At 40.4% G+C, this 110845-nt stretch overlaps 6 protein-coding genes and 1 pseudogene across 6 annotated transcripts; all 7 read left to right on the forward strand.

Annotated features, from left to right (window-relative positions):
• The first annotated feature begins 567 nt into the window (after window positions 1-567).
• On the forward strand, window positions 568-1508 carry LOC117032152 (olfactory receptor 1J4-like). The gene is given in 2 exon segments (XM_033123430.1): window positions 568-622; window positions 625-1508. Coding segments are annotated over 2 exon segments (939 nt in total).
• A 7921-nt stretch (window positions 1509-9429) lies between these two features.
• Window positions 9430-10369, forward strand: LOC117032153 (olfactory receptor 1J4-like; annotated as a pseudogene).
• A 7762-nt stretch (window positions 10370-18131) lies between these two features.
• On the forward strand, window positions 18132-27797 carry LOC117031566 (olfactory receptor 1J4-like). The gene is made up of 2 exons (XM_033122045.1): window positions 18132-18628; window positions 26837-27797. Exons 1-2 carry the CDS (start codon window positions 18132-18134, stop codon window positions 27795-27797), a joined length of 1458 nt encoding a protein of 485 aa, XP_032977936.1.
• Window positions 27798-34733: 6936 nt separating this feature from the next.
• LOC117032197 (olfactory receptor 1J4-like) lies at window positions 34734-45096 on the forward strand. Its single transcript, XM_033123519.1, has 2 exons — window positions 34734-35230; window positions 44154-45096. The coding sequence occupies exons 1-2, from the start codon at window positions 34734-34736 to the stop codon at window positions 45094-45096; spliced, it is 1440 nt and encodes a 479-aa protein (XP_032979410.1).
• A 7768-nt stretch (window positions 45097-52864) lies between these two features.
• Window positions 52865-62364, forward strand: LOC117032178 (olfactory receptor 1J4-like). The gene is made up of 2 exons (XM_033123486.1): window positions 52865-53361; window positions 61422-62364. Exons 1-2 carry the CDS (start codon window positions 52865-52867, stop codon window positions 62362-62364), a joined length of 1440 nt encoding a protein of 479 aa, XP_032979377.1.
• A 14112-nt stretch (window positions 62365-76476) lies between these two features.
• Window positions 76477-86810, forward strand: LOC117031568 (olfactory receptor 1J4-like). The gene is made up of 2 exons (XM_033122046.1): window positions 76477-76973; window positions 85850-86810. Exons 1-2 carry the CDS (start codon window positions 76477-76479, stop codon window positions 86808-86810), a joined length of 1458 nt encoding a protein of 485 aa, XP_032977937.1.
• A 12811-nt stretch (window positions 86811-99621) lies between these two features.
• Window positions 99622-100566, forward strand: LOC117031569 (olfactory receptor 24). Its single transcript, XM_033122047.1, has one exon. The coding sequence runs from the start codon at window positions 99622-99624 to the stop codon at window positions 100564-100566; it is 945 nt and encodes a 314-aa protein (XP_032977938.1).
• The last annotated feature ends 10279 nt before the right edge of the window (window positions 100567-110845 follow it).

Below are 110845 nucleotides of genomic sequence, written 5' to 3' on the forward strand. Positions count from 1 at the left end.
TGGCTAACTCTGGTATCCGGGTGTCTACAGTGAAGATGAGAAACAAGGCCACACTCCCAGAGGCTTGATGACTTCAGCATAAGATTCACAGCAGAACTAGACATCGTTCCTCGGGAACAGGTGTGTGTGTGTGTGTGTGTGTGTGTGTGTGTGTCTACACCGGAGCTCAGCACCTCTCTGTGCTCTTGCTTATATCACTTCTCATTACTAGTTCCTAAGGACAGGGACGCTGCAATCACCACTGTCCAATGATTCTCACAATAACCCCGAGCCTTGGGGAGATGTGGAATAAGCTGGCTGGCTGCTCGGTGATGTCCTGCCTGTAATCCCTAGAATAGTCCCATACCCTCGTCAAAGGCATCAAGCTTTGGGCCCAGGAAACAAAACTAACTCAATTTCAATTGCCGGAGCTCCACTGAACACAACACACTGAGTTCTTCACTAGAGACCTTTGCATAATTTATTGATTGAAAGCAATGTTACCTCAGACAGGACAGCTCCTAGGCTCAACGGTTGTTGATTGTGCTTTTTTCACTGTCCTTTCATCCCCAGCAGACACAGGGCCGCATGAGGCCTGAGAACCAGAGCAGCGTGTCCCACTTCCTCCTGCGGGGGCTCCCCATCGGCCCGAGCAGCAGGGCGCGTTCTTCGCCCTGTCCCTGGCCATGTACCTGACCACGGTGCTGGGGAACCTGCTCCTTATCCTGCTCAGCAGGCTGGACGCTCGCCTGCACACGCCCATGTACTTCTTCCTCAGCCACTTGGCCTGCTCTGACATCTGCTTCTCATCTGTCACCGTCCCTAAGATGCTCGTGAACATGCAGACTCAGGACCAATCCATCCCCTATGCAGGGTGTGTAACACAGATGTATTTTTTCATTTTTTTTACTGATTTGGACAATTTCCTTCTCACCTCAATGGCATATGATCGGTACGTTGCCATCTGTCACCCCCTCCACTACATGACCATCATGAGAGAGGGACTGTGTATCTTACTAGTAACCGGGTCCTGGCTCCTCTCTTGTGCCAATGCCATGTCCCACACCCTTCTCCTGACCCAACTGTCCTTTTGTGATGACAACACCATCCCCCATTTCTTCTGTGACCTTGGTGCCCTGCTCAAGTTGTCCTGCTCTGACACCTCCCTCAACGAGCTGCTCATTTTCACAGCAGGACTGGCCGTTATTACTCTCCCACTAATCTGCATCTTGATCTCTTATGGCCGCATTGGGGCGACCATCCTGAAGGTTCCATCTACCAAGGGCATCTGCAAAGCCTTGTCCACCTGTGGCTCCCACCTCACTGTGGTGTCTCTGTACTATGGGACAATTATTTGGCTCTATTTTTTACCCTCATCCAACACCTCCAGTGACAACAACATAATTGCTACTGTGATGTACACAGTGGTCACTCCAATGCTGAACCCTTTCATTTATAGCCTGAGAAACAGAGACATGAAGGGGGCCCTGGAGAAACTCATCAACAGAGTAAAAGTCTTGTTTCAATGACGTTCACTCATCTTTATGACAGTCGCCTTTATCACCAGACACAGGCCTCTTAATTTTGAGCCCAGCATGGAAGAAGTGCTCAGTGATATTTGATAACTTGAATTATATTCTGTTACAATCATTCTCTTTTCCCTTGCTATTCTTTAGTTTAAATTATGAATCTGAAATGATATTATTGATTATTGCTTTTATCTATTAGATTAAGAAACTACATAGTTAGTATAATTTATGTTTCTCCTTTTTTCCTGGGAATTAATTATATCTTTTTAAAAAGAGGTTTATTGGGGTAAAATCGACATATACACACTGTATATATTTAAAGTGTACCACGTGATGGTTTGATGTGTATACGTGGGGAAATGATCACCACCATGAAGCTAATTAATAACATATCCATCACCTCCACATAGATACCCTTTTATAATACCTTGTGTGTGCATGTGGTGAGAAAACTTCCAGTAAGATCCACCCGCTTAGCAAATATCAAGTACACAGTAAAGTACTGTTAACTACAGTCATCAGGCTGTACTTCAGGTCTCAAGAACTTATTCATCTGGCATTCCTGAAACTTTGTACATTCTGCTAAGTGAAATAAGTCAGACTCAAAAACACAAGTACTGCATGATCTCACTTACATGTGGAATCCAAACTAGTCAAATACATGAACCAGAGAATAGAATGGTGGTTTCCAAGAGCCATGGGGAGGGGCAAAAGGGGTGACATTGTGAATTTATTAGATTCTATGAATTGTTAGAAGATAGTGGCATAGAAACCTTGCAGAATTGGAAATTTGTAAAGTATTTGCCTTTCTATAGTGCCCTTTATTGCTCCATAAAATTACCCACTGTTGTGAGTTTAGCTGCTCTGCTTATAGACTCAACGTTTATTCTGCGTTTTAGGGACAGTGATCACTCTTATAGATGATCATAACCTTCATTCAAGACTTCATTATAAGGCTAATCGTCTCTGAAGCTTTCTGACTGATGTGTGAGTATCAGTCAAAACACAGGCTCAATTCAGATACAGAAAGAGAAAGGCAGAGAAAGCATCTGTAGGGGAGACTTTCGTTGCCCCCACTGAATTTCATGACTTTCTCACTCAATATTTCCATTATCTGTCTTCCTGAAAATCATTTCTTCTCATCTTAGTGACATCAGGTAGTATCATGAGCCCTGGTAATCTAACTTCTTTGTCATCCAGTGAAGGACCACATAGTTCTCTTTCTTCAGGCTGTACTTAGTTAAGGAGAAACAGGATCACAAATACTTCTGAGACTCAGCACCACGTAGCAGTTAGGAGTATTTGTGAAAGCTAGATCCCAATTGCAACCTGTATCTGCCAGAGTGTGAAGCTTCAGGCAATTAACATCCCTGAACCTCAATTTTTTCTTCCGTGTAAATTGAAAAACTGTAAGATATGTAACATATTTTTACTTTGAAATAAATGAAATGCTAAATTTGGCTTAGCATTAGAACAGACCAAGAAAATCAAATACTAGTTTTCCTTACGTATGCATCCCGGGTGAATTGTGGGGCAGAACTTGCACAGATACACCTGAGTTATGGTGACTATGGGAGACTGGCATGCAGATGATAACTCCATTCAAAGAAAAGCAGCTGTCCTAGGATACAGCAACACATCTTCACTGGCTTAAACTAGAACCAGACGACTACGGAGCAATGGATGAGTGAGTTGGTAGGTGGGCAGATACAAACAGACAGATGAGAGGACTAGCTTACTCCTACTTGTTTCATGTTCATTCAGAGTGGCCCCTGACCTACAGCTCATGAGGCTGACTTTGAGAATCCCCGCTTTCAATGTGGAAGGACAAAGAATGCTCCCATCCCCACCATGTCCTATGAAGTTTTAGGCTTGGAGTCACTTTGTCTGCAGGCTCAGTCTCAACCTTGAGCCAGAACAAAACCGAGTAGGGTTAGAACCTTTCTTGCTGGTCTAGACCCAACATGCCTTGTTGGCCTACACACCCATCAGTACCTGGCTCAGTTTCTCTGCAATGCAGTTCCGTCGTGTGGATCCCTGACCACCTGCCTGGCCCTGTCTGGTCCATCCTCGAAAAAGGCAGCGCTGTCACTCATATATTTAGCTATGAGTTAGTGACATTGCTCTGTGTGGAGTTTTTCTCAAGAAATGTCAAGTCTACCTGCCTGCTGGGAAGGTTTTATCACCACTTAACCTGCTAGATTGACTTTCCGTGAATGTAGACAGCCGAAAGCAAACTGGTAGGTGCCATGTTGATTTGCATACTTATATAGAACTTCTGGAAATTGCTTTGGAAGCATGTACTTTATTTGGGGTATTTCCCCTCAGCCATGCCAGGACTGGCTCATGACCTTCCCCAAAGAAGCATCTCTCTGGGTCAGGACAATGTTTGCTATACATAGTTTACAAATAGTTTTGGAGCTACTAAGCATTGACACTTCAGTTGACCATTTCGTATAGTTCTCAAAGTTAAAGGAAACATTAATTCTTTATATAGATATAGTTAGGGATGTGGGGTACTGTGTAGGGAATAGTCATAGAATTGTAATAATGACATATGATGTCAGAGGGGTAGTAGCTTGGAGGACGGGGGTTATCACTTTGTGAGGGTTATAAATGCCTAACTGTTAAATTATTTCGTACAGCTGAAACTCACAAAACAAAACACAATGAAAAAAAATGTAACAACAGACAGACCTTTCTCAGGGGAGAGGGATCATAATATCACAGAACCAGGAGGTTCAGCATTTATATTTTAATTCTGGATTATACATATATGTATTTTCTATATATTATACATATTATATATATATATATATATATGTTCCTAAATTATATGTAAGTAAATTGTATATATTACATATATATATCAAGTTTCAACTCTGACGTGAATTTTACGTGGAAAAAATGATCTTATTTTGTTACAAATAGAACATGGATGAGAGACATACTAAAGAATCAGAATCAAGGGCCAGCCCAGTGGCTCAAGTGGTTGGAGCTCCGTGCTCCTAACTCTGAAGGCTGCCGGTTCGATTCCCACATGGGCCAGTGGGCTCTCAACCACAAGGTTTTTGGTTCAACTTCTCGACTCCCGCAAGGGATGGTGGGCTCCGCCCACTGCAACTAAGATTGAACATGGCACCTTGAGCTGAGATGCCTCCCAGATGGCTCAGTTGGCTGGAGCGTGGACTCTCAACCACGAGGTTGCCAGTTTGATTCCTCGACTCCCGCAGGGGATGGTGGGCTGCGCCCCCTGCAACTAGCAACGGCAACTGGACCTGGAGCTGAGCTGTGCCCTCCACAACTAAGACTGAAAGGACAACAACTTGGTTTGACTTTCCCTGGAAGTACACAGTGTTCCCCATAAAGTCCTATTCTCTTCCCCAATAACATTTTTTTTAAAAAAGAATTATGATCACTTAGCTTCTGAAGGAAAAACAAAGAAACCCTGCAAGTGTTGTATGGATTAGTATCTTAGAATCCAACATGTTTGAGGAAGAAACTATAAATGAAATCAGGAGGGAACTCTAGCATACATAGATTCTAATTTTTGTCACTAAGGTTTAAAAGTTGGAATTATACCAGAAAACAGTGAGACTTTCCTTACATTATAGATTCTGTTTTGAATAGCCAGTTAACAAGTCACCTAACCTCTGTCAGACATCAGTGTGCCTAAGCCTGGTAGACAGAGCTGGATAAAGATTGGACATCCATGCCAAAGAAGGGAACATTCTAGTAGTTTAGAGATAGGTGAACTGAAAAGTATGTATGAGTAGTCAAAAGTGCTCTAATATGCTACTCCTAATAATCACCAGGCTTCTGCATGATTACTGTGTATGAGGCACTATATTAAAACCTTACCTGTATCATCTCTTTTAATCCTCATAATAATCCTATGAAGCATATACTGTTGTGATCTGTATTTCTCAGTTGAGGAAACTGAGGCTTGGAGACAATGACATAATTATAATAAATGGTAGTAGCACCATGGAGGATTTATTAGTAGTTAATGCTGCCTGGATGTCAGCAAAAGCTTTACAGGGGAAATGGTTCTTCAGCGGGTTATCTCTTTTATTTCAGGGGATTTTGGAAAACTCTTATATTTTGGGGTTGTAATGTCAGGCTTTCACATACCTCAGAATCTAAAGAATTAGCTATATAATTTCAGTACACTCTCATATGCAGACTTTAATGGGCTTCCTTTTCATCATCTTGTATCTATTGAAATCAGAGATTCCAAACTACTTGTCCCGTAAGTAACAGGAAATGTATGACTCTGTGCCCAAGGTATAAAATGTCAAACAGCTCTGAAGATGAAAGTCCTGGAGGAGACCAAGACTGGCAAGGGGACCCCTCCCATCCCCTCTTGCCGACACTGTGTGTTGATATTTCTTAGCCCCCATATAAAAACATTATGAAAACATGCTTCATGCTGCCCTTCATTGTAAACACAACCAAATAATAGTGGATACTCTCTGAACGCGTAATGACTTTCCTACAAATGGCACTGCAGTTTCAGCACTGACTATCTTCCATGGACATCTGCCTTACCTAGTGAGGATGGAAGAAAAGCTTCTGAAACTTTAGTGTGCACATAGTTTTCGGAAACTTGTGAAAACACAGCTTCCTGGAGTTTACCAACATGGACTCTGATTCAGTAGTTCTGGGTTGAGACCCCAAACTTTGCAGGAACGATACTCCCATGTGATGCTGGCACTGCAAATCTGTGAACTGTTCTTTGAAGAAACTGGTGTAAGGAATTACATCATGGAGGTCGTGGGAGGCACATTTATAACACCTTACATGAATTCTGCGAGTATGTAGAGTGAAGCAAGAGAATGGTGAACTTATTTTAGCAATAGAGAAACTGTGGTTCATGTTGATATTTTCAGATTAATTCTGGCTGCAGTAAATTCCTTTTTTTCAATCTCTAATACGAGAGGTTCTTCTCTGACTTTCTTTCCTTTTTTATAAATAACGTACGTATATCAGATGCTACATATCGTGCTTTGTGTCATCACCTGAGACTACACAGTTCAATGAAAATGAAGCCAAAGCTTTGAAAGAATTACATCCTTTATCCATTGGTGGCTTCTTGTTTCCATCAAGCCTCCTGGGATTTCAGTATGACTTGTAAATTTGCTAATGTCACTCAAAAACATATTTTATTATTTTAACTAACATTTTTTTCACACGTGATGCACAATAAAATGTAAATTTGTTATAAAGCACTGGTTGATATCAGAGTATCTGTACATCCGCAAAGGGACAATAGAGTTCCTGACAGGATATTAAACGAATTTGTTATATGATGTCACTCTGATCTAAAAGTCCTCATTTGACTTGCCATGTTTCTTGACGTAGCCCGTAAGATAGCGTTTGCCTTGAATCCAATCCATATTATTGTTATTCAGGTCATCAAGTTTTACTCCCATCACTTCATCTCTTTTTTTTGCGTCAGCCCTATGCAAAGTGCAATATGTTCGTCCAACTTTATAAATACAAAACTAATTAATACGTAACCAGCAGGTGGAGTCACATTTCAGGCTGTGGTAGTGCCCTAATTCTATTTCTTTGGGGTGTGAAGACTGAAATCAAAACATTTGAAGGAGTTTGCTATTTGATTTATGTGTTGAATATTACTATACCAAATTTCCTTTATTACTCATTTATTTCATTCCTTATGTTTTTACGTAGGTGATGAGTTAATGAAAACAATCTGGGTTGTTGCCTCACTTTCCACGTTTTTCCACTTGACCTCTACTGTTCTTGTGTTTTCAAAGTTACTTTCTTTTCTTTTTAAAGGAAGAAGACACTGGCACGCAGATACTAAGACAATGGAGTCCGTTACAATTGATGCTTTGAAGTAAACAGAAATAGTCAGAGATATAAAGGGAAAAGTGATAGTTGTGAGAAGGCAGGGGGTTGGGAGTAAGGGAGAAGGGGAAGGGATCAGACAGCATAAATGGTAACTACAATATTGCCGAGGGGAAATGAAAGACAGTTTGGGGAATGTAATCAATAATGTTGTAAAGATTTTGTAAGGTTCCGATGGCCAAATCTCTTATTAGGGAGACCAGTTTATGGATGGTTTATATGTTTGACCACTGCACTGTATTCCTGAGGCTGAAGCTGAATAATATTGTAAGTCAACTATGATTTAATACACACACACAGACACACACACACACACACACGTATAATCACGAGATGTGGAGTACATCTCGTGACTATATCGATATAGTCACGAGATGAATAGAGTCAGTGGAATTGTAATAGATATACACAATGTCAGAGGGGCAATAGATGGGGGAGGGAGGTTATCACTTTGTGAGGGGTGAAATGTCTAACTATTGCATTGTTTTGTACACTTGAAACTATAAAAAAAAATTGATGTTTTTGCAGATATTGAAGTTGTCTCGACCAGGTAACTGACAGAAGGATCAAGGCACAGTACAATCTTTTATAAAGTTTCACACTGAATCTTCGTGTCAATTCAATAAGAGATTGACTAAACTTTAAAGTAGATCAAAATATTGATATTCTATGTTCTACATATTGTTATGCATAGAAATAGGAATGCAAATATTATTGGGATAAATTATTAGTAAAATAGAAGGCTATAAAATACGATATAAAATAAATCCCGCTTATATATTCATAAAATTTTATGAATAAAAAGCCATTTTAGAAAGATAGAAATAACTGAGGGAAGGGTAAAGTACTTTGACTTTATCCTTTGTTTTCATGTCTACATTATTTGGATTTCATTCAGGAGGCAGAGTTAATGTTTTAACCAGCACCAAAATGAAACCCCACTGGGGAGAAAAACTGCTCTTCACACCCAAGCTATGACCCAACTGTGGGAAACAGAAATCTGGTAGGGAAGGGCCAGTAGGACGTCTTTCCGCATCTCCTTTGGGATGCACTCCTAGGGCAACCATCCTGACGTTCTTCCAAAGGACAGTGTTTCCTCAGAGTGAGCCCTCAGAACCATCTGCTGCAGAGATACCTGGTCCCAGGTCTCATGAAGTAGCATCTCTGGCAGTAGAGCTGCGATCTGCGTCTTTAACAAGCTCCCCAGGTGATTCTGCTGAACTCTAAAGTTGAGGGACTACTGCTCTAGGGCATCTGTCTTGGAGGGAATGAGAAATACACTGAGCAATTACTACATGTTTAATGCACGTCTCTAACCTAGAGTTTGGTGCACTGACCCCTTGGTCCTTTCCCTAGGGGAGAATGTAGTCTTCACATCTCCATTTCTGAAGGTGGTGAAATGAGAAGAGTAAGCTCCAGGCTCTTGGCTTTCTCTCTAATATCAGTGAGAGGTTCAGGATCACAGAACTTATAGGATCAATCTGGTATCTGGGTGTCTACAGAGAAACTGAGAAACCAGTCCCCATTCCCGAATGCTCGATGACTGCAGCATAAGATTCAGAGAAGTACTAGACATCCTTCTTCGAGAACAGGTGTGTCTGTGTGTGTGTGTGTACACCGCAAATCATCACCTCTCTGTGCTATTGCTGAAATCACCTCTCATATCTAGTTCCTAAAGACAGAGACACTGTAAACACCACTGGCCAATGACTCTCACACTTTAACCCCTAGCCTTTTTAACCCCGAGCCTTGGGGAGATGAGGAATAAGCCGCCTGGCTGCTCGGTGACGTCCTGCCTGTAATCCCTAGAATGGTCCCATACCCTCGTCAAAGGCATCAGGACTTGTGCCCAGGAAATATTTAGTAACTCAGTTGTGTTTGCCTGAGCTCCGCTGAACACAACACACTGAGTTCTTCACTAGAGACCTTTGCATTATTTATTGATTGAAAGCAATATTAACTCAGATAGGACATCTCCTAGGCTCATCGGTTGTTGATTGTGCTTTTTTCACTGTCCTTTCATCCCCAGCAGACACAGGGCCGCATGAGGCCTGAGAACCAGAGCAGCGTGTCCCACTTCCTCCTGCGGGGGCTCCCCATCCGGCCCGAGCAGCAGGGCGCGTTCTTCGCCCTGTTCCTGGCCATGTACCTGACCACGGTGCTGGGGAACCTGCTCATCATCCTGCTCAGCAGGCTGGACGCTCGCCTGCACACGCCCATGTACTTCTTCCTCAGCCACTTGGCCTGCTCTGACATCTGCTTCTCATCTGTCACCGTCCCTAAGATGCTCATGGACATGCTGACTCAGGACCAATCCATCCCCTATGCAGGGTGTGTAACACAGATGTATTTTTTCATAGTTTTTACTGTTTTGGACAATTTCCTTCTCACCTCAATGGCATATGATCGGTACGTTGCCATCTGTCACCCCCTCCACTACATGACCATCATGAGAGAGGGACTGTGTATCTTACTAGTGACCGGGTCCTGGCTCCTCTCCTGTGCCAATGCCCTGTCCCACACCCTTCTCTTTGCCCAGCTGTTCTTTTGTGATGACAACACCATCCCATTTCTTCTGTGACCTTGGTGTCCTGCTCAAGTTGTCCTGCTCTGACACCTCCCTCAACGAGCTGCTCATTTTCACAGCAGGACTGGCCGTTATTACTCTCCCACTAATCTGCATCTTGATCTCTTATGGCCGCATTGGGGCCACCATCCTGAAGGTTCCATCTACCAAGGGCATCTGCAAAGCCTTGTCCACCTGTGGCTCCCACCTCACTGTGGTGTCTCTGTACTATGGGACAATTATTTGGCTCTATTTTTTACCCTCATCCAACACCTCCAGTGACAACAACATAATTGCTTCTGTGATGTACACAGTGGTCACTCCAATGCTGAACCCTTTCATTTATAGCCTGAGGAACAGAGACATTAAGGGGGCCCTGGAGAAACTCATCAACAGAGTAAAAGTCTTGTTTCAATGACGTTCACTCATCTTTATGACAGTTGCCTTTATCACCAGACACAGGCCTCTTAATTTTGAGCCCAGCATGGAATAAGTACTCAGTGATATTTGATAACTTGAATTATATTCTGTTACAATCATTCTCTTTTCCCTTGCTATTCTTTAGTATAAATTATGAATCTGAAGTGATATGATTGATTATTGATTTATCTGTTAGATTAAGAAACTACATAGTTAGTACAATTTATGTTTCTCCTTTTTTCCTGGGAATTTACTATATCTTTTCAAAAAGAAGTTTATTGGGGTAAAATCGACATATACACACTGTATATATTTAAAGTGTACCACGTGATGGTTTGATGTGTATACGTGGGGAAATGATCACCACCATCAAGTGAATTAATAATATATCAATCACTCCTTTTATAATACCTTGTGTGTGCATGTGGTGAAAAAACTTCCAGTAAGATCCACCCGTTTAGCAAATATCAAGTACACAGTACAGTACTGTTAACTACAGTCATCACGCTGTACTTCAGATCTCAAGAACTTATTCATCTGGCATTCCTGAAACTTTGTGCATTGTGTTAAGTGAAATAAGTCAGACACAAAAACCCAAGTACTGCATGATCTCACTTACATGTGGAATCCAAACTAGTCAAATTCATGAACCAGAGAATAGAACGGTGGTTTCCAAGAGCCATGGGGCGGGGCAAAAGGGGTGACATTGGGAATTTATTAGTTTCTATGAATTGTTAGAAGATAGTGGCATAGAAACGTTGCAGAATTGGAAATTTGTAAAGTATTTGCCTTTCTATAGTGCCCTATATTGCTCCATAAAATTACCCACTGTTGTGAGTTCCGCTGCTCTGCTTATAGACTCAACGTTTATTCTGCGTTTTAGGGACACTGATCACTCTTATAGACGATCATAACCTTCATTCAGCCCTTCATTATAAGGCTAATCGTCTCTGAAGCTTTCTGACTGATGTGTGAATATCAGTCAAAACACAGGCTCAATCCAGATACAGAAAGAGAAAGGCAGAGAAAGCATCTGTAGGGGAGACTTTCATTGCCCTCACTGAATTTCGTGACTTTCTCACTCAATATTTTCATTATCTGTCTTCCTGAAAATCATTTCTTCTCATCTTAGTGACACCAGGTAGTATCATAAGCCCAAGTAATCTAACTTCTTTGTCATCTAGTGAAGGACCACATAGTTCTCTTTCTTCAGGCTGTACTTAGTTAAGGATAAACAGGATCACAAATACTTCTGAGACTCAGCACCACGTAGCAGTTAGGAGTATTTGTGAAAGCTAGATCCCAATTGCAAGCTGTATCTGCCAGAGTGTGTAACCTCAGACAATGAACATCCCTGAACCTCAATTTTTGATTCCATGTAAATTGAAAAACTATAAGACATCTAACATATTTTTATTTTGAAATATATGAAATGCAAAATTTGGCTTAGCATTAGAACAGACCAAGAAAATCAAATACTAGTTTTCCTGACCTATGCATCCCGGGTGAATTGTGGGGCAGAACTTGCACAGATACACCTGACATATGGTGACTATGGGAGACTGGCATGCAGATGATAACTCCATTCAAAGAAAAGCAGCTGTCCTAGGATACAGCAACACATCTTCACTGGCTTAAACTAGAACTAAACGACTACGGAGCAATGGATGAGTGAGTTGTTAGGTGGGCAGATACAAACAGACAGATGAGAGGACTAGCTTACTCCTACTTGTTTAATATTCATTCAGAGTGGCCCCTGACCTACAGCTCATGAGGCTGCCTTTGAGAATCCCCGCTTTCAATGTGGAAGGACAAAGAATGCTCCCATCCCCACCATGTCCTATGAAGTTTTATGCTTGGAGTCACTTTGTCTGCAGGCTCAGTCCCAACCTGGAGCCAGAACAAAACCGAGTAGGGTTAGAACCTTTCTTGCTGGTCTAGACCCAACATGCCTTGTTGGCCTACACACCCATCAGTACCTGGCTCAGTTTCTCTGCAATGCAGTTCCGTCATGTGGATCCCTGACCACTTGCCTGGCCTTGTCTGGGCCATCCTCAAAAAAGGCAGTGCTGTCACTCATATTTTTAGCTATGAGTTAGTGACATTGCTCTGTGTGGAGTTTTTCTCAAGAAATGTCAAGTCTACCTGCCTGCTGGGAAGGTTTTATCACCACTTAACCTGCTAGATTGGCTTTCCGGGAATGTAGACAGCCGAAAGCAAACTGGTAGGTGCCATGTTGATTTGCATACTTATATAGAACTTCTGGAAATTGCTTTGGAAGCATGCACTTTATTTGGGGTATTTCCCCTCAGCCATGCCAGGACTGGCTCATGACCTTCCCCAAAGAAGCATCTCTCTGGGTCAGGACAATGTTTGCTATACATAGTTTACAAATAGTTTTGGGAGTTACTAAGCATTGACACTTCAATTGACCATTTCGTATAGTTCTCAAAGTTAAAGGAAACATTAATTCTTTATATAGATATAGTTAGGGATGTGGGGTACTGTGTAGGGAATAGTCATAGAATTGTAATAATGACATATGATGTCAGAGGGGTAGTAGCTTGGAGGACGGGGGTTATCACTTAGTGAGGGTTATAAATGCCTAACTGTTAAAATATTTTGTATAGCTGAAACTAACAAAACAAAACACAATGAAAAAAGGTAACCACAGACAGACCTTTCTCAGGGGAGAGGGATCATAATATCACAGAACCAGGAGGTTCAGCATTTATATTTTAATTCTGGATTATACATATATGTATTTTCTATATATTATACATATTATATATACATATATATATATATATATGTTCCTAAATTATATGTAAGTAAATTGTATATATTACATATATATATCAAGTTTCAAGTCTGACGTGAATTTTACGAGTAAAATACGATCTTATTTTGTTACAAATAGAACATGGATGAGAAGACATACTAAATAATCAGAATCAAGGGCCAGCCCAGTGGCTCAAGTGGTTGGAGATCCGTGCTCCTAACTCCGAAGGCTGCCGGTTCGATTCCCACATGGGCCAGTGGGCTCTCAACCACAAGGTTTTTGGTTCAACTTCTCGAGTCCCGCAAGGGATGGTGGGCTGCGCCTCCTGCAACTAGCAATGGCAACTGGACCTGGAGCTGAGCTGTGTCCTCCACAACTAAGACTGAAAGGACAACAACTTGATTTGACTTTCCCTGGAAGTACACACTGTTCCCCAATAAAGTCCTGTTCCCCTTCCCCAATAAAATTAAAAAAAAAAAAGAATTATGATCAGTTATCTTCTGAAGGAGAAACAAAGAAACCCTGCAAGTGTTGTATGGATTAGTATCTTAGAATCCAACATGTTTGAGGAAGAAACTATAAATGAAATCAGGAGGGAACTAAAGCATACAGAGATTTCAATTTTTGTCACTAAGTTTGAAAAGTTCGAATTATACCAGAAAACAGTGAGACTTTCCTTACATTATAGATTCTGTTGTTGAATAGCCAGTTAACAAGTCACCTAACCTGTGTCAGACTTCAGTGTGCCTAGCCCTGGTCAGACACAGCTGGATAAAGACTGGACATCCATGCCAAAGAAGGGAACATTCTAGTAGTTTAGAGACAGGTGAACTGAAAAGTATGTATGAGTAGTCAAAAGTGCTCTAATATGCTACTCCTAATAATCACCAGGCTTCTGCATGATTACTGTGTATTAGGCACTATGTTAAGAGCTTTGCCTGTATCATCTCTTTTAATTCTCACAATAATCCTATGAAGCATATACCGTTGTGATCTGTATTTCTCACTTGAGGAAACTGAGGCTTGGATACAATCACATAATTATAATAAATGGTAGTAGCACCATGGAGGATTTATTACTAGTTAACGCTGCCTGGATGTCAGCAAAAGCTTTAGAGGGGAAATGGTTCTTCAGCGGGTTATCTCTTTTATTTCAGGGGATTTTGGAAAACTCTTATATTTTGGGATTGTAATCTCAGGCTTTCACATACTTCAGAATCTAAAGAATTAGCTATATAATTTCAGTACACTCTCATATGCAGACTTTAATGGGCTTCCTTTTCATCATCTTGTATCTATTGAAATCAGAGATTCCAAACTACTTGTCCCGTAAGTAACAGGAAATGTATGACTCTGTGCCCATGGTATAAAATGTCAAAACAGTTCTGAAGATGAAAGTCCTGGAGGAGACCAAGACTGGCAAGGGGACTCCTCCCATCCTCTTTCGCCGATGCTGAGTGTTGATATTTCTTAGCCCCCATACAAAAAAATTATGAAAACATGCTTCATGCTGGCCTCCTTTGTAAATACAACCAAATTATAGTGGATACTCTCTGAATGTGTAATTGCTTTCCTACAAATGGCACTCATTTCAGCATTGACTATCCTTCATGGACATCTGCCTTACCTAGTGAAGAATGAAGCAAAGCTTCTGAAATTTTAGTGTGCACATAGTTTTCAGAAACTTGTGAAAACACAGCTTCCTGGAGTTTACCACCATGGACTCTGATTAAGTAGTTCTGGGATGAGACCCCAACTTTGGACGAACGATGCTCCCACGTGATGCTGGCACTGCAGATCTGTGAACTGTGCTTTGAAGAGTCTGGTGTAAGGAATTACATCATGGAGGTCGTGGGAGGCACATTTATAACACCTTACATGAATTCTGCGAGTATGTAGAGTGAAGCAAGAGAATGGTGAACTTATTTTAGCAATAGAGAAACTGTGGTTCATGTTGATAATTTCAGATTAATTCTGGCTGCAGTAAATTCCTTTTTTTCAATCTGTAATACCAGAGGTTCTTCTCTGACTTTCTTTCCTTTTTTATAAATAATGTAGGTATATCAGATGCTACATATCATGCTTTGTGTCATCACCCGAGACTACATAGTTCAATGAAAATGAAGCCACAGTTTTGAAAGAATTACATCTTTTATCCATTGGTGGCTTCTTGTTTCCATCAAGCCTCCTGGGATTTCAGTACGACTTGTAAATTTGCTAATGTCACTCAAAAACATATTTTATTAGTTTAACTAACAATTGTTTCACAAGTGATGCACAATAAAATGTAAATTTGTTATAAAGCACTGGTTGATATCAGAGTATCTGTACATCCACAAAGGGACAATAGAGTTCCTGACAGGATATTAAACGATTTTGTTATATGATGTTACCCTTGTCTAAAAGTCCTCATTTGACTTGCCATGTTTCTTGACGTAGCCCGTAAGATAGCGTTTGTCTGGAATCCAATCCATATTATTGTTATTAAGGTCATCAAGTTTTTACTCCCATCTTTTCATCTCTTTTTTTGCGACAGCCATATGTAAAGTGCAATATGTTAATCCAACTTTATAAATGCAAAACCAGTTAATACATAACCAGCGGGTAGAGTCACATTTCTGGCTGTGGTAGTGCCCTAATTCTATTTCTTTGGGTGTGAAGACTGAAATCAAAACATTTGAAGGAGTTTGCTATTTGATTTATGTGTTGAATATTACTATACCAAATTTCCTTTATTACTCATTGATTTCATTCCATATGTTTTTACGTAGGTGATGAGTTAATGAAAACAATCTCACTTTCCACATGTTTCCAGTTGGACTTCTACTCTTCATGTGTTTTCAAAGTTAGGTTCTTGTCTTTTTAAAGGAGGAAGACACTGGCACGCAGATACTAAGACAATGGAGTCCATTATAATTGATGCTATGAAGTAAACAGAAATAGTCAGAGATATAGAGGGAAAAGTGATAGTTGCGAGAAGGCAGGGGGTTGGGAGTAAGGGAGAAGGGGAAGGGATCAGACAGCATAAATGGTAACTACAATATTGCCGAGGGGAAATGAAAGACAGTTTGGGGAATGTAATCAATAATGTTGTAAAGATTTTGTAAGGTTCCGACGGCCAAATCTCTTATTAGGGAGACCAGTTTATGGATGGTTTATATGTTTGACCACTGCACTGTCATCCTGAGGCTGAAGCTGAATAATATTGTAAGTCAACTATGATTTAATACACACACACACACACGCACACACACACATATAATCACAAGATGTGGAGTACATCTCGTGACTATATTGATATAGTCACGAGATGAATAGAGTCAATGGAATTGTAAGGGATATACACAATGTCAGAGGGGCAATAGATGGGGGAGGGAGGTTATCACTTTGTGAGGGGTGAAATGTCTAACTATTGCATTGTTTTGTACACTTGAAACTAATAAAAAAATTGATGTTTTTGCAGATATTGAAGTTGCCTTGACCAGATAACTAACAGAAGGATCAAGGCATAGTACAATCTTTAATAAAGTTTCACACTGAATATTCGTGTCAATTCAAAAAGAGGTTGACTAAACTTTAAAGCAGATCAAAATTTTGATATTCTATGTTCTATATATTGTTATGCATAGAAATAGGAATGCAAATATTATTGGGATAAATTATTAGTGAAACAGAAGGCTATAAAATACTACACAAAATAAATCCCGTTTATGTATTCATAAAATTTTATGAATAAAAAACCATTTTAGACGGATAGAAATAACTAATGGAAGGGTGAAGTACTTTGATGTTATCCTTTGTTTCCATTCCTACATTATTTGGCTTTCTATCATGAGGCAGAGTTAATTTTATAACCAGCAAACCAAAAAGAAACCCCACCAAGGAGAATTACTGCTGTTCATACCCTAATCTCTGACCCAACTAGGGGAAACAGAAATCTGGTAGGGAAGGTCCAGTAGGACGTCTTTCCGCATCTCCTTTGGGATGCACTCCTAGGGCATCCACCCTGATGTTCTTCCAAAGGACAGTGTTTCCTCAGAGTGAGCCCTCAGAACCATCTGCCTCGGAGATACCTGGTCCCAGGTCTCATGAAGGAGCATCTCGTAGTAGAGCTGCGATCTGCGTCTTTAACAAGCTCCCCAGGTGATTCTGCTGAACTCTACAGTGAGGGACCACTGCTCTAGGGTATCTGTCTTGGAGGGAGTGAGAAGTACACTGAGCAATTAATACTTGTTTAATGCACGTCTCTAACCTAGAGTTTGGCGCCCTGTCCCCTTGGGTCCTTTCCTTAGAAGTAGAGTGGAGTCTTCACTTCTCCATTTCTGAAGGTGGTGGATGAGAAAAGTAAGCTCCAGGCTCTTGGCTTTTCTCTGATGTCAGTGAGAGATCTGTACCACACACCTTGTAGGATGAATCAAGAGTCTAGATATCTACAGGTAGTTGAGAAACAGTCCAGACTCCCTGAGGCTGGATGACTACAGCATAGAATTCAGAGCCGCACTAGACATCCTTCCTCGGGAACAGGTGTGTGTGTGTGTGTGTGTGTGTGTGTGTGTGTGTGTGTGTACACACCGGAGCTCATAACTTCTCTGTGCTCTTGCTGAAATCACCTCTCATTACTAGTTCCTAAGGACAGGGACACTGCAATCACCACTGTCCAATGACTCTCACACTTTAACCCCGAGCCTTGGGGAGATGAGGAATAAGCCGCCTGGCTGCTCGGTGACGTCCTGCCTGTAATCCCTAGAATAGTCCCATACCCTTGTCAAAGGCATCAAGCCTCGGGCCAAGGAAATATTTACTAACTCAGTTGTGTTTGCCTGAGCTCCGCTGAACACAACACACTGAATTTCTTCACTAGAGATTTTGCATTATTTATTGAATGAAAGCAATGTTACCTCAGATAGGACATCTATGCTCAACCTTGTTGATTTGTTTTTCTTCATTGTCCTTTCGTCCCCAGCAGACACAGGGCAGCATGAGGCCTGAGAACCAGAGCAGCGTGTCCCACTTCCTCCTGCGGGGGCTCCCCATCCGGCCCGAGCAGCAGGGCGCGTTCTTCGCCCTGTTCCTGGCCATGTACCTGACCACGGTGCTGGGGAACCTGCTCCTTATCCTGCTCATCAGGCTGGACGCTCGCCTGCACACGCCCATGTACTTCTTCCTCAGCCACTTGGCCTGCTCTGACATCTCTTTGTCATCTGTCACCGTCCCTAAGATGCTCCTGAACATGCAGACTCAGGACCAATCCATCCCCTATGCAGGGTGTGTAACACAGATGTATTTTTTCATAGTATTTACTGCTTTGGACAATTTCCTTCTCACCTCAATGGCATATGATCGGTACGTTGCCATCTGTCACCCCCTCCACTACATGACCATCATGAGAAAGGGACTGTGTTTCTTACTAGTAACTGGGTCCTGGCTCCTCTCCTGTGCCAGTGCCCTGTCCCACACCCTTCTCTTTGCCCAACTGTCCTTTTGTGATGAAAACGCCATCCCCCATTTCTTCTGTGACCTTGGTGCCCTGCTCAAGTTGTCCTGCTCTGACACCTCCCTCAACGAGTTGCTCATTTTCACAGTAGGTTTGGCCAGCATCACTCTCCCACTAATCTGCATCTTGATCTCTTATGGCCGCATTGGGGCCACCATCCTGAAGGTTCCATCTACCAAGGACATCTGCAAAGCCTTGTCCACCTGTGGCTCCCACCTCACTGTGGTGTCTCTGTACTATGGGACAATTATTTGGCTCTATCTTTTCCCCTCATCCAACACCTCCAGTGACAACAACATAATTGCTTCTGTGATGTACACAGTGGTCACTCCAATGCTGAACCCTTTCATTTATAGCCTGAGGAACAGAGACATGAAGGGGGCCCTGGAGAAACTCATCAACAGAGCAACAGTCTTGTGTCATGACGTTCGTTCATCTTTATGACAGACGCGTTTATCACCAGACGCAGGCCTCTTAATTTTGTGCCAAGCATGGAAGAAGTGCTCAGTAAATATCTTATAAGTTGATAATATTGTTACAGTCACTCTCTCTTTTTCTTGCAAATCTTTAGCATAAATTAGGAATTCTGATGTGATATTATTACTCTTGTCTATTCCATTGGGAAACTAAATAGATAGAAGAATGGATGTCTCTCCTTATTTCCCGGGAATTGATTAGTTCTCTTTAAAACAGGATTATTGGGCTCAAATTGACATTTAAACACTGTATATATTTAAACTACTCAACTTGATGTTTTGATATCTATATATGTGGTGAAATGATCACCACAATCAAGCTAATTAATAGTATATCCATCAACTCCACAGTTACCTTTTTATTTTACTTTGTGTGTGTGGTGGGAAGACTTCAATTAAGATTCACTGTCTTAGCAAATATCCAGTATACAGTAAAGTCCAGTCAACTACAGTTATCATGCTGTATTTTAGATTTTAAGAACTTATTCATCAGGCATAACTGAAACTTTGTACATTCTGCTAAATGAAATGAGTCAGACTCAAAAAGACAAGTACTGCATGATCTCACTTTTATGCGGAATCCAAAATAGTCCAATTCATAGAAACAGAGAAGAGAATGGTGGTTGCTAGGGGCCAGGGAGAGGGGCAATGGGGTGTCACTGGGAATTTATTAGTTTTTATAAATTATTGGAAGATATTGGCATAGAAAGGTTGCAGAATTGGAAATTTGTAAAGTATCTGTTTTCATTTTCTCACCTCCCATTTAGTGCTCTTTCACAGTTTCTGCTGGTGGTGATGGTGGTGGGTCAGGTAGGAAACTCTATAGTTCCCTTTATTGCTCCTGAATATTACCCACTGCTGTGAGTTCAGCTTCTCTACTTATAGACTCAACACTTATTCTGGGTTTTAGGGACACTGATCACACAGATTATCATAACCTTCATTCAGCAGTTCACTCTCTGACCAATCGTCTCTGAAGTTTTCTGACTGATGCTCGAGTTTCAGAGAACACACAGGCTCAATCCAGATACAGAAAGAGAAAGATAAAGAAAGCATCCGTAGTTGACACTTTCGTTTTTCCCATTGAATGTTGTGACTTTCTCATTCAATCTTTTCATTATCTGTCTTCCTGAAAATCATTTCTTCTCATCTTACCATGTTCCCCCAAAAATAAGACCTAGCTGAACCATCATCTCTAATGCATCTTTTGGAGCAAAAATTATATATATAATATAATATAATATAACATAATAATATAATACCGGGTCTTAAATTAATGTTTGCTCCAAAAAATGCACTAGAGCCGATGGTCCGGCTAGTTCTTATTTTCAGTGAAATAGAGTAGTGACCCCAGGTAGGATCATGAGCCCTGGTAATCTAACTTCTTTGGCATCTAGTGAAGGACCACATAGTTCTCTTTCTTCAGGCTGTACTTAATTTAAAAAAAAGGGATCACAAATACTTCTGAGACTTAGCACCAAGCAACTGGTAGGAGTATTTGTGAAAACTAGATCCCAACTGCAACCTGTATCTGCCAGAGTGTGTGGCCTCAGGCAATTATTCCCTGAACCTCAATTTCTTCTTCTGTGTAAACTAAAAACCTTTAAGACACCTAATATATTTTTACTTTGAAATAAATGAAATGCTAAATGTGGCTTAGCATTAAAACTGACCAAGAAATTCAAATACTTGTTTTCCTTACCTATGCATCCCGGGTGAATTGTGGAGCAGAACTTGCACAGATACACCTGAATTATAGTGACTGTGGGAGACTGGCATGCAGATGATAACCACATTCAAAGAAAAGCAGCTGTCCTAGGATACAGCAACACATCTTCACTGGCTTAAACTAGAACCAGACGACTACGGAGCAATGGATGAGTGAGTTGGTAGGTGGGCAGATCACAAACAGGCAGATGAGAGGAGTAGTTTACTCCTACTTGTTTAATGTTCATTCAGAGTGGCCCCTGACCTACAGCTCATAAGGCTGCCTTTGAGAATCCCTGCTTTCATTGTGGAAGGACAAGGACTGCCCCCATCCCCACCCTGTCTGATGAAGGTTCAGGCCTGGAGTCACTCGGCTTAGTCTCAACCTAAAGCCAGAACAAAACTGAATAGGGCTGGACCTTTTCTTGGTGGTCTAGACAAAGCCTGCCTTGTTGGCCTACCCACCCATGCGTGCCCAGCTCAGTTTTTCTGCACTGCAGTTCTGTTTTATGGATCCCTGACCACCTGCCTGGCCCTGTCTGGTCCATCCTCGAAAAAACACAGCGCTGTCATTAACATTTTTAGCCATGGGTTAGTGACATTGCTCTGAGTGGAGTTTTCTTAAGAAATGTCAAGCCCACCTGTTTGTTGGGAAGTGTTTTATCACCACCTAACCTGGTAAAATGGCTTTCCCTGGTTGTAGACAGCCTAAAACAAACTGGTAGGTGCCATGATGATTTCCATAAATACATAGAACTTCTGGAAATCGCTTTGGAAGTATGTGCTTTATTTGGGGTATTTCCCCTCAGCCATGCCAGGACTGGCTCATGATCTTCCCCAAAGAAGCATCTCTCTGGATCAGGACAAAGTTTGCTATGTATAGTTTACAAATATTTCTGGGAGCTACTAAGCACTGACACTCCAATTGACCAGTTTGTATCCTTCTCAAAGTTAAAGGAAACATTAATTCTTTTTATACATATATATATGGGTGGGTGTGTGTATGTATATATATGCATACGCACATATACATAAATATACATACATATTAATATAATTATGGGATGTGGAGGACAGCATGGGGAATAGTCAATAGAATTGTAATAATGACGTACGATGCCAGAGTTGTAGGAGATTGGGGGATGGGGCTTAGCACTTTGTGAGGGGTGTAAATGACTAACTATTACATTGTTTTGTACGGCTAAAACAAAAAAACAAAAAACAAAACACAGTGAAAAAATGTATAACCGACAGACCTTTCTCGGGGGGGAAATCATAACATTACAAAACAAGTTGTGTCAGAATTTATATTTTAGCTGTGGGTTTTATATATACATACACATTTATATATATTTTCTATATATTATACAAATTGTATATATTTATATTCCTAAATTCTACATAAGTAAATTGTGTATATTATATATATATCAAGCTTCAACTCTGACATGTGAATTTAACGGGTAAAAAATGATCTTATTTTGTCACATTAAACATGGATGAGAAGAAATACTAAAGAATTAGAATCACTTAGTCTTTGAAGGAAAAACAAAAAACACCGCAAGTGTTGTATTGATTATTATCTTAGATGAAGAAGCTATAAATGAAATCAGGAGGGAACTCAAGCATACATAGATTCTAATTTTTGTCACTGAGGTAAAAAAGTTGGAGTTATACCAGAAAAACAGTGAGACTTTCCTTATATTATAGACTCTGTTGTTGAATAGCCAGTTAACAAGTCACCTAACCTGTGTCAGACATCAGTGTGCCTAGCCCTGGTCAGACAGAGCTGCATAAAGACTGGACATCCATGCTACAGAAGGGAACATTCTAGTAGTTTACAGACAGGTGAACTGAAAAGTATGTATGAGTAGTAAAAAGTGCTTCAATACACTACTCCTAATAATCACCAGGCTTCTGCATGATTACTGTGTATTAGGCACTATGTTAAGAGCTTTACCTGTATCATCTCTTTTAATCCTCATAATAATCCTATGAAGCATATACTGTTGTGATCTGTATTTCTCAGTTGAGGAAACTGAGGCTTGGAGACAATGACATAATTATAATAAATGGTAGTAGCACCATGGAGGATTTATTAATAGTTAACGCTGCCTGGGTGTCAGCAAAAGCTTTGCAGGGGAAATGGTTCTTCAGCGGGTTATCTCTTTTATTTCAGGGGATTTTGGAAAACTCTTATATTTTGGGATTGTAATCTCAGCCGTTAACACAGCTCAAATCTAAAGAATTAGCTATATTATTTCAGTATACTCTCTTACACAGACTTTATTGAGCTTTCTTTTCATCTTCCTGTTTCTATTGAAATGAAAAAATTGAAACAACTTGTCACTTAAGTAACAGGAAATGTATGACTCTCTCTCCATGGTATAAAATGTCAAAAAGCTCTGAAGATGAAGGTCCTGGAGGAGACCAAGGCTGGCGAGGGGACTCCTCTCACCCCCTTATCCCGACACTGTGTGTGATAGATCTTATCCCACGTACACAATCATTATGAAAGCATGCTTCATGCTGGTCTCCTTTGTGAACACAACCAAAATACAGGGGATACTCTCTGAACATGTAATTGCTTTCCTACAAATGCAACTGCAGTTTCAGCACTGACTATCATTCATGGACATCTGCCTTGCCAACTGAAGAATGAAGCACAGCTTCTCAAATTCTATGTGCACAAGTGTTCCTGGAAACTTGTTAAAACACAGATTCCTGGAGTCTACCACCATGGATTCCTATTCAGTAGTTCTGGGACCCCAAACTCTGCATGAACGATGCTCCCTCGTGATGCTGGTGCTGTACATCTGTGAACTGTGCCTTGAAGAGACTGGTGTAAAGAATTAAATCATGGAGGTTGTGGGATGCACATTTATAACAGCTTACATGAATTTTGCGAGTAGAGAGAGTGAAGCAAGAAAATGCTGCTAAATTATTTTAGCAATAGAGAAGTCTGTGATTCATGATGATATTTTCAGATTAATTCTGGCTGCAGTAAATTCCTTTTTTTCAATCTCTAATACCAGAGGTCTTCCATGATTTTCTTTTCTCTTTCATAAATAAGGTACATATATCAGATACAAAATGTCATGCTTTGTATCGTCACCCGAGATTACATAGTTCAATGAAAATGAAGCCATACTTTGAAAGAATTACATGCTATGTCCATTGGTGACTCCTTTTTTCCATCCAGCTTTGTAGGACTTGTAATTTTGATAATGTCACTCAAAAACATATTTTACTATTTTAACTAACAATTGTTTTACACATGATGCACAATAAAATGTAAGTTTGTTATAAAGCACTGGTTGATATGAGAGTATCTGTACATCCACAAAGGGACACTTGAATTCCTGACAGGATATTAAACGAATTTGTTATATGAAGTCACTCTTGTCTAAAAGTCCTCCTTTGACTTGCCATGTTTCTTGACGTAGCCCGTAAGATAGCGTTTGTCTTGAATCCAATCCATATTATTGTTATTAAGGTCATCAAGTTTTAACTCCCATCTTTTCATCTCTTCTTTTTGCGTCTGCCCTGTGTAAAGTGCAATATGTTCGTCCAACTTTAAAAATACAAAACTAATTAATACATAACCAGCAGATAGAGTCACATTTCAGGCTGTGGTAGTGCCCTGATTTTATTTCTTTGGGTGTGAAGACTGAAATTAAAACATTTGAAGGAGTTTGCTATTTGATGTAGCTGTCAAGTATTACTCTACATAATTTCCTTTATGACTCATTTATTTCATAACATAGGTTTAGACTTAGGCTACGAGTAAATGAAAACAATCTGGCTTTGTGGCCTCGCTTTTCACATGTTTCCCCTTGAACTTCTACTCTTCATGTGTTTGCAAAGTTATGTTCTTGTCTTTTTAAAGGAGGAAGACACTGGCATTCAGATACTAAGACAATGGAGTCCATTACAATTGATGCTTCAGAAGTAAACAGAAATAGTCAGAGATATAGAGGGAAAAGTGATAGTTGCGAGAAGGGAGGGGGCTGGAGGTAAGGGAGAAGGGGAAGGGATCAGACAACATAAATTGGTAACTACAATATTGCCGAGGGGAAATGAAAGACAGTTTGAGGAATGTGATCAATAATGTTGTAAAGATTTTCTAAGGTGTCGGATGGGCACTTGTCTTATTAGGAAGACCACGTCACAGATGGTTTAGATGCTTGACCACTGCACTGAAGCTGAAGCTGGATAATATTTTAAGTATAATTTTTCACACACACACACACATATATATATATATATATATATATATATATATATATATATATATATATACATATATATATATAGTCACGAGATGTGGAATACAGCATAGAGAATAGAGTCAATGGAATTGTAATGGATATATACAATGTCAGGGGGGCAATAGATTGGGGGAGGGAGGCTATCACTTTGTGAGGGGTGAAAAGTCTAACTATTGCATTGTTTTGTACACTTGAAACTAATAAAAAAAAATTAATGGTTTGCAGATATTGATGGTGCCTCGACCAGGTAACTAACAGAAGGATCAAGGCATAGTACAATCTTTTATAAATTTTCACACTGAATATTCGTGTGAATTCAATAAGAGATTGACTAAACTTTAAAGCAGATCAAAATATTGATATTCTATGTTCTACATTTTGTTATGCATAGAAGTAGGAATGCAAATATTATTGGGATAAATTATTAGTGAAATCAGAAGGCTATAAAATACTACACAAAATAAATCCCGCTTATGTATTCATAAAATTTTATGAATAAAGAACCATTTCAGAAGGATGGAAATAACTGAGGGAAGGGTGAAGTACTTTGACTTTATCCTTGGTTTTCATGTCTACATTATTTGGATTTCATTCAGGAGGCAGAGTTAATGTTTTAACCAGCACCAAAATGAAACCACACTGGGGAGAAAAACCGCTCTTCACATCTCAAGCTATGACCCAACTGGGGGAGACAGAAATCTGGTAGGGAAGGGCCAGTAGGACGTCTTTCCGCATCTCCTTTGGGATCGCACTCATAGGGCAACCACCCTGACGTTCTTCCAAAGGAAGAAAAGTGTTTCCTCTGAGTGAGCCCTCAGAACCATCTGCCTCGGAGATACCTGGTCCCAGGTCTCATGAAGAAGCATCTCTGGAGGTAGAGCTGCGATCTGCATCTTTAACAAGCTCCCCAGGTGATTCTGCTGAACTCTAAAGTTGAGGGACTTCTGCCCTAGGGCATCTGTCTTGGAGGGAGGAAGAAATACACTGAGCAATTACTACATGTTTAATGCACGTCTCTAACCTAGAGTTTGGTGCCCTGACCCCTTGGTCCTTTCCCTAGGGGGAGAATGTAGTCTTCACATCTCCATTTCTGAAGCTGGTGAAATGAGAAGAGTAAGCTCCAGGCTCTTGGCTTTCTCTCTGATATCAGTGAGAGGTTCAGGATCTCAGAACTTATAGGATCAATCTGGTATCCGGGTGTCTACAGAGAAACTGAGAAACCAGTCCCCATTCCTGAATGCTCGATGACTGCAGCATAATATTCAGAGAAGTACTAGACATCCTTCTTTGGGAACAGGTGTGTGTGTCTGTGTGTGTGTGTGTACACCAGAGCTCATCACCTCTCTGTGCTCTTGCTGAAGTCACCTCTCATTACTAGTTCCTAAGGACAGGGACACTGCAATCACCACTGTCCAATGACTCTCACACTTTAACCCCGAACCTTGGGGAGATGAGGAATAAGCCGGCTGGCTGCTCGGTGACATCCTGCCTGTAATCCCTAGAATAGTCCCATACCCTCGTCAAACACATCAAGCTATGGGTCCCGAAAACATTACTAACTCAATTACCTTTGCCTGAGCTCCACCGATCCCAACACACTGAGTTTCTTCACTAGACATTTTGCACTATTTATTCAATGGAAAAAATGTTACCTCAGATAGGACAGCTCCTAGGCTCAACGGTTGCTGATTGTGCTTTTTTCACTGTCCTTTCATCCCCAGCAGACACAGGGCAGCATGAGGCCTGAGAACCAGAGCAGCGTGTCCCACTTCCTCCTGCGGGGGCTCCCCATCCGGCCCGAGCAGCAGGGCGCGTTCTTCGCCCTGTTCCTGGCCATGTACCTGACCACGGTGCTGGGGAACCTGCTCCTTATCCTGCTCAGCAGGCTGGACGCTCGCCTGCACACGCCCATGTACTTCTTCCTCAGCCACTTGGCCTGCTCTGACATCTGCTTCTCATCTGTCACCGTCCCTAAGATGCTCGTGAACATGCAGACTCAGGACCAATCCATCCCCTATGCAGGGTGTGTAGCACAGATGTATTTTTTCATTTTTTTTACTGATTTGGACAATTTCCTTCTCACCTCAATGGCATATGATCGGTACGTTGCCATCTGTCACCCCCTCCACTACATGACCATCATGAGAGAGGGACTGTGTATCTTTCTAGTAACCGGGTCCTGGCTCCTCTCTTGTGCCAATGCCCTGTCCCACACCCTTCTCCTGACCCAACTGTCCTTCTGTGATGACAACACCATCCCCCATTTCTTCTGTGACCTTGGTGCCCTGCTCAAGTTGTCCTGCTCTGACACCTCCCTCAATGAGCTGGTCATTTTCCCAGCAGGACTGGCCGTTATTACTCTCCCACTAATATGCATCTTGATCTCTTATGGCCGCATTGGGGTCACCATCCTGAAGGTTCCATCTACCAAGGGCATTTGCAAAGCCTTGTCCACCTGTGGCTCCCACCTCACTGTGGTGTCTCTGTACTATGGGACAATTATTTGGCTCTATCTTTTCCCCTCATCCAACACCTCCAGTGACAACAACATAATTGCTTCTGTGATGTACACAGTGGTCATTCCAATGCTGAACCCTTTCATTTATAGCCTGAGGAACAGAGACATGAAGGGGGCCCTGGAGAAACTCATCAACAGAGTAACAGTCTTATGTCATGATGTTCGCTCATCTTTATGACAGACGTTTTTATCACCAGACACTAGCCCCTTAATTTTTAGACTAGCATGGAATAAGTACACAGTGATATTTGATAACTTGAATAATATTCTGTTACAATCATTCTCTTTTCCCTTGCTATTCTTTAGTATAAATTATGAGTTCTGAAATGATATTATTTATTATTGCTTTTGTCTATTATATTAAGAAACTACATAGTTAGTACAATTTATGTTTCTCCTTTTTTCCTGGAAATTGATTATATCTTTTTAAAAAGAGGTTTATTGGGGTAAAATCAACATATAAACTCTGTATATATTTAAAGTGTACCACGTGATGGTTTGATGTGTATACGTGGGGAAATGATCACCACCATCAAGCTAATTAATAATATATCTATCACCTCCACATAGATACCCTTTTATAATACCCTGTGTGTGCATGTGGTGAGAAAACTTCCAGTAAGATCCACCCGCTTAGCAAATATCAAGTATACAGTACAGTACTGTTAACTACAGTCATCAGGCTGTACTTCAGGTCTCAAGAACTTATTCATCTGGCATTCCTGAAACTTTGTGCATTCTGCTAAGTGAAATAAGTCAGACTCAAAAACCCAAGTACTGCATGATCTCACTTACATGTGGAATCCAAACTAGTCAAATTCAGGAACCAGAGAATAGAATGGTGGTTTCCAAGAGCCAGGGGAAGGGGCAAAAGGGGTGACATTGGGAATTTAGTAGTTTCTATGAATTGTTAGAAGATAGTGGCATAGAAACCTTGCAGAATTGGATATTTGTAAAGTATTTGCCTTTCTATAGTGCCCTTTATTGCTCCATAAAATTATCCACTTTTGTGAGTTCAGCTGCTCTGCTTATAGACTCAACGCTTATTCTGCATTTTAGGGACATTGATCATACTTATAGACGATCATAACCTTCATTATATGGCTAATCGTCTCTGAAGCTTTCTGACTGATGTGTGAGTATCAGTCAAGAGACAGGCTCAATCCAGATACCGAAAGAGAAAGACAAAGAAAGCATCCATAGTGGAGACTATCGTTGTCCCCACTGAATTTTGTGACTTTCTCATTCTATATTTTCATTATCTGTCTTCCTCAAAATCATTTCTTCTCATCTTAGTGACCCCAGGTAGGATCATGAGCCTGAGTAATCTAACTTCTTTGTCATCCAGTGAAGGACCACACAGTTCTCTTTCTTCAGGCTGTACTTAATTAAGGAGAAACAGGATAACAAATACTTCTGAGACTTAGCACCATGTCGCTGTCAGGAGTATTTGTGAAAGCTAGATCCCAATTGCAACCTGTATCTGCCAGAGTGTGTGGCCTCAGGCAATTAACTTCCCTGAACCTCAATTTCTTCTTCTGTGTAAACTGAAAAACTATAACACATCTAATAGACTTTTGCTTTGAAATTAATGAAATGCTAAATGTGGCTTAGCATTACAACTGACCAAGAAAATCAAATACTAGTTTTCCTTACCTATGCATCCTGGGGAATTGTGGGGCAGAACTTGCACAGATACACCTGAATTATACTGACTATGGGAGACTGGCATGTAGATGATAACCCCATTCAAAGAAAAGCAGCTGCCCTAGGATACAGCAACACATCTTCACTGGCTTAAACTAGACCCTAATGACTACTGAGCAATAGAGGAGTGAATTGGTAGGTGGGCAGATCACAAACAGGTCAGAGGAGTAACTTACTCCTACTTGTTTAATGTTCATTCAGAGTGGCCCCTGACCTACAGCTCATGAGGCTGCCTTTGAGAATCCCTGCTTTCATTGTGGAAGGACAAAGATTGCCCCCACTCCCACCCTGCCCTATGTAGCTTCAGGCCTGGAGTCACTTTGTCGCAGGCTCAGTCTCAACCAGAAGCCTGAACAAAACCGAGTAGGGTTAGAACCTTTCTTGCTGGTCTAGACAAAACATACCTTGTTGGCCTACACACCCATGAGTACCTGGCTCAGTTTCTCTGACTGCAGTTCTGTTGCATGGATCCCTGACCACCTGCCTGCCCCTGCCTGAGCTATCCTTGAAAAAGGTAACACTCTCATTCGAATTTTTAGCCATGGGTTGGTGACATTGCTCTGCATGGAGCTTTCTCATGAAATGTCAAGTCCACTTGCCTGCTGGGAAGTGTTTTATCACCAACTAACCTGCTGGAATAGCTTTCCCTGCTTGTGGACTGCCCAAGCAAACTGGTAGGTACCATGTTGATTTGCATACATATATAGAACTTCTGGAAATCGCTTTGGAAGTATGTACTTTATTTGGGGTATTTCCCCTCAGCCATGCCAGGACTGGCTCATGACCTTCCCCAGTGAAGCATCTCTCTGGGTCAGGACAAAGTTTGCCAGATAAAGTTTACAAATACTTCTGGAGGCTACTAAGCACTGACACTTCAATTGACCATCTCGCATCCTTCTCAAAGTTAAAGAAACATTAATTCTTTATATATGTATATTTATGGGATGTGGAATACAGCATAGGGAATAGTCAATAGCATTGTAATAATGATATACGATGTCAGAGAGGTAGTAGATTGGAGGACGGGGGTTATCACTTTGTGAGGGATATAAATGTCTAACTATCACATTGTTTTGTACAGCTGAAACTAAAAAACAATACAAAACACAGTTAAAAAATGTAACAACAGACAGACCTTTCTCAGGGGAAAGGAATCATAACATTACAGAATTAGGAGTTCAGCTTTTATATTTTAGCTCTGGATTTTATATGTACATATATTTTTTCTATATATTACACATATTGCACATATGTTCAAAATTATATATAAGTAAATTGAATATATTATATATATATGTATATATGTATATGTACATATATATGAAGTTTCAACTGTGACGTGAATTTTCCTAGTAAAAAATGATCTTATTTTGTGACAAATGGAATGTGGATGAGAGGAAACACTAAAGATTTAGAATCACTTTCATTTTGAAGAAAAAAGAAGAAAAAACCTACAAATATTGCTTTGATTAGTATCTTAGAATCCAAAAGGTGTTTTTGAGGAAGAAGCTATAAATCACATTAGGAGGGAACTCAAGTTTATACATATTTTAATTTTTGTCATTAAGGATAGAAAAGTTGTAGTTATACAGGAAAAACAGCGAGACTTTCCTTATAGATTCTGTTGTTGAATAGCCACTTAACAAGTTACCTAATCTCTGTCAGACATCAGTGTGCCTAGCCCTGGTCAGACACAGCTGGATAAAGACTGGACATCCATGCTAAAAAAGGGGACATTCTAGTAGTTTAGAGACAGGTGAACTGAAAAGTATGCATGAGTAGTAAAATGTTCTCCAATATAAGACTCCTAATAATCACCAGGCTTATGCATGATTACTGTGTATTAGGCACTATATTAAGAGCTTTACCTGTATCATCTCTTCTCTTTTAATCCTCATAATAACCCTATGAAGCATATACTGTTGTGATCTGTATTTCTCAGTTGAGGAAACTGAGGCTTGGTGACAATGACATAATTATAATAAATGGTAGTAGCACAATGGAAGATTTATTAATAGTTAAAGCTGCCTGGATGTCAGCAAAAGCTTTACAGGATAAGTGGTTCTTCAGCGGGTCGTCTCTTATTTCAGGAGATTTTGGAAAACTCTTATATTTTGGGATTGTAATCTCAGGCTTTAACACACCTCAGAATCTAAAGAATTAGCTATATTACTTCAGTATGATCTCTTATGCAGACTTTAATGGGCTTTCTTTTCGTCTTCTTGTATCTATTGAAATCAAAGAATCCAAACTACTTATCACTTAAGTAACAAGAAATATATGACTCTCTACCCATGGTATAAAATGTCACAACAGCTCTGAAGATGAATGTCCTAGAGGAGACCAAGACTGCCCAGGGGTCCCCTCCCCCGACCTTTGCCGACACTGTGTGGTTGATATTTCTTAGCCCCTATACACAATCATTATGAAAACATGCTTCATGCTGGCCTCCTTTGTAAACACAACCAAATTACAATGCATACTCTCTGATCACGTAATTGCTTTCCTACAAATGCCACTCTAGTTAGAGTAATGACTATCCTTCATGGACATCTGCCTTGCCTAGTGAAGAATGAAGCAAAGCTTCTCAAACTCTATGTGCACAAGATTTCCCAGAAACTTGTGAAAACACAGATTCCTGGAGTCTACCACCATGGATTCCGATTCAGTAGTTCTGGGGTGGGACCCCAAAATTTGCATGCATGACGATGGGACTCCACGTGATGCTGGTGCTACTGATCTATGAACTGTGCTTTGAAGAGACTGGTGTAAAGAATTACATCATGGAGGTCGTGGGAGGCACATTTATAACACCTTACAGGAATTCTGCGAGTGGGGAGAGTGAAGCAAGAGAATGCTGAAATTACTTTTGTAATAAAGAAATCTGTGGTTCATGTTGATATTTTCAGATTAATTCTGTCTGTAGTAAATTCCTTTTTTTTGAATCTCTAATACCAGAGGTTCATCTCTGACTTTCTTTTCTCTTTCATAAATAATGTAGATATATGAGATACTACATATCATGCTTTGAATCATCACCAGAGACTACATAGTTCAATGAAAATGAAGCCAAAGCTTTGAACGAATTACATCCTATGTCCATTGGTGGCTTCTTGTTTCCATCCAGCCTGGTGGGATTTCAGTGTGACTTGTAATTTTGCTAATGACACTCAAAAACATATTTTACTATTTTAACTAACAATTGTTTCACACGTGATGCACAATAAAATGTAAATTTGTTATAAAGCACTGGTTGATATCAGAGTATATCTACATCCACAAAGGGACACTTTAGTTCCTGATAGGACTCAAATGATTTTGTTACATGATGCCACTCTTGTCTAAAAGTCCTCATTTGACTTGCCCTATTTCTTGACATAGCCCGTAAGATAGTGTTTATCTTGAATCCAATCCATATTGTTGTCATTACGGTTATCAAATTTTTACTCCCATCTTTACATCTCTTTTTTGAGTCTGCTATATGCAAAGTGCAATATGTTTGCTCAACTTTATAAATACAAAAATAATTAGCACATAACCAGCAGGTGGAGTGACAATTAAGGCTGTGGTGTTGCCCCAATTCTAGTCTGTTTGGGGTGTGAAGATTGAAATCAAAATATTTGAAGGAGTTTCATATTTGATATATGTGTCGAATATTATAATGTCAACTTTCCTTTATTACTCATTTATTTAATCTATAGGCTTTGACTTATGCTACGAGTAAATGCAAACAATCTGGCTTTCCTGCCTTGCTATCCACATGTTTCCACTTTGATTTCCTCTCTTCATGCATTTTCAAACTTAGATTCTTGTGTTTTTAAAGGAGCAAAACACTGCCACGCAGATACTAAGACAATGGAGTCCATTACAATTGATGTTTTGGGAGACACTGAAGTTACCTTGACCAGATAAGTGACAAAAGTTCAAGGCCCAGTACAATCTTTAACAAAGTTTCACAGTGAATCTCTGTGTCATTCAATAAGAGATTGACTAAGACTTTAAAACAGATCAAAATATTGATAATCTATGTATTCTATAAAATGCTATGCATAGAAATAGGAAAGTAAATATTATTATAATAAATTATTATAGAAAATCAGGCTAAAAAACTATATAAAATAAATCCTATTTGCATAAATATAAAATTTTATGAATAAGAAACCATTTTAGAAGCATATAAATAACTAATGGAAGGGTGAAGTCCTTTGCCACTATCCTTTGTTTTCACATCTACATTATTTGGATTTCCATCATGAAGCTGAATTAATTTTATAAGCCCAAAACCAGAAAGGAATACTCCTGGGAAGAAATACCCCATTCACACCCCAAGCTATGACCCAACTGGGGGAAACAGAAATCTGGTAGGGAAGGGCCAGTAGGACGTCTTTCCTCATCTCCTTTGGGTGGTACTCATAGAGCATCCACCCTGACGTTCTTCCAAAGGACAGTGTTTCTTCAGAGTGAGCCCTCAGAACCATCTGCCTCAGAGATACCTGGTCCCAGGTCTCATGAAGAAGCATCTCTGGCAGTAGAGCTGCGATCTGCGTCTTTAACAAGCTCCCCAGGTGATTCTGCTGAACTCTAAAGTGAGGGACTAGTGCCCTAGGGCATCTGTCTTGGAGGGAGCGAGAAATACACTGAGCAATTAGTACATGTTTAATGCACATCTCTAACCTAGAGGTTGTGCCCTGTCCCCTTGGGTCGTTTACTTTGGGGTAGAGTGGAGTCTTCACGTCTCCATTTGTGAAGGTGGTGAAAGGAGAAGAGTAAGCTCCAGGCTCTTGGCTTTTAACTGATGTCAGTGAGAGGTTTAGGACCACAGACCTTGTAGGATGAATCTGGTTCTGGGTGTCTAAAGAGAAGCTGAGAAACCAATCCCCACTCCCTGAGGCTGGATGACTTCAGCATAGAATTAGAGCAGCACTAGACACCCATCATCGGGAACAGGTGTGTGTGTGTGTGTGTGTGTGTGTGTGTGTGTGTGTGTGTACACACCGGAGCTCATCACCTCTCTTGTGCTCTTGCTGAAATCACCTCTCATTACTAGTTCCTAAGGACAGGGACACTGCAAACACCACTGGCTAATGACTCTCACACTTTAACCCCCCGAGCCTTGGGGAGATGAGGAATAAGCCGCCTGGCTGCTGGGTGATGTCCTGCCTGTAATCCCTAGAATAGTACAATACCCTCATCAAAGGCATCAAGTCTCGGGCCCAGGAAATATTACTAACTCAGTTGCGTTTGCCTGAGCTCCGCTGGACACATCACACTGAGTTCTTCAGTAGAGACCTTTGCATTATTTATTGAATGAAAGCAATGTTACCTCAGATAGGACATCTCCTAGGCTCAACAGTTGTTGATTGTGCTTTTTTCACTGTCCTTTCATCTCCAGCAGACACAGGGCAGCATGAGGCCTGAGAACCAGAGCAGCGTGTCCCACTTCCTCCTGCGGGGGCTCCCCATCCGGCCCGAGCAGCAGGGCGCGTTCTTCGCCCTGTTCCTGGCCATGTACCTGACCACGGTGCTGGGGAACCTGCTCCTTATCCTGCTCAGCAGGCTGGACGCTCGCCTGCACACGCCCATGTACTTCTTCCTCAGCCACTTGGCCTGCTCTGACATCTCTTTGTCATCTGTCACCGTCCCTAAGATGCTCGTGAACATGCAGACTCAGGACCAATCCATCCCCTATGCAGGGTGTGTAACACAGATGTATTTTTTCATGTGTTTTGCCTCTTTGGACAATTACCTTCTCACCTCAATGGCATATGATCGGTACGTTGCCATCTGTCACCCCCTCCACTACATGACCATCATGAGAGAGGGACTGTGTATCTTACTAGTAACTGGGTCCTGGCTCCTTTCCTTTGCCAGTGCCTTACCCCACACCCTTCTCCTGGCCCAGCTGTCCTTTTGTGATGACAACACCATCCCCCATTTCTTCTGTGATCTTGGTGCCCTGCTCAAGTTGTCCTGCTCTGACACCTCCCTCAACGAGCTACTCATTTTCACAGTAGGAGTGGCCGTTATTACTCTCCCTCTAATATGCATCTTGATCTCTTATGGCCGCATTGGGGCCACCATCCTGAAGGTTCCATCTGCCAAGGGCATCTGCAAAGCCTTGTCCACCTGTGGCTCCCACCTCACTGTGGTGTCTCTGTACTATGGGACAATTATTTGGCTCTATTTTTTCCCCTCATCCAACACCTCCAGTGACAACAACATAATTGCTTCTGTGATGTACACAGTGGTCACTCCAATGCTGAACCCTTTCATTTATAGCCTGAGGAACAGAGACATGAAGGGGGCCCTTGAGAAACTCATCAACAGAGCAAAAGTCTTGTCTAAATGATGTCAGCTCACATTCAAGACAGACGTGTTTATCACCAGATGCTAGCCTCCAATTTTAATCCCAGCATGAAATAAATGCTCAGTAAATATCTGATAACTTGATTATATTGTTACAGTCACTCTCTTTTTCTTGCAAATCTTTAGCACAAATTATGAATTCTTATGTGATATTATTACTCTTGTCTATTAGATTAAGAAACTACACAGTTAGAATTTATATCTCTCCTTATTTCCCGGGAATTGATTTGTTCTTTTTAAAACAGGTTTATTGGGCTAACATTGACATTTAAACACTGTACATATTTAAAGTGTACAACCCAATGTTTCGATATGTATACGGGGTGAAATGATCACCACGATCAGGTTAATTTTAATATATCCATTGGAAAAAAAATGAGACTTTTAACTGAAAGAAATATATATATATATATATATATATATATATATATATATATATATATATCCATCACCTCCACATACTCCACATAGTGACCATTTTATTTTATTTTGTGCGTGTGGTGGGAAGACTTCACTTAAGATTCACCCTCTTAGAAAATATCAGTACACAGTACAGTAGTTTTAACTACAGTCATCACGCTGTACTTTAGATCTCAAGAACTTATTCATCTGCCATAACTGAAACTTCGTACATTCTGCTAAGTGAGATAAATCAGAATAAAAAGACAATTACTGCATGAGCTCACATACATGTGGAATCCACAATACTTGAATTCACAGTAGCAGAGAAGAGAATGGTGGTTGCCAGGGGCCAGGGGTTGGGGCAAATGGGGTGACACTGGGAATTTATTAGTTTTTATGAATTGTTGGAAGATATTACCATAAAAAGGTTGCGGATTTGGAAATTAGAGAAGTATCTCTTTTCCTTTCTCACCTCCCATTTAGTGCTCTTCTCATAGTTTCTGCCTGTGGTGATGGTGGTGGATCAGGAGAGGAAACTCTATAGTGTCCTTTATTGCTCCAGAAAATTACCCACTGTTGTGAGTTCAGCTGCTCTACTTATAGACTCAAAGCTTCTTTGGGGTTTTAGGGACACTGATCACTCTTATAGATTATCATAACCTTCATTCAGCAGTTCATTCTCACACCAATCGTCTCTGAAGCTTTCTGACTGGTGTGTGAGTTTCAGTCAAGACACAGGCTCAATCTAGATACAGAAAGAGAACAACAAAGAAAGCATCCATAGTGGACACTTTCCTTGCCCCCACTGAATGTTGTGACTTTCTCATTCATTCTTTTCATTATCTGTCTTCCTGAAATTATTTCTTTTCATCTTAGTGAGCCCAAGTAATCTAATTTCATCATCTAGTGAAGGACCACATAGTTCTCTTTCTTCGGGCTGTACTTACTTAAGGATAAACAGGATCCCAAATACTTCTGAGACTCAGCACCAAGTAGCTGTTAGGAGTATTTGTGAAAGCTAGATCCCAATTGCAACCTGTATCTGCCAGAGTGTGTGGCCTCTGGCAATTTACTTAACTTCCCTGAACCACAATTTCTTCTTCTGTGTAAACTGAAAAACTATATCTAATATATTTTTGCTTTGAAATAAATGAAACGCTAAATTTGGCTTAGCATTACAACTGACCAAAAAACCCCACAAATACTAGTTTTCCTTACCTATACATCTCGGGTGAATTGTGGAGCAGAACTTGCACAGATACACCTGAATTATGGTGACTATGGGAGACTGGCATGCAGATGATAACCACATTGAAAGAAAAGCAGCTGTCCTGGGATACAGCAACAAATGGCTTAATCTAGAACCAAACTACGGAGCAACGGATGAGTGAGTTGGTAGGTGGGCTGATTCAAACACAAGTCACGGGAGTAGCTTACTCCTACTTGTGTAATGTTCATTCAGAGTGGCCCCTGACCTACAGCTCATGAGGCTGCCTTTGAGAATCCCCGCTTTCATTGTGGAAGGACAAAGTTGGCCCCACTCCCACCCTGCTGGATGAAGCTTCAGGCCTGGAGTCACGTTGTCTATAGGCTCAGTCTCAACCTGGAGCCTGAACAAAACCAAATAGGGCAGGACCTTTTCTTGCTGGTCTAGACAAAACGTGCCTTGGTTGGCCTACACCCATGAGTACCTGGCTCAGTTTCTCTGACTGCAGTTCGGTTGTATGGATCCATGACCACCTGCCTGGCCCTGTCTGGGCCATCCCCGAAAAACGTAGTGCTTTCATTCCTATTTTCAGCCACGGGTTGCTGACATTCCTCTGAGTGGAGTTCTCTCATGAAATTTCAAGCCCTCCTGCCTACTGAGAAGTGTTTTATCACGACCTAACCTGCTAGATTGGCTTTCCCTGGTTGTGGACAGCCGAAAACCAAATGGTAGGTGCCATGTTGATTTGCATACAACATTTGCATGTTGTACATAGAACTTCTGGAAATCACTTTGGAAGTATGTGCTTTATTTGGGGTATTTCCCCTCAGCCATGCCAGGGCTGGCTGGATCATGACCTTCCCCAAAGAAGTATCTATCTGGGTTAGGACAAAGTTTGCTATATGAAGTTTACAAATACTTCTGGGAGCTACTAAGCATTGACACTTCAATTGACCAGTTTGTATCCTTCTCGAAGTTAAAGGAAACATTAATTCCTTATATATATATATATATATATATATATATATATATATGGATAGATATATAGATATAGATATAGATACATATATATATTCTTAGGGATATGGGGTACAGCATAAGGAATAATAAATAGAATTGCAATAATGATATACGATGTCAGAGGGGTAGTAGATTGGAGGATGGGGTTATCACTTTGTGAGGGGTGTAAATGTCTAAGTATTACATTATTTTATATAGCTGAAACTAATAAAACAGAATGAAAAAAATGTAGTAACAGACAGACCTTTCTCAGGCGAAAGGAATCATAACATTACAGAACCAGGAGCTTCAGCATTTATATTTTAGCTCTGGATTTTATATATACATATATATTTTTTCAATGTATTATACATATTATATATATGTTCATAAATCATATATAAGTAAATTGTATATATTGTGTGTGTATATATATATTCAGTTTCAACTCTGACATGAATTTATGAGTAAAACAATGATCTTATTTTGTCACGAATAGAACATGGATGAGAAGACATACTAAAGAATTAGAATCACTTAGCTTTTGAAGGAAAAACAAAAAAACCCTGCAAGTGTTGTATTGATTATTATCTTAGAATCCAAGAGGTTTTTTTGAGGAAGAAGCTATAAATGTAATCAAGGGAACTAAAGCATACATAAATTTTAATTTTTGTCATTAAGGTAAAAAAGTTGGAGTTATACCAGAAAAACAGTGAGACTTTCCTTATATTATAGATTCTGTTGTTGAATAGCCACTTAACAAGTCAACTAACCTCTGTCAGACATCAGTGTGCCTAGCCCTGGTCAGACAGAGCTGGATAAAGACGGGACATCCATGCAACAGGAGGGAACATTCTAAGAGTTTAGAGACAGGTGAACTGAAAAGTATGTATGAGTAGTAAAAAGTGCTCCAATATGCTACTCCTAATAATCACCAGGCTTCTGCATGATTACTGTGTATTAGGCACTATATTAAGAGCTTTGCCTGTATCATCTCTTTTAATCCTCATAATAATCCTATGAAGCATATACTGTTGTGATCTGTATTTCTCAGTTGAGGAAACTGAGGCTTGGCGACAATGACATAATTATATTAAATGGTAGTAGCACCATGGAGGATTTATTAATAGTTAACGCTGCCTGGGTGTCAGCAAAAGCTTTACAGGGGAAGTGGTTCTTCATCGTGTTATATCTCATTTCAGGAGATTTTGGAAAATTCCAATTTTTTGCGATTATAATCTCGGGCTTTAACACACCTCAGAATCTAAAGAATTAGCTATATTATTCAGTACACTCGCTTATGCAGATTTTAATGAGCTTTCTTTTCATCATCTTGTATCAATTTAAATCAAAGAATCTAAACGACTAGTCACTTAAGTAACAGGAAATGTATGACTTTCTGCCAAGGGTATAAATTGTCAAAACAGCTCTGAAGATGAAGGTCCTGGAGGAGACCAACAAAGAGCAGGGGTCCCCTCCAACCCCACTTTGACAACACTCTGTGCTTGATATTTCTTAGCCCCTATACAAAATCATTATGAAAGCATGCTTCAGGCTGGCCTCCTTTGTAAATACAACCAAAGTACAGTGGATACTCTCTGAACATGTAATCGCTTTCCTACAAATGCCACTCCAGTTTCAGCACTGACTATCCTTCATGGACATCTGCCTTGCCTAGTGAAGAATGAAGCAAAGCTTCTCAAACTCTATGTTTACAAGAGTTCCCGGAAATTTGTGAAAACACAGATTCCTGGAGTCTACCACCATGGATTCCTATTCAGTAGTTCTGGGATGAGACCCCAAACTTTGCACGAACAATGCTCCCATGTGATGCTGGTGCTACACATCTGTGAACTGTGCTTTGAAGAGACTGGTGTAAAGAATTAAATCATGGAGGTCGTGGGAGGCACATTTATAACACCTTACAGGAATTCTGCGAGTGGGGAGAGTGAAGCAAGAGAATGCTGAAATTATTTTAGCAATAGAGAAGTCTGTGGTTCGTGTTGATATTTTCAGATTAATTCTGGCTGCAGTAAATTCCTTTTTTTCGATCCCTAATACCAGACGTTCTTCTCTGACTTTCTTTTTTCTTTCATAAATAACGTAGCTATATCAGATACTACATATCATGCTTTGTGCCATCACCTGAGACTATATAGTTCAATGAAAATGAAGTCAAAGCTTTCAAAGAAGTACATTTTATGTCAATTGGTGTCTTCCTGTTTCCATTAAGTCTTGTGGGATTTCAATGCAACTTGATATTTTGCTAATGTCCCCCAAAAACATATTTTACTATTTTAATTAACAATTGTTTCAGACATCATGCACAATAAAATGTAAATTTGTTAGAAAACACTGGCTGATTTCATAGTATCTGTACATCCACAAAGGGACACTTGAGTTCCTGACAGGACATTAAACGATTTTGTTACATGATGCCACTCTTGTCTAAAAGTCCTCATTTGACTTGCCATGTTTCTTGACGTAGCCCGTAAGATAGCGTTTGCCTTGAATCCAATCCATATTATTGTTATTATGGTCATCAAGTTTTTACTCCCATCTTTTCATCTCTTTTTTTGCATCTGCCCTATGCAAAGTGCAATATGTTCCTCCAACTTTATAAATACAAATCTGTTTAATACAAAACACCAGGTAGAGTGATATTTCAGGCTGTGATAGTGCCCTAAGTCTCTTTGGGGTGTGAAGACAGAAATTGAAACATTTGAAGGTGTTTGCTATTTGATGTAGCTTTCAAATATTACTATACCAAATGTCCTTTATTCCTCATTTATTTTATTACATAGGTTTTTTATTATTATTATTTATTTATTTATTTTTTTATTACATAGGTTTTGACTTAGACTACAAGTAATTGAAAACAATCTGGCTTTGTGGCCTCGCTTTCCACATGTTTCTACTTTGATTTCTACTCTTCATGTGTTTTCAAAGTTAGGTTCTTGTCTTTTTAAAGGAAGAAGACACTTGCACGCAGATAGTAAGACAATGGAGTCCATTACAACTGATGCTTTTGAAGTAAACAGAATAGTCAGAAATATAGAGGGAAAAGTGATAGTTGTGAGAAGGGAGAGGGCTGGGGGTAAGGGAGAAGGGGAAGGGATCAGACAGACAGCATAAATTGGTAAATACAATTACCAATTTATTACCATAAATTGGTAATATTGCCGAGGAGAAATGAAAGACAGTTTGGGGCATAGAATCAATAATGTTGTAAAGATTTTGTAAGGTTTTGGATGGGCACTTGTCTTATTAGGGAGACCACGTCATGGATGGTTCAGATGCTGGACTATATACTGTACACCTGAAGCTAAATAATATTGTAAGTCAACTATAATTTAATATAAGTAGATATGGGATATGGAGTGAAGCATAGGGAATAGAGTCAATGGAATTGTAATAGATATGCACCATGTCAGGGGGGCAATAGATTGGGGGAGGGAGCCTATCACTTTGTGAGGGGTGAAATGTCTAACTATTGCATTGTTTTGTACACCTGAAACTAATAAAAAAAATTGATGGCTTTGGAGATATTGAAGGTTCCTTGACCAGATAACTGACAGAAGGATTAAAGCACAGTACAATCTTTAATAAAATTTCACAGTGAATCTCTATGTCAATTCAATAAGAGATTGACTAATAATTTAAAGCAGATCAAAATATTGATATTGTCATCAGAGAAATGCAAATAAAAACCACAATGAGATATCACCTCACACCAGTCAGAACGGCTATCATCAACAAGACAAATAGTAACAAGCGTTGGTGAGGCTGTGGAGAAAAAGGAACCCTCATACACTGTTGGTGGGAATGCAGACTGGTGCAGCCGTTATGGAAGGCAGAGTGGAGGTTCCTCAAAAAATTACGAATAGAATTACCATATGAGCCAGCAATCCCGCTCCTGGGTATCTACCCAAAAAATCTGAAAACATTTATACATAAAGATACATGTGCTCCAATGTTCATTGCAGCTTTTTTTTTTACGGTGCCCAAGATATGGAAAAAAACAAAAATGTCCTTCTATAGATAAATGGATAAAGAAGTTGTGGTATATATACACAATGGAATATTATTCGGCGGTAAGAAAAGATGAAATAGGACCATTTGTAACAAAATGGATGGATCTTGAGAATATAAGGCTAAGAGAAATAAGTCAGACAGAAAAAGCAGAGAACCATATGATTTCACTGATATGTGGTATATAAACCAAAAACAACAAAAGAACAGACAAACAAATGAGAAACAAAAACTCATAGACACAGACAATAGTTCAGTGGTTACCAGAGGGTAAGGGGAGTGGGGAGTGGGAGATGAGGGTAAGGGGGATCAAATATATGGTGATGGAAGGAGAACTGACTCTGGGTGGTGAACATACAATGGGATTTATAGATGATGTAATACAGAATTGTACACCTGAAATTATGTAATTTTATTAACAATTGTCACCCCAATAAATTAAAAAATATATATTGATATTGTATTTATTCTATATATTGCTATGCATAGAACTAGGAATGCAAATATTATTATAATAAATTATTTTAGGAAAAAAGGCTACAAAATACTATATAAAATAAACCCTTTTATGTAAACATAAAATTTTATGAATAAAAACCATTTTAGAAGGTAAAAAATAACTAATGGAAAGGTGAAGTATTTTGACTTTATCCTTTGTTTTCACATCTACATTATTTGATTTCTATCATGAGGCAGAGTTAATTTTATAATCAGTAAACCAAAAAGGAATACCCACTGGGGAGAAAAACTGCTCTTCACACCCCAAGCTATGACCCAACTGGGGGAAACAGAAATCTGGTAGGGAAGGGCCAGTAGGACGTCTTTCCGCATCTCCTTTGGGATGCACTCCTAGGGCATCCACCCTGACGTTCTTCCAAAGGACAGTGTTTCCTCAGAGTGAGCCCTCAGAACCATCTGCCTCGGAGATACCTGGTCCCAGGTCTCATGAAGGAGCATCTCTGGCGGTATAGTTGCGATCTGCGTCTTTAACGAGCTCCCCAGGTGATTCTGCTGAACTCTAAAGTGAGGGACCACTGCTCTAGGGCATCTGTCTTGGAGGGAGCGAGAAGTACACTGAGTAATTAATACATGTTTAATGTATGTCTCTAACCTAGAGTTTGGTGCCCTGTCCCTTTGGGTCCTTTCCCTAGGGGTAGAGTGGAGTCTTCACATCTCCATTTCTGATGGTGGTGCAATGAGAAGAGTAAGCTCCAGGCTCTTGGCTTTCTCTCTGATGTCAGGGAGAGGTTTGTATCACAGACCCTGTAGGATGAATCTGATTCTGGGTGTCGACAGAGAAGCTGAGAAACCAATCTCCATTCCCTGAGGCTGGATGACTTCAGCATAGAATTCAGAGCAGCACTAGACATCTTTTTTCCGGAACAGGTGTGTGTGTGTGTGTGTGTGTATACACCGGAGCTCATCACCTCTCTGTGTTCTTGCTGAAGTCACTTCTCATTACTGGTTCCTAAGGACAGGGACACTGCAATCACAACTGGCCAATGACTCTCACACTTTAACCCCGAACCTTGGGGAGATGAGGAATAAGACGGCTGGCTGCTTGGTGACGTCCTGCCTGTAATCCCTAGAATAGTCCCATACCCTCGTCAAAGACATCAAGCTATGGGTCCCGAAAACATTACTAACTCAATTACCTTTGCCTGAGCTCCACTGAACACAACACACTGAGTTCTTCACTAGACATTTTGCACTATTTATTCAATGGAAAAAATGTTACCTCAGATAGGACATCTCCTAGGCTCAACGGTTGTTGATTGTGCTTTTTTCACTGTCCTTTCGTCCCCAGCAGACACAGGGCAGCATGAGGCCTGAGAACCAGAGCAGCGTGTCCCACTTCCTCCTGCGGGGGCTCCCCATCCGGCCCGAGCAGCAGGGCGCGTTCTTCGCCCTGTTCCTGGCCATGTACCTGACCACGGTGCTGGGGAACCTGCTCCTTATCCTGCTCAGCAGGCTGGACGCTCGCCTGCACACGCCCATGTACTTCTTCCTCAGCCACTTGGCCTGCTCTGACATCTGCTTCTCATCTGTCACCGTCCCTAAGATGCTCCTGAACATGCAGACTCAGGACCAATCCATCCCCTATGCAGGGTGTGTAACACAGATGTATTTTTTCATAGTTTTTACTGGTTTGGACAATTTCCTTCTCACCTCAATGGCATATGATCGGTACGTTGCCATCTGTCACCCCCTCCACTACATGACCATCATGAGAGAGGGACTGTGTATCTTACTAGTAACCGGGTCCTGGCTCCTTTCCTTTGCCAGTGCCCTGTCCCACATCCTTCTCTTTGCCCAGCTGTTCTTTTGTGATGACAACACCATCCCCCATTTCTTCTGTGACCTTGGTGCCCTGCTCAAGTTGTCCTGCTCTGACACCTCCGTCAATGAGCTGGTCATTTTCACAGCAGGACTGGCCGGCATTACTCTCCCACTAATATGCATCTTGATCTCTTATGGCCGCATTGGGGCCACCATCCTGAAGGTTCCATCTACCAAGGGCATCTGCAAAGCCTTGTCCACCTGTGGCTCCCACCTCACTGTGGTGTCTCTGTACTATGGGACAATTATTTGGCTCTATTTTTTACCTTCATCCAACATCTCCAGTGACAACAACATAATTGCTACTGTGATGTACACAGTGGTCACTCCAATGCTGAACCCTTTCATTTATAGCCTGAGGAACAGAGACATGAAGGGGGCCCTGGAGAAACTCATCAACAGAGTAAAAGTCTTGTTTCAATGACATTCGCTCATCTTTATGACAGACGCGTTTATCACTAGATGCAGGCCTCTTAATTTTCAGGCCAGCATGGGATAAGTGCTCAGTCATACTTGATAACTTGAATTACATTCTGTTACTATTATTCTTTCTTCTCCTTGCATTTGTTTAGTATAAATTATGAATTCTGAAATATTGTTCATAATAGCGCTTGTCTATCAGATTAAGAAACTACAGATTTACTACAATTGTGTCTCTCCTTTTTTCCTGGGAATTGATTAGCTCTTTTGAAAAACAGGTTTATTGTGGTAAAATTGATATAGAAAGACTATATATTTAAAATGTACAACATGATGTTTTGATATGTGTACGTGGTGAAATGATCCCAAAATCAAGCTAGTTAATAATACATCCATCACCTCCACATAGTTACCAATTTATTTTACCATGCATGTGGTGAGAGGACTTCAAATAAGATTCACCCTCTTAGCAAATATCAGTACACAGTACAGTAGTTTTAACTATAGTCATCATGCTGTACTTTAGATCTCAAGAACGTATTCACCTGGCATAACTGAAACTTTGTACATTCTGCTAAGTGAAATAAGTCAGACTCAAAAAGACAACTACTGCGTGATCTCACTTATATGTAATCTCACTTATAAGTCAAATTCATAGAAGCAGAGCATAGAATGGTGGTTGCCAGGGGCCGGGGGGAGGGGAAATTGGGGTGACACTAGGAATTCATTAGTGTTAATAAATTGTTGGAAGATATTGGCATAGAAAGTTTGAAGAATTGGAAATTGTAAAGTATCTGTTTTCGTTTTCTCACCTCCCAATTAGTGTTCTTCTCATAGTTTCTGCTGGTGGTGATGGTGGTGGATCAGGAAAGGAAACCCTATAGTGCCCTTTATTGCTCCAGAAAATTACCCCTGTTTTGAGTCAGTTGATCTACATATAGACTCAAGGCTTCTTCTGGGTTTGAGGGAAACTGATCACTCTTATAGACTATCATAACATTCATTCCGCAGTTCATTTTCAGACCAATTATCTCTGAAGCTTTCTGACGGATGTGTGAGTTTTAGTCAAGACACAGGCTCAATCCAGATACAGAAAGAGAAAGACAAAGAAAGCATCCATAGTGGAGACTATCGTTGTTCCCACTGAATTTTGTGACTGTCTCATTCAATATTTTCATTATTTGTCTTCCTGAAAATCATTTCTTGTCATGTTCTTTCCCCCAAGTAATATCATTAGCCCTATTAATCTAACTTTTTTGCCATCCAGTGATGGACCATATAATTCTCTTTCTTCAGGCTGTACTTAATTAAGGAAAAACAGAATCACAAATATTTGAGACTTGGCACCTGTAGCTGTTAGGAGTATTTGTGAAAACTAGATCCCAATGCAAGCTGTATCTGCCAGAGTGTGTGGCCTCAGGCAATTAACTTCCCTGAACCTCAGTTTCTTCTTCTGTGTAAACTGAAAATATAAGACATCTGTATTTCCAGTTTACACAGAGAAAGAAATTGAGTTTTTGCTTTAAAAAAAATGAAATGCTAAATGTGGCTTAGCATTACAACTGACCAAGAAAATCAAATACTAGTTTTCCTTACCTATGCATCCAGGGTGAATTGTGGAGCAGAACTTGCACAGATACACCTGAATTATGGTGACTATGGGAGACTGGCATGCAGATGATAACCCCATTCAAAGAAAAGCAGCTGTCCTAGGATACAGCAACACATCTTCACTTGCTTAAACTAGAATCAAATGACTACGGAGCAATGGATGAGTGAGTTGGTAGGTCGGCAGATTACAAACAGACAGATGAGAGAGGTAGCTTACTCCTACTTGTTTAATGTTCATTCAGAGTGGCCCCTGACCTAGAGCTCATGAGGCTGCCTTTGAGAATCCCCACTTTCATTGTGGAAGGACAAAGTTTGCCCCCACTCCCACTCTGCACGATGAAGTTTTAGGCCTGGAGTCACTTTGTCTGCAGGCTCAGTGTCAACCGGGGGCCAGAACAAAACCGAATAGGGCTGTACCCTTTCTTGCTGGTCTAGACAAAGCATGCCTTGGTTGGCCTACACACCCATGAGTACCTGGCTCAGTTTTCTGCACTGCAGTTCTGTTGTATGGATCCCTGAACACCTGCCTGGCTGTATCTGAGCCATCCTTGAAAAGGCAGCGCTGTCATTCATATTTTTATCTATGGGTTACTGACATTGCTCTGTGTGTAGTTTTCTCAAGAAATGTCAAGTCCATCTGCCTGCTGGGAAGTGTTTTATCACCACCTAACCTGCTAGATTGGATTTCCCTGGTTGTAGACAGTGGAAAACAAAATGGTAGGTGCCATATTGATTTGCATATGTATATAGAACTTCTGGAAATCCCTTTGGAAGTATGTACTTTATTTGGGGTTTTTCCCCTCAGTCACGACAGGGCTGGCTCATGACCTTCCCCAATGAAGCATCTCTGTAGGTCAGGACAAAGTTTGCTACATATAGTTTACAAATACTTTTGGAAGCTACTAAGCATTGACACTTCAATTGACCAGTTTGTATCCTTCTCAATGTTAAAGGTAACAATTCTTTATAAATATGTATAGATATATAGATAGATGATAGATAGATAGATAGATAGATAGATAGATACACACACACACATACATATATATATAAATATATATATTTATATGTAGTTATGGTATGTTTAGTGCAGCACAGAGAATAGTCAATAGAACTGTAGTAATTATATACGATGTCAGAGAGGTAGTAAATTGGGGGATGGGCGTTATCACTTTGTGAGAGGTATAAATGTCTAACTATTACATATTTTTGTACAACTGAAACTGAAAAAACAAAAGAAACAAAACACAATAAAAAAATGTAACAACAGACAGACCTTTCTCAGGGGAGACAAATTATAACATTACAGAATCATGAGCTTCAGTATTTATATTTTAGTTCTGGATTTTATATATATGTATATATTTTTTCTATATATTATACATTTTATGTATATGTTCATAAATTATATATAAGTAAATTATATGTATTATATATACATATATCAAGTTTCAACTCTGACGTTAATTTTACGAGTAAAAAATGATCTTATTTTGTGACAGATGGAATGTGGATGACAGGAAATACTAACGAGTTAGAATCACTTAGATTTTGAAGGAAAAAGAAAAAAAAAAAACCCTGCAAGTGTTCTACTGATTAGTATCTTAGAATCCAAAAGGTGTTTTTGAGGAAGAAGCTATAAATGAAACCAGGAAGGAACTCAAGCATACATAAATTTTAATTTTTGTCATTAAGGATAGAAAAGTTGCAATTATCCCACAAAAACAGTAAGACTTTCCTTATAGATTCCGTTGTTGAATAGCCACTCAAAAAGTCACCGAATCTCTGTCAGACATCAGTGCGCCCTGGTCAGATAGAGCTGGATTAAGAATTGTCATCCATGCAACAGGAGGCAACGTTCTAGTAGTTTAGAGACAGGTAAACTGAAAAGTATGTATGAGCAGTAAAAAGTGCTCTAATATACTACTAATAATAATCACTAGCTTATGCATGATTACTGTGTATGAGGCACTATATTAAGAGATTTGCCTGTATCATCTCTTTTAATCCTCATAATAATACTATGAAGCTTATACTGTTGTGATCTGTATTTCTCAGTTGGGAAACTGAGGTTTGTAGACAATGACATAATTATACTAAATGGTAGTAGCACCATGGAGGATTTATTAATAGTTAAAGCTGCCTAGATGTCAGCAAAAGCTTTACAGGGGAAGTGGTTCTTCAGCGGGTTACCTCTTATTTCAGCAGATTTTGGAAAACTCTCATATTTTGGGATTGTAATCTCAGGCTTTAACACACATCAGAATCTAAGGAATTAGCTATATTTTTTCAGTACACTCTCTTTTGCAGACTAAATGGGCTTTCTTTTCATCTTCCTGTATCTATTGAAATCAAAGAATCCAAACTACTTGGCGCTTAAGTAACAGGAAATGTATGACTCTGTGCCCATGGTATAAAATGTCAAAACAGCTCTGAAGATGAAGGTCCTGGATGAGACCAAGACTGCCCAGGGGTCCCCTCCCCCCACCTTTGCCGACACTGTGTGGTTGATATGTCTTTGCGCCCATATGCAATCATTATGAAAACATGCTTCATGCTGGCCTCCATTGTAAATACAGCCAAATTATAGCGGATACTCTCTGAACATGTAATAGCTTTGTTACAAATGCCACTCCTGTTTCAGTACTGACTATCCTTCATTTACATCTGTCTTGCCTAGTGAAGAATGAAGCAAAGCTTCTGAAACTTAAGTATGCACAGCATTTCCCAGAGAACTTGTGAAAACACAGAATCCTGGAGTCTACCACCATGGATTCTGATTCATTAATTCTGGGATGGGACTCCAAAATTTGCACGAACGATGCTCCCACGTATTGCTGGCACTGCAGATCTGTGAACTGTGCTTTGAAGAAACTGGTGTAAAGAATTTAATCATGGAGGTCGTGGGATGCACATTTATAACACCTTACAGGAATTCTGCGAGTGGGGAGAGTGAAGCAAGAGAATGCTGAAATTATTTTAGCAATAGAGAAGTCTGTGGTTCATGATGATATTTTCAGATTAATTCTGGCTGCAGTAAATTCCTTTTTTTCAATCTCTAATACCAGAGGTTCTTCTCTGACTTTCTTTTCTCTTTCATAAATAATGTAGATATATCAGATACTACATATACCGCTTTGTATCATCACCAGAGACTACATAGTATAATGAAAATGAAGCCACAGCTTTGAAAGAATTACATCTTTTGTCCATTGGTGGCTTCTTGTTTCCATTAAGCCTGGTGGGATTCTAGTGCGTTTTGTAATTTTCCTAATGTCACTCAAAACATATTTTCCTATTTTAACTAACAATTGTTTCACAAAAGATGCACAATAAAAAGTAAACTTGTAATAAAGCACTGGTTGATATCAGAGTATCTGTACATCCACAAAGGGACACTTTAGTTCCTGATAGTACTTCAAACAATTTTGTTATATGATGTCACCCTTGTCTAAAAGTCCTCATTTGACTTGCCATGTTTCTTGACATAGCCCGTAAGATAGCGTTTGTCTGGAATCCAATCCATATTGTTGTTATTGTGGTCATCAAGTTTTTACTCCCATCCTTTCTACTCTTTTTTTGCATCTCCCCTATGCAAAGTGCCATATGTTTGTCCAACTTAATAAGTATAAACTAATTAGTACATAACCAGCAGGTAGAGTGAAATTTCAGGCTGTGGTGGTGCCCTAATTCTTGTCAGTTTGGGGTGTGAAGATTGAAATCAAAACATTTGAAGGAGTTTGATACTTGATATATGTGTCAAATATTATAATATCAACTTTCTTTTATTACTCATTTATTAATTCCATAAGTTATGACTTAGGCTACAAGTAATTGAAAACAATCTGGCTTTGTTGCCTCACTTTCCACAGGTTTCCACTTTGACTTCCACTCTTCATGTGTTTTCAAAGTTAGGTTCTTGTCTTTTCAAAGGAGCAAGACACTGGCACGCAGATACTAAGACAATGGAGTCCATTACAATTGATGCTTTGGGAGACACTGAAGTTGCCTTGACCAGATAAGTGACAGAAGAGTTCAAGGCCCAGTACAATCTTTAATAAAAGTTCCGCAGTGAATCTCCGTGTCATTCAATAAGAGATTGACTAAAATTTTAAAGCAGATCAAAATATTGATATTGCATGTATTCTATATATTGCTATGCATAGAAGTAGGAATGCAACTATTACTATTATAAATTATTATTGAAAATAAGGCTATGGGAGGCTGGCCCGGTGGCTCAGGTGGTGGAGCTCCGTGCTCCCAGCTCCGAGGGCTGCCAGTTCGATACCCACATGGGTCAGTGGGCTCTCAACCACAAGGTTGCTGGTTAAACTCCTCGAGTCCCCTGCAAGGGATGGTGGGCTCCGCCCCCTGCAACTAAGATTGAACACTGCCCCTTGAGCTGAGCCTGACTCCTGGATGGCTCAGTTGGTTGGAGCATGGCCTCTCAACAAGGTTGCCAGTTCGATTCCTCGACTCCTGCAAGGGATGGTGGCAGCATCCCTCTGCAACTAAGGTTGAACACAGCACCTTGAGCTGAGCTGCCGCTAAGCTCCCGGATGGCTCAGTTGGTTGGAGCGCGTCCTCTCAACCACAAGGTTGCTGGTTCACCTCCCGCAAGGGATGGTGGGCTGTGCCCCTGCAACTAGCAACGGCAACTGGACCTGGAGCTGAGCTACGCCCTCGACAACTAAGACTGAAAGGCAACAACTTGAAGCGGAACGGCACCCTCCACAACTAAGATTGAAAGGACAACAACTTGACTTGGACAAAAGTCCTGGAAATACACACTGTTCCCCAATAAAGTCCAGTTTCCCTTCCCCAAGAAAATCTTAAAAAAAGAAAAAAGAAAAGAGGCTATGAAAACTATATAAAATAAATCCCATTTATGTAAACATAAAATTTTATGAATAAAAAACCATTTTAGAAGGATAAATGTAACTAACAAAAGGGTGAAGTACTTTGCCGTTATTCTTTGTTTTCACATCTACATTATTTGGATTTCCATCACGAATCAGAATTAATTTTATAAGCACAACACCAAAAAGAAATAGCCTTGGGGAGAAAAACCGTTCCTCACATCCCAAGCTCTGACCCAACTGGGGGAAACAGAAATCTGGTAGGGAAGGGCCAGTAGGACGTCTTTCTGCATCTCCTTTGGGATGCACTCCTAGGGCATCCACCCTGACGTTCTTCCAAAGGACAGTGTTTCCTCAGAGTGAGCCCTCAGAACCATCTGCCTCGGAGATACCTGGTCCCAGGTCTCATGAAGGAGCATCTCTAGTGGTAGAGCTGCGATCTGCGTCTTTAACAAGCTCCCCAGGTGATTCTGCTAAACTCTAAAGTTGAGGGACCACTGCCTAGGGCATGTGTCTTGGAGGGAGTGAGAAGTACACTGAGCAATTAAAATGTGTTTAATTCTTGTCTCTAATGTAGAGTTTGGTGCTCTGTCCCCTTGGGTCCTTTCCCTAGCGGCAGAGTGGAGTCTTCACATCTCCATTTCTGAAGGTAGTGAAATGAGAAGAATAAGCTCCAGGCTCTTGGCTTTTCACTGATGTCAGTGAGAGGTTTGTATCACAGACCTTGTAGGCTAAATCTGGTGTCTAGAAATCTACAGAGAAGGTGAGAAACCAGTCCACCCTCTGCAGGCTAGATGACTACAGCATAGAATTCAGAGCAGAACTAGACATCCTACCTCGGGAGCAGGTGTTTGTGTGTGTGTGTGTGTGCGCGCGTGTGTGTGTGTACACACCGGAGCTCATCACCTCTCTGGGCTCTTGCTGAAATCACCTCTCATATCTAGTTCCTAAGGACAGGGACACTGCAAACACCACTGGCCAATGACTCTCACACTTTAACCCCGAGCCTTGGGGAGATGAGGAATAAGCCGCCTGGCTGCTCAGTGACGTCCTGCCTGTAATCCCTAGAACAGTCCTATACCCTCGTCAAAGGCATCAAGTCTCGGGCCAAGGAAATATTACTAACTCAGTTGTGTTTGCCTGAGCTCCGCTGAACACATCACACTGAGTTCTTCACTAGAGATCTTTGCATTATTTATTGAATGAAAGCAATGTTACCTCAGACAGGACAGCTCCTAGGCTCAACAGTTGCTGATTGTGCTTTTTTCACTGTCCTTTCATCCCCAGCAGACACAGGGCAGCATGAGGCCTGAGAACCAGAGCAGCGTGTCCCACTTCCTCCTGCGGGGGCTCCCCATCCGGCCCGAGCAGCAGGGCGCGTTCTTCGCCCTGTTCCTGGCCATGTACCTGACCACGGAGCTGGGGAACCTGCTCCTTATCCTGCTCATCAGGCTGGACGCTCGCCTGCACACGCCCATGTACTTCTTCCTCAGCCACTTGGCCTGCTCTGACATCTGCTTCTCATCTGTCACCGTCCCTAAGATGCTCGTGAACATGCAGACTCAGGACCAATCCATCCCCTATGCAGGGTGTGTAACACAGATGTATTTTTTCATAGTTTTTACTGCTTTGGACAATTTCCTTCTCACCTCAATGGCATATGATCGGTACGTTGCCATCTGTCACCCCCTCCACTACATGACCATCATGAGAGAGGGACTGTGTATCTTACTCATAACCGGGTCGTGGCTCCTCTCCTGTGCCAATGCCTTGTGTCACACCCTTCTTCTGGCCCAGCTGTCCTTTTGTGATGACAACACCATCCCCCATTTCTTCTGTGATCTTGGTGCCCTGCTCAAGTTGTCCTGCTCTGACACCTCCGTCAATGAGCTGGTCATTTTCACAGCAGGACTGGCCGTTATTACTCTCCCACTAATCTGCATCTTGATCTCTTATGGCCGCATTGGGGCCACCATCCTGAAGGTTCCATCTACCAAGGGCATCTGCAAAGCCTTGTCCACCTGTGGCTCCCACCTCACTGTGGTGTCTCTGTACTATGGGACAATTATTTGGGTCTATCTTTTCCCCTCATCCAACACCTCCAGTGACAACAACATAATTGCTACTGTGATGTACACAGTGGTCACTCCAATGCTGAACCCTTTCATTTATAGCCTGAGGAACAGAGACATGAAGGGGGCCCTGGAGAAACTCATCAACAGAGCAACAGTCTTGTGTCATGACGTTCGCTCATCTTTATGACAGACGTGTTTATCACCAGACACTAGCCCCTTAATTTGAGTCCAGCATCGAATAAGTGCTCAGTGATATTTGATAACTTGAATTATATTCTGTAACAATCATTCTTTCTTCTCCTTGCAATTGTTTAGTATAAATCTTGAAATATGTTGTGATATTATTGATTATTGCTTTTGTCTATTAGATTAAGGAACTACATAGTAGAATTTATGTCTCTCCTTATTTTCACGGAATTGATTAGTACTTTTGAAAAACAGGTTTATTGGAGTAAAACTGACATATAAACACTGTATATATTTAAAGTGTACAACTTGATGTTTTTATATTTATACATGGTGAACTGATCACCACAATCAAGCTAATTAATAATAAATTCATCACCTCCACATAGTGACCATTTTATTTGACCTTGTTGTGTGTGTGTGTGTGTGTGTGTGTGTGTGTGTGCGTGTGTGTGGCGAGAAGACTTCAATTAAGACCTACCCTCCTAGCAAATATCAGCATACAGTACAGTAGTTTTAACTATAGTCATCATGTTGTACTTTAGATCTCAAGAACTTATTCATCTGACATAACTGAAACTGTGTACATTCTGGTAAGTGAAATAAGTCAGACTTGAAAGATAACTGCTGCGCGATCTTACTTACATGTGGAAACCAAAGTAGTCAAATTCATAAACCAGAGAATAGAATGGTGGTTGCCAGGATCCGGGGGAGAGGCAATTGGGGTGACACTGGGAATTCATTAGTGTTTATACATTTTTGGAAGATATTGGCATAGAAAGGTTGCAGAATTGGAAATTTGTAAAGTGTCTGCTTTCCTTTTCTCTCCTCCCATTTAGTGATCTTCTCATAGTTTCTGCTGGTGGTGATGGTGGTGGATCAGGGGAGGGAACTCCGTAGTGCCCTTTATTGCTCCAGAAATTACCCATTTTGTGAGTCAGCTGATCTACATATGTGGCCGACCAGCAGCCACGAATCAACGAAGAACCTGAAAGGGGGAGTGGGAATTAAATAAAGACACTCACAATTATGATGATGCGGCCGGTCTCCAGTGATGCTGAAGCACCGAGTTTATTTTTTACCACCGTTTATATACCCTAAGAATACGTGCAGTTTTAACAGTCAGCAGATAAAGGAATGTATTACATCACAGAAAGTTATCTTTTACCTAAAACACAGAAAAGCAGAAACTACTAAACAAACCTCAATGCTATTATCTCATCAAGAGCAAATTTATAACTTTTACATACAGATACAAAATCCTTGAAACTTTTCCCAAGTCATCATCTCATGACAAAGCCCACCAATTATCCTGCTAGTCTTCAGTCCTCAGTGTCCGAGAACCGGTCACTCCCACCTACTTTCTCAGCAGCTCGCAAGCACCCTCCAGGAACAGGCAGAGATAATGCCTTAGAAGCTGAAACAAGTTAATCACAAACTGAGCCAGTCTGCAAGGCTTTTAGAATAACAAGAAATCATGGCTCCCCACATACATATAGACTCAAGCTTCTTCTGGGTTTAGGGATATTGGTCACTCTTATACACCTTCGTAACCTTCATTAGCCGTTCATTCTCAATCATCTCTGAAGCTTTCTGACTGCTGTGTGAGCTTCAGTCAAGACACAGGCTCAATCCAGATACAGAAAGACAAAGACAAAGACAGCATCCACAGTGGAATCTTTCCTTGCCCCCACTGAATTTTGTGACTTTCTCATTCAATGTTTTTATTATATGTCTTCCTGAAAATCATTTCTTCTCATCTTAGTGACCCCAGGTAGTATCACGAGCCGGAATACTCTAACTTCCTTGTCATCCAGTGAAGGACCACATAGTTCTCTTTCTTCAGGCTGTACTTAATTAAAGAAAAACAGGATCACAAATACTTCTGAGACTCAGCACCTCGTAGCTGTTAGGAGTATTTGTGAAAGCTAGATCCGAATGCAACCTGTATCTGCCAGAGTGTGTGGCCTCAGGCAATTAACTTCCCTGAACCTCAGTTTCTTCTTCTGTGTAAACTGAAAAACTATAAGACATCTAATATATTTTTGCTTTGAAATTAATGAAATGCTAGATTTGGCTTAGCATTACAACTGACCAAGAAAATCAAATACTAGTTTTCCTCATCTATGCATCCCGGGTGAATTATGGAGCAGAACTTGCACAGATACACCTGAATTATGGTGACTATGGGAGACTGGCATGCAGATGATAACTGCATTCAGAGAAAAGCCACTGTCCTAAGATACAGCAACACATCTTCACTGGCTTACTTTAGAAACAAACGACTACTGAGCAATAGAGGAGTGAATTGGTAGGTGGGCAGATCACAAATAGGTCAAAGGAGTAACTTACGCCTACATGTTTAATGTTCATTCCGAGTGGCCCCTGACCTAGAGCTCATGAGGCTGCCTTTGAGAATCCCCGCTTTCAATGTGGAAGGACAAAGATTGCCCCCACTCCCACCCTGTCCAATGTAGCTTCAGGCCTGGAGTCACTTTGTCTATAGGCTCACTCTCAACCGGGAGCCAGCACAAAACCAAATAGGGCTGGAACCTTTCTTGCTGGTCTAGACAAAGCCTGCCTTGGTTGGCTTACACACCCATGAGTACCTGGCTCAGTTTCTCTGCACTGCAGTTCTGTTGTATGGATCCCTGACCACCTGCCTGGCCCTGTCTGAGCCATCCCTGAAAAACACAGCTCTATCATTCATCTTTTTAGCCATGAGTTGGTGACATTGCTCTGAGTGGAGTTTTCTCAAGAAATGTCAAGCCAACCTGCCTACTGAGAAGTGTTTTACACCACCTAACGTGCTAGATTGGCTTTCCCTGGTTGTGGACAGCCGAAAGCCAACTGGTAGGTGCCATGTTGATTTTCATATGTATATACAACTTCTGGAAATACCTTTGGAAGGACGTACTTTATTTGCGGTATTTCCCTCAGCCATGCTAGGGATGGCTCCTGACCTTCCCCAGTGAAGCATCTCTCTGGGTCAGGACAAAGTTTGCCAGATAAAGTTTACAAATACTTCTAAAAGCTACTAAGGATTGACACTTCAATTGACAATCTCGTATCCTTCTCAAAGTTAAAGGTAACATTAATTCTTCATATATGTATATAGATATAGATATAGATATATAGATATACATGTACATATACATATATACATACATATATACATAACTATATGTGTGTATACAGATATTGATGTGGAGTACAGCATAGGGAATAGTTAATAGAATTGTGATAATGATATACAATGTCAGAGGGGTAGTAGATTGGAGGACACGGGTTATCACTTTGTGAGGGGTGTAAATGTCTAACTACTACATTGTTTTGTACAACTGCTACAAAACAAAACACAATGAAAAAATGTAACAACAGACAAACCTTTCTCAGGGAAAAGAAATCTTAACATTACAGAATCAGTGGTTCAGCATTTATATGTTAGATCTGGATTTTATATGTACATATATAATTTTCCATATATTTTACATATTGTATATATGTTCATAAATTACATATAAATAAATTGAATATATTTTGTATATACATATATCAAGTTTCAACTCTGATGTGAATTTTACGAGTAAAGAATGATCCTATTTGGTGAAAAATGGAATGTGGATGAGAGGAAATACTAAAGAGTTAGAGTCACTTACATTTTGAAGGAAAAAAAAACCTGTAAGTGTTGTTTTGATTAGTATCTTAGAATCCAAAAGTATTTTTGAGGAAGAAGCTATAAATGAAATCAGGAGGGAACTCAAGTTTACACAAATTTTAATTTTTGTCATTAAGGATAAAAAAGTTGGAGTTATACCAGAAAAACAGTGAGACTTTCCTTGTTTTATAGATTCTGCTGTTGAATAGCCACTTAACAAGTTACCTCATCTCTGTCAGACATCAGTGTGCCTCGCCCTGGTCAGACAGAGCTGGATAAAGACTGGACATCCATGCTACAGAAGGGAACGTCTAGGAGTTTAGAGACAGGTGAACTGAAAAGTACGTATGAGTAGTAAAAAGTGCTCTAATATACCACTCCTAAAAATCACCAGGCTTCTGCAAAATTACTGTGTATTAGGCACTCTAATAAAAGCTTTGCCTGTATCATCTCTTTTAATCCTCATAATAATGCTATGAAGCATATACTGTTGTTACCTGTATTTCTCAGATGAGGAAACTGAGGCTTGGAAACAACGACATAATTATAATAAATGGTAGTAGCACAATGGAGGATATACTACTATATATCCTGGAAGTCAGCAAAAGCTTTACAGGAGAAATGTTCTTCAGCGGGTTATCTCTTTTATTTCAAGAGATTTTGGAAAACTCTTATATTTTGGGATTGTAATCTCAGGCTTTAACACACCTCAAATCTAAAGAATTAGCTATATTATTTCAGTACACTTTCTTATGCAGTCTTTAATGGGCCTTCTTTTCATCTTCTTGTATCTATTGAAATCAAAGAATCCAAACTACTTGTCACTTAAGTAACAGGAAATGTATGACTCTCTCCCCATGGTATAAAATGTCAAAACAACTCTGAAGATGAAGGTCCTGGAAGAGACCAAGAATGGCCAGGGGTCCCTTCTCACTCCCCTTTGCCGACACCGTGTGGTTGATATGTCTCAGCCCCCTTACATAATCATTATGAAAGCATGCTTCATGCTGGCCTCCTTTGTAAACACAACCAAATTATAGTGCATACTCTCTGATCACGTAATAGCTTTCCTATAAATGCCACTCCTGTTTCAGCACTGACTATCCTTCATGGACATCTGTCTTGTCTAGTGAAGAATGAAGCAAAGCTTCTCAAACTCTATGTGCACAAGACTTCCTGGAGAACTTGTGAAAACACAGATTCCTGGAGTCTACCACCGATTCAATAGTTCTGGGGTGGGACCCCGAAATTTGCACGCACGACGATGGGACTCCACGTGATGCTGGTGCTATTGATCTATGAACTGTGCTTTGAAGAGACTGGTGTAAAGAATTACATCATGGAGGTCGTGGGAGGCACATTTATAACACCTTACAGGAATTCTGCGAGTGGGGAGAGTGAAGCAAGAGTGTACTTAAATTATTTTAGCAATAGAGAAGTCTGTGGTTCATGTTGACATTTTCAGATTAATTCTGTCTGTAGTAAATTCCTTTTTTTCAATCTCTAATACCAGAGGTTCTTCCCTGACTTTCTTTTCTCTTTCATAAATAACGTAGGTATATCAGATACTACATATCATGCTTTGTGTCATCACCCGAGACTACATAGTACAATGAAAATGAAGCCAAAGGTCTGAAAGAATTACATCCTTTGTCCACTGGTGGATTCTTGTTTCCATCCAGCCTGGTGGGATTTCAGTGTGACTTGTAATTTTGCTAATGTCACTCAAAAACATATTTTACTGTTTTAACTAACAATTGTTTCACACATGATGCACAATAAAATGTAAATTTGTTATAAAGCACTGGTTGATATCAGAGTATATCTACATCCACAAACAGACACTTTAGTTCCTGACAAGACATTACACGATTTTGTTATATGATGTCACCCTTGTCTAAAAGTCCTCATTTGACTTGCCCTATTTCTTGACATAGCCCATAAGATAGTATTTGTCTTGAATCCAATCCATATTGTTGTTATTACAGTAATTAAGTTTTTACTCCCATTTTTTATATCTTTTTGTGTCTGCCCTACGCAAAGTGCAATATGTTTGCTCCACTTTATAAATATAAAACTAATTAGCACATCACCAGCAGGTAGAGTGACATTTACAGCTTTGGTAGTTACCCAATTCTAGTGTGTTTGTGGTGTGAATATCAAAATCAAAATATTTGAAGGAGTTTCATTTTTGAAAAAAGTGTCGAATATTATAATATCAACTTTTCTTTATTACTCATTTATTTAATTCTGTAAGTTTTGACTTAGGCTACGAGTAAATGCAAACATTCAGGCTTTGTTGCCTTGCTTTCCACATGTTTCCACTTTGACTTCCACTCTTTATGTATTTTCAAACTTAGATTCTTGTGTTTTTAAAGGAGCAAGACAAGACACTGGCACGCAGATACTAAGACAATGGAGTCCATTACAATTGATGTTTTGGGAGACACTGAAGTTACCTTGACCAGATAAGTGACAAAAAGTTCAAGGCCCAGTACAATCTTTAACAAAGTTTCACAGTGAATCTCTGTGTCATTCAATAAGAGATTGACTCAAACATTAAAGCAGATCAAAATATTGATATTCTATGTATTCTATATAATGCTATGCATAGAAATAGCAATGCAAATATTATTATAATAAATTATTATAGAAAATAAGGCTATAAAAACTATATAAAATAAATTCCATTTATATAAACATAAAATTTTATGAATAAGAAACCATTTTAGAAGCATACAAATAACTAACGGAAGGGTGAAGTCCTTTGTTTTCACATCTACATTATTTGGTTTTCCATCATGAAGCTGAATTCATTTTATAAGCACAACACCAAAAAGGAATACCCCTGGGAAGAGAAACTGCTCTTCTCATCTCAAGCTATGACCCAACTGGGGGAAACAGAAATCTGGTGGGGAAGGGCCAGTAGGACGTCTTTCCGCATCTCCTTTGGGATGCACTCCTAGGGCATCCACCCTGACGTTCTTCCAAAGGACAGTGTTTCCTCAGAGTGAGCCCTCAGAACCATCTGCCTCGGAGATACCTGGTCCCAGGTCTCATGAAGGAGCATCTCTGGCAGTAGAGCTACAATCTGCATCTTTAACAAGCTCTCCAGGTGATTCTGCTGAACTCTAAAGTGAGGGACCACTGCCCTAGGGCATCTGTCTTGGAGGGAGCGAGAAGTACACTGAGCAATTATTACATGTTTAATGCACGTCTCTAACCTAGAGTTTGGTGCCCTGTCCCCTTGGGTCCTTTCCCTAGGGGTAGAGTGGAGTCTTCACTTCTCCATTTGTGAAGGTGGTGAAATGAGAAGAGTAAGCTCCAGGCTCTTGACTTTTCACTGATGTCAGTGAGAGGTTAGTACCACAGACCTTGTAGGATGAATCTGGTTCTGTGTGTCTACAGAGAAGCTGAGAAACCAATCCCCACTCCCGGAGGCTGGATGACTTCAGCATAGAATTCAGAGCAGAACTAGATATCCTTCTTCACAAAAAGGTGTGTGTGTGTGTGTGTGTGTGTGTGTCTACACCGGAGCTCATCACCTCTCTGGGCTCTTGCTGAAATCACCTCTCATTACTAGTTCCTAAGGACAGGGACACTGCAAACACCACTGGCCAATGACTCTCACACTTTAACCCCGAGCCTTGGGGAGATGAGGAATAAGCCGCCTGGCTGCTCAGTGACGTCCTGCCTGTAATCCCTAGAACAGTCCTATACCCTCGTCAAAGGCATCAAGTCTCGGGCCAAGGAAATATTACTAACTCAGTTGTGTTTGCCTGAGCTCCGCTGAACACATCACACTGAGTTCTTCACTAGAGATCTTTGCATTATTTATTGAATGAAAGCAATGTTACCTCAGACAGGACAGCTCCTAGGCTCAACAGTTGCTGATTGTGCTTTTTTCACTGTCCTTTCATCCCCAGCAGACACAGGGCAGCATGAGGCCTGAGAACCAGAGCAGCGTGTCCCACTTCCTCCTGCGGGGGCTCCCCATCCGGCCCGAGCAGCAGGGCGCGTTCTTCGCCCTGTTCCTGGCCATGTACCTGACCACGGTGCTGGGGAACCTGCTCCTTATCCTGCTCATCAGGCTGGACGCTCGCCTGCACACGCCCATGTACTTCTTCCTCAGCCACTTGGCCTGCTCTGACATCTCTTTGTCATCTGTCACCGTCCCTAAGATGCTCGTGAACATGCAGACTCAGGACCAATCCATCCCCTATGCAGGGTGTGTAACGCAGATGTTTTTTTTCATAGTTTTTACTGTTTTGGACAATTTCCTTCTCACCTCAATGGCATATGATCGGTACGTTGCCATCTGTCACCCCCTCCACTACATGACCATCATGAGAGAGGGACTGTGTATCTTACTAGTAACTGGGTCCTGGCTCCTCTCCTGTGCCAGTGCCCTGTCCCACACCCTTCTCCTGACCCAACTGTCCTTTTGTGATGACAACACCATCCCCCATTTCTTCTGTGACCTTGGTGTCCTGCTGAAGTTGTCCTGCTCTGACACCTCCCTCAATGATCTGGTCATTTTCACATTAGGTTTGGCCGGCATCACTCTCCCACTAATATGCATCTTGATCTCTTATGGCCGCATTGGGGTCACCATCCTGAAGGTTCCATCTACCAAGGGCATCTGCAAAGCCTTGTCCACCTGTGGCTCCCACCTCACTGTGGTGTCTGTGTACTATGGGACAATTATTTGGCTCTATATTTTCCCCTCATCCAACACCTCCAGTGACAACAACATAATTGCTTCTGTGATGTACACAGTGGTCACTCCAATGCTGAACCCTTTCATTTATAGCCTGAGGAACAGAGACATGAAGGGGGCCCTGGAGAAACTCATCAACAGAGCAACAGTCTTGTTTCAATGATGTTAGCTCATCTTTATGACACATGCGTTTATCACCAGGCCCTAGTGTCTTAATTGTGAGCCCAGCATGGAATAAATGCTCAGTAAATATATGTTAACTTGATTATATTGTTACAGTCACTCTCTTTTTCTTGCAAATCTTTAGCATAAATTAAGAATTCTTGTGATATTATTACTCTTGTTTATTCGATTAAGAAACTACATAGTTAGTAGAATTTATATCTCTCCTTATTTCCCGGGAATCCATTACTTTTTTTTAAAATGGGTTATTGGGCTAAAATTGACGTTTAAACACTGTATATATTTAAATTAAACTTGATATGTATACATGGTGAAATGATCACCACAATCAAGCTAATTTTTAATATATCCATCAAAAAGAAATGAGACTTTTAACTGAAAAAAAAAAAAAAAAAATATATATATATATATATATATATCCATCACTTCCACATAGTTACCATTTTTTTCTTTTTGTTTCTTAAATTAAAGTTTATTAGCGTGACAATTGTTAGGAAAGTTACATATAGATGATGTAATACAATTCTGTATTACAATAAATCCCATTGTGTTCACCACCCAGAGTCAGTTCTCCTTCAACACCATGTATTTGTTCCCCTTTACCCTCATCTACCACCCTCCACCCCCCTTACCCTCTGGTAACCACTGAACTATTGTCTGTGTCTATGAGTTTTTGTTTCTCATTTGTTTGTCTTGTTCTTTTGTTGTTTTTGGTTTATTTACCAATATCAGTGAAATCATATGATTCTCTGCTTTTTCTGTCTGACTTATTTCACTTAGTGTTATAATCTCAAGATCCATCCATGTTGTCACAGATGGTCCTATTTCATTTTTTCTTACGACCAATTAGTATTCCATGGTGTATATATACCACAACTTCTTTATCCATTCATGTATTGGCCACCGTAAATAAAGCTTCAATGAACATTGGAGCACACGTGTCTTTATGTGTAAATGTTTTCAGATTTTTTCGGTAGATACCAGGAGAGGGATTGCTGGGTCATAAGGCAATTCTATTCGGAATTTTTTGATTAACCTCCACTCTGCCTTCCATAGCGGCTGCACCAGTCTGCATTGCCACCAACAGTGTATGAGGGTTCCTTTTTCTCCACAGCCTCTCCAACACTTGTTGCTATTTGTCTTGTTGATGATAGCCATTCTGACTGGTGTGAGGTGAAATCTCATTGTGATTTTTATTTGCATTTCTCTGATGATTAGTGATGTTGAGCATTTTTTCATATGTCTATTTGCCATTTGTATGTCCTCTATGGAGAAATGTCTCTTCAGGTCCTCTGCTCATTTTTCAATTGGGTTGTTTATTTGTTGTTGAGTTGCATGAGTTCCTTGTATATTTTGGATATTAGCCCCTTATCGGAGGCACTGCTTGCAAAAATTTTCTCCCATTCAGTTGGTTGCTTCTTTATTTTGTCGATTGTTTCTTTGCTGTGCAGAAGCATTTAAGTTTGATATAGTCCCATTCATTTCTTTCAGCTTTTACTTCCCTTGCCTTTGGAGTCAAATTCATAAAATGCTCTTTGAACCCAAGGTCCATAAGTTTAGTACCTAGGTTTTCTTCTATGCAGTTTATTGTTTCAGGTCTTATGCTTAAGTCTTTGATCCATTTTGAATTGATTTTGGTACATGGTGACAGACAGCAGTCCAGTTTCACTCTTTTGCATGTGGTTTTCCAAATCTGCCAGCACCATTTATTGAAGAGGCTGTCTTTTCTTCATTGTATGTTTTTTGCTTCTTTGTCAAAAATTATCTGTCCATATTTATATCGTTTTATTTCTGAGTCCTCAATTCTATTCCATTAGTCTATGTGTCTGTTTTTCTGCCAGTACCATGCTGTTTTCATTATTGTTGCCCTGTAGTACAAGCTAAAGTCAGGGAGTGTGATACCACCAGCATTGTTCTGTTTTCTAAAGATTGCTTTGGCTATTCGGGGTCTTTTGTGGTTCCAAACAAATCTGATGATTTTTTGTTCTATTTCTTTAAAAAATGCCATTGGGATTTTGATGGGGATCGCATTAAATTTGTATATTGCTTTCGGTAATATGGCCATTTTAACTATGTTGATTCTTCTAATCCATGAGCACGGAATGTCTTTCCATTTCTTTGTGCTTTTTCAATTTCTTTTAAAACTATCTTATAGTTTTCAGCATATAGGTCTTTCACATCCTTGGTTAAGTTTATTCCTAGGTATTTTATTCTTTTTGCTGCACTTGTAAAAGGAATTGTTTTTTTTTTATTTATTTCTTTTTCGGAGATTTCATTGTTAGTATATAGGAATGCAATGGGCTTTTGTATGTTGATTTTGTAGCCGGCAACTTTACTGTATTCGTTGATTATTTCTAATAGTTTTTTGGTGGAGTCTTTAGGGTTTTCTATATATAGCATCATGTCATCTGCAAAGAGTGACAGTTTAACTTTTTCATTCCCAATTTGGGTGGCTTTTATTTCTTTCTCTTGCCTGATTGCTCTGGCGAGGACCTTCAACACTATGTTGAAAGCAGAGGTGATAGGGGACAGCCCTGTCGTGTTCCTGAACATAGAGCAAAGGGCTTCAGTTTTTCACCATTAATTATGAGATTAGCTGAGGGTTTGTCATATATGGCCTTTATTATGTTAAGGTATTTTCCTTCTATACCTCTTTTGTCAAGTGTTTTAATCATAAATGGATGTTGTATCTTTTCAAATGCTTTTTCTGCATCAATTGATATAATTATATGATTTTTGTCCTTTATTTTGTTTATGTGCTGTATCACATTGATGGATTTGCATATGTTGAACCATCCGTGTGCCCCTGGGATGAACCCCAGTTAATCGTGATGAATAATCTTTTTAATGCATTGTTGTATTCGATTTGCTAGAATTTTGTTTAGGATTTTTGCATCTGTATTCATCAGAGATATTGATCTCTAGTTTTCTTTTTTTGTGTTGCCCTTATCAGGTTTTGGTATCAGGGTAATGTTGGCCTCATAAAATGAGTTAGGGTGTACTGTCTCTTCTTCAGTTTTTTGGAAGTGTTTGAGCAGGATTGGTATCAGATCCTCTTTGAAGGTTTGGTAGAATTCACTAGTGAAGCCATCTAGTCCTGGACTTTTGCTTTTGGGAAGGGTTTGGATGAGTGATTCAATTTCGTTACTGGTGATCTGTTTAGATTTTCCAGTTCTTCATGGTTCAACCTTGGAAGGCTATATCTTTCTAAGAACTTGTCCATTTCTTCTAGTTTATTGAATTTGGTGGCATATAGTCCTTCATAGTATTCTTGGATGATCCTTTGTGTTTCTGTGGCATCTGGGATAACTTCCCGTTTTTCATTTCTGATTTTGTTTATTAGTGTCTTCTCTCTTTTTATCTTAATGAGCCTAGCCACGGGTGTCAATTTTGTTAATCTTTTCAAAGAACCAGCTCTTTGTCACATTAATTTTTTCTATTGTCTTTTTGTTCTCTATTTCATTTAGTTCTGCTCTGATTTTTATTATTTCCTTTCTTCTTTTGACGTTAGGCTTCATTTGTTCTTCTTTTTCTAGTTCTTTCAGGTGTAACATGAGGTTATTTATTTGGAATTTTTCTTATTTCTTGAGATACGCCTGTAATGATATAAATTTCCCTCTTAAAACTGCTTTCGCTGCATCCCAAAAATTTTGGTAGGATGTATTTTCATTCTCATTTGTTTCTATGTATCTTTTGATCTCTCCTCTGATTTCTTCTTTGACCCGGTCATTCTTTAAAAGTATGTTGTTTAATCTCCATGTATTTGTGTTTTTTCCTGCTTTCCTTTTGCAGTTGATATCCAGTTTCAAAGCCTTGTGATCAGAGAATATGCTTGGTTTGATTTCAATCTTCTTAAATTTGCTGAGATTAGTTTTATGTCCCAATATATGGTCTATCCTTGAGAATGTTCCATGTATACTAGAAAAAAATGTATAGTCTGATGTTTTAGGATGAAGTGCTCTATATATGTCAATTATGTCCATTTCATCTAATGTGTCATTTAGGGCTGCTATTTCATTATTTATTTTCTGTTTGGATGATCTATCCATAGCTGTCAATAATGTATTTAGGTCCCCTAGTATACTTGTGTTTTGGTCAATTTCTCCCTTTAGTTCTGTTAGTACTTGCTTGGTATATTTCAGTGCTTCCTGATTGGGGGCATAAATATTGCTGACTGTTATGTCTTCTTGTTGTATAGTCCCCTTTACCATTATGAAATGCCCATCTTTGTCTCTTGTTACCTTTTTCACCCTGAAGTCTGTTTCATCTGATATCAGTATAGCTACACCTGATTTTTCTCTGGATACCATTTGCTTGGAGTGTCAATTTCCACTCTTTCACTTTGAGTCTATGCTTGTCCTTGTAGCTGAGATGCGTCTCTTGGAGACAGCATATGGTTGGGTTTAGTTTTTTGATCCAATCTGCTACTCTGTGCCTTTTTATTGGTGAGTTCAGTCCATTTACCTTTAGGGTGATTATTGATATGTGAGGATTTCCTATCATTCTATCTTTAGTTTTCTGGTAAGATTGTGTCTCCATTGTTTGTTTGCCTTTTTGTTGTTGTCTATTATTTCTGTGTGGTGGTATTATATGATGTTTGCCTCTGTTTCTTCTTTTATTACGGTATATATTTCAATTCTGGATTTTTTTTTTTTGAGTGGTTACCATTAAGTTTATGTAAAAGAAAGTTTGATATTTAGAGTATTCCATTTTCTTCAGCATGCTTAATTTCTCCATTCCCATATTCCAGTTCAGGCCTTTACTCTCCCAATTTTATGTTTTAGTTGCCACAAATTGTCCCTGTTGATGGTGGTTGAATAGCCTCCTTTAGTATTTCTTGTAGTGCAGATTGTGTATTAGAAAATTCCCTAAGCTTCTGTATGTCTGGAAAGGTCTTTATTCTTCCTTCATATCTGAAGGATATCTTTGCTGGGTATATTATTCTTGGCTCATAATTTCTCTCTTTCAATAGTTTGAATATTTGGTTCCACTCCCTCCTGGCTTGTAGAGTTTCTGGTGAGAAATCTGATGATAATCTAATGGGCTTTCCTTTGTAGGTTACCATCTTTTTTTCCCTGGCTGCCTTGAGGATTCGTTCTTTGTTGTTGATTTTAGACAGCTTCAATACAATGTGCCCTGGAGAAGGACTGTTCGGGTTGAGGTAATTAGGTGTTCTATTTGCTTCTTGGATTTGGAGATCCAGTTCTTTCCACAAGTTTGGAAAGTTCTCATTGACTATTTGTTTGAATATACTCTCTGTTCCGTTCTCTCTTTCTTCTCCTTCTGGTATGCCCATTATTCTTATATTGCTCTTTCTGATGGAGTCAGAAAGTTCTTGTAGAGTTCTTTCATTTCTTTTAAGTCTCAAGTCTCTTTCTTCTTCCTTCCATGTCATTTCCAGGTTTCTATCTTCGATGTCACTGATTCTTTCCTCCTTCTGATCAACTCTACTACCTAGGCTGGCTATTTCATTCTTAATTTCTTCTATTGAGTTCTTAATCTCCAGAAATTCTATTTGGTTCTTTTTTAAAATTTCAATCTCTTTGGTAAAATGTTCGTGTTGTTCTTTGATTGTGTTTCTGAGTTCATTAAACTGCCTTTCTGTTTTCTTGCTTCTCGTTGAGTTTTTCCAGAACTGCAATCTTGAATTCTCTGTCATTTAAGTCACATATTTCCATATCTTTAACTTCCTTTTCTGGAGACTTATCACTTTTTTTCTGAGGTGTCTTGTTGCCTTGGTTATTCATGGCAATTAATGATTTATTATTTCTCTTCCTAGACAGCTATAGGAGTGGGTCTGCAACAGGTTGATGTCTTTCCTGATGACAACAGGAAGAGGTCTTTCTTTTGCTTTCCAGTACATCTTGGTAGAATGTTTTATTTTCTCTCTGACTGCAGCCCTTTTTTCTCTCACACACTGTAGTGTTATGTTTTCTCTGCACTATTCCAGCTTCTCACACAATGGGGGCATTCCCTGGAAGCTGGGCTTCTCCTCTATTAACAGTTCACCTGGGTCATAGGACACCACGTCCCTGTCGGGACATGAAGAGCCTTTGAAGTTCTAAAGCTCTTCCTGCACCAGATTCAGAGCACGTATGTTTCAGCAGTTCTGTTTACTCCTGCAGGGATCCGCCCAGATAGGTGGGGACAGGGGCGGGGTGAGTTGTGAGAGGTGACCCAGAGCAATGGCGGTGACCACCACCACAGCCAGTCCTGCTTCCACAGCTCCCTCCCCTTTGCTGGAACTAGTTTGGCTGCGAATCTGTGTCTGTGGACCACAGTTCTCAGAACTGCAAATATTCTGTTCTTTTGATGTGACACTGCTACTGTTCCACTTCTAGCACTGGGCATGTGGGGGCGGGGTGAGCTCTGGGAGGGTAGGGGGGGTGGCAAGTCTCAGTGCCTAAGGCTCCCGTTCTCTGCTCAGCAGTGAGGGCTTAAACCACTGTTTTCAGCCTTCTTCCCTCAGTCTTTTTTTCGAGGTCTCTGCCGTGAGTGTTGGGTTCAGCCGTGTTATATGCTGTGCCCTCAGCCCTGTGGGCCATAAGCGGAGCCCTAGCAGTCCGAGTTCTTCCCTCTCCTGCAGCTGCAGTAGTACTGGGATGCAGCGAGCTTGGAGCACTGAGCTAGGTGTGCGTCCTGCGCCGGCACATCTCCGTCTCTGCACTTCTCCCTTCCCTCCTCCCCTGCTCACGCAATTTGCCCACCTTTAGGTGAATTCAGTAGTGAGAATCTTCATCTTGCCTTGTCTGCTGTGCAGGCAGTCCTTTGAGGAGTTATACTTTTCAATTTGTTGTAAATTCCAGGGGAGATTTTGCCACGCTGCCATTTTGATGACGTCTCCACATAGTTACTATTTTATTTTACCTTGCGTGTGCATGTGGTGCGAAGACTTCAATTAAGACACACCCTCTTAGAAAATATGAAGTATACAGTACAATACTGTTAACTGCAGCCATCATGCTGTACTTTAGATCTCAAGAATTTATTCATCTTCCATAACTGAAACTTTGTACATTCTGCTAAGTGATCTCACTTACATGTGGAATCCACAATATTAGAATTCAGAGCAGCAGAGAACAGAATGGTGGTTGTCAGGGGACAGGAGTTGGGGCAAATGGAGTGACACTGGGAATTAATTAGTTTTTATGAATTGTTGGAAGATATTACCATAGAAAGGTTGCAGAATTGGAAATTTGTGAAGTATCTCCTTTCCTTTCTCACCTCCCATTTAGTGTTCTTCTCATAGTTTCTGCTGGTGGTGATGGTGGTGGATCAGGAAAGGAAACTCTATAGTGCCCTTTATTGCATCAGAAAATTACCCACCATTCTGAGTTCAGCTGCTCTACTTATAGACTCAAAGCTTCTTTGGGGTTTTAGGGACACTGATCACTCTTATAGATTATCATAACCTTCATTCAGCAGTTCATTCTCAGACCAATCGTTTCTGAAGCTTTCTGACTGGTGTGTGAGTTTCAGTCAAGACACAGGCTCAATCCAGATACAGAAAGAGGAAGACAAAGAAAGCATCTGTAGGGGAGACTTCCATTGCCCCACACTAAATTTTGTGACTTTCTCATTCAATTTTTTCATTATCTGTCTTCCTGAAATTATTTCTTCTCATCTTAGTGACCCCAGGTAGGATCATGAGCCCAAGTAATCTAACTTCTTTGTCATCCAGTGAAGGACCACACAGTTCTCTTTCTTCAGGCTGTACTTATTTAAGGATAAACAGGACCACAAATACTTCTGAGACTCAGCACCACGTAGCTGTTAGAAGTATTTGTGAAAGCTAGATCCCAATTGCAAGCAGTATCTGCCAGAGTGTGTGGCCTCAGACAATTTACTTAACTTCCCTGAATCTCAATTTCTTCTTCTGTGTAAATTGAAAAACTATAAGACATCTAATATATTTTTGCTTTAAAATAAATGAAATGCTAAATTTGGGTTAGCATTACAACTGACAAAAACCCCACAAATACTAGTTTTCCTTACCCATGCATCCCAGCTGAATTGTGGAGCAGAACTTGCACAGATACACCTGAATTATGGTGACTATGGGAGACTGGCATGCAGATGATAACTGCATTCAAAGAAAAGCAGCTGTCCTAGGATACAGCAACACATCTTCACTGGCTTAAACTAGAACCAAATGACTACAGAGCAATGGATGAGTGAGTTCGTAGGTAGGCAGAATATAAAAGACAGATGAGAGGAGTATCTTATCCCTACTTGTTTAATGTTCATTCACAGAGGCCTCTGACCTAGAGCTCATGAGGCTGTCTTTGAGAATCCCCGCTTTCATTGTGGAAGGACAAAGATTGCCCCCATTCCCACCCTACTCGATGAACCTTCAAGCCTCAAGTCACTTTGTCTGCAGGCTCAGTCTCAACCTGGAGCCAGAACAAAACCAATAGGACTGGACCCTTTCTTGCTGGTTTAGACAAAGCATGCCTTGTTTGGCCTACACACCCATGAGTACCTGGCTCAGTTTCTTTGCACTGCAGTTCTGTTGTATGGATCCCTGACCCCCAGCCTGGCCCTGTCTGGTCCATCCTCGATAAAACTCAGTGCATTCATTCCTATTTTCAGCCACGGGTTGGTGACATTCTTCTGAGTGGAGTTCCCTCCAGAAATTTCAAGCCCACCTGCCTATTGGGAAGCGTTTCATCACCACGTAACCTGCTAGATTGGCTTTCCCTGGTTGTGGACAGCCGAAAGCCAAATGGTAGGTGTCATGTTGATTTGCATACAACATTTGCATGTTGTATATAGAACTTCTGGAAATTGCTTTGGACGTATGTACTTTGTTTGGGGTACTTCACATCAGCAATGCTAGGGGTGGCTCAGGACCTTCAAAATGAAGCTTCTTCCTGGGTTAGGACAAAGTTTGCTATATATAGTTTACAAATACTTCTAGGAGCTACTTAGCATTGACACTTCAATTGACCAGTTTGTATCCTTCTCAAAGTTAAAGGAAACATTAATTCTTTATATATATATATATATATATATATATATATATATATATATATATACACACACACACACACACACACACACACACACACATACATACATACATGCATACATATATATGTTGTTAGGGATGTGGGGTACAGCATAGGGAATAGTCAATAGCATTGTAATAATGATGCACGATGTCCTAGGGGTAGTAGATTGGAGGACGGGGATTATCACTTTGTGAGGGATATAAATGTCTAACTATTACATTATTTTGTACAGCTGAAACTAACAACACAAAATGAAATGAAAAAAATGTAACAACAGACAGACCTTTCTCAGGTGAAAGGAATCATAACATTACAGAACCAGGAGCTTAAGCATTTATATTTTAGCTCTAGATTTTATATACACATATACATTTTTCTAAATATTATACATATTATATATATAGTCATAAATTATATATAAGTAAATTGTTTATATTGTATATGTGTGTGTGTATACATATATATATATATATATATATATATATATATATATATATATATCCAGTTTCGACTCAGACATTAATTCATGAGTGAAAAATGATCTTATTTTGTCACCAATAGAACTTGGATGAGAAGACATACTGAAGAATTAGAATCGCTTAGCTTTTGAAGGAAAAACAAAAAACCCTGCAAGTATTGTATTGATTATTATCTTAGAATCCGAGAGGTTTTTTTGAGGAAGAAGCTATACATGAAATAAAGAAGGAATTCAAGTATACATAAATTATTTTTTCTTATTAAGGTAAAAAAGTTGGAATTATTCCAGAAAAACAGTGAGACTTTCCTTATATTATTGATTCTGCTGTTGAAGCCAGTTAACAAGTTACCTAATCTCTGTCAGACATCAGTGTGCCTAGCCCTGGTCAGACAGAGCTGAATAAAGACTGGACATCCATGCTACAGAAGGGAATATTCTAATAGTTTAGAAACAGGTGAACTGAAAAGTACATATGAGTAGTAAAAAGTGCTCCAATATGCTACTCCTAATAATCACCAGGCTTCTACAAAATTACTGTATATTAGGCACTATATTAAAACCTTACCTGTATCATCTCTTTTAATCCTCATAATAATCCTATGAAGCATATACTGTTGTGATCTGTATTTCTCAGTTGAGGAAACTGAGGCTTGGAAACAATGACATAATTATACTAAATGGTAGTAGCACCATGGATGATTTATTAATAGTTAACGCTGCCTCGGTGTCAGCAAAAGCTTTACAGGGGAGGTGGTTCTTCAGCAGGTTATATCTTATTTCAGGAGATTTTGGAAAATTCTTATATTTTGCGATTATAATCTCAGGCTTTAACACACCTCAGAATCTAAAGATTAGCTATATTATTTCAGTACACTCGCTTATGCAGACTCTAATGAGCTTTCTTTTCATCTTGTTGTATCTATTGAAATAAAAAAATCCAAGCTACTTGTCACTTAAGTAACAGGAAATGTATGACTCTCTGCCCGTGGTATAAATTTTCAAAACAGCTCTGAATATGAAGCTCCTGGAGGAGATCAAGACGGGCAAGGTGTCCCCTTGCCCCCACCGTTGCCGACACTGTGTGGTTGATATTTCTTAGCCCCCATACACAATCATTATGAAAACATGCTTCATGCTGGCCTCCTTTGGAAATGGAACCAAAGTACAGTGGATACTCTCTGAACACGTATTGGCATCCTACAAATGCCACTCTAGTTTCAGCACTGACTATCCTTCATGGACATCTGCCTTGCCTAGTGAAGAATGAAGCACAGCTTCTGAAACTTTAGTGTGCACAAGAGTTCCCAGAAACTTATGAAAATACAGATTCCTGGAGTCTACCACCACGGATTCCTATTCAGTAGTTCTGGGATGGGACCCCAAAGTTTGCATGTACGATGCTCTCACGTGATGCTGGTGCTGCAGATCTGTGAACTGCGATTTGAAGACACTGGTGTAAGGAATTACATCATGGAGGTCGTGGGAGGCACATTTATAACAGCTTACATGAATTCTGCGAGTGGGGAGAGTGAAGCAAGAGAATGCTGAAATTATTTTAGCGATAGAGAAATTTGTGTTTCACGTTGATATTTTCAGATTAATTCTGGCTGCAGTAAATTCCTTTTTTTCAATCTCTAGTACTAGAGGTTCTTCTCTGACTTTCTTTTGTCTTTCATAAATAACATAGCTATGTCAGATACTACATATCATGCTTTGTGCCATACACCAGAGTACATAGTTCAATGAAAATGAAGCCAAAGCTTTGAAAGAAGTACATCCTATGTCCATTGGTGTCTTCTTGTTTCCATTAAGTCTTGTGGGATTTCAATGCAACTTGATATTTTGCTCATGTCCCCAAAAAACATATTTTACTATTTTAATTAACAATTGTTTCAGACATCATGCACAATAAAAAGTAAATTTGTTAAAAAACACTGGTTGATTTCAGAGTATCTGTATATCCACAAAGGGACACTTGAGTTCCTGACAGGACATTAAATGGTTTTGTTACATGATGTCACTCTTATCTAAAAGTCCTCATTTGACTTGTCATGTTTTTTGACGTAGCCCGTAAGATAGCGTTTGTCTTGAATCCAATCCATATTATTGTTATTATGGTCATCAAGTTTTTATTCCCATCTTTTCATCTATTTTTTTGCATTTATCTCTTTTTTTGCATCTGCCCTATGCAAAGTGCAATATGTTCCTCCAACTTTATAAATACAAATCTAATTAATATAAAAGCACCAGGTAGAGTGACATTTCAGGCTGTGATAGTGCTCTAATTCTATTTCTTTGGGGGTGAAGACTGGAATCGAAACATTTGAAGGAGTTTGGTATTTGATGTAGCTTTCAAATATTACTATAACAAATTTCCTTTATGACTCATTTATTTCATTCCATAGGTTTTGACTTAGGCTATGAGAAAATGAAAACAATCTGGGTTTGTGGCCTCGCTTTCTACATGTTTCCACTTGGACTTCTACTCTTCATGTGTTTGCAAAGTTAGGTTCTTGTGTATTAAAGGAGGAAGACACTGGCACTCATGTACTAAGACAATGGAGTCCATTACAATTGATACTTTTGAAGTAAACAGAAATAGTCTCAGAGATATAGAGGGAAAAGTGATAGTTGTGAGAAGGGAGGGGGCTGGGGGTAAAGGAGAAGGGGAAAGGATCAGACAACATAAATTGGTAACTACAATATTGCCGAGGGGAAATGAAAGACAGTTTGGGGAATATAATCAATAATGTTGTAAAGATTTCGTAAGGTGTCAGATGGGCACTTGTCTTATTATGGAGACCACATCATGGATGGTTTAGATGCCTGACCACTGCACTGTACGCCTGATGCTGTAGCTGAATAATATTGTAAGTCAAGTATAATTATATATATATATATAGTCACGAGATGTGGAGTATAGCATAGAGAATAGAGTCAATGGAATTGTAATCAGTAAACAGTATCAGAGGGCAATAGATTGGGGGAGGGAGGTTATCACTTTGTGAGGGGTGAAATGTCTAACTATTGCATTGTTTTGTACACTTGAAACTAATAAAAGATATTGATGCTTTTGGAGATATTGAATGTTCCTTGACCAGATAACTGACAGAAGGATCAAGGCATAATACAATCTTTAATAAAATTTCACAGTGAATCTCTGTGTCATTCAATAAGCGGTTGGCTCAAACTTTAAAGCAGATCAAAACATTGCTATTGTATACATTGCTATGCATAGAAGCAGGCATGCAAATATCATTGTAATAAATTATTATAGAAACAGAAGTCTATCAAATACTACACAAAAAAAATCGCGCTTTGTATTCATAAAATTATATGAATGAAATCATTTTAGAAGGATAGAAATAACTAATGAAGGGGTGAAGTACTTTGACTTTATCCTTTGTATTCATGTCTACATTATTTGCATTTCAATCATGAGGCAGAGTTAATTTTATAACCAGCAAACCAAAAACAAACCCCACTGTGAAGAAAAACCGCTCTTCACACCCCAAACTATGACCCAACTGGGGGAAACAGAAATCTGGTGGGGAAGGGCCAGTAGGACGTCTTTCCGCATCTCCTTTGGGATGCACTCCTAGGGCATCCACCCTGATGTTCTTCCAAAGGACAGTGTTTCCTCAGAGTGAGCCCTCAGAACCATCTGCCTCGAAGATACCTGGTCCCAGGTCTCATGAAGGAGCATCTCTGGAGGTATAGCTGCGATCTGCGTCTTTAACAAGTTCCCCAGGTGATTCTGCTGAACTCTAAAGTTGAGGTTCTACTGCCCTAAGGCATCTGTCTTGGAGGGAGCGAGAAGTACACTGAGCAATTACTACATGTTTAATGCATGATCTAACCTTGAGTTTGGTGCCCTGTCCCCTTGGGTCCTTTCCCTACGGGGAGAGTGTAGTCTTCATATCTCCATTTGTGAAGGTGGTGAAATGAGAAGAGTAAGCTCCAGGCTCTTGGCTTTCTCTCTGATGTCAGGGAGAGGTTTAGGACCACAGACCTTGTAGGATGAATCTGGTTCTGTGTGTCTACAGAGAAGCTAGAAACAAGTCCCCACTCCTCGAGGCTGGATGACTACAGCATAAGGTTTAGTGCAGAACTAGACATCCTACCTCGGGTGCAGGTGTTTGTGTGTGTGTGTGTGTGTGTGTGTGTGTGTGTGTGTGTGTGTGTACACCGGAGCTCAGCATCTCTCTGTGCTATTGCTGAAGTCACCTCTCATTACTAGTTCCTAAGGACAGGGATACTGCAATCACTACTGGCCAATGACTCTCACACTTTAACCCCGAGCCTTGGGGAGATGAGGAATAAGCCGCCTGGCTGCTCGGTGAGGTCCTGCCTATAATCCCTAGAATAGTCCCATACTCTCGTCAAAGGCATCAGGACTTGTGCCCAGGAAATATTTAGTAACTCAGTTGTGTTTGCCTGAGCTCCGCTGAACACAACACACTGAGTTTCTTCACTAGAGATTTTGCACTATTTATTCAATGGAAACAATGTTACCTCAGATAGGACATCTTCTACGCTCAATGGTTGTTGATTGTGCTTTTTTTCACTGTCCTTTCATCCCTGGCAGACACAGGGCAGCATGAGGCCTGAGAACCAGAGCAGCGTGTCCCACTTCCTCCTGCGGGGACTCCCCATCTGGCCCGAGCAGCAGGGCGCGTTCTTCGCCCTGTTCCTGGGAATGTACCTGACCACGGTGCTGGGGAACCTGCTCCTTATCCTGCTCATCAGGCTGGACACTCGCCTGCACACGCCCATGTACTTCTTCCTCAGCCACTTGGCCTTCTCTGACATCTCTTTGTCATCTGTCACCGTCCCTAGGATGCTCATGGACATGCAGACTCAGGACCAATCCATCCCCTATGCAGGGTGTGTAACGCAGATGTATTTTTTCATAGTTTTTAATGCTTTGGACAATTTCCTTCTCACCTCAATGGCATATGATCGGTACGTTGCCATCTGTCACCCCCTCCACTACATGACCATCATGAGAGAGGGACTGTGTATCTTACTAGTAACCGGGTCCTGGCTCCTCTCCTGTGCCTGTGCCCTGTCCCACACCCTTCTCTTTGCCCAGCTGTCCTTTTGTGATGACAATGCCATCGACCATTTCTTGTGTGACCTTGGTGTCCTGCTCAAGTTGTCCTGCTCTGACACCTCCCTGAACGAGCTGCTCATTTTCACAGTAGGAGTGGCCGTTATTACTCTCCCACTAATCTGCATCTTGATCTCTTATGGCCACATTGGGGCCACCATCCTGAAGGTTCCATCTACCAAGGGCATCTGCAAAGCCTTGTCCACCTGTGGCTCCCACCTCACTGTGGTGTCTGTGTACTATGGGACAATTATTTGGCTCTATTTTTTCCCCTCATCCAACACCTCCAGTGACAACAACATAATTGGTACTGTGATGTACACAGTGGTCACTCCAATGCTGAACCCTTTCATTTATAGCCTGAGGAACAGAGACATGAAAGGGGCCCTGGAGAAACTCATCAACAGAGTAAAAGTCTTGTGTTATGATGTTCGCTCATGTTTATGACAGACGTGTTTATCACCAGGCGCTAGCCCCTTAATTTTGAGCCCAGCATGGAAGAAGTGCTCAGTGATATTTGATGACTTGAATTATATTCTGTTACCATGATTCTCTCTGTTCCTTGCAATTGTTTAGTATAAATTATGAATTCTGATGTGACATTATTGATTATTGCTCTTTTCTATTAGATTAAGAAACTACATAGTTAGTAGAATTTATGTCTTTCTTCTTTTACTGGATAATGATTAGTTCTTTTGAAAAACAGGTTTATTGGGGTAAAATTGACATATAAACACTGTATATATTTAAAGTGTACAACTTGATCTTTTGATATGTACATGGGGTGAATTGATCACCACAATCAAGCTAATTAATAATATATCCTTCACCTCCACATAGTGACCATTTTATTTTACTTTGTGTGTGTGTGTGTGTGTGTGTGTGGTGAGAAGACTTCAATTAAGATCCACCCTGTTGTAGTTGCTTTCAAAAGGCATAGAGTTTTATTCATGCAAGATGGAAGAGTTCTAGAACTCTGCTCTACAACAACACTCATATAGTTAACTGTACACTATAACATTCAAGAACGTATATTTCATGTAATGTTAAAAAAAAAGATGCACCCTCTTAGCAAATATCAAGTATAAGTACAGCACTGTTAACTACAGTCATCACACTGTACTTTAGATTTCAAGAACCTATTCATCTGGCATAACTGAAACTTTGTACATTCTGCTAAGTGAAATGAGTCAGACTCAAAAAGACAAGTACTGCATGGTCTCACTTACATGTGGAATCCAAACTAGTCAAATTCATAGAAGCAGAGAATAGAATGGTGGTTGCCAGGGGCCAGGGGGAGGGGCAAAAGGGGTGACATTTGGAATTTATTAGTGTTTATAAATTGTTGGAAGATATTGGCATAGAAAGGTTGTAGAATTGGAAATTTGTGAAGTATCTGCTTTCATTTTCTCATCTCCTGTTTAGTGCTCTTCTCATAGTTTCTGCTGGTGGTGATGGTGGTGGGTCAGGGAGGAAACTCTATAGTTCCCTTTATTGCTCCTGAATATTACCCACTGTTGTGAGTTCAGGTGCTCTACTTATAGACTCAACACTTATTCTGGGTTTTAGGGACACTGATCACACTTACAGATTATCATAACCTTCATTCAGCAGTTCATTCTCTGACCAATCGTCTATGAAGCTTTCTGACTGATGTGTGAGTTTCAGTGAAGACAAAGGCTCAATCCAGATACAGAAAGAGAAAGACAAAGAAAGCATCCATAGTGGACACTTTCATTGCTCCCATTGAATGTTGTGACTTTCTCATTCAATCTTTTCATCATCTGTCTTCTTGAAAATCATTTCTTCTCATTTTACCGTGTTTCCCCGAAAATAAGACCTAGCAGGACCATAACTTGTAATGCGTCTTTTTGGGCAAAAATTTTATATATATATATATATAAAATTTACCAGGTCTTATATTATTATAATAATACCAGGTCTTATATTAATTTTTGTTCCAAATGATGAACTAGAGCTGATGGCCTGGCTAGTTCTTATTTTCAGGGAAATAGAGTAGTGACCACTGGTAGTATCATGAGCCCTAGTAATCTAACTTTGTCATCTAGTAAACATAGTTCTCTTTCTTCAGGCTACACTTAGTTAAGGATAAACAGGATCACAAATACTTCAGAGACTCAGCACCATGTAGGGGTTAGGAGTATTTGTGAAAGCTAGATCCCAATTGCAAGTGGTATCCGCCAGACCGTGTGGCCTCAGTCAATCAACTTCCCTGAACCTCAATTTCTTCTTCCATGTAAACTGAAAAACTATAAGAAGTCTAACATATTTTTACTTTGAAATAAATGAAATTCTAAATTTGACTTAGCATATAACAGACAAAGAAAATAAATACTAGTTTTCTTTACCTATGCATCCAGGGTGAATTGTGAGGCAGAACTTGCACAGATACACCTGAATTACGGTGACTATGGGAGACTGGCATGCAGATGATAACCCCATTCAAAGAAAAGCAGCTGTCCTGGGATACAGCAATACATCTTCACTGGCTTAAACTAGAACCAAATGACTACAGAGCAATGGATGAGTGAGTTCGTAGGTAGGCAGAATATAAAAGACAGATGAGAGGAGTATCTTATCCCTACTTGTTTAATGTTCATTCACAGAGGCCCCTGACCTACAGCTCATGAGGCTGCCTTTGAGAATCCCCGCTTTCATTGTGGAAGGACAAAGTTTGCCCCCACTCCCACCCTGCCGGATGAAGCTTCAGGCCTGGAGTTACTTTGTCTCTAGGCTTAGTCCGAACCTGGAGCCAGAACAAACCCGAATAGGGCCGGTCCCTTTCTTGCTGGCTAGACAAAGCATGCCTTGATTGGCCTACACACCCATGAGTACCTGGCTCAGTTTCTCTGCACTGCAGTTCTGTTGTATGGATCCCTGAGCACCTGTCTGGCCCTGTCTGACCATCCTAGAAAAAGGTAGCACTGTCATTCGTATTTTTAGCCATGGGTTGGTGACATTGCTCTGAGTGGAGTTTTCTCAAGAAATTTCAAGTCCACCTGCCTGCTGGGAAGTATTTTATCACGACCTTACCTGCTAGAATGGCTTTCCCTGGTTGTAGACTGCCCAAAGCAAACTGGTAGGTGCCATGTTGATTTGCATACGTATAGAAATGGAAATCGCCTTGGAAGTATGTACTTTATTTGGAGTATTTCCCCTCAGCCACGCCAAGGCTGGCTCATTACCTTCCCCAGTGAAGCAGCTCTGGGTTAGGACAAAGTTTGCTATATATAGTTTACAACTACTTCTGGAAGCTACTTAGCATTGACACTTCAATTGACCAGTTTGTATCATTCTCAAAGTTAAAAGTAACATTAATTCATTTTATATATATATATACATATATATATATTTATATATATATGTATATATATATATACATACACACACACGCACACACACATATACATACATATATATACACACTCAAACATATACTTAAATATACATATACATTAATAAAGTTATGGGATGTAGAGTACTGCACAGGGAATAGTCAATAGCATTGTAATAATGATATACGAAATCAGAATTGTAGTAGATTGGGGGATGGGAGTTATCACTTTGTGAGGAATGTAAATCTCTAACTATTACATTATATTGTATAGCTGAAACTAACAAAACGAAACAAAACACAATGAAAAAAATGTAACAACAGACAGACCTTTCTCAGGGGAGAGGAATCATAACATGACATAACCTGGAGGTTCAACATTTATCTTTTAGCTCTGGATTTTATATAACATATATATATTTCTATAGATTATACATATTATACATATATTGTATATGTTGCTAAATTGTATATAAGTAAATTGTATATATTATATATATACATATCAAGTTTCAACTCTGATATGTAAATTTTATGAGAAAAATATGATCTTATTTCATCATAAATAGAATATGGATGAGATGACATACTAAAGAATTAGATTCACTTAGCTTTTGAAGAAAAAACAAAAACACACTGCAAGTGTTTATTGATTAGTATCTTAGAATCCATGACATTTTTTGAGGAAGAAGCTATAAATGAAATCAGGAGGGAACTCAAGTATACATAGATTTTAATTTTTGTCACTAAGGTAAAAAGTTGGAATTATACCAGAAAAACAGTGAGACTTTCCTTATATTATAGATTCTGTTCTTGAATAGCCACTTAACAAGTCACCTAATCTCTGTCAGACATCAGTGTGCCTAGCCCTGGTCAGACAGAGCTGGATAAAGACTGGACATCCATGCTACAGAAGGGAACATTCTAGGAGTTTAGAGACAGGTGAACTGAAAAGTACGTATGAGTAGTAAAAAGTGCTCTAATATGCTACTCCTAAAAATCACCAGGCTTCTGCAAAATTACTGCGTATTAGGCACTCTAATAAAAGCTTTACCTGTTTCATCTCTTTTAATCCTCATAATAATCCTATGAAGCATATACTGTTGTGATCTGTATTTGTCAGATGAGGAAACTGAGGCTTGGAAACAATGACATAATTATAATAAATGGTAGTCTCACAATGGAGGATTTATTAATAGTTCACGCTGCCTGGGTGTCAGCAAAAGCTTTACAGGGGAAGTGGTTCTTCAGCGGGTTATCTCTTTTATTTCAGGAGATTTTGGGAAACTCCTATATTTGTAATAGGAGGTTGTAATCTCAGGCTTTAACACACCACAAATCTAAAGAATTAGCTATATTATTTCAGTACACTTTTTTATGCAGACTTTAATGGGCTTCCTTTTCATCTTCTTGTATCTACGGAAATCAAAGAATCCAAACTACTTGTCACTTAAGTAACGGGAAGTGTATGACTCTCTGCCCATGGTATAAATTGCCAAAACAGCTCTGCAGATGAAGGTCCTAGAGGAGACCAAGACTGCCCAGGGGTCCCCTCCCCCGACCTTTGCCGACAACGTGTGGTTGATATGTCTCAGTCCCTATACACAATCATTATGAAAACATGCTTCATGCTGGCCTCCGTTGTAAATACAACCAAAGTACAGTGGATACTCTCTGAACATGTAATCGCTTTCCTACAAATGCCACTCCACTTTCAGCACTGACTATCCTTCATGGACAACTGCCTTGCCTAGTGAAGAATGAAGCAAAATTCTCAAACTCTATGTACACAAGAGTTCCCAGAAACTTGTGAAAACACAAATTCCTGGAGTCTACCACCATGGATTCCTATTCAGTAGTTCTGGGACCCCAAAGTTTGCACAAACGATGCTCCCACATGATGCTGGTGCTGTACATCTGTGAATTGTGCTTTGAAGAGCATTGGTGTAAAGAATTAAATCATGGAGGTCGTGGGAGGCACATTTATAGCACCTTATATGAATTCCGCAAGTGGGGAGAGTGAAGCAAGAGAATGCTGAAATTATTTTAGTAATAGAGAAGTCTGTGGTTCATGTTGATATTTTCAGATTAATTCTGGCTGCAGTAAATCCCTTTTTCTCAATCTCGAACACCAGAGGTTCTTCCCTGACATTCTTTTCTCTTTCATAAATAACGCGTGTATGTCAGATACTACATACCATGCTTTGTGTCATCACCCAAGACTACATAGTACAATGAAAATGAAGCCAAAGCTCTGAAAGAATTACATCTTATGTCCATTGGTGGCTCTTTGTTTCCATCCAGCCTGGTGGGATTTCAGTGTGACTTGTAATTTTGCTAATGTCACTCAAAAACATATTTTACTATTTTGTTTGTCTTGTTCTTTTGTTGTTTGGGGTTTATATACCACATATTGGTAAAATCATATTGTACTCTGCTTTTTCTGTCTGACTTATTTCACTTAGCATTATACTCTCAAGATCCATCCATGTTGTCACAAATGTTCCTATATCATCTTTTCTTACAGCCAAATAGTATTCCATTGTGTATATATACCACAACTTCTTTATCCATTCATCTATAGAAGGACATTTTGGTTGTTTCCATGTCTTGGCCTCCATAAACAGAGCTGCAATGAACATTGGAGTACACGTGTCTTTATGTATAAATGTTTTCAGATTGTTTGGGTAGATACCCGGGAGAGGGATTGCTGGGTCATATGGTAATTCTATTCGTAATTTTTTCGGGAAACTTCACACTGCCTTCCATAACTATTTTACTATTTTAATTAACAATTATTTCACACATGATGCACAATAAAATGTAAATTTGTCATAAAGCACTGGTTGATATGAGAGTATCTGTACATCCACAAAAGGACACTAGAGTTCCTGACAGGATATTAAACGAATTTGTTATATGAAGTCACTCTTGTCTAAAAGTCCTCATTTGACTTGCCATGTTTCTTGACATAGCCCGTAAGATAGCGTTTGTCTTGAATCCAATCCATACTGTTGTTATTATGGTCATCAAGTTTTTACTCCCATCTTTTCATCTCTTTTTTTGCGTCTGCCCTATGCAAAGTGCAATATGTTTGTCCAACTTTATAAATATAAAACTAATACACAACCAGCAGGCAGAGTGACATTTCAGGCTATGGTTGTGCCCTAATTCTATCTCTTCGGGGTGTGAAGACTGAAATCAAAACACTTGAAGGAGTTTGATATTTGATGTATCTGTCAAATATTACTATACCTAATTTCCTTTATTACACATTTATTTTATTTCATACGTTTAGACTTAGGCTACGAGTAATTGAAAACAATCTGGCTTTGTGGCCTCGCTTTCCACATGTTTCCACACTGGACTTCTTCATGTGTTTTAAAAGTTAGGTTCTTGTCTTTTTAAAGGAGGAAGACACTGGCACGCAGATACTAAGACAATGGAGTCCGTTACAATTGATGCTTTTGAAGTAAACAGAAATAGTCAGAGATATAGAGGGAAAAGTAATAGTTGCGAGAAGGGAAAGGGCTGGGGGTAAGGGAGAAGGGGAAGGGATCAGACAGCATAAATGGTAACTACAATATTGCCGAGGGGAAATGAAAGACAGTTTGGGGAATATAATCAATAATGTAAAGATTTTGTGAGGTGTCAGACGGGCACTTGTCTTATTAGGGAGACCACGTCATGGATGGTTTAAATGCTTGACCACTGCACTGTACACCTGACGTTGAAGCTGAATAATATTGTAAGTCAACTATAATTTGATAGATATAGACATGGGATATAGAGTAAAGCATAGAGAATAGGGTCAATGGAATTATAATAGATATATACAGTGTCAGAGGGCAATAGATTGAGGGAGGGAGGTTATCACTGGGTGAGGGGTGAAATGGATAATTATTGCGTTGTTTTGTATACCTGAAACTAATTTAAAAAAAATTGATCCTTTGGAGATATTGAAGGTGCCTTGACCAGATAACTGACAGAAGGATCAAGGCATAATACAATCTTTAATAAAGTTTCACAGTGAATCTCTGTGTCAATTCAATAAGAGGTTGGCTCAAACTTTAAAGCAGATCAAAATACTGATACTGTATTTATTCTATATATTGCTATGCCTGAAGTAGGAATGCAAATATTATTATAATAAATTATTATAGAAAAAGAAGGCTATGAAATACTATATAAAATAAATCCCTTTTATGTAAAAATAAAATTTTATGAATAAAAACCATTATAGAAGTTTAAAAATAACTAATGGAAGGGTGAAGTACTTTGACTTTATCCTTTCTTTTCACATCTACATTATTTGGATTTCTATCATGAGGCAGAGTTAATTTTATAACCAGTAAACCAAAAAGGAATACCACTGGGGAGAAAAACTGCTCTTCACATCCCAAGCTATGACTCAATTAAAGGGAACCTAATTCTGGTAGGGAAGAGTCTGTAGGACGTCTTTCTGCATCTCCTTTGGGATGCACTCCTAGGGCATCCACCCTGACGTTCTTCCAAAGGACAGTGTTTCCTCAGAGTGAGCCCTCAGAACCGTCTGCCTCGGAGATACCTGGTCCCAGGTCTCATGAAGGAGCATCTCTGGAGGTAGAGCTGCGATCTGCGTCTTTAACAAGCTCCCCAGGTGATTCTGCTGAATCTGCTGATTCTGATTCCCCCTCTAAAGTGAGGGACTACTGCTCTAGGGCATCTGTCTTGGAGGGAGCGAGAAGTACACTGAGCAATTACTACATGTTTAATGCATGTCTCTAACCTAGAGTTTGGTGCCCTGTCCCCTGGGTCCTTTCCCTAGGGGTAGAGTGGAGTCTTCACACCTCCATTTCTGAAAGTTGTGAAATGGGAAGAGTAAGCTCCAGGCTCTTGGCTTTCTCTCTGATGTCAGAGAGACATTTACACCAAAGAACTTGTAGGATAAATCGGGTGTCTGGGTGTCTACAGAGAAGTTGAGAAAATAATCCCTACTCCCCAACTAGATGATTTCAGCAAAGAATTCACAGCAGAACTGGACATACTTCCTCGGGAACAGGTGTGTGTGTGTGTGTGTGTGTGTGTGTGTGTGTGTGTGTGTGTGTTTGTGTACACCGGAGCTCAGCGTCTCTCTGTGCTATTGCTGAAGTCACCTCTCATTACTAGTTCCTAAGGACAGGGACACTGCAATCACCACTGTCCTATGACTCTCACACTTTAACCCCGAGCCTTGGGGAGATGAGGAATAAGCCGCCTGGCTGCTCGGTGACGTCCTGCCTGTAATCCCTAGAATAGTCCCATACCCTCATCAAAGGCATCAAGCCTTGGGCCCAGGAAACATTTACTAACTCAGTTGTGTTTGCCTGAGCTCCACTGAACACAGCACACTGTGTTCTTCACTAGAGATCTTTGCATTTTCTTTGAGTGAAAGCAATGTTACCTCAGATAGGGCAGCTCCTAGGCTCAACGGTTGTTGATTGTGCTTTTTTCACTGTCCTTTCATCCCCAGCAGACACAGGGCAGCATGAGGCCTGAGAACCAAAGCAGCGTGTCCCACTTCCTCCTGCGGGGGCTCCCCATCCGGCCCGAGCAGCAGGGCGCGTTCTTCGCCCTGTTCCTGGCCATGTACCTGACCACGGTGCTGGGGAACCTGCTCCTTATCCTGCTCATCAGGCTGGACGCTCGCCTGCACACGCCCATGTACTTCTTCCTCAGCCACTTGGCCTGCTCTGACATCTGCTTCTCATCTGTCACCGTCCCTAAGATGCTCGTGAACATGCAGACTCAGGACCAATCCATCCCCTATGCAGGGTGTGTAGCACAGATGTATTTTTTCATAGTTTTTACTGGTTTGGACAATTTCCTTCTCACCTCAATGGCATATGATCGGTACGTTGCCATCTGTCACCCCCTCCATTACATGACCATCATGAGAGAGGGACTGTGTATCTTACTAGTAACCGGGTCCTGGCTCCTCTCCTGTGTCTGTGCCCTGTCCCACACCCTTCTCCTGACCCAGCTGTCCTTTTGTGATGACAACACCATCCCCCATTTCTTCTGTGACCTTGGTGCCCTGCTCAAGTTGTCCTGCTCTGACACCTCCTTCAACGAGCTGCTCATTTTCACATTAGGTTTGGCTGGCGTCACTCTCCCACTAATCTGCATCTTGATCTCTTATGGCCGCATTGGGGCCACCATCCTGAAGGTTCCATCTACCAAGGGCATCTGCAAAGCCTTGTCCACCTGTGGCTCCCACCTCACTGTGGTGTCTGTGTACTATGGGACAATTATTTGGCTCTATTTTTTCCCCTCATCCAACAACTCCAATGACAACAACATAATTGCTACTGTGATGTACACAGTGGTCACTCCAATGCTGAACCCTTTCATTTATAGCCTGAGGAACAGAGACATGAAGGGGGCCCTGGAGAAACTCATCAACAGAGCAATTGTCTTGTGTCATGACATTCGCTCATCTTTATGACAGACGCGTTTGTCACCAGATACAGGCCTCTTAATTTTGAGACCAGCATGGAATAAGTGCTCCATAATATTTGATAACTTGAATTATATTCTGTTACAATTATTCTCTCTTCTCCTTACAATTGTTTAGGATAAATTATGAATTCTGAAATATTATTCATTATTGCTCTTGTCTATTAGATTAAGAAACTACAGAGTTAGTACAATTTATATTTCTCCTTTTTTCCTGTGATTTGATTAGTTCTTTTGAAAAAGAGGTTTATTGGGGTAAAATTCACATATAAACACTATATATTTAAAGTGTACATCATGATGTTTTGATATGTTTACGTGGTGAAATGATCACCACAATTAAGCTAGTTAATAATATAACTATCACCTCCACATAGTTACCATTTTATTTCACCGTGCATGTGGTGAGAGGACTTCAATTAAGATCCACCCTATTAGCAAATATCAGTACACAGCACAGTAGTTTTAACTATAGTCATCATGCTGTACTTTAGATCTCAAGAACTTATTCATCTGGCATAATTGAAACTTTGTACATTCCACGAAGTGAAATAAGTCAGACCCAAAAAGACACACACTGCATGATCTCACTTATATATGGAATCCAAAATAGTCAAATTCACAGAACCAGAGAATAGAATGGTGGCTTCCACGGGCCAAGGAGAGGGCCAAATGGGGTGACACTGGGAATTTATTAGTTTTTATAAATTGTTGGAAGATATTGGCATAGAAAGGTTGTAGAATTGGAAATTTGTAAAGTATCTGCTTTTCTTTTCTCACCTCCCATTTAGTGTTCTTGTCATAGCTTCTGCTGGTGGTGATGCTGGTGGATCAGGTAGGAAACTCTATAGTCCCCTTTATTGCTCCTGAAAATTATCCACTGCTGTGAATTCAGCTGCTCTATTTATAGACTCAACGCTTCTTCTGGGTTTCAGGAACACTGGTCACTCTTATAGACTATTGTAACCTTCATTCAGCAGTTCATTCTCAGATTAATCATCTCTGAAGCTTTCTGACTGATGTGTGAGTTTCAGTCAAGACACAGGCTGAATCCAGATACAGAAAGAGAAAGACAAAGAAAGCATCTATAGTGGAGACTATCGTTGCCCCCACCGAATTTTGTGACTTTCTCATTTAATATTTTCGTTATCTGTCTTCCTGAAAATCATTTCTTCTCATCTTAGTGACCCCAGGTAGTATCATGAACCCAAGTAATCTAACTTCTTTGTCATCCAGCGAAGGACCACATAGTTCTCTTTCTTCAGGCTGTACTTAATTAAGGATAAACAAAATCATAAATACTTGAGACTTGGCACCACATAGCTGTTAGGAGTATGTGTCAAGGCTAGATCCCAATTGCAAGCTGTATCTGCCGGAGCATGTGGCCTCAGGCAATTTACTTAACAACCCTGACCTCAATTTCTTCTTCTGAGTAAACTGAAAACCTATAAGACATTTAATATATTTTTACTTTGAAATAAATTAAATGCTAAATTTGACTTAGCATTACAACAGACCAAGAAAATCAAATACTAGTTTTCTTTACCTATGCATCCTGGGGAATTGTGGAGTAGAACTTGCACAGATACACCTGAATTATGGTGACTATGGGAGACTGGCATGCAGATGATAACCACATGCAAAGAAAAACAGGGGTCCTAGAATATAGCAACACATCTTCATTGGATTAAACTAGAACCAAACGACTACGGAGCAATGGACAAGTGAGTTGGTTGGTGGGCAGATTACAAACAGACAGATGAGAGGAGTAACTTACTCCTACTTGTTTAATGTTCATTCAGAGTGGCCCCTGACCTACAGCTCATGAGGCTGCCTTTGAGAATCCCCGCTTTCATTGTGGAAGGACAAGGACTGCCCCCACTCCCACCCTGTCCGATGAAGCTTCAGGCCTGGAGTCACTTTGTCTGCAGGCTCAGTCTCAACCGGGGGCCAGAACAAAACCAAATAGGGCAGGACCCTTTCTTGCTGGTCTAGACAAAGCATGCCTTGGTTGGCCTACACACCCATGAGTACCTGGCTCAGTTTCTCTGCACTGCAGTTCTGTTGTATGGATCCCTGAGCACCTGTCTGGCCCTGTCTGGGCCATCCCCGAAAAACACAGCTCTGTCATTCATCTTTTTAGCCATGGGTTGGTGACATTGCTCTGAGTGGAGTTTTCTCAAGAAATGTCAAGCTCACCTGCCTGCTAAAAAGTGTTTTATCCCCACCTCACCTGCTAGATTGGCTTTCCCTAGTTGTAGACAGCCGAAAGCAAACTGGTAGGTGCCATGTTGATTTGCATACATATATAGAACTTCTAAAAATCGCTTTGGAAGCATGTACTTTACTTGGGGTATTTCCCCTCGGCCATGCCAGGCCTGGTTCATGACCTTCCCCAAAGAAGCATCTCTCTGGGTCAGGACAAAGTTTTCTACATATATTTTTTAAATAACCTGAAACAGTTTACTAATATTTCTGGAACTTAGTAAGCATTGACCCTTCAATTGACCAGTTTGTATCCTTCTCAGAAATTAAAGATAACATTCTTTCTAAGTATAACAACTAACAGACTTTTCTCAGGGGAGAAGAATCATAATATTACAGAATCAGGAGCTGCAGCATTTACATTTTAGCTTTGGAATATATGTATATTCCAATTATTTAAAATGTATATATATTATATATTATACATATATAATATATACATATATAATATATATGTATAATATATAATATATATTTATATATTAGCAAATTATATTATATTTCATATATATATCAAATTTGAACTCTGATATGTACATTTTAAGAGTAAAAAATTTTAAAAGTAAAAAATGATTAAAAAATTATCTTATTTTGTCACCAATGGAACGTGGATGAGAGGACATACTAAAGAAGTAGAATCACTTAGCTTTTGAAGGTAAAAGAAAAAAACCCTGCAAGTGTTTTATTGATTATTATCTTTGAATCCAAGAGGGCATTTCTGAGGAAGAAGCTCTAAATGAAATCAGGAATTCAAGTGTACATAAATTTTGATTTTGTCATTAAGGATAAAAAAGTTGGAGTTATACCAGAAAAACAGTGAGACTTTCCTTATATTATAGATTCTGTTGTTGAATAGCCACTTAACAAGTCACCTAATCTCTGTCAGACATCAGTGTGCCTAGCCCTGGTCAGACAGAGCTGGATAAAGACTGGACATCCATGCTACAGAAGGGAACATTCTAGTAGTTTACAGACAGGTGAACTGAAAAGTACGTATGAGTAGCAATATTCTAATAATCATTGTGCTTCGGCATGATTACTGTGTATTAGGTACTATATGAGGAGCTTTACCTGTATCATCTCTTTTAATCCTCATAATAATCCTATGAAGCTTATACTGTTGTGATCTGTATTTCTCAGTTGAGGAAACTGAGGCTTGGAAACAATGACATAGTTATAATATATGGTAGTAGCACCATGAAGGATTTATTAATAGTTAACGCTGCCTGGATGTCAGCAAAAGCTTTACAGGGTAAGTGGTTCTTCAGCGGGGTGCTGGAGAGTGCTCAGGATTACAATATGTAATGGGAGAAATGGCAGTCTAGGCAGAGGGAACACAAGACAGGAGACCAGTGCACTGAAATAGCAGGAATATGTAAAAATGCTGCTGTTGCTAAAGCACACGTGCATATGAGTCAAGGGGGCATCAAGAGATGAGTCTAGACAGACAGACAAAGATTATATGGTGAAGAGGCTATGGTGCCCTCTTAGGGAATTTAGACACTGCCTTGCAAATGATGGGGTGCCATTGGCTGGGGGTAGGGGTAAAGTCTAGAGATTAAACCTGGGAAAGATTATATTTGCGTTTTTAAAAAAGTACTCAGGTACCCAATGTGCAAGATGGTTGGCAGTGGACTTGAGAGCCTGGGGCCAGGGAGCTCAATTAGAAGGTCGTTTTACATCCAGGTAACAGGTGACGCGTGCTTGAATGAAGACAATGGCACAGGGATAAAGGAGAAAGTTATCTTTGAAGGAGAAGACCAGACAGGTCTTGAAAATTGATGGGAAGTAGATGGCAGAATAAAGGATTGTCCCTGATTTCTGGCTCTGTGAGCAGATATTTAAGAGCACAGTGGAAGGCTAGGCACTTTGAATAATTTCGACAAGATTTAACAGCCTTAAGGAAGTGAGGAAACAAGCTTCTGACCACCTGCTTTTTAAAAAGGGGTTCCAAGTAGGAGGAAGGTGAATACCCTGCACAGGAAAAGGGCACCAGGTAGCCCTTCATCACCGCCCATTACACACACACACACACACCCCCTGATCCCATTGAAAAGCACACCATACTCACATTATACCACCAAAATGCGAAGGTTTATGAATGATTTGGTCTTCAGTGTGAATTATTTTCACATTGACAGCACGTTAACCATAAAGGAACAAAGGTTTGCATTTAGGGATTGAGGGGGGAGTGTAACTGGATATATCACAGAAGGAGTAAATCTGGAACTCTGAATACAGTGGTACCTGTTTTGGCCAGGTGGGGTGGAAGAATGTCAGACTACTGAACCGTGATAGGCAACAGTGTCCCTTGGTGGATCTCTGTACACTCGGTGCTGCCCTCATTCCTAAGTGCACAGGCGAAAACAAAATGGACACCCCGTCTCATCTCCTAGTTTGCTTGGGGCCTATGGACAAGGACTTAAATCCACTCCCAAACAGGGTTCAAACATGTATTGTACTGTTAATGGATTAAGATTCCCTGAGGGTCACAATGGAGAAAGAAACTACAAGGCCATCTAGAGAAACCACCGTCTCGAGAAACGGGAAGGTAGGGCTGATGGGCCCATTTGAACAGCAGGTTCAGGATATCAGAGGGGACATGGGCTGCAGGGATAGTGTGAGGCCGTGTCCAGTAATCTAACATCTCAGCCTCCCTCATATTTGCAAACTGTGTCCTTAGGGCCTTTAGATCTCTGCCAGGGGACCCTCTCCTGACAGCTGATCATGAGAAATAGAAGATATTTTCTTGCCAGTTGAAAGGATGGAAGCAAATTGGAGATCAGTGGCTCAGAGGTGACGGCCTGTGGCCCATAGTCTGTAGAACAATAGATGTCAATGCAACGAAAGGAGCGTTGTAGCCCTAGGAGGTGACAGCAGAAGGACTCCAGGGCTGCAATGAGCTCCGGCTCTGTTACATGAGAAAGCCCTCCTCACCTCATCCGAGAACTCCTAGAGAGACTACCTGGAAAGGAGATCTAGAAAGAAGAACGGAACTGCTGTTCCAGGCCATCCAACAAGTGGAATCCTCTGGTATCCTTTTAGATGTGGCATGTGCTCTAAGTGGCTCGCACTGCACTCCGCAACTGCTCACACCTGGGGCAGCTGATTCCATGAAAGATGCTCAGTAATTATTTGTTGAAACAATACGGGAATCATGAAACATTTGAAGATAGTCTGAGCCTGAGAAACAAACTGCAATGGGGAGGGGGGCTTAGGCAGCCAGCAGACACTTGGTCGTACCAGAGGAATGCAAGGAATTAAAATTATATGGTCCTTATTGTTAAAGAATAATGTATTTAACATTTCTACTATTACTGGTGGCAGAAGAACACTTGTATGCCTATAAACATAATTTTGTCTATCTCTGCAGCTAATTGAAGCTGTTAGTGCCCCTTTTAGATCTGAAGGGCAAACCTGACGGCAAATAAGGAAAGAGGGCTGCAGTGTTCACATCACCAGTTACAAAAAGGATGCTGGCATTGAACATCTCTGACCAGCAGGAGGAAGAGGACGTGCAGGTGTTCTAAGGGTTTAGAACCCTTTAGATCCTGGCAAACCATGAGAAGGGCGGCAACCAGCACAGAAATCTAAACACTGAATTTCAACCTTCTGATGGGGAACTCTTACCTACTCTGCATCTCCCAGAATGTAACCTCCATCCTTTATTTCTTTTGTCTTAATCTCCATTTAGTGCTATAAACAAGACAGATGTCCTCTCCCAATTTTTTTTATAATTGCAAATTAATAATCTAGAATGAAGGTGTCATGGAAGCAGAGACTTCGTCTTATTCAGTGCTATATCCTTAGCACTTATAACAGCTCCCAGCACATAGTAGGTGTCTGATATATATTTGTTGAATGAATGAATCTCAGAGAGAAGATTTTTTTACTTTTTTAGTCAGGGGAACTTTCTGGCAATCGTCTGCATTCTTCCATTTGTATAAGCATCACTCCAGTTTCTGCCTTGATCTTCCCACGTGTTCTCCCTCTGTGTGCCTCTGTGTCCACATTTCCCCTTTCTATCAGGAGATGGGATTAGGTGCCCTCCATATGAAATGTAACTTGAAATGGGTCAAATGGGTAAGATGTACAACGATAAAACTATTAGAAGAAAACATTAGACAAAATCTTGGTAAACATGTGGCAGGCAAAAATTTCTAAACTAGGGCAAAAAGTTATGACTATACATGAAAAATTTATAATTTGGGCTATATAAAAACAACATGTATCTGTTCTTCAAAAAACACTCTTAAAATAAAAAGGCAAACCTCAGACTGGCAGAAAACATTTGCAAAACATATTTCTAATTAAGACTTGAATCCAAAATATATATAGAAGACAAGCAACTTACTAAAAAAAAAAAAAAGTATGTGCAAAAGATGTGAACAGATATTTCACCAAAGAAGATATATAGCAAATCATCATGAGTAAAGACACTCACCATCATTAGTCATTAGACAAATAGAAATGAAAGCCACAATGAGATACCCCAACAAACCTACTAGAATGGCTAAAATTCAAATGACAGGTAATTTCTAGTGGCAGTGAGTATATAAGAACGCTCATAAATTGCTGGTAGTAAAATATAATGTACAGCCATTTTGGAAAACAGTTTCTCATAAAGTTAAACATACACTTGACCCAGCAATTCCACTCAAGAAAAATAAAACTTCTCCACACAAAGATTTGTATGCATAGTTATACACATTCACACATATATGTGACAAAGATGACACAGCAATGCAGTGAGGAGAGGATGGCTTTTCAACAAGTGGTGCTAGGGTAACTGAATATATATATAGAAGAAAGATGAATTGTAACTCACACCATAAGCAAAAATTACTTCCAGAAGGATTATAGATCTAAATACAAAAGGTAAAAAACGAAAGATTTGTGGAAATAACATAGAATATCTTTATATTAGATTGGTGCAAAAGTAATTGTGGTTTTTGCAATTATTTTTAACCTTTTAAACAGCAATTACTTTTGCACCAACCTAATAGATCTGGCCAGGTTCAAACAAAACACAAAAAGTACTAATTAATTATTGTGGAAAAATAGAGAAATTGGACTACGTTAAATTTATGTTCATCAAAATATATCATTCATATCATTTAGATAGTGAAAAGGCAACTCACAGAGTAGAAGATGGATAAATAAATATAATTTATTTAAATAAATATAATTTATTTATCCATCCATCTATCCATCCATCCATCCATCCATCCATCCATCCATCCATCCATCCATCTTCAACAAAAAAATAAAATCCAGAATATACAAAAGATTCTTCACATCAATTTTATAAACGGGAGAAAATTCAATACAAAAATAAACAAAAGATTCGAATAGCTATTTCACACAAGAAGCCATCCAAATGACCAATAAACACACTTAATGCTGTTCAAATTCATTAATATCGAAGAAATAAAAATTAAAACCACCATGAGATACTATTACACACCTACACACATGGTTAAAATTTAAGACTACCAATCTAAGGCTTACTGAAGATGTGGAACAACTGAAACCATCTTATACCACAAGGGGACTATAGTGACCCCCTTATCTGTGGGGGATACAGTCCCAGGCCCCCATTGTAGATGCCTGAAACCTCAGATGGACAGAACCCTACGTGTACTATGTTTTTTCTTATGCACACATACCTATCATAAAGTTTAATTTATAAATTAGGCACAATAAGAGATTGAAAACAATAATATAATAAAACAGAACAATTATAACAATATACTGTAATAAATGCTGTGTGCATGTGGTCTCTCTCACTCAGAATATCTTATTGTACTCACCTTCTTCTTCTTGTGATGATGTCAAATGATAAAATGCCAAAGCTATACCTGAATCTCTGTAACCATCCCTTATTTGCAGTAAGTGGCTTGGTGTCATTCCTTTCAGGGGACCCCTTGTGAAGTCTTTGTGTAGGCTCAGTGCTTTCTGACACAACATGTTGCCATCAATCAGAACACGTTTTCTCTGCTCATGTTTTCCACCCACAAGGTTAACGCCTTTTCCATCTGAACCAAGAACTTATCACTCAATGTAGCCATTACTTTTGCAGTTTGAGATGCGACTGCAAAACTAGCACCAATTTCTTTTACCTTCTTCATAATTTCATGGATAGACATTTTTTTCTTACCATAGATCTTAGCAACCTCAGCATATGATTTTTTTTTTCTTTTCTTACTAAGTCTAAAACTTTCCCCTTTTTACTTAAAGGAAGCACCCTATGTCTTCTCTGTGGTATATCTGAATTGCCAGCATCACTCCTCTTGTGCTTTGGGGCCATTAGTAAGTAAAATAAGGGTGACGTGAACACAAGCACTGCAATACTGAGATAGTCAATTTGATAACTAAGAAAGCTACTAAGTGACTACCAAGTGGGGAGCATATGCAGCATGGATACACTGGACAACGGAATGATTCACATCCGGGGGGCGGGGTGGAGCAGAACGGCGCAAGTTCATCACGCTACTGAGAACGGCATGCCATTTAAAACTTAGGAATTATTTCTAGAATTTTCCATTTGATATTTTTGGACTGTGATTGACCTCCGGTAACTGAAACCATGGAAAGCAAAACTGTGAAAAGGGGGTAGTACTGTATATATTGGTGTAAGCCCTCTGGAAGGCCATTGGATAGTATCTGTTGGTGTATGACTCAATTTCCATTCCTAGGTACGTACTCCAAAGAATTGCACATATATTTCTGTCACATTCTGTAAATGTTCTTCTGTAAAAGATATTTACAAGAGTATCCACAGCAGTCCTATTCATAACAGGCCCAAATTGGAAAAAACCTAAACGACCATCTACGTTATAGTGGATTAAAAATTGTGGTATATTTACATAATGGAACAGAATGAAAATAAATAAACCAAAACCCACTAAACATTGATGAATCTTACAAACAAAATGGTGAACAAAGTAAGTCAGACAAAAGTGATAAACTGGTCTACATCACATTGAAGAATTTCTGTTCTACAAAAGACACCTTAGTTGCACTTGATGAGGATAATAACACACAGAAGGGTTAGAATATTGGCCAAAATATCTTGAGCTAAGACAATGTCAAGTTCAGATGAAGAAAGAGATGCCTTATTTCTGCTGTCTCCATTGGGATCTGTGACCCAAGTTCTTTCTTCTGGGTCACAGGTGGAAGTGAATAGGGCAACAGTAGAAGCTCAGAGCAGTGCCTCCTGAGATGACAGCAAGGGGAACCCTCTGAGAGTCTGCAACTAGAACAGGAATCCCACTTGAAAATAGAAGTGCCCCTCTCTCTTTAGGGATTTGGAGAACATTAGTCTCTGTTCTCACTAATGAGAACACTTGGGCCTCCGAACCTAGTAAATATTCCCAGCATAGCATGAGCCCACTCAGGCCCTCTCAGCTCCATTTATCGCGACTCCAGAAATCTACTCCACAGTTGCCTGCAACACTGGGTTTCATTTCCGTTCCATAAAGGGAAGAGGCAGAGTCTCCAGATGGGGCGGTGATACGAATTTGCCATCGTCCAGAGAGAAAGTGTCAAGGCTACAGAACCTCACTGCTCAATAACATCTGAGATTGGCTGAGATCAGTTGGGTAAGTACTGAATCAGATAGACCAGAGTTGAAGTCTGGGCTTTACTACTCACCAGTGTCTTCACTGGGACGAATTACTTCATCTCTTCATACCTCGGTTTCTCATCTGAAAAAGAGAGAGTTGATCTCATCAGATAGTGAAAACACAATGAAGTAGAACACTTTTAGCACAGTGCCTGGCAGGATGTTAGCAGTTGATACTTGTTAACTCTTCTTGCTGCTGTTGCCGTCATCATTGTGATGCTTTGTAGTTTACCCACAGCTGACAGAGGTAAGACTGACACCCAGGTCTGTCTGACCCCAGAGTCTGCACTCTTGAGCCCTAAGTCATTCTGCTTCTTGTTACGGGCGGCGGGGGGGGGGGGGTGGGGGGGGCGGGGGGGCGGGGAGGAAGACTAAAGAGAATGAGGTTACACTGGGAAATCAGGAGGCAGCGACTCTGTATGTTTTGAGAACGACACACCTCTTGACTACTATTTTTCCAACTTTGTTCCAATGTTCTCTATGCAGATATATCTTAGTTTCTGTTCCGCTCAGCAAGGGTTTACACAAGCTGCAGTGGGTAGAATGCTGCTCTTTTCCCAACGCTACGTGAACTTGTATTTCTACGTGAACTTTTTCCTTAGGGTCCAAAATGAACTGGCTAAATTCTCTTTATCACCAACTCCAAGGTTGGAAAAGACAACCTGACTGACTCAGTTTGAATCAGCTGATTCCATGGTTCAGTCACCTGTGGTCAGAGAGCCCGGGTCATGTTTCATGCAACTTATCATCTTGCTGTCTATTCTCCAGTCACACTGGTCTTCCCACAGGGGCCAGACCCTTTTTACTGCCTTGGGACTTCCACATGCTCTGGAAAGTTTTCATCCGTAGTCTTCTGTCTTCTATTCCTGATACAGCTAATTACTATTAATAATTCAGGCCCCGAATTATATTTAACTTTCTCAAAGACTTTTTCCCTGAGCTCTAATCTAAATTAGACCCTCCGATTCTTTCTCAGTGATACCACCATGTCTGTCCTTTTCAATGCTAATCAGTTTCCGACTATATGTTTACTTGCTTAATTGATTATTGTCAGCTTCCCCAATAAGCTTGTAAGCACAGGGGCTGTGCCTGTTTTGATGAGCCTTAAATATCCAGTCCCCACAGCCATTCCTGGCATAAGGTAGGCAGTCAATAAATATTTGAATAGATGAAAAACTACAAACGTGGCTCCCTAGACCCACCGTGGAGGCACCTAAAGGATGGATCTACTCCATATAGTTACATTTCCAAAGTAGTTGACAAATATCCAGAGCACCCACGAGAAAATAAATGTCTGCCTGCCTTATGAGGTAGAATTGCATAATGGACTAACTTCCAGGTTTGGTAGAAGAGAGATCTGAGTTTAAATACTGACTTGTCCTCTTTTTAGTTGTGCTAGTCAGTTCACCTCTCAGAGCTCTGTTTCCTGATCTGAAAATGGAAGGTAAATACACTTGGCATAGAGGTTGTATGGAATAAATGCTAGACATCATTGGCACACAGTAAACACATCATAAATGATATTATATCTACAATCCTGCACATATTCCCTGAAGTCTTTGACTTTTGCGTTCTCTTCCCTTCTAGGAATAACAGTTTCTGAATCTCCTGCCCTTCTCCTCTTAGTCTTCTTTTGTTTCCAGGACATTCCAGGAATTCTGCCATTTGAGAAATATTCTAGGGATCATTTCTCTGATTCTATCAACTATGTCATTTTTAAATGGCCCCAGTTGATAAGGGAAATCACCTTACTTCTTTCCTGTTTACTTCAGAGAATTTTAACTGTTTCTACCTCTAAGGCTGCAGCTGGAGGAGTGAAAATCCTTTTACCCTCGAGCCCATTCCACCATTTATGGTTCCGTGGGAAAGTCACTAAACTCCCTAAAACAGCCCAGATCCACCCACTTCAATCTGTCACCCTGCCCTGAATCCCGTATGTGTTTTCTTACTCCCCGCTGGCACGCATATCCCTACAATCCTTCTCTCCACAGTAGCAGAATGATCTTCCCAGGCCATAGATCAGGTAACGACCGTCTGCTGCTTAAATGCCCACCATGCCCACAGGTCTCTGTACTGAGAAGGTGCACCAGGGTCAGGTGCCCTGCTCCTCCCTGCCTCCCCAGCCTCCTCCACTTCCACTCTCCTTTGCTTACCATACTTGAGCCACACCTGCCTTCCCCCTGCTTCTCCAAGCACATGTGCTCATCCCATGTTTGCACTTGCAGTCCCCTGCATCTGAAACACTCTCCCACCCGATTCTTGACTTGGCTGGCTCCTTCTTATCCATCCCTCCATAGTGAGTTCTTTGCTGACCACAAATTTAAAGTAATCTGCTGGTCAGTCCTCGCTATATTTCAGCATTTTAAAAAAAATGTGTGTGCTTATTACATGACTCCTCTGAGGAGACCGTTATCTACATGAGGGCAGAAACCTTGCTGTTATTTATTACCATTGTTTCTCTGGTACTTAGAGCAGGGATTTGCACATAGTAGGTACTCACTGAACGTGACACATAGTAAGTACTCATTGAATGTGACACATAGGGACTATTCATTGAATGTGGCACATAGTAGGTATTCATTGAATGTGGAGACAATAAATGAATTAGTTCTGGGTGCTTCATCAGAGGCAGATTAGTAAAGAGGTTAAGGTCACAGACGCTAAAGTCAGAATTGCCAGATTTAAACTTTACCTGTCTCTTTCTAAGAGCCTCAGTTCCTTCATTAATAAAATGGGCATAATAATAACCATCTCATAGAGCTCTTTCAGGCTTCCATGAGATAATGCACAGCTATTCATATTCGATTCCATCTTTATTTTATGTCTTTGTTTCCATTGAGACAATATTGGGGCAAGAAAAGTTTCTGAAGTGTCATCCTCTGTTTTATTCCTTAGTTACACCAGCGGCATGAAGCCAGGAAACCACACATTCAGTGTCTCTGAATTCCTCCTCCTGGGCCTGTCTGAGCAGCACGAACAGCAACCTCTCCTCTTTGGCCTCTTTCTGAGCATGTACCTGGTCACCGTGATGGGGAACGTTGTCATCGTCCTGGCCATTAGCTCTGATCCATGCCTCCACACTCCCATGTACCTCTTCCTGGCCAACTTCTCCCTCACTGACCTATGTTTATCATCTACCACAGTTCCCAGGATGCTGGTGAACATCCAGGTCCACAGGAAAACCATCACCTATGCGGGATGCCTCTCTCAGATTCACTTCTTCCTGTGGTTCATTGGTCTAGATGTCTTCCTGCTGGCGGTGATGGCATATGATCGGCTTGTGGCTATCTGCTACCCCCTTCACTACACCTTGGTCATGAGCCCCAGACGCTGCTTCCTGCTGGTGGGCATGGCCCTCCTCCTCGCTCAGTCATACTCTCTAACCCACACCGTTCTCCTGGCTCAACTGTCCTTCTGCTCTGACAACATCATCCCCCACTTCTTTTGTGAACTTCTCCCCCTGTTGAAGCTCTCTTGCTCCAATACTTATGCCAACCAATGTGTGCTGACATACTGGGGAGGGGCATTAACCATCTTGATCCCCTTGCTGATCATTATTTCTTATGTCCGCATTGTGGCTGCCATTGTGAAGGTCCCATCGGCGAGTGGCAAGTGGAAGGCCTTCTCCACCTGCAGCTCCCACCTCTCAGAAGTTTGTTTATTCTACGTGTCTGCTATTGGGGTCTACTTCGTTCCCTCCACTGCCGATTCTGCCAGCAAGAACAGGATGGCTGCGGTGATGTACGCTGTGGTGACACCCATGCTGAACCCATTCATCTATAGCCTGAGGAACAGAGACATGAAGCGAGCCTTGGGGAGACTCCTGAGTGGAAGGGCATGGCAATCTCCATGAGGCCAAAGGCATCATTTTGGGAATTCAGGGGAAATCAACTGACAGAGTTATGTTGGTATCTACGTCCAAATCCTGCTTCTGCTACCTGTTAGCTTTCCAATCTAGGGCTCATTAAATAACCTCACTGAGCCACAATTTCCTCACAAAAGTGGGTAATAAAATATTCTCGATCGTGCAGTGTTTCTGGGAGGGTTAAAAGAAAAAATATCTATCTATGTAAATTACTTGTTCCAGGTTCTAGGCTTAGATCTTCGTTATCTTCAGCAATATTGACCATTTTCTTTTGAGGTAAATATTTTCATTGTACAGAAGAGACAACAAAAGTTCAAAAAGGTTAAAGTATGTGCCTGAAGTTGCACAGCTAATAAGTGGCAAAGCCAGAATTTAAACCCAGATATCTGATTCCAAAATAAATATACTTAATGATTCTACTATGCCTAAAAGGACATGAAACCCCCATACTCCTCTCGATTCCTAGCTTTCTCTCTCTTCTTGCTTCCTTTGCACTGTTCACACACACTGTTCCAATCAACAACTCCTTCCTGTCCTAGCAATGATTTCAAGATGAGGCAGAGCACGTAAGAAGCTAGAGGGCGGAATGGAAACAGACTCAGAGGTTCCGGTATCTCCCCAAGGGAGCACGTCCTCTGCTTGGATAGAAGTTTCTAGTTAGATATTTTGAAATGACTTAAGAATCAAGCCACACGATCAGAGAGCAGAGTGTTTGGACCACATTATGTGGGATTCTCACCAAGTTTCTCTCACAGAACCATTGTCCTTCACCACTATGTCCACAGTCTATTCCATAGATCCATAGATCTATTTTAAAAGATAACTGCATTAATTTCATGATTGCTTCTCCGCTGTGAATGCTGCTAAGGATATACCTGAAAAACCTGCAGAGGAGTTTTCGGTAACCCACAGGAAAAATTCTGGAAACCGCACTGTACTCTGTTAGTTTCTTCCCTACATAACTGTGGTCTACTGAGATCTCACTGACAAACTCAGATTTTTTAATAGTTTCTTTTTTTTTTTTAAAGAAAATAAGACTTATGCTAGAGTCAAAAACGCCTGAGTTTATGTATTAGATCTACCATTGTGTGACTTTCAGCAAGTTATCAATATCCAAGTCTCAGTTTCCAAATATAAACCAGTGAATAGTAATAGTAACTATAGTAACTATCATCTAAGGCTGTTGTGAGAATTAAAAAGATAACACATAAAGTGCTTAGAACAATGTTGGTACATGTGCTGTAACATGCAAATACTGCTTAAAACACAAATCCATTATTATACCAAATTTTTTCTTCTTTTCTCTCTTCTCTTCTCTTTCCATCCTTTCCCTTCTCTTCTCTTCTCTTCCTATCCCCTCTCAGAGAGAAGCTTGACACTTACCATTTTAAATGCACAAGGTAATACGTCCACCCTAACCTTTGTCCTAATGAATGAATCTCTGGTACTAGGAAACTGCCTCCAGCTTTAAAAAGATACTGCCATTTGCAACAACATGGATGGATCTTGAGATTATCATGCTAAGCAAAGTAAGTCAGACAGAAAAAGTCAAGAACCATGTTTCCATTCATATGTGGGATATAAAACTGAAAGCAACAAATGAACAAGACAAACAAAAATTCATAGACACAAACAACGATTTAGTGGTTACCAGATGGCAAGGGGAGATGTAGGTGGTAGAAGAGGGTGAAGGGGGTCAAATACATGGCGATGGAAGGAGAACTGACTCTGGGTGGGGAACACAGAATGCAATATGTAGCCACAAGGAACAGAACTGACCAAGAGACTTTATGGAAACTGAACTGAGAAAGAAAGGCCGGCCCCTTTTCAGAGAGATAACCACTACAAAACATTTCCAAAGTTGGGCTGGAATGGCTCCAAGAACTAGCATGACCTCCACTGCCTGTCCGTATGGAATCTCCACCAGTTCAAATAAGCTCACACTTTAAGGCTCAATAAAATGTCACCTCGTGGACAAAACTGTACCTGACCACCTTCAGGCAGATTATTTTTCTTCCTTTTGTGCTCCAACACTTATTATGGTAACTATCACCATCTGACTTGATTGACACTAAATTGAACACCTATAGACATGAAGAGTATCTCACTCATTTTTCATTTTGCCCACCGTGCCTGGCACAGTACCTGGCTCACGGTGGGCATCAGTGTGTACAGATTAGCTTAGTATGGATCTGTTTCTTGGCATAAACATTAGCACCGAGAAGCAGGATACTAACACGTGTAAGAGTTTGGACTCCAGAGTCAGACAAGAAACAAATTTCAACCTCCTCTTCCCCACTTACTAGCAATAGTTTCCCCATCTGTCAAATGTGATCTTCAGAGGACCATATCCAAGATGGTTATAATCGGGGAAGTCATGGCATAATGCGTTTAGAGAGAAAAGAAAGTGGAATAAAGTAAATATTAAGTTTTATGGAGAAGTCGTCATGACTGGACTTTATCAAACTGCACACCGCCTGGGAAGGTGGTTCCATAAAGGCACGGAACCAATATCTCCTTTGCCTGACACAGTATCTGGCATATGGGAGAGATTAATAAATGCTGGTTGACTTGCATGTTAAAAAATTCACACTTTCATTAGAATAACAGTAAACAAATGAAGTTTTAATTGGCCTTGCTCCTGTCTGGCTAAGATCACCATACCATACCAGGGAAAAACTGACAACATTTATGACAGTACGTGTCCTTTATGAAACACCCTGACTCCGTACATAGTAGGACTTGGGGGTTAAGAGAATGATTTCTAGATCACTTTTCTCTAAAACCTATGCAAATGTGATAGGGAATAATACTGCTTCATAAACACATGGCTTCTCCAGAGTGTAACTTCAAAATCTGGATGTAGGATTCAAGTCCCTGAGAAGAGAGGGTGTGAATTCCCAAAATCCTTCTCAGTGCCATCTTCCTATTGTTGTTCCTGAAGCTGTAAATGAGGTGGTTCGGCATGGGGCTCACCATTGTGTAAAATATAGCGGCAACCCTGTCCTCACACCAAGTGTGACAAAGGGGGCACAGGTAGACACCGATTGCTACACCATCGGACAAGAGGGCCACAGTGAGGAGAGACCCCCAGCTGGAGAAGGCCTTTTGCCTGCCAAAGGCAGAGGGGACCCTGAAGATGGTGGAGAGGATGTGTGTGTATGACAAGATGATCAGGGAGAAAGAGCCAGTGAGTATCGTGGAGCCCACAGTGAACAGGGCTACCTGGTTGGAGCTGTATCAGCAGGAGAGCTACAGCAGAGGGACCATGTCACAGAAGAAGTGACAGATGGTGTTGCCTGCATAGAAAGAAAGCCTCACCATGAGGAAGGTACGGAAGAGGACAGCGAGGCTGGTGAGAACCCAGCATGCTGAGAGACGGGGCACATGCACGAGAGGACTCGTGAGTGTGGACTAGGGAAGAGGCCTGCAGATGGCCACGTAGTGGTCACAGGCCATCACCCCCAAGAGGTTGTCTCACTGCTGGGGAAGAGGCCCGACCTCACTGAGGAACTGAGCTCAGAAGGGCTCAAACCTCTGCTCAGCAGCGTGTGCTAGTGCACGTGGGAGCTGTGTCTGTGAGTGACAAATGCGTGTGAGAGCAGGGATGTGTATTGTTTGCTGTTGCCCGTGTGTATGTCACCGTGGGTACGTTACCACGTGCATGAGGTGTGGGTGGTGGTTTAGTGACTGCCTGTGACTGAACAGGCCTCACTGCCCCACGCTGACTGTCCCGGGAAGGGGACGGGTCAGACGGCACCTCTCAGTAATAGAAGGGTATGTGCTGTTGGTGCAGTGAGTGTGGCTGGGTGTGCATGTGTGTTGTTGGTATGTGTTTCATGTAAGATTTTTGAATTATGTGTGGCCTTGAGTGTTTTTGGTAATGTGTGTGTATAGGGTTTGAGTTATGCATATGTGGTGAGCTGAGTGTTTACCAGATGTGTCATGTGTGAGTGTGTTGATGTGCAGTGTGTGTTTGTGGGTGATACATTACTGCAAATTGTGTATGTCTTACCTTGTGTGTTATTTATGACTTGTATGTATATCAGTGTTTGTGAGCTGAGCCACATACTGCTTAGCCTTCCCTTAGAATGGGGATTGGGAACATGACTAAAATCCTCACATCAGCAGAGTGTGTGTGTGTGTGTGTGTGTGTGTGTGTGTGTGTGTGTGGTGTTTGCATGTGCGTTTGGGGGCTTTTGATTTGTACCCATGACCTCAATATTTCCTTACATGACCTCCTTCTGTTGTAACACCAGCTGAGATAACTAACACGCTGACTGCTTCCTGAAAGGGTCTGCTATCATTTTCATGTACCTGAGTGTGATTGGGTTGCCCTGAGTTTTGTAACGCTTTACTTTCACTTAACATCCCAGGCAAGAAACGTGAGACATCCTGCTGAGTGAAGTTAGAGTGCAAAAGTCCTGCGCCGACCCTGTGGCTCAGGTGGTTAGAGCTCCGTGCTCCTAACTCTGAAGGCTGCCAGTTCCATTCCTACATGGGCCAGCGGGCTCTCAACCACAAGGTTGCGGGTTCAACTCCTCGAGTCCTGCAAGGAATGGGGGGCTGCGCCCCCTGCAACTAGAAATGGCAACTGGACCTGGAGCTGAGCTGCGCCCTCCACAACTAAGACTGAAAGGACAACAATTTGACTTGGAAAAAAGTCCTGGAAGTACACACTGTTCCCCAATAAAGTCCTGTTCCCCTTCCCCAATAAAAAAATATATATATATTAAAAAAAAAAAGTCCTACCAGGTGACGGCAAGAACTTAACTCTTTAACCTCAGTTTACATATCTATAATGGAGTGTCTGGCGCTCAAAACCAATGAAATGGGAACGTTCCATGTTAAAAGCATGCGTTCTGACTACACAATAATATTAGACTAAACTACACAAAATAACCAATATTTGATCAGTTTAACTTACAGAAAAAGGCAATTTATATATATGTGTGTGTGTGTGTGTGTATATATATATGTATAAATATAGTCCTATATATACACATGAATATGGAATATTCCATACGTGTGTGTGTATCAAGAGTTTAATCCATACATATGGGGATATATACACTCACATTACATATTCCATATATGTTCTATATATGTACACATACAGATGGAATATATATGTATATGTATGTCCCCACATATATGTGTGTGTGTGTCCCGTCGTGTATATATGGATATATCTATCCTCCCTCCGACAGCTATTGTTGTATGTCTATGGAAGTTATCATTTATGTTTCTATTTCCTAAGAGCTTAAATTCTTAGTGCAGCTGTGAAGATTTTATCTGGGAATGCACGGCTGATGTGCGGATTTAATTAGGCAATGTGTGGAAAGCCTTAGCAGAGCGCCCGGCACACAGTATAGTCAGTAAAATACTCAGCATTATTAGGAAAGACAGTTGGAGGACGATTCTGATTTGGGCGCTGTTCTGGCTTCAAGAGGCTTTGACTGGCCCCCATCTCTAGAGTGCCCGTGAGTTCACAGCTGTAGGTCAGCGGGACGCGGCAGCTTCACAGGAGTGTGACAACGCGCTAACGCACCTCAGCCCTGGAATAACAAAAATGTTAATTCTAAGATTTCTACTGTGAGAGAATATTTTGTTTTCTGACGTGTTTACCTAAGAAAACCACAGTCCAGAGATGATAAGTGAAGTTCACAAAGTCAGAGCAGTTCATTTAGAATTTGAGGACTGGGTCTGGGCAATGAACCAAGGTTTTTCCCACAATGCATACTTTAGAGACTAGTATTCCCTGATGTCGCTACAACTTCTAGCAGGAAGCTCTGGGGATTGTGCTTCACGTAGATAATTTGTTTTTCCCTGGGTTTCTAGTCAGTCTGGCTGGCTCAGGATCTAGGATGACCTGCCCTCATTTCTCCTTCCTTAGAGCAGATGACGGTTCCATGTCCCAGGGGTCCCTTCCGCCTTAAAACGTAGGAGAAGATGTTGTCTTTTCCTCTGGTCTTCAAATATGGCTTCTCTACTGCTGACAAGTCAGAACTGAGAACAGGATAACCTAACCTCTACTTTAACATCAAGAAATGAGGTGCTCTTCTTGACCCAACTCAGGACTGACAGTAAGTCACTGGCCATACGTCCCCTTCCCTGGTCAGCCAAGAGAAGCAGAATGGCCCATTGGAAACAGTTTCAGGAATCCTGTTTTTGATATCAGTTGTAGCGCTGAACTTGGACAGATTACAGCAGCAATTTGATATCTGTTTACTCATTCATAAAATAAGACAGTTGTAATAGACAGCTTAATATCCTTTCGTCCCTAAAGGGTGGAGTGGCTAGGTAGCTTTAATCTGGGGGGGCTATTTTGCCAGGTTATGAATTTAACACTCTGGTCCCTGAAACCACAGTTTCCTGAAATCTCCATGTCCTCCCGAGAGGAGTTTGGTATGTGGACGGAGCATGTCAGGTCGGGTTGGCTGTTTTCAAATATGGAAGAGATTTGGGAGAACATTTCTCAGCATTGGAAAAGGGCACAAAGGAGCAGATTCAGACCAATGAAGATATATTCATATTAAATCTGAATCCCAAGCCATTAATTTTTTCTGCATTCTTTTCTAATTAAAACAAAACAACATTTAGTTCAAATGTAAAATACAAACACCTTGAATTCAGTGCTTGTAAAAACATGCAATTGATTAGACTTACTAATTCAACCTCCACAATACTTTTCTTCATTTTCACAATTTTGAATACCTTCTATGTACTAGAACATATGTTAGGCAACCTATGATCTTCACCAAGAGTCATCTGTTTTATTAACTATCTGTATAAGTAAAAGGCAATACTGGTAGCTAAATAATAACACACATGGTTTCCTCATAGATTAAGATATCACCCTGCTACCTATCCATCCACTATTTTATTCAGATGGTTCAGATGATTACCAAGTACATACTAAGAAGAAACAAGATGAATAAAAATGAGTCCCTGGCACTGAGGGACACACAGTTTAAATGGAGAAAGGAAATACTTATAAGGCGATACATCAGGTGTTCTACCAGCGCCCATGTACGGGGCTGTGGGAGCACAGAGGATAACGCAACGAACGCCAACATTCTCAGGTGTTGACACCTGAGCTCTTGCCACGTGGAGAGGAAGAGGGGACATTCAGGAAGGTGGAAGAGCTAAGGAGCAAAGGCATGCAGGCAGGATACAAGTTGTTTGAGGACTGTGAGTGGTTTTGTGGGGTAGAATGTGGGGTGGCATGGCCTGAGGGGAAGTGTCATTGGAGAGATGGATGGAGACAGAATGACAAAGGGCTGATAACGTCATGATAAGAATTCGTTTGGACATTTTCCTGATGTGAGGCAATAAGGAGCCTCACAATAGCCTTTGAGGAGATGTACTTATCCTTCATCACACAGGGGGAAACCAAAGCTCAGAGAAGCTAAATGAAATTATTCAAAGCCACATTATTACAGAAGGTAATAAGATACAGAAGGTGAATCAAACATTTCTTAGTGCAAGCTGTTTTTTTCCTTTACTATATGCAACTGAAATATTCTCCTTGGAAACACATATATGAGTCTAATGCAGTGATTTTAAATGTCTAGATACAGTGGGGATTCCACTTTGAGGAGGGTATATAGAAAATGCTCCCCACAGGATTGTGACACATCCCTCCAGCTTAGACTACTGGCCAGGGCGTTCGACCATCTGTCATAATAATAAAGTTGAAACCAAAGGACATATCTTTACCCCAAAAGTCAATTGTTTAAAGTTTTTTTTAGTGTATTTGCCCAGAATATCAGAAGAATTCTGAGAATATTAACTCATTGTTATACATTTTTCATTTGGAATCAGTATGACTGTTTATAATGGACTATATGTTTCTAGGAAATAATGAGATTCCTGAAAGTTAATTACCCTTGGGCAAGAAAAGTAAAAACTGGAATAAATATACATTTATTTCTAATTCTCACTGTACAGGTGATATAACTGAATGACTATAACAAAATATATCACTGTATTTCCTGCTATTTGCTAAGATCCTAAACCTGGATCTAGTTGCAGTTGGGGGTAGAGGAGAGACACCAGAAAAGAAAGAGTCTCTTAGAGTAGAAATCCTGGTCTGAGGCCATCAGCTTTGCAAGTACAGAAACTGATCTTACCCAGGCATTGGTTTGGACTGAAGCAGACTGACACACCAATCGCACTCACAAAAGACTGATGCATAAACCAAAAATACCAGTATCTTTATTTGCCATGAGAACTGTAACTGCCAAATTGAATGAATATTTAAATTCTCTAAGGTGACGGATGTGTTAATTAACTGGATAGTGGTAATCATTTCACAATGCATCTGTAATTATGTATTAAATATATTAAAACATCACGTTGTACCCCTTCAATAAATACAAATTTTATTTGTCAGCTATATCTTGATAAAAGTTGAAATGACAAATTAATTTGCTGACAGTGCATTTTCTCCTTATTGAAAATATGCAGGAAGCTGAACTAAAGTTGCAATGTTGTTTGGTGAACACTGAAATACAGCACAGAACCAAGAACTTAGACTCCAATAAATTAACTTCAAATCCCAAATATATGGCCTATGGCAAGTTTCTTAACCCCCCTGAACTTCAGTTTCTACATCTTTAAAGTAAACCAATGCAAAATACAGATGATGTATTATAGAACTATACACTTGAAACCTATATAACTTTATTAACCACGTCACCCCAGTAAATTTCGTTTTAAAAAGTCAGCTTTGTGCTCAGCACACTTTAAATAATATTCAGACCTTATCCAGGGAATCCAATATTCAACTACTAAATTAATTCCTCCCTTTACTACAACTTCCTTTGTAATGCTATAAACATGAAGAGAGTAAACACAAATGATTAAAGGTTGCTAAAAAGAGAAAAATGATAATAAAGTCAAATCACAGAGTCGCTGCGCAGGGTTGTTACTCAAGAGAATCCAGTGGTTAGTACGTGGCTAGTGCGCAGCCAGTGTTAGCTATTCTTATTACTCTGACTTTTTCCTTGAGTCAGAGCAAGGGCTATGGATTGGCCAAACGTAATGCCCAGTATTTTCTAGTTACAAGGTCCCTGGTGTATCCTCATTGTGGCTGCTATGGAAAATAAAGATGTTTGAGTCTCTAATCAAGACATCTTCTTCTCTGAACAGAACTAGAAACAAACTAAAGTGTAGTTTCAGGGGCAAACTAAGGATTTGACACTTCCTACTTCATTTTGCAATATATGAATCTAATATATGACTATAAGAAGGCCCCGTTAGAGTAAAGGAGGAGTCAGGAGCTGGACTATGCAGTCTAAAACTTAGATTTTTCAATCCAGAAGAAGAGGTTCAAACTGGGTGGAGAAGTATTAATACCTGTAACCAAGGAGCATCAAGTAATTCCCAGCCGTGCTGGAGGGAGTTGGAGCAATATTTTATGAGCTTCCTATAGCCTTTTCTTCGGAACAGCTGGGAAGATTTTAAAAGGCCGAAACGGACTAGACTATGATGAAATATTCTTGCCTCATCACTTTTTCTTTCTTTCACACAAGGTTAAAGGCATTTTTGTTCTGTTCCTCACTTGTCAGAACTGCCTTTCAGAAATTACACCCTGGTCAACTTGTCAGAATTCTGGGTCTCCCAAAACTTCCATACTGGCTTCTTTCTGGATGGTTGCTTGGATTAACACGACCAATGACATCCATCATACTTTTCCTTTTATTGTGCTTCAAGACAAAATTATTCTTAATTCTTCTTTCATCCATTATTTTTTTTTTTAATTTATTGGGGTGACAATTGTTAGTAGAATTACATAGATTTCAGTTGTGCAATTCTGTATCACATCATCCATAAATCACACTGTGTGTTCACCACCCAGAGTCAGCTCCCCTTCCATCACCGTACATTTGATCCCCCTCACCCTCATCCCCCACCCCCCAACCCCCTTACGCTCTGGTAACCACCAAATTACGTTCCCCAGATTAATTTTCAAACCCCGTGGCCATCCTGTGGTCACCGACTGCCCTCCAATCCCCTCACCCTCCCCCCCACCCCCCACCCCCCCCCGCCCATCTAGCAACCCTCAGTTTTTCCTCATTGTCTCCCAAACAGTTTCTGATTAGTTCATTCACTTATTCTTTTCTTTAGAATCCGCAAATAAGTGAGATCATATGGAACTTATCTTTCTCTGTCTGACTTATTTCACTTAACATAATGTTCTCTAGATCCATCCATGTTGTTGCAAATGGTGAGATTTCTTTCTTCCTTATGGCTGCATAAT

The sequence above is a fragment of the Rhinolophus ferrumequinum genome, chromosome 12 (assembly GCF_004115265.2).
Source record: "Rhinolophus ferrumequinum isolate MPI-CBG mRhiFer1 chromosome 12, mRhiFer1_v1.p, whole genome shotgun sequence".
Classification (NCBI taxonomy): domain Eukaryota; kingdom Metazoa; phylum Chordata; class Mammalia; order Chiroptera; family Rhinolophidae; genus Rhinolophus; species Rhinolophus ferrumequinum.

Excerpts from the sequence above, each read along its gene's own strand:
- LOC117032178 (XM_033123486.1), top strand. The coding sequence starts at position 52,865 with ATGAGGCCTGAGAACCAGAGCAGCGTGTCCCACTTCCTCCTGCGGGGG. Across the intron at positions 53,362-61,421 it reads ACCCTTCTTCTGGCCCAGCT|CATGAGGCCTGAGAACCAGA; the intron begins GTCCTTTTGTGA and ends GACACAGGGCAG.
- LOC117031568 (XM_033122046.1), top strand. The coding sequence starts at position 76,477 with ATGAGGCCTGAGAACCAGAGCAGCGTGTCCCACTTCCTCCTGCGGGGA. Across the intron at positions 76,974-85,849 it reads ACCCTTCTCTTTGCCCAGCT|CATGAGGCCTGAGAACCAAA; the intron begins GTCCTTTTGTGA and ends GACACAGGGCAG.
- LOC117032197 (XM_033123519.1), top strand. The coding sequence starts at position 34,734 with ATGAGGCCTGAGAACCAGAGCAGCGTGTCCCACTTCCTCCTGCGGGGG. Across the intron at positions 35,231-44,153 it reads ACCCTTCTCCTGGCCCAGCT|CATGAGGCCTGAGAACCAGA; the intron begins GTCCTTTTGTGA and ends GACACAGGGCAG.
- LOC117031569 (XM_033122047.1), top strand. The coding sequence starts at position 99,622 with ATGAAGCCAGGAAACCACACATTCAGTGTCTCTGAATTCCTCCTCCTG.
- LOC117031566 (XM_033122045.1), top strand. The coding sequence starts at position 18,132 with ATGAGGCCTGAGAACCAGAGCAGCGTGTCCCACTTCCTCCTGCGGGGG. Across the intron at positions 18,629-26,836 it reads ACCCTTCTCTTTGCCCAACT|CATGAGGCCTGAGAACCAGA; the intron begins GTCCTTTTGTGA and ends GACACAGGGCAG.